The 144,179-nt window shown below is 44.1% G+C and overlaps 22 non-coding genes across 22 annotated transcripts; all 22 read left to right on the top strand.

The window, feature by feature from the left end:
- Nucleotides 1-40,657: 40,657 nt before the first annotated feature.
- On the top strand, nt 40,658-40,744 carry TRNASTOP-UCA (transfer RNA opal suppressor (anticodon UCA)). Its single transcript has one exon. It is a non-coding gene; the product is annotated as a tRNA-Sec (tRNA).
- Nucleotides 40,745-49,470: 8,726 nt separating this feature from the next.
- On the top strand, nt 49,471-49,557 carry TRNASTOP-UCA (transfer RNA opal suppressor (anticodon UCA)). The gene has a single exon. It is a non-coding gene; the product is annotated as a tRNA-Sec (tRNA).
- Nucleotides 49,558-53,698: 4,141 nt separating this feature from the next.
- Nucleotides 53,699-53,785, top strand: TRNASTOP-UCA (transfer RNA opal suppressor (anticodon UCA)). Its single transcript has one exon. It is a non-coding gene; the product is annotated as a tRNA-Sec (tRNA).
- Nucleotides 53,786-57,929: 4,144 nt separating this feature from the next.
- Nucleotides 57,930-58,016, top strand: TRNASTOP-UCA (transfer RNA opal suppressor (anticodon UCA)). Its single transcript has one exon. It is a non-coding gene; the product is annotated as a tRNA-Sec (tRNA).
- A 4,134-nt stretch (nt 58,017-62,150) lies between these two features.
- TRNASTOP-UCA (transfer RNA opal suppressor (anticodon UCA)) lies at nt 62,151-62,237 on the top strand. Its single transcript has one exon. It is a non-coding gene; the product is annotated as a tRNA-Sec (tRNA).
- Nucleotides 62,238-66,371: 4,134 nt separating this feature from the next.
- TRNASTOP-UCA (transfer RNA opal suppressor (anticodon UCA)) lies at nt 66,372-66,458 on the top strand. The gene has a single exon. It is a non-coding gene; the product is annotated as a tRNA-Sec (tRNA).
- Nucleotides 66,459-70,741: 4,283 nt separating this feature from the next.
- TRNASTOP-UCA (transfer RNA opal suppressor (anticodon UCA)) lies at nt 70,742-70,828 on the top strand. Its single transcript has one exon. It is a non-coding gene; the product is annotated as a tRNA-Sec (tRNA).
- Nucleotides 70,829-75,110: 4,282 nt separating this feature from the next.
- Nucleotides 75,111-75,197, top strand: TRNASTOP-UCA (transfer RNA opal suppressor (anticodon UCA)). The gene has a single exon. It is a non-coding gene; the product is annotated as a tRNA-Sec (tRNA).
- A 4,134-nt stretch (nt 75,198-79,331) lies between these two features.
- On the top strand, nt 79,332-79,418 carry TRNASTOP-UCA (transfer RNA opal suppressor (anticodon UCA)). The gene has a single exon. It is a non-coding gene; the product is annotated as a tRNA-Sec (tRNA).
- A 4,141-nt stretch (nt 79,419-83,559) lies between these two features.
- On the top strand, nt 83,560-83,646 carry TRNASTOP-UCA (transfer RNA opal suppressor (anticodon UCA)). The gene has a single exon. It is a non-coding gene; the product is annotated as a tRNA-Sec (tRNA).
- A 4,144-nt stretch (nt 83,647-87,790) lies between these two features.
- Nucleotides 87,791-87,877, top strand: TRNASTOP-UCA (transfer RNA opal suppressor (anticodon UCA)). Its single transcript has one exon. It is a non-coding gene; the product is annotated as a tRNA-Sec (tRNA).
- Nucleotides 87,878-92,018: 4,141 nt separating this feature from the next.
- TRNASTOP-UCA (transfer RNA opal suppressor (anticodon UCA)) lies at nt 92,019-92,105 on the top strand. Its single transcript has one exon. It is a non-coding gene; the product is annotated as a tRNA-Sec (tRNA).
- A 4,144-nt stretch (nt 92,106-96,249) lies between these two features.
- On the top strand, nt 96,250-96,336 carry TRNASTOP-UCA (transfer RNA opal suppressor (anticodon UCA)). Its single transcript has one exon. It is a non-coding gene; the product is annotated as a tRNA-Sec (tRNA).
- Nucleotides 96,337-100,480: 4,144 nt separating this feature from the next.
- On the top strand, nt 100,481-100,567 carry TRNASTOP-UCA (transfer RNA opal suppressor (anticodon UCA)). Its single transcript has one exon. It is a non-coding gene; the product is annotated as a tRNA-Sec (tRNA).
- A 4,144-nt stretch (nt 100,568-104,711) lies between these two features.
- Nucleotides 104,712-104,798, top strand: TRNASTOP-UCA (transfer RNA opal suppressor (anticodon UCA)). Its single transcript has one exon. It is a non-coding gene; the product is annotated as a tRNA-Sec (tRNA).
- Nucleotides 104,799-108,942: 4,144 nt separating this feature from the next.
- TRNASTOP-UCA (transfer RNA opal suppressor (anticodon UCA)) lies at nt 108,943-109,029 on the top strand. The gene has a single exon. It is a non-coding gene; the product is annotated as a tRNA-Sec (tRNA).
- Nucleotides 109,030-113,173: 4,144 nt separating this feature from the next.
- Nucleotides 113,174-113,260, top strand: TRNASTOP-UCA (transfer RNA opal suppressor (anticodon UCA)). Its single transcript has one exon. It is a non-coding gene; the product is annotated as a tRNA-Sec (tRNA).
- Nucleotides 113,261-117,404: 4,144 nt separating this feature from the next.
- TRNASTOP-UCA (transfer RNA opal suppressor (anticodon UCA)) lies at nt 117,405-117,491 on the top strand. Its single transcript has one exon. It is a non-coding gene; the product is annotated as a tRNA-Sec (tRNA).
- Nucleotides 117,492-130,047: 12,556 nt separating this feature from the next.
- Nucleotides 130,048-130,128, top strand: TRNASTOP-UCA (transfer RNA opal suppressor (anticodon UCA)). The gene has a single exon. It is a non-coding gene; the product is annotated as a tRNA-Sec (tRNA).
- A 4,145-nt stretch (nt 130,129-134,273) lies between these two features.
- On the top strand, nt 134,274-134,360 carry TRNASTOP-UCA (transfer RNA opal suppressor (anticodon UCA)). Its single transcript has one exon. It is a non-coding gene; the product is annotated as a tRNA-Sec (tRNA).
- A 4,143-nt stretch (nt 134,361-138,503) lies between these two features.
- TRNASTOP-UCA (transfer RNA opal suppressor (anticodon UCA)) lies at nt 138,504-138,590 on the top strand. The gene has a single exon. It is a non-coding gene; the product is annotated as a tRNA-Sec (tRNA).
- A 4,144-nt stretch (nt 138,591-142,734) lies between these two features.
- Nucleotides 142,735-142,821, top strand: TRNASTOP-UCA (transfer RNA opal suppressor (anticodon UCA)). The gene has a single exon. It is a non-coding gene; the product is annotated as a tRNA-Sec (tRNA).
- Nucleotides 142,822-144,179: the final 1,358 nt, after the last annotated feature.

Genomic DNA, 144,179 nt, shown 5'->3' with positions numbered 1-144,179 from the left:
AACTGGAGACGAGATTATGGGCTTACAGAGTCATTAACATACAAAACCCTTCTGGCCAGTTATAAACGGGCCATCTTGGCTAGGAAATCCGCCTTCTATGAGGGTCGGATCAGGGAGGCAACGAATAAACAAAGGGAAACCTTTCTTATTCTAAGGGAACTCACGCAGCTGAATGATAAAAGCAGCGTCCTGGCCCAGCCCTACTGTGACACCTTTCAAGGATTTTTCCTCCAGAAGGTGCAGGATATCCTGATGGATATCTCTACGCTCTCTGATAGCTTACCAACACAACTCGGTATAGACAGCTTGCCGTCTGCGGGGGTTCTGCTTAATTTCCCTGCCATCGATGGAGAGCATTTGACAGAACTGGTCAGCCATATTAAATCAGGTTCCTCCAGTGATCCCTGCCCTCCGAAAATTTTCAAACTCGCTTTGCCAGGCATTCAACCCCAGCTGCTGCATTTATTAAATACCTCATTGGAAGCGGGCTACCTCCCAGCCTCTCTGAAGGAAGCCAGAGTCTCCCCACTTCTGAAGAAAGCGGGTACCGACCCTAAAGCACTAAAAAACTACAGGCCTATTTCTCAACTGCCTTTCCTAAGTAAGATCCTGGAAAAACATGTCCTGAGCGCAGTAGCCAACTATCTTGAGGAACACCATCTCCTGCATGCCAGGCAGGCAGGTTTCCGACCACAACACAGCACGGAACTGGTTATGGCCACGGTCACCGACGAGTTAAGAATAAGAGCAGACAATAAACAACCCTGCGCTCTGATTCTGCTAGATCTATCGGCAGCTTTCGATACGGTCAGCCATTCCATCTTGCTGAGCCGTATCGCGAAGCTGGGGATTGCCGGCCAGGCATACAAGTGGTTGGAGTCCTTCCTGTCGGGTCGCACTCAAAGGGTTCAAATGGGGGACCAGTTATCTGGGATTAGGAATGTGACCTGGGGGGTGCCTCTAGGGTCCGCACTCTCCCCCCTATTGTTTAATATCTATCTGCAACCCCTGATGGATGAACTCACGCGCAGGAACTGTGAGGTCTTCAACTACGCAGACGACACGCAGTTACTGGTTCAGCTGGGAGATACACCAGAGGCCCATGAATCAGTTAGAGATCTTCTGAGATTCACGGTTAACTGGATGACTAACAACTTCCTCAAAGTTAATGCAGAGAAAACGGAGGTGCTGGTGGTGACCAACAAAGCCAACCCCTGGGATGATCTGTACTGGCCCCCGGAACTCGGTAAAACCCCTATCCCCGGGACGGTAGTGAAGAGTCTCAGCCTAAAGATCGATGCGGACCTCACTATGGCCCCTCAAGTGTCGGCTGTGGTGGGTTCGTGCACCGCCGTGATGCGGCAGTTACGTAAGCTTACTGCCATTCTCTCGGCCTCCACGCTGCAAACCATCATCTCAGCGACTGTCATCTCGAGGCTAGATTATGGTAATGCTTTGTATCTGGGCCTATCACAGAAGCTGATGAGGAAACTGCAGGTTGTGCAAAACAACGCGGCCAGACTGGTTTTCTCTCTTCCCAGACGTTCGCATGCATCTACTCTTCTTCACAAACTGCACTGGCTTCCCGTGAAGCTTAGGGTCCAATTCAAAGGCCTCTGCATGGCCCACAAAGCACTCTTTGGTAATGCCCCGGAATATGTCAAACAGCGCCTGAGGAAGTATGTTCCCGGTAGGCACTTACGCTCGGGGTCTGTTCCAAATCTGGCTCAACCCAGATTCAATTTAAAAACTAAAGGAGGTTGTGCTCTCTCGGTACTCATTCCTCAACTTTGGAATGATCTTCCACCCAGCCTGAAGGAAGACTTTCACCTTCTCTCCTTCAGGAAAAAATTGAAGACATTTCTGTTTGGACAGCTAACATCTTCGATCTAATTGGAGTTGGTAGATGACTGTGGAGGCGAAGATTATGTTGTTGGTCGTCTGTCTAGCGCTTAGAGACCAGGGGTGATAGGCGCTCTATAAAAACCATATAACATAACAGTGCCACGGGATTCAAGCTATCCTGGCTGAAGAGGGATGACACCCTGAAACTGGTCCCAAGATGCTTGTTTCCAGTCCAGGGAGGACCTGGCTTGGCAGTTTGGTCTGGACTGTTCCCATGAGGCACAGGGTCAAGACAGATTTGCATATGGCTGGGTCTAAACTGGGGTGGCGTGGTGGGTGAAAGAATGATTGATTTAACCCAGATCTCTTGACTGGGGGTGAATGTATGCTTTATTCAGCATTCTGTCCATCATTTGTTTGCGTAGCATTTGTAAATTATGTATGTAGCTGCTTTTGGAGATGGTGCAGGCCGTCAAGGGGAGGCAGTGGGGTTCCATCAGCATGGGAATGATGTGAATATATATCTTCAAGCCCTGAATGCGAAGAGCAGTACCCTGAAGGGAGAAGGGAGAAGAAAGTCCATGGACAGGACGTTTCTGCTCTTCAGCTGCAGGAATGGGAGGGGCAGTTTCATTTTCTTCTCTAGAGAGTGCTTGAGACAGGCGGCCTTAGTTTTCCTGGCAACCCGCACCTTGAGGGCAAGGCTGGTGCCAGGGTGAGTCCAAGTGAATTTGCCTTGTTGAAATTTGGGGTTCAAGGTTCAGGTCATTGAGGCAGGATAAGCACTCGGAAGCCCCCTCACCACACAGGCATTACCACCTTCACCCCAAACACAGCACTGAATTCAAAGAACTGATTACCAAATGCATAACGGAATCCTGCACGCCAGGAATATTTTAATTGACTATTTCAATCAGGATTGGCAACTTCAATTGTAGATAAATAAAAGCTTTTGATTTCGTTGCAAACTATTCTAGCTTAACACAGTGCAACTTCCTTCCTACTCAGGCAGAAAGCAAATTACTGCACATGTTTTTTGACGACTCTTGACTGCACAAGCTGCCTGCTGCCCATCCAGATGAACTGGCCAGACCACTTCTTGATTTCTACTTTGATTCACGCTCGGTCTGTCCCTTCACCACAAAGAATTGACACTGAAAAGACTTGCTTGAAACTGGAAAAAGATCCCTCCTGTGACATTCAATGTAATCATTTCTCCTATTCAAGCGAGGTACAGATACGGACAACGGCGGACACAATGACCGCACTACCCTGCTATGTTCCCTTTATGTGAAGATTTTCAACAGTAATTCAGGTTGGGTGTGCATGAGCTACTCCAGAACCTGCCATTGTTTGGTGCTAACTGCAAAGCAGAGAATTGCTGAACCCAGAAAATGGAGTGATGCACCACCGGTTTGTGTAGGAAGAGTTTTGTTTAATGAGTCTTATAGTCTGTTAAGTTGTCTTAAACAGTCTTTTATTGCAAATACATCCAAATAAAGGAAATTGTCAGCCAATGCGTTTCGTTCATAACAATGAACTTCTTCAGGGCATAGAGTAAGGTTGCATCAAAATATCAGTAAACTTGTACAGTGCAGCTGCGTGAGCCTCCGTGATAAGGGCTAGCAAGCGGTAGATCTGTTGGATGAATAACTGCAGCCATCTGCTCCATCCGGTGGTATGGGACCGGACGGTGCAGTTTAAGATGACTAAGACTTATTGAACAAAACTCTTCCTACACAAACTGGTGGTGCATCACTCCATTTTCTGGGTTCAATCATTACTCCTATACTTGAGCAAATAGGGCCCTCAAAACTTATTAAAACTGTGACATGGGAAATTCTCTCAAAAGTCCAGCATGCCCTGCATTCCAGTAACGAACATTAGATTCAACCAGCCTGGTTTCTCTTTACAGTAACCTACTAAGACGAGCATTGGCAAAGCCAGTAGGTCCAGCCTGTAAAAGAGCTATAATCTTTGCCAGTGTGTTGTAGGCATGTTATACACCAGCGTGACTGCTGTTCAGCATGCCTCTAAGTTAGCAGCGTAAAGGGCAGTGGGGTGTCATGGAGCACTCTGGAGTTGAGTGGTGTAGTGTGGAGCGGAGTGATGTAAAGTGGAATGATAGAGTGGAAATGTGGATTTGTTGAGCTATTAAAATATTTGCTTCCACCGGACTTCAGAAGTACCAAAAACTATGCTTCATTTGTGCTTCCTAATTCTGGTATATTCTCAATTATCTACACAGTTCATTTACAGACATTTTAATTTGTGTGGCAGGAAAGAAAATCGTACAGCCTTCCTCCAGCCCCTCCGCCCCGTAGCAGGATGATTGTCACTTAAATCACGCACTTTGAGGTCCGAGAAAGAAAAGTAAACACCTAGCTCCCTGGAAGAAAGCGCCTGGCAATTGACCTCTGCCTTTGAAACTGGTTCTCTTCTACTCACGTTTGTTATGCATTCAGGCATGTTGCCAGAAAGGGAGCAAGGGTGGAAGGATACAGTCAACGGGGTATGCTCTTCAGGAGGGACAAACTCCAGCTGGACAGCCTGAAGCAAAGCAAGCCAACAATGAGAAAGCAAGGAAATGTGAGTTACAAACCACATTGTAAGTCATAGATGGAATGCGTTCCCCGGGAAGCTTTCCGAATGTCCCCAAGATGTCTGTCTGGTAGGCTTCGACCTAAAAAAAACTGAAGGCAAATGTGGAAAACAAATTCTTCACTAAACAAAGGTGCAAATTCCTCATTAAAAATTGAAAATCCCTATACTTCCAAAAGAAACCTGTTCCTCTAAGAAACAGTTGCTATTCATACAAATGAACAGTTATGAACCCCCGGAACGGAACACTCTCCTCTAAAGACGTTTGTAACAGTTTTCTAATCCACTTCAAAGGCAAAATAAGCAAAGTAGGAAACGACTTCCATCCGAGCCTAAAATCCTTCCTCGGAAATTCTCTAACACCTGACAGACATCACTATTCTCTATACTGAAGATTGGACAATATCTATAATAACTTCAGGCCCACACATCTGTTTGGGACTCCATTCCAGCAAAGATGACCAAAGAGCTCTCCTTCCTGTCCCAGTACTCCCGGTGCATGACAATCAAGGCACCACCAAGTCGAGGAATATTTACATCATCTTAAAAATAAAAAAAAATAAAAAAAAATTGTCATATCTAATCTGAATTTCTCCAGCCCAGCCTCCTATCTCTGTTTTAAATATCCCTTAGTTTGAAAAAGCTTTTAAAGCAACTGTAGTCGATGAGCTGAACTTATTATTCAAAGAGAAAAGCTACTCACCAACCATCAATAAGGATTCAGGACAGGCTACAGCATAGAATCTGCTACCTCAAAAGTACTGGATGATGTATGTCACATTCGTAATAAGGGTGACTCTTGCCTTATTCTCTTTGTTGATGTATCTGCTCAATTTTAACATGAGTGGCAATAGCAGATCTTAGTACATCAAGTGGGTCTCGAAGGATCAGTTCAAACTGGTTTATTTCCCTCCTGGCTGACGGACATTTCCTAGCATAGGAATAAATCTACACCAGTATGCAGACGATACGCAACTGTTTCCACAAATGTCTACTATGAGACCCCGATCTCTTTACAATCCTCAAAAATGGATAAAACACAATCTTATTCTTTTGAACCCGAAAAAACCATGGGGCAGATTTACAAGGCCCTTTCGTCATTTTTGGGCCGCTGTTGCGTCACTTTTCGTGATGCAGCGTAAAAATGCGGCCCATTTACAACGTGACGCATCTAGGGAGATGCGTCACGTTGTAAAGCCCTGCGTCGCATTATACCTGCGTCGGGTATAATGTATGCAGGGTGGGCGTTCCAATGCAAAAAAGCCTCGTAGAAGTGACGCAATGAAATCTACAAGATTTCACTGCGCCACTTCTAGGACGCCACTGCGCCAAATTCTTTTCGCCTGCTTGAAGCAGGCGTAACGAGTGATGCAGCACAATGATGATAGGCCTCCCCTTGGATTGCTGGAGCTGCGCCGTGCTTGCGACACCACTCCAATGCGTGACTTTTGCGCCAACAGATGTATCAGAAATTCTGGCGCAAGGTTTCTAATGGTGGCGCAGGGAAAGTGACGCATCTTTATAGATGCGTCACTTTTTTGTAAATATGCCCCCAAGTTTCTTCTGGCATCAATATTTGCAAAAACAGTTGATCCCTCGCTCTTCATACTCCTGCATGTAGAAGATCCTCCCCCCCCCCCCCATCTGCACCATTGGCAACACATTTGGACTACATGATCGACTCAACCTTACTTTCATCCCTCACATCAATAACATTGCCAAAGCAGCAATTTACCACAAACATCTCATCAAAAAATATCTGGTTTCCTCTTCCTAAAACAGTGGTGTTTGCGCCTATAGTTTCACAACTGGACTATGGAAATAGGTTTGGTGGGGGGAGGGGGAGGGTTCCTATCAGCCATCTAGCTCCTCTTAAAAGTCACTCTTCATTCTGATGCTATGCTAGTCCAAAAAGCACAAATGGCCACATCACAGGTCTTCTTAAAAACTTACATTGGCTACCTATTCATGCTAAGATTATTTACAACCCCCCTATCTACATCCAGAACTCTATACATGATAAAATCTGATCCTAGCTAGCTGAACTCCTCACCGTTTCAAGAGCTTCCTTCCAGAGGTCTTAGGAGCAGGCATTCATTACTTCTTAAAGCCCCTAACTTCAAATGCTCCGCAGCCATCAAGCAGTCCTTCTCAGATGCTGCTGTTTCAATCTAGAAGGGGAAACACTTGGAACAACGCTGGCAGAGCCACACGTGTTCCAACTTCTCAAGGGCTACCATGCTTGCCTTTACCATGCATATGTGTGGTTATGGCAGTGTGCGGTCTAGTTGCTGGCTGGCAGAAGCAGGAAGGATTGGGAGAGGACGCGACTCTGTGAGGTAAGTGGGATTGGGGCCGGGTTGGGTCGGGGTAGTTTTCAGGGCTGAGGGGATTCGGGGTAGTTTTCATTTAATTTTCAGGTGGGGGGTCAGGGTAGTTTTATTAGCTCTCAGGCCTAGGGTGAGGGAGTCGTGGTAGTTTTCAGGGCAAGAGGATGGGGGTTGTTTTAGATGTCAGGCCAGCGGCTGGGGGGGGGGGGCTTAGAGCTCAGGACGGGGGCCAGAGATCGTAATAATTTTTAGGGCTTGGGGGGCAGGGTAGTTTTTAGGGCCTGGGGGTCGGGTAGTTTTTAGGGATTAGGGGAGGGTGGGGTAGTTTTTAGGGCTCGGGAGGGGTGTCGGGGTAAGTTGTAGGGGTTGGGGAGGGGTAGTTTTTAGGACTGGGACAGGGACATTTTTAGTACTGGGGAGGGAGGGGGTAGTCCAGGCAGGGGCAGGTTTGGGGAGGGGTAGTTTTTAGGACTGGGACAGGGACGTTTTTAGTACTGGGGAGGGAGGGGGTAGTCCAGGCAGGGGCAGGTTTCGGGAAGGTAAAACTTACCTGCCCAGTCTTAACCACGAATATGTCTTTACCACACATGCCTTAACAACGCATAATTTGTTGTAAAGGTATGTGTGGTTAAGACTTGCGTTGTTGAGACTGTGGAACCGGCATGCGTGCTGTTAGACCTGGCACCTTGGCGTGAGTCTCCCTTCCACTTTTTGTCACTGTGCTTCATGTGTTTTGCTGGTGTTAGCTGCTCAGAGCACTGTTCCACTGCCAACCAGTGCCACAGTGCAAGTGCTCCCTATTTAAAATGTATATGTTGGTTGGATTCCATGATTGGCTTATTTGGTTTACTGTCAGACCCCAGTAAAGTGCACCAGGAGTGCCAGGGCTTGTAAATACAAATGCTGCTGGTGGGCTTGCAGCACTGGTTGTGCCACCCACAGAAGTGGCCTGGTAAAATGTATCTAAGGTCTGCCATTGCAGAGCCTGCGTGCAGTCTGGTACTGTCATGCTGACTGGGTAAGTGCACACACTTACCAGTCCCTAAACCTTCCCTTAACTTCATATCAGTCACCCCTTTGGTAGGCCCAAGGGCAGGGTACATTGTAAGCATAAGGTAGGACAAGCCCGGATGTGTGTGGCATGTCCTAATAGTGAATTACAGCCATTTTCGTTTTTTCACTATTGTAAGGCTACCTGTTCTCCATAGGCCAGAATGGGCTGTTAGAATTGTTACATTCTATGATCCTAACAGACCCAGGGAACATGGTAGAAATTCGAGTTTAGTATGCCTGAACTCAGAATAATAAAATACATCTTTTAGTAAAGTTTATTTTAATATTCTGTTTGCAAATACCACTTTGAGAAAGTTGGTATTTGCTTGCTTGACCATTTCAGCCCGCCTCTGCTATGATGTGTATTTGCCTGTCTGGTTGTGTGAGTGACAGGGCTGGGGAAACCCAGAGGGGCAGGGCTAGGTAGCCTGGTGGTGAATAGGAAGATTGGCAGTCAGATGGGTGGGAGGAGTACACCTGGGCTCTGAATAGGGTTGTGCTCTGCTACCACAATGCTGGCTCCACCACCTGCGGAGCGGCTGATGTCTCTGCCCTGCACCCTGAATAGAAAGGCAGAGTCATGTCAACAGAGTGCTCAAGAACTGGTTTGGACTGGGCAAAGGCCCCTCAACCCCAGAGGAACAAAGGAATTAGGGGTATAAGTATTGGGACCCTGCTCCCAAGAAATTAGATCCTGCTGAAACAAGAAGAACCTCTGCCAGAAGAGAAGCAACTGGGAAAGCTGTTGGAGGAGTAACTGTCCCTGACCTGGGGGATTGGCCTGCATTGGTTACCTTGCTGCTGAAGGAGAGGAGAAAGACTACTGAAGACTTTGCTTCAACTTGTGCTTTGAAAAGATCTCCAAGGGCTTGAACTGAGCTTGCCCCCTGAACGAAGTCCCAGGACCAGTGGACTTCACCCCCAGCTCCCCAGAGTGTTTTTTGAAAGTGCCTGCTGCTGTTGTTGGGCCTTCTGAGGGACTGCGTGTCGCAAGGAGCTGGAAGCGCGACACAAGGAAGAGAAGCATGCCGCCGTCGGAGCCGCTGTCGTCGCATCTCGCAGAGAGTGTCGCCGCTGCAGCATCGAGCGGAAGCGTCTCGCATCATTCCGGAAGTGTTTCGCAACGCCGAAGAAGCGTGTCGCCATCGCAGCCATCGTAGCTGTCGCATTGCACCGCATCGAGAGAAGAGTCTCGCATCCATGGAGAAGCGTGCCGCCGTCGGAGCCGCTGTCGTCGCATCTCGCAGAAGGGGTGTCGCCGCTGCAGCATCGCATCGAGCGGAAGCGTCTCGCAACGTCGGAGAAGAGTGCCGCTGCCAAGGCCGCTGTCGTCGCATCTCGTCAAGGGTGACGCCGCTGTAGCTGACGCGTCGAGCCTTCTCGCAACATCGGTGAAGCGTAACGCATCTGGAAGATCCCGTCTTTATTTCTTTTGCACCAAGAACTTCAAAGCATCTGCATCGCTGCAACACTTTCGTTGCCCTGCGTGTCGCATCTAAGGTACATTGACTTAAAGTGTCGCATTTAAGAACTTAAGAGAAACTAAGCAATCTTCTACCAACTAAAGCAACCGTATTGTGTATTTTCAATAGTTTAATGGTCTTGTGATAATTCTATATAAATAATCCTTAATTTTAATATAAATACCTGTGTGGTGTCCATTTGTAGTGTTGTCACTTGGTTACTGTATGTGTTCACAAATGCTTAAACTATAACGCTCTGAGATAGGCCTTGTCTGCTCGCGCCAAGCTACCTAGAGGGTGAGCAGGGGTTATTTTAGGAGTGTAACCCTTACCCTGACTAGAGGAAAGGTTTCCTGCTTGTCACAAGTACCTACCTGTGCCAACCAGAGAACCCGGATTCTAACATTGGTGGTCAGCGGTGAGGATTCTGGACTTGCATTTGTGACTCATGTACAGTGATTGGTGAACACTACTTGGAGAGTGCAGACCTTAAACGCAACCAATAGTTGTTGGTAGATTTCTTTTGGGACTTTCTATTTTTGAGTACTGCCAAACTTAACCATGGTGGAGAAAGCAGCATCCATAGTCTCTGTGAATACTGAGTTGGAATGGGAAGAAGAGAAACTGGACAGCTACCCGTTGAAACAGCTAAAGTTCTTCTGCAGGAAATTTAAAGTTTCTACAACTGGATGTAAAAGCAAGGCAGAGTTCTACAAGGCGCTGAGGGCCTGGGTAGAAGCAAGGAATGCCATTGATGATGAGAATGCAGAGCTGGATGGGCCAGTGGGCTCAAGAAGAAGGAGAACCCCTTCCCCTCCTGGTAGCAGTGCTTCTAACCACAGTCTATCTCCAGAGGAGCTGGCAGATAGAAAAGAGTGTAGGATGCATGAATTGGAACTGGCCAAGCTCAAGTTAACTGGGCAGTTAGAATTGGAAATGCAGAGTAGAAAGTTAGCCCTGGAAGAAAAGAAGCTACAATATGAGCATGAAAAGGTTTTGAGGGAGATGGAGCTGAAAGCCCAGAGTCTAGAAAAGGCTCCCTCTGGTGGCAGCACACCGTCAGTGCAGACAGTCAAGGGTGTACATACCCAAGGATGTGGTTAAGGAATTCTTCAAGAATGATGACATAGGGCAGTGGTTTAAGGCCTATGAGGTAGCCATGTCTTCCCTCCGGGTCCCTGAGAAAGATTGGGGAGTGGGGTTGTGGGGACGGTTCCTTAGTGAGGGGCGGGATACACTGCTGGATTTGCCTTCAGATGATTATAATTCCTATCCCCACATGAAGGCTGCTTTGATGTCTAGGTATGGGTTGACCCCTGAGTTGTATAGGCAAAGGTTCAGGGGTTGCACCAAGATTCCAAACAGTACGTATGTGATTTTTTTTTTTTGCAGAGCACTGGATATTTGGGTGAAGGGTAGCAAAGTTAATGATTTTCAAGGGCTTCTTGATTTAATGGCATGGGAGCACTTGTCTACTAATTGTTTTCCTGAGCTACGCCAGCACCTGATTGATAGTAGACTGACTAACCCTAAGAAGCTTGCTGAGGAGGAGGACCGCTTGGTCAGTACCAGGGTCCATAAGGGTCAAGTGGGAGATTCCGCCAAAGGTGGGCAGGGTCCCCAGCATAAGAGTGGGGGGGACAAGGGTAAACAGAGGGAGTTCCAGAAGAGGCCCCAAAGTAATCCCCAAGGGAAAGGTTCTCAGCCTCCCCCCACCCCAGAAACCGACCGTGGCCCCGACAGGTACACCTGTTCAGAAGGGGCCCATCAGATGTTTCAAGTACAACATGGGGCATTTTGCCTCTGATGTGAAGTGTCCATTATTTGGTAAACCAGCACCCACTGGTGCTCCATCCCGGCAGGTGACTAGTGTAGCCCTGGGAGAGGAGATGGGTGTCCAAGGTGGGTGGGGTCCCACAGAGATGTCCCTGGTCTCATTAGGAGACCGTGAAGTGGTCCCCCAAACCCAGCTGCCTGAGAACACTAAAAAATACAGGCATTGGGTGACCATAAATGGCCATAGGGTTGAAGCTCTCCGAGACACAGGAGCCAGTGTGACGGCTGTCAAGCGCCACCTGGTGTCTCAGGAGCAGGTTGTCCCAGGTGCATTCTATCCGGTTGTTGCCACCGACAACACCGAGAGTCACTGCCCAGTGGCTCAGGTTCCCTTCCAGTGGGGGGGGGGGAGTGGAGTCTCTGGTACTCTTCAGGTAGCTGTGAGGCCCGCCATGCCTGTAGACTGTCTGTTAAGGAACGACTTGGAGAGCTCACCTTGGGCTAAGGTGGAGCAGAGTGCTCACCTGGAGATGTTGGGTATGCCGGATTGGGCGTGTGTCACCACACAGTCCATGGCAGCCAGTAAAGGTACTCAAGAGGTCCTGGAGCCTGAGAGGGAGGCCCAGGGACCGGCCTTAAAGAGAAGGAGCAGAGGGCGCGGGAAGCCGGCCCCTGAAGTTCCCACGGTCCAGGAGGGAGCAGACCTTGAGGGGGATGCGCTGGAACCTACAGGGGAACAGATAGCTGAACTGGGGGACCTGCCTGAACTGACCCATTGGCAGCAAGAAGGAGGACCCTCCAGGGAAGAGTTCTGCAGGGAGCAGAAAGAATGCCCTTCTCTTGTGGGTAAGCGGCAGCAGGTTGCAGACCAGGCCAACGGTGTTCAGTCCGGAACACATTTCATGTACTGGGTGAACGACCTCATGTATTCTGAGCCTAAGGTTGCGGAGCCTGGGTCAGCCCGTGTGCTGGTGGTACCCCAGCGCTTCAGAGCCTTCCTACTGGGGCTGGCTCACGATGTACCCTTAGCAGGACATTTGGGGCAGGACAAGACCTTTGAAAGGCTTGTCACCCACTTCTTTTGGCCCCAAATGCACAGTAGTTCAGATACTCACTGCAGAACATGCCAAACTTGCCAGGCAAGTGGGAAGAGTGGAAGGAAGCAGAAGGCTCCACTCCAACCATTCCCTGTGGTCGGTACCCCATTCCAGCGAGTGGGGATTGACATTGTAGGGCCACTGGACCCCAGGACAGCGATGGGCAATAGGTTCATCCTGGTCCTGGTGGACCATGCCACCCGGTACCCGGAAGCCATCCCTCTGAGGACAGTGACGGCCCCCGTGGTGGGACGTGCGCTGATGGGAATTTTCTCCAGAGTGGGATTCCCTCTAGAGGTGGTGTCTGACCAAGGTACCAATTTCATATCTAAATATATGAAATCCCTTTGGCAAGAGTGTGGTGTAACCTACAAGTTCACCACACCTTACCACCCCCAAGGAAACTGGTTGGTTGAGAGATTCAACCGAACCCTCAAAGGCATGATAATGGGCCTGGAAGGACCTATGAGGCATAAGTGGGACGTCCTCATACCATGCCTCCTCTTTGCTTACAGAGAGGTGCCACAGAAGTCTCTAGGTTTCAGCCCCTTTGAGCTTCTGTACGGACACCCAGTGAGAGGACCTCTAAGTCTGGTCAAGGAAGGCTGGGAGCAATCTCCCAGGATACCTCCCCAGAATGTATATAGTTACATGCTGGCCTTCAGAAACTAGACTAGGCGTTTCAGGGAACTTGCTGAGGCAAACCTGGAAGCCAGCCCGGAGGAGATGAAGCGGTGGTACGACCAGAATGCCACTCTGGTAGAGCTTCAGCCTGGACAGAAGGTATGGGTCTTGGCCCCAGTGGAGCCCTGTGCGCTTCAGGATAAGTGGACCGGTCCCTTTGAGGTGGTGGAGCGCAAGAGTCCGGTTACCTACTTGGTGGACCTGAAGTCTCCTAGGAACCCCTTAAGGGTCCTGCATGTCAACCGCCTCAAGCCCCCCTTGGAGAGGTCCCAAGTGGGCATGCTCTTAGCGACGGATGCTGGGATGGAGGAGGAGACCGAGCCTCTTCCTGACCTCCTGTCAGCCAAGGAGCAAGATGGGTCAGTGGATGGTGTCATCCTCTCTTCCGCCCTGACCCCTGAGCAACAGAATGATTGTCGCCAGCTGCTGGGACAATTTTCTGACCTGTTTTCCCTGGTTCCCGGTGTCACTGATTGGTGCGTCCATGATGTGGACACTGGGGATAGTACACCTGTGAGGCACAAGGCCTACAGGGTGACTGACAGGGTAAGGGCCTGCATCAAGGAGGATGTCTCCAAGATGTTTGCCCTTGGGGTAATTGAGTCCTCAAGCAGTCCTTGGGCCAGCCCAGTGGTCTTGGTCCCAAAGGCTGCAGCGCCGGGAGCCACACCCGAACTCCGGTTCTGTGTGGACTACAGAGGACTCAATTCGGTCACCAGGACTGACGCACACCCCATCCCCAGAGCTGATGAGCTCATAATTGGGCTAGGGGCTGCCCACTACCTCAGCACGTTTGATCTAACGTCTGGGTATTGGCAGATCGCCTTGACCGATGGGGCCAAAGAGAGGTCAGCATTTTCCACCCCTGATGGGCACTACCAGTTCCGGGTTATGCCCTTTGGGATGAAAAATGCCCCTGCCACCTTCCAGAGGTTGGTCAACCAGGTGTTGGTTGGGCTGGATTCGTTCAGTGTCGCCTACCTGGATGACATCGCGGTGTTCAGCTCCACGTGGGAGGAACACCTGCGCCACCTCTGGGAAGTGTTGATGGCACTGCGGAGGGCAGGCCTCACGATCAAGGCGAGTAAGTGCCAGATCGGGCAGGGTTCAGTGGTGTACTTGGGGAACCAAGTTGGGAGTGGCCAGGTGGCATCCCTTCAACCCAAAATAGAAACCATCCTGAATTGGGAGTCGCCCAAAACCCAGACGGAGGTGAGAGCCTTCCTAGGTCTCACCGGGTACTACTGGAGGTTTGTCAAGGGGTATGGCAACATTGTTGCCCCCTTGACAGCGCTGACTTCAAGGAAGCAGCCCAGGAAGGTGATCTGGACTGACACCTGTCAGAAATCTTTTAAGGCCCTGAAAACTGCTATGTGCACGGCGCCCGTGCTTTTGGCTCTCAACTTCTCCAAAGAGTTTATCGTTCAGACAGACGCTTCAGAGCATGGTGTGGGGGCTGTTCTTTCACAGATTAATGAGGAGGGCCTAGATCAACCTGTAGCCTTTATTAGCAGGAGGTTACTACCACGGGAACAGAGATGGAGTGCTATTGAGCGTGAGGCATTTGCTGTGGTCTGGGCGCAGAAGAAGCTAAGACCATACCTGTTTGGGTCTCACTTCCGGGTTCAGACAGACCACAGGCCCCTCAGATGGTTGATGCATATGAGGGGTGAAAATCCAAAGCTGTTAAGCTGGTCCATTTCCCTACAAGGTATGGATTTCACGGTGGAACATCGCCCTGGTACAGATCACGCCAATGCTGACGGTCTGTCCAGATTTTTCCACCTTAGTGATGAGGAACTCCCTGGGGTAGGGTAGTTCTCCCCTCTTTTCAGCTGGAGGAGACATGTGCTAGACCTGGCACCTTGGTGTGAGTCTCCCTTCCACTTTTTTGTCGCTGTGCCTCATGTGTTTTGCTGGTGTTAGCTGCTCAGAGCACTGTGCCACTGCCAACCAGTGCCACAGTGCAAGTGCTCCCTATTTAAAATGTATATGTTGGTTGGATTCCATGATTGGCTTATTTGGTTTACTGTCAGACCCCAGTAAAGTGCACCAGGAGTGCCAGGGCTTGTAAATACAAATGCTGCTGGTGGGCGTGCAGCACTGGTTGTGCCACCCACAGAAGCGGCCTGGTAAAATGTATCTAAGGTCTGCCATTGCAGAGCCTGCGTGCAGTCTGGTACTGTCATGCTGACTGGGTAAGTGCACACACTTACCAGTCCCTAAACCTTCCCTTAACTTCATATCAGTCACCCCTATGTTAGGCCCAAGGGCAGGGTGCATTGTAAGCATAAGGTAGGACAAGCCCTGATGTGTGTGGCATGTCCTAATAGTGAATTACAGCCATTTTCGTTTTTCACTATTGTAAGGCTACCTGTTCTCCATAGGCCAGAATGGGCTGTTAGAATTGTTACATTCTATGATCCTAACAGACCCAGGGAACATGGTAGAAATTCGAGTTTAGTATGCCTGAACTCAGAATAATAAAATACATCTTTTAGTAAAGTTTATTTTAATATTCTGTGTTTGCAAATACCACTTTTAGAAAGTTGATATTTGCTTGCTTGACCATTTCAGCCCGCCTCTGCTATGATGTGTATCTGCCTGTCTGGTTGTGTGAGTGACAGGGCTGGGGAAACCCAGAGGGGCAGGGCTAGGTAGCCTGGTGGTGAATAGGAAGATTGGCAGTCAGATGGGTGGGAGGAGTACACCTGGGGTCTGAATAGGGTTGTGCTCTTCTACCACAATGCTGGCTCCACCTCCTGCAGAGCGTCTGATGTCTCTGCCCTGCACCTTGAATAGAAAGGCAGAGTCATGTCAACAGAGTGCTCAAGAACTGGTTTGGACTGGGCGAAGGCCCCACAACCCCAGAGGAACAAAGGAATTAGGGGTGTAAGTATTGGGACCCTGCTCCCAAGAAATTAGATCCTGCTGAAACAAGAAGAACCTCTGCCAGAAGAGAAGGAACTGGAAAAGCGGTAGGAGGAGTAAATGTTCCTGACCTGGGGGATTGGCCTGCAGTGGTTGCCTTGCTGCTGAAGGAGAGGAGAAAGACTATAAAGACTTTGCTTCAACTTGTGCTTTGAAAAGATCTCCAAGGGCTTGAACAGAGCTTGCCCCCTGAACGAAGTCCCAGGACCAGTGGACTTCATCCCCAGCGTCTTTTGGAAGTGCCTGCTGCTGTTGTTGAGCCTTCTGAGGAACTGCATGTCACAAGGAGCTGGAAGCGCGACACAAGGAAGAGAAGCGTACCGCCATCTGAGCCGCTGTCGTCGCATCTCGCAGAGAGTATCGCCGCTGCAGTATCGCATTCGAGCGGAAGTGTCTCGCATCATTACGGAAGTGTCTCGCAACGCCGAAGAAGCGTGTCGCCATTGTAATTGTCGCATTGCACCGCAACCAGAAAAGCGCCTCGCATCCACGGAGAAGCGTGCCGCCATCGGAGCCGCTGTTGTCGCATCTCGCAGAAGGGGTGTTGCCGCTGCAGCATCGCATCGAGCGGAAGCGTCTCGCAACGTCGGAGAAGAGTGCCGCTGCCAAGGCCGCTGTCGTCACATCTCGTCAAGGGTGAGGCCGCTGTAGCCGACGCATCGAGTCGAGCCTTCTCGCAACATCGGAGAAGCGTAACGCATCTGGAAGATCCCATCTTTATTTCTTTTGCACCAAGAACTTCAACGCATCTGCATCGCTGCAACACTTTTGTTTCCCTGCGTGTCGCATCTAAGGTACATTGACTTAATGTGTCGCACTTAAGAACTTAAGAGAAACTAAGCAATCTTCTACCAACTAAAGCAACCGTATTGTGTATTTTTAATCGTTTAATGGTCTTGTGATAATCCTATATAAAGAATCCTTATTTTTAATATAAATACCTGTGTGGTGTCCATTTGTAGTGTTGCCACTTGGTTACTGTATGTGTGATAGGCCTTGTCTGCTCGCGCTAAGCTACCTAGAGGGTGAGCAGGGGTTATTTTAGGAGTGTAACCCCTTACCCTGACTAGAGGAAAGGTTCCCTGCTTGTCACAAGTACCTACCTGTGCCAACCAGAGAACCCGGATTCTAACACGTGGTAAATGCATACATGGTTCCATCACACAACCATCTAGAACTACCCGCTACCACCCAGCCTCAGAACCTTAACTCCTATTTTGGACTTCAGAAAACAAAGAAAAACTCCACAATTCTGTCTCATTTACTTAATCTCCGTCTTGGCATTTATTGATAATAGATTACCGTTTACTGACTGAAGAAACCTCTTGTTAATTGTTTTCTGCACACTTATTCATACCGTATTGCTCTTTCCCATCTATCCTATTTGAGAATCCTGCAACATTGCCATTCCTTTTTATCTGATATAACCCACTAAAGCTTCTATTTTCATGTAAAGCGCTTGTACACTACTATTGCGCCAATGGCACTATCTAAGTGTGTACATGAATACATAGCCACTCGGGTGCAACACTAGCACCCTTCAAAGGGAGGCATCCTGCTTGCTCTGGCATGCATCATTAAGGATTGAGGAAACTGCGCTCATTACCCCTAAATTCCGAATTTACATTGGCTTTTCCTTTGGGACCCTCGACCTTTAGAAATATCACCTCAACTTGCTTGGCCAGGAAACTATCCACCGTTGATAAATAGATATTCTCCACCTATAACCGTGTAATCTAGAACCACATTCCCGTTGATAGCAATACTTCAACTCTCCCCCAATTCAGGAAACAAATATAAATGCATGTCTCTCCAATGAGCATTACCGGCCCTGTCACACACACACACACTAGTTCTCACCTTTTCATATCCTCACTGAAAACTATCTAAACTATTTCTGGTTGTCGCATGTCTGTAAAGAGCTATGTTGCCTCCTAGGTTCCCACTATTTAAGCACTGTTAAATACATACTGCTAGAAATGGCACTTTCAGCAGGGTCACCCCCAAAATGTTTGCCTTCTCACTCCCTTTTTTTTTTTTGCTGAATTCGTTTTTATTGGCTTTGCGACTCTGGGCACTTTACCACTGCTAACCAGTGCTAAAGTGCGTGTGCTTGGGGCTTAAAACATGGTAACTTTGGCTTATCCACAATTGGCATACTTAATTAACTTATACGTCCCTAGTAAAGTGCAATACATGTGCCGAGGGCCTGTAAATTAAATGCTGCTAGTGGGCCTGCAGCACTGATTGTGCCACCCACGTGGGTAGCTCTTTAAGTCTCAGACCCTTCTATGGTGGGAGACTTGTTTATAGGAGTGACATTGATGCCCTTTGAGGATTTTCACTTGGAATATGATCTACCGCAGACTCAGTTTCTGCTACATGGAGCGATCATGACCACATGTGGGAAACATTGGTCCATGGGCATTGTGGAACTCCCTACATATCACTGTTGTCATTATATGATCATTTCCTCAGGCTCTTTTAAGTCTTTCTCTTGCCTCTATAGAGCTATTAAAGAAGACACTATAGGTCCACTGGAAAAACTAAAATCTGTTTGGGAGGAAGATTTGGCATCCCCCTGCCGCTTTGGATAAAGATACTTGACGGAATGCCCACATCTTCTGTAATGCTCCATTTAAATTAATCAACTTCCTCCATACGGCATTTCTTATACCTGAGCGTACTGAATTGTACTTCCATGTAGAGGGTGCCACCTGTCCTTGGTGCAGTGCCCCGGCAGACAATCTGATGCATATATGCTTTGGCCTACCCTTTGATTGTTGAGTTCTGGGAGGAGATCACTGTTAGAGTTACTACGCATAGATAGAGAGGTCCCTTGTACCCTGTGTCACTGCCTACTGGGGTGGTCCCCCCATATGTCTAAATATAAAGTGACTAGTAAGTTCCAGGATCTGGCCTTCATGCTGGCCAATTGTGAAATCTTCTCAAACAAAGTCACTAGGGGGTCCTAGATTTTCCTCCTGGTATAAGGAAATGGAAAAATGGGCCGGTTGTGAAGGACTCATCCAGTTGAGGGAGGCCAGTAGGGGCATAGGCACGATGGAGGCATCCTGGGCGTGAGAGGCGTTGGTAGAAAGCCTCCGGACCCCGAGGGAAAATTCCCCAGTGGCTTCCCCACTACTATCACAAGGACACGAAGGACAATGCAACACATGATCACTGTTGGGTAGCCACAATCTCATATGCACCACCTAGTAACATGTACCGCACTTGAGAACACCTCTCCTTACATACACTTTATTGAAGATGGTGAGGTGCAACAGTAGGCGTATTGATTTACTGTGATTTATAGTCAACGTTTGGGAGGGGAGCGATATTTAACTTGGGGGGGCGTTTTAAGTGTTTTGGGTATTATTCATGTTTGTTTCTTATTTAACAAAATTCTACAAAGACTTTTATATTCTATGCCAATAATTTGGAGCAATGGTAACAGTGTTATCTGTGGCATATAAATCAATAAAATGTATTAAAAAAAAAAAAGTCTCAGACCTGTCCCTGCAGAGACTGTGTGTCTGCCATGTCGACTTGCTAAGTTAACCCTCTTGCCAGGCCCAAACTTTACTTTTTTCTGCATACAAGTCACCCTTAATATAGGCCAGTGACAGCCCAAAGGCAGGGTGCAGTGTATTTAAAAAGTAGGACAAGTACATTTAAGTTTAACATGTCTTGGTGGTGAAAAACTCTTGCATTCATTTTTCACTACTGCGAGGCCTATTTCTCCTGTGGGATAACATTGGAATTACATTATTACATTTTATAAGGGTCATTTCCAAATAATTTTGGTATATCTGGAGCCACAATTTAAAATCACAACTTCTGGTGAAGTTGGATTTCGAATTGTAATTTTGAAAATGTTCCTTTTAGAAACCAGGGCAACCCTACTCACAAGGAACTAGGGCAATTATCATGTATTAAAAAGACAGTGGTTCATGTGGACAAATACATAATTTTGCACAAACATTATTTGGTCTGTGTATTGCAGTCTGTGTGATTGGTCTTCTTTTTCAGCATCCCTATACCAATGCTAACTGCCACTACGCACTGAAAATATTAATTATCCTGTACATTGTCGACATGAACCACTGTATTTTTAATATACTTTTAGAAAGCTGGCATTTTCCTACTTTTGTTTGTAATCCTGAAGCACACCTTTCCTTTGTATACAGTCCTTATTCGTCCAAATTTAACAGTTTTAGCGTGCATACACTCTGAATGCGCTCCGTCCCGTGTGCGCATTGGAAAAGTTAACATGAAATGGTGACAGGCGTTTCTGCGAGTCAAAGAGTTGCACAGCTGCATTCACATTTGTGTTTTTAAATAATCCACGTATTCAGCTAGTAAATCAATATTCATCCATTTTATTTCAAAAGTAGTCCAATCCTTATTCGCCACGTCAAAGGTACATAGTTACATCGCTTTTTGCGTTTTAACTGCTCCAGAATTGCCCATCCAGGCCTATTCATAGACATATGCTGTAACTGAGTTCCTCGATCACATAAAATCCACCCAATGCATTTCGGTCCGCCTGGACCTTCGTCAGGGGTATCTATGATGTTTAAAAAATACGCGTCAATTACATACTCTGAGAATGTGTGGTTAATACATAAACAATAAAGAAGTGGCATGTCTTATCGATTACAACTAAACATACCCATTAATTCAGTGCCTTTATATCTACCTTCTGAGCCCAACAGTCCTAACTCCCACCAATAACGTGCCTTCTGATTTAAGCAAATCCCTGCCCTCATTAAATATGCCGGAGTCTTCCAACCTTCTCTGACAAAAACTTATAACAACCTTTGTTTAAAGTTCACATGAATGTTAATATTCTAACCCCTCTTTACTGTCCTATTTTCCGATGGCGAAACCGCTCTCTTCATCATACCTGTGTATGTAAAAACAAGTCTTTAGCAGAAAAACACCTCACTCCTCCTTCGGGGCCAGCTTCCTTTGCGTCTTTCCGCGCTGCAACTTTAAACTGCGTATCTAATTACCCACCTGTGAAACTTGTATAACACGTGACTTTATCCCGCCCTACTAGCAACCTTTGTCCCTCCCTAACCCCACCCTTAACCCGTGTAAAACCAACGTAACACCAAACAATCAACTTTAAACAAAAATCTCAAATGAATGATCAAAATGTAAAATAAAATAAATTTCCACAGAGTCTTCAAGCACGTAATTAATCCATATTTAAATCGTGATGATTTTGGAAACTTTGACGTGGCATCTTCGCTTAAATGTTCATGATTTCCTTATCTCAACAGGGTGCTTAAACAGGGTTGGAACGGCAGTGAAAATATACAATGTTTGTAATCCTGAAGCCATTTGGTGCCTGCAGCCTGTCTCTGAATACACATCTGGGGTGGGTGACCGCTGGGCTTGGTGCATTCCCTCTAGAAAACCACACAAAAAGGGAGCTTAGGTGTGACTTAATGGGCCATCCACATCCTGATGGGCCATCCTTGGTAGGATGGGAGGGAGGAGCTGGACACAGTCTCACACCTACACCTGAATAGGCTGTGTGCTGTACCCACACGGCGGGCTGCATATCCCCCTGTAGTGAGTCTGGAGCCAGTGCAGGAAAGGCAGAGACTCTGTGCACAATAAAGGCATTTCTTTGAAGGGTTCCCCCACTTCAAATGCCCAACTGGGTATAAGGACTGGACCGCCTACTCCACCACATCAGTACACTTCTGGACCTGTGAAGATTCTGCCAGAAAGGACTGCCATGCTGCTGCTTTGCTGGACTCCTGCCTTACTGTGCTGCCCTCTGTGCCTGGGTGAAAAGTTCTGGACCTGCATCACTTAAACTCAGAGTGACTCTGAGGGCTTGCTGGCTTGCCTCCTGTTCTGTAGTCTTACAGGTATCAAAGACTTCCATCTACCTGGCTACAGTAGCTGGACTCTGCCATCTGTGAGTCTGCCCTGCTAAATGGTGCCTATCCAGTCCTGGACCTTTGGAATGGATTATAGTGCTGCTCCATCAGAATCCAAGCATCCCCATCGATGCAGCAGCTCGGAACTGGCGAATCTCTGCAACTGCAAATGCATTGCCTCCATTGTGAAGATTGACTCCCACGCATAACGGACTGCGCAGCACATCAACCCCAATTTCGATGCTTCTTCGCTGTTGTGTGGCTCAGAACAGATGCATTGCCTTCCTATGTGGATCAGCAACGATGTATCGTTTTATCTACACTTCGCATCCCTTCTCTGATGACGATGCATCGCTTCATCTGCACCCCACATCTTGCTGTTAATGACACAATTAAGGTACTTTTGTAGAGGACCAAGACTGGTCCTTGTATCTGACCTATGCTTCATCGTGTTCAGCCTGAACATTTGGATTTGACCTGCCTTAGCATGACCAGATAGCCGCGGTTGGCGCTTTATAACTTCATAACTCTGGTAGTACTTATTGGATTTATGTCATTTTTGGTCTTGTTTTGTTCACTAAATTATGAGTATAATATCTTTTTGTGTGGTGTTTCCACAGTTTTACTGTTTGATGTGTTGCAAAAATACTTTATACATTGCCTTTAATGTTAAACCTTATTGCTCTGTGCCAAGCTACCAGGGGGTGAGCACAAGTTAATTTAGGGTATGTTTGTGACTTACTAGGATTATGGTTCCTGCTTGGACAGGGTACATTCCTCTGCCAACCAGAAACCCAATTTCTAACCCCTAAATACATCTAGTTTAGGTTCTTCTTTCTGATCAGGAACAACCAATTGGTAAATATCTATTGGATCCTTATATATCATGTTTTTTTGTTCAATCATAGTTTGTAGGCTTTGGATTTTAGATTTGCCAGTTTAGTGGCTGAAAACACTGAAGGGTCGATGTATAAAATATTCAGCCATAGAGCAAGTTTCTTCTTCATTCCAGAGATGACCGGTGTCGCAACTAAAGTGGTTCTATGAAGTTAGTGCTCTAATTAATACTTCTTAGAATTGGCTATGGGTCTGCCATTTACTCAAATTTGGATGGCCTTCTTGATCATCTCTGTTCCCTTCCTCTTAATTTAATTTATTTCCTCCCTATTCTTGTGTTTGTCCTGCCCCTGAAGCATTTAGGTTTCACTCTCACTTTGGATTGGTTTAGTTTATCCTTCCACACTTAGCACCAGAGACCTACTTTTGCTTCTATTTTTTTTTATTGACCTGTCTAGTCCCTTTGTGTTTCTGTCTTTGTTTCTTCAGTGTTTGGGATTATTCCCTCACTCCTCTGCTTTCCCTTTCTTATACTTTTATTCTCAAGCCTACACCCTCCTAGCATTCTTGCATCAATTCTCCTCTACCCTATGTCCCTTTAACCTCTATCCTCTGGCCCAACTCCTTTGCCTCTGTATTACTCCACCTAAAACTAAGCACTGCTGAAGCTTGGTGATTGCCTAGCCCCCTCCCCGGCTTTCCTCCTGCCGCTCTCCATTGCCTTTGCTAAGTGAGCTAGCCTCAGCAAAGCCAATGGCAGCAGCCTGCCATCTTGGAATGTTATTTTTCTTACTTCCAAGATGGGCATTGTGTTGTGTGTCGATGTAACATGGTGGCCACCTTGGAAGTATAAAACAATTATGGTCAGCTATCTTGGAAAGTTAGTTTAATACTTTCAAGATGGGGTCCACTTTTCATGTAGCCTCAATGTGCGGAACGTGTTTCAGCTATATTTTCTGTGCGTCTAAGGTGGCAGCCATGTTGTATGTACGTGCAATGTGATAGTCATCTTGGAAGTAAAGAAATTAATGTTGCAAGATAGCAGTGTTATTTTCTATACTATCAAGTTGCATCTACTTACAATTTGGTAGCATTTTGAAGCTATAGAAAATATCCCTGCAAGATGCTTGGTTACTGCTATTGACTTACCACTTCTGCCGCACAGGCAGTGGCGAAGCAAAACCAACTGCCTTCAACACTTTTTCGACAGAAAGGTTGTAAAAAGAGCCGCTTTGTTACTGCATAGATTTTTCTACAACACTATCATGTAGCAACACTACATCTACCTCAGCCTGGATGACCAGAGTTTAGAGCTAATTAAATTGCAAAGACATTGTATCCAAGATAAACACATTTAACGCCACAGTGTGGTGAGTTCCAACAATAAATCTACGATTATTCCCTTTTGATCACATCTTCGAAAAAAACATTAAAATGCAGCAGAATTGGTATGTGGTGTCAGTGAGAGTTCCCAGTCGTATACGAAGCTCTGGTTCATTAAACTTGAAATAGGGGAACGAAGCTCACCTAAAGCTGAAGGCCATGCTGAGAAGGCCACAGGATCCTTTCTGTTGTCGATTACCTTCACCTCGGTGGAGTTCACAGAAGCTCCTGGTCATTCACTCGTTGATACCCAGCGGACGACATCTGGTCTGAGACGTCTGCGTGGTCTGAGCCTGGAATTGTCGTGCTACGCAAGTCCTGGAGATCGAATGAGTGGAAGAGCCGAGCCAAGGGTTCACACAGACCTTTCACAGGTTCCCTAACCACACCAAACCCAGAGGACCCTTGCAGTAACTGGGCAGGTTTCTGAAAGGTGTATTGGGAAGTGTACAAGCAAGGCTAATCAATCAATCAATTGTAATATTTGTGTGGTGGGAATATTTTGACATGTCTTAATAGTGGTGGTATTACCACAAGTGCTGACAGATAAAGGTTATGTTTCATCTCCAGCTCAGACTCTGAAGTATGCACGCAATGACCTGTAAAAAAAATACGTAAAAAATACATATCATCTGAATTTCTGGGTGATTCCAGGTTCAATGAATGTTCTAACTTTTTTTATTATTCGAGTGTGCTCATTGCTGCCTGGGATGCGCCTTTCTGTGACTGCCTGCTTCCTGTCTTAATCCGGTGTGGTCCAGTTGGAGCGTAGGTGAAGATAGCCTCCTGGAATGGCTGGTTCTGGGATGTGGACTGCAAGTCATTGTTGAGTTTGAGGAACCAGTTTTGATGGCAGGGAGTTGAGAATGTGTGTGGAATGTGACTGGGCACCACAGCACATATATTGGCTGTCTTGGAAGGGCACATCAACCCCAACAACCAGAGTTCGACTCGCCTAGACTGTATGTGTTCAGCTGTCAGAGAGGAGGGCTATCTCTCAGGTTACATAAGTCTAAAGGTGTGTGTGTGTGTTAGACATTATAGGTATCCCTCAGGAGACATTATATCCCTGGCATTCCTGTTAGCCAACAGGTTGCACAGTTTTTATACTTCTTAGCATTAGAAAGCAGGGTTATGTCCTACATGAAACTGATCTTACAGATGCTTGCTTTTAGATAGAAGAGCTGCAGCTCTGCTTTTTAGGAACTTCCTAAATTCAGTAGAGAATAGTCTTTGACTTTAGCCGACAGAGCTATCTGTCAGTCTGCACAGATCCTATGTGTTCAATTCTAACTCCACAGAGAGGATGCATCTTCCAGCCTCAGCTGACCTAGAACTCATGTACCACATGTAATATATATTTCAGGTTACACAGATTCGATAATGTGAGGCCTGTCCAGCAAGCTATCAATCGTGTTAAACTGTATCCGTTTCATGACCGATTATACACAACGTAAATCATCTAAGGGAATTCCACAGTGTTGGAAATAAGCATCGTTTGCATGATGTGCCCCCCCCCCCCCCCGAGTTCTGTCCTAGCTGTTTTGTTAGCTTTAGTACTCTGTTTTATTTACCATTGCCAACCAGTAGAAAAGTATCTGTAAATATGGTTGGATTTACATTCTATAATTTGGAATATTTAACTTGCCTCTCAGTCCCTAGTATATGGTGGAAATTTAGCCCAGGCCCTGGAAGTTAAATGCCACTAGTCGACTGCAGCACCTATTGTCCCGTCCCCTTGAGTGGCAGCACATGCACTGCTTCATGCCTACCACAGTAGCATGACTGAATCATTGCAAGACCTGCACTGCAGCCTGTCAAAATACACCCTTTTGATAGGTATAAACCTTTCTTTTAAATGTAAGTCATCCATATGTAGGCCTTGTAGTCCACAAAGCAGGATGCATGGTATTTAAAAGTAGGACACAGGCATTTAAAGTTAACATGTCCTTACAGTGACCAGCACCCACAAGCTATTTTCACTATAGGAAGGCTGGCTAAGACCTACAGAAATACTGAAAGGCCATATTAAATATTTATTCTGCTTTCTAAGGCTAAGGACCAGCTTGAGAAAGACCTTCTGGAGAAATGACTAAACTACTATTCTTATATTTATTAAAAGCCCAACTTAGTGGTGAAGTTTGGCTTTTAATAAATATTAAGGAAAAATAACTTTTAGAAAGTTACCTTTACCCTTCCTGAAACTCCTGAAGGCTAATCAACATGAGCCTTGTAAGTGTCATGCAGTCAGTGAGTGACCTTGAACGCGGTCTGAAAACTGTTCCCAGAGTAGAAACAAAGCCCTGGGTGTATGGAGATGGTTGTGTTAATCTGGCAGGAACACCAGGAACTTCATTTACTTCAAAGGGGTCTCCCCTGTCAAAAGCAGACGCCAGATCATACCTGAACAGGTCCCTCCTTTGTCTGGCAGGCACCACACCCTGTGGTGAAGGGGGCTGGGGTGCTGAGAGCTACCCTTAGAACCTGTTTGGATTAACCACACAGGAGGGGCTGCTCGCTACCCTGGCCACAATTCTGGATTGGCACACAGGCTCTGTACAAGGGTGGGGGGCAAGGTACTTCATTTTGGATTTTAGGCATGAGCGACACTGTGTTATTGCATCCAGTAGGGTAGACACAAACTGCTGCATAATTGGGTAGAGTTAGCACTTAAAACCTTTACCCCTTTGGTTATGGAGGGGCCAAGAGTCGCCCTCACCCACAGGCTAGTGCCAGGCATAAATATTGCATCCCCAAGCACTCTCCCCAGAACATTGCTAGGCCTGAGGAAGAACAGAAGAGGATGGGGCCTACTGTCTGTAACCTAAAAGGAGCCCTGAAGGACTGGACCTGCTCCCTCTTGTACCCAGAACAGAGAAATGGACTCCCAACATTAGTTGGCTGACCGCCTTTTTAGCTACAGAGCTAGAAAAAAACTACAAGAGGCCTTTTCCTGCAACTCCCAGCTGACCAGTACCAACTGCATCTGCCCTAGACCTTGCTGGTGTTCTCTGCTAAAGTTAGTCATGACCCCTAAGTGCTGTTCTTGAGAATCCTGCAACCCTTTGTTGTGTCTGGCTGGACTTCTACCACCCTTTAAAACCTGTGACTTAGAAACTTTATGAAATATGTAGTACTTTTGGAAAGTCACACACAAGAGTTGCTTGAAGTTGGGGTTTATTTAGCGGCAAAACCCAGTGACACCTAAGGCCTGGCCCACTCCCAACTGCTGGTAGAACATTCCAAATCACAACAAGAAAGAACCCCCATGATGGCATTCTTATACATGTCTTACATTCCATAGAACCCAACATCACCATCTCTAAGAATGCAACAGATTACAAGACCTCACAAGGACCAGGATCAACCTGCCAAGCTGATCGAGTCAACCACTTTGCCAAAGAAAGCCTTTATCGTGCTCAGAACTTCTCCACAGCCGTAAGTCTAATTCAGCAGGATGAGACGGCATCCAGTGTAGTGGGAACCTTGTCAAATATAGCCCACCGCCTTGCCCTACTGGAGAAGTCCAAGCTCTGAAAAAGAGACTCAGGGACAGATTTATTAGTTTCTCACAGAGCGCAGTGCAACAGTTGTAAATGCTGTGCTGCGTGAGAAGGAGAGAGCAGGAGAGCAACATATTTACAGAAATATAGCACTCTCCTCATCTCTCCCTAGAGCGGTGCAGAAATATGCTGCTGTGTGCTTCGGACACACATTTGCACCATAGTACAAGGGTGTCTCTGTGAGTCTTGCATAGGTTTTGTACTGGAAGGGAGTCCTTACAGAACAAAATACCATGCTGAGTCTAACTTGCAACCTTTTCCCACTTTGTATGTGTGCTGTACAGTCTAGCATACATGCAAAGTTGGAAAAGAAAGGAGAAATGAAAGCATTTCTCCTTCATAGCGCCTTTTCGAAATGGACGCTATTTTCTCATGCTAAACCCTGTCTACTTTTTTTTAAGTAAATGGAGTCTAGCATCAGAAACCATGGGTGGCTGCATGGGCATGCCCATGCACCACCATGGTATGTCCCCATGGCGCTGAGTGATGCAAAGCAGTACTATGCGCTGCTTTGCGCTACTTTCGAGGGTTTTCGAGCGCTTAACAAGTTTAGCGCTCGAAAGTAAATTAGTAAAAAAAAGATTTTGTTTCATTTTGCGTCACTTTTGTGACGCACACACTGCAATAAATCTTAGTAAATAGACCCCTCAATCCAAACTTAGAAGTCTTGACCGACGAAGATGCCAAAAGTATCTGACCTCTGGGTGCAAAATTCGAGCATTTTGTATGAGTTACATTAAAGAGTGTGAGCACCATATCAAGTTCTTAAACAACAAAAAGGTGTGTTAGACTGTGAAATATATATATATATATATATATATATATATATATATATATATATATATATATATATATATATATTTCCTTCAGTTCGGAAAAACAAAAAAGCTGGATGACCTGCACAGGCAACTAGTGAACTGGCTGAAACTTGCAGACCATAGATGCAGGAGAAACTAATTTACTCCGGTAGTGGCTAACCAGTTGTTTTTATCCTTGCCAGAAGAGCTGGGAATAACAGCTATTCAATATATGGGGGATCCCTTTGGGCCATTTTATTCAAACTCTCCTCTTATGAATGTCATCAAAAGAGCTTCCTCTATTTCAGAGATTGAGACTAACCAGATGAGTATTTGATGATGAAGCATGCTGCTAAATATTAGTGAGTAAGGGTCCTTTTAAAAGGTCTAGGTGGCAGATGTATCAAAGGGTTTACCCATTCTGTGTCTATGGAAAAATGTGTTCTTACGTATTTCCCTAAATATCCTTTCTGAAGCGGTACAGAGATTGGAGTAAAAACAAGAGTGGGTTTTCTCTCAGTTCTTGTTGCTTATTTACTTGTAGGAATTGGAACCAAATACTGATAAATCACTACTTCTCCCTCCCCACTTGTTAAGAGGCATGCACCATATAACCTTACCATATTTTGCCTCCCACATATTATTGAATACAGAAAATATTTACCTGGCGTCCTCCCATGCAGCCCATATCCTACTACACAGAACGTGGCTGGCATCCTGCTACCCACCCCACTACCCTAGTTGAGGCTCTCCCCTCTCTCAAATTAGTATTAACAAAATGTACCTGCCATCCTGATACACTGCCACAAAAGACCTGAAAACATCCTTGCCAACCAATCACAATATTGCAAAAAATAAAATATATACCTGCCACCGTCTTCCAAAACCCTCCACATCTTATATCTCACTATTACTAATATTCAGGAGAGACTGGTGTTGTGAAAGAGTGGCTGGGTGCGATGGGGGGAGGGGGAGGGGGGAAGGAGGGGGAGAGGTCGCAGAACAACAAAATATAAACATTTATTGGGGGGAAAAAACAAACCTCAGCTGTTCTCTGCACAGACTCCCAGACTCCACTGCGGCCAATCCTGATGCTGCTCTCATGTTATCAGAACTGCATGGAGGGGTAGGGGGGATAGCCGACGCCCCTCCATAGCCATAACAGAGAATATTTAAAAAACACTTTAGTGTCCTGCCATACTCCTGCAGCTGCACCTTTTCTCATCCAGCCCCTTCTCTCCTGGTGCTCTATGCTTTCATTCAGAGGTGGGAGCTGGCACCGTTCTGACAGCAGTCCTGTGACAGCTGCTCATCAGCGCCTCCTGCAATCTTCTTGCCTCACAGGTCTTCGTAGACTTGTGCTGTGGGGAGGCAGCAGTTACCTCACTCCAGTCTCTCTCGGGCCAGTGGAGACTCGAGAGAGGCATTTTAAACAGCAAACCCTGAACCCCCATTCTCAGGTCTTTCTCGGTTCTCTGGGGACCCGAGGGAGTCCGTCTCAGGTCTTTCTCGGTTCTCTGGGGACCCGAGGGAGTCGGTCTCAGGTCTTTCTCGGTTCTCTGGGGACCCGAGGGAGTCGGTCTCAGGTCTTTCTCGGTTCTCTGGTGACCCGAGGGAGTCGGTCTCAGGTCTTTCTCGGTTCTCTGGGGACCCGAGGGAGTCGGTCTCAGGTCTTTCTCGGTTCTCTGGGGACCCGAGGGAGTCGGTGGCCCAGCATCCGCCTGAACAACTGTTTCAAAGCCCGATTTTTTTAGTGCTCTGACTTTAGAGCAGTGAAAAAACATAAAACGTGTTTTTCACGCTCTGACACCACAGCTATAGTTTAAATTGAATCATTAAAACAATGGTTCAAATCTGCGTGAATCAGCTAATCCCGATTCCCTGGATGATTTACAGCAAAAGACAAACAATTGATGCTCTCCATGCCACTGGATTCAAGATATCCTGGCTGATGAGGGGTGATGTCCCGAAACTGGTTCTAGGATGCTTGTTTCCAGTCCAGGGAGAACCTGGCCTGGCAGTTCGGGCTGGAGCTTTCCCATTGGACGCAGGGTCAAGAATGATGTGCGTATGGCTGGGTTCAAACTGTAAAGGCACGGTGAGCAAAAAAATGATGAATTTAGGCCCAGATCTCTGTACTGGGGTGAATATATGACATTGTTCTGCATTCTGTCCATCAATTGTTCTTTTTGCTGGATGATTTACAGGGCATGCCTATTAACTTCACAAAGAAAGTATCTTTTTATATCCAACAGACACATTTTACTCATTTCAAATAAGATATACTCTACATCTACCAGTGTTTTTGCTAATGACGTGCGGCAGGTGCATCCGCAGGCTTCAGTTTAAACCTACATTTTTTAGGGTTATGTCTCAAAAATGGTCATAGCCAGATACTTCTGGTGATCTTCTCTTTGCCTTATTTTCATGGTATATCTAGGTAGAAAACTCCCTTGTCTGACAGTTATTCACTTTGTAAATGTAATATAGGCTAATCCTCTGCACAAATAATTTACAAACTAAATAAGGCACACAGGAAAAAATCAGATGTCTCTACTTGCAACTTTTGTGAGTCCAGACTGCGACAATGTAATGTAAAGCTGGAGATTGGAGAGTGTAGATGTAGTTGTTGGGTGCATAATTTGGTAATCTGTTTTTCACCTGCAAGCTCTAATCTAGGACTGTCCAATCAATGACTGGTAAATCAGAAGTTTTTTTTTTTTTACGAGACTATCTAATTTGACCCACGACACTGCCTCCACCCCATGGGTGCTGGAAGTAGGGGCTCTGGGGCTGCTGCATCAAGCCCAGAAATAAACATGTGGAGTGCAGAAGATGAATGAGCAAAAAGATGCTTTCAATAGTGGCCCATATATATACATTTTTAAGGCAGTGCAACGCAGCAAGCCTCCATGCTGCTCTGCGTGAAAGGCAAAGTGCAAGAATGCGCCATATTTAACATTATATTTTACTTATTTATAGAGTTTTATATATTGCGGACTTAACCCAGAGGTATTAGAGCACTTTACATAGATTTCAAGATAACAGTTACACAAGGTACATGCGGGTAAATACAATTACATGGAGTAAGAATACAAATCTGACTGCAGTATACCAGCAGGTCCATGATAAGCAGTTGCATAAATTACATGTGGGGAAGATACCATTACATGGGATAATGCACGGGTGCCTGCGCTCTAGGCAGGATTGTTTTCGTGCAGACACCTTCCTGCACAAAAACAATCCTCGGAGGCATTTTCCTTTTTCTGTGTGGGCTGCAGAATGCATAACACAGAAAAAAAGATAAGGGGAAATAAAGTTATTTTTCCTTGGTATGCCTTACCTGGAGAGCCCTAACATTTTGAGCATTCTCAGGTATACCACTAATGGTAAATCTGGGAATGGGCCAAAATCCATGGGTGGATGCATGGGTTGAACCACACTCCACCTGTGGAATGACTTCCTGGGTCCGAGTAACGCAAGGCAATGATTTGCCCTGCCTTACCCTCCTTCAGATTTATCAAGCCATGCAGGACCACGCAAGCTGATCTTGTGTGGCTTGATAAATCTCTCTTAGGTTTTGCGTTGTCCTTGCGCCCCCTTGTGCGGTGCGAGGACGATGCAAAACCTTGATAAATCTGGCTCCCAGTTACATTTGCTGCACTTCAAAGACAGAGGTCAAAAAGCAGTCTATGTCTTCTGACGAACTAGTAAAACTGTATCTATATGAATATTTAGTGGTCATTTCAATGGAAAATGTGCAGTCTGTAAATGACAGTGCGCTACTACACTAGTGCTCCAAAATGCACCACCAGCTACATACCACCCCTTTACCACTCTCGTGCTGAATGTGCATGGCACAGTTGCTACCCTGTATTTTTTTTTGTATGACGCTTGGATTATACAAAATCCCTATGACCTCACTGATATAGCATTAAAGACAGCCTCCCATCTCTTATAATTGTTCCAGCACCACTGCTCCACCTAGATCTGTACTCTGCCCTTGTCATGCCAGTTTCCCTCCACAGATGCTAGAAGCTCGGCAGCAGCCGGGTAATGGTGGGAGAATTACAGGGTGTGGTAGATATCAGTATGGTGGTGCTTGTACTACCATGAATAAAGTTGTTTATAGAGCAGCTGGTTACTTTAGCCGAAGTGTCCCCGCACTAAAACCTCATACTCTGGCAATACCCATGAGGCAAGCTTGAAAATAGCAATAAACCAGTCCAAATAACCAGATTTTAAGTCTCCTTCGAAAGAGCAATTCCAACCTTTCTTGACTGAGTACCAGGGGCAAGGCATTCCACTGTTTGGAAACCAGTCAGCTAAAGGAGAAGCCTCTCATACAAGCTATTTTCACAATGAGGATAATGGCTAGAAAGCCTCCTACCAGGTAGGGTTTAACAAGATGCAGATACCGACGTTACCATGGTAACATGTACATGTAGATATAAAGTGTGCGTTCAGCCCTTAGGGCATCTTAGCGCTGAATGACCGATGTTTATTTTTACCTAACTCAGGAGTATATTTACTAAGATTTTGTGCCACGTTTGCATCACAAAAGTGACGCACAGCAGTGCTAAATCTTTTTTAACTAATTTACTTTCCAGTTCAAAACTTGTTTTCTGCTGGAAATTCACTTGCAAGTAACACAAAGCTGCCATAGCGATGCTTTGTATTACTTAGCACCAAGGTGCGTTCCATGGATAGTGCATGGGAATTCCCATGCAACCACCCAAGATTTTTTATGCAAAACCATATTTACTTAAAAATAGTTGACAAGATTTTACTGCAAAAAATAGCATCCATTTCAAATAGGTGATACCATGGAGAAATGCTTTTATTTCTCCTTTCTTTTCTGATTTTGCATGCATGCAACACTGTACAGAACACCACTAAAGTGGGAAAAGTTTTAAAGTAAGTCTAAGCAAAGTATTTTGTACTGAAAGGGTATCCTTCCAGTACAAAACCTATGCTAGACTCATGCAAAGACCCATGCACAGGTATGTGCGTGGCCCACTGCAGCAAATTTCAGCACCGGTGCGAGGGAATGCCATATTTCTGTAAATGTGATGCTCTCTTGCTCTCTCCTTCTCATGCAATGCAGCGCAGCATTTTTGGCTGTTGGGAGATTTTAGTAACTCTGGGCCTCAATGTTGTTCGTTTTTATCAACTTCGTAAAAATAAAAGGCTGAGTGGGTCCACAGGGTTTGGAACCTGTTGCAGTTAGGTCAAACCCAGTGGATTCATTAGTCCACTGTGCCACCAGACCTGATGATGTTGTTTTCTGTGGGCTTCCTGGCAGAACGCAAGTCTGGTAAATACTATCTGGTGCCGTCTGCAACCTCCCCACGGAATCCTCTCCAACATTGTCATTTATGTAAACCAGCGCAAACGGAATCCTGCAGGGTCCCCTGGTGGGAGACCTGCATCATCTTCAGATTTGCCTTCACAGGGATGTTCAACCACTGCCCCAGCAAAGAGAGAACTCCTGGGATTCCAGCCTCGGTGCGGTGCATGCTTATGAGACTCTGGTCTGGGATTCCATTTTTGCCATAGGAGTTTACACAATGAAGGGGTGGTAATTCAAGGCATTCCTAATCCCATTACCTCTCTCCTCAGTCACTGTCTCCACCCCCATGTGCAGTTCCGGCACTCCAGAGAGGAAACCCTGGGCACTCCTTGAGCCTTGTGGGTAGGTAGGCAGGAAATGGGGCCTACCGCCACCTCAGAGTGGGAGGGTGGGTTGGGAACAGCGCCACCTTGCTTTTATAATGTTCACTGCTTGCTCATGTTTTATTCTGGTAACAAGTACTGCTAATCCTTAGGCCTTCACACACAGATGCAGATACCCTGCAGAATAGATTGACAGAGTCCTTGAGCCTGGGCGAGACCTCGGCTGTAGAGGGGGGATCCCGCGTCTTACATCTTGGCACAGGAAGATCCGTATTACTTAAAATCGGTGGTACAGGGGATCTTTGCTGCCAGGGTACTGGAACAGTACACCGCGTCGAAAGGTGGACACATTGGTAATATCCACTGTGAGAAGTTGGCCTGGTATATGCTGTCCACTAGTTATAGTGGGCACCTTGTGCCAGTCCAAACAACCCTTATTGATGATTAGGTTTTAGACAACCTTTATTGAAAGCAATCCTAGTGGTTGCTATGGAGAGCAGCCTTCGGCTAAGTCTCGAAGGATTGTAAAGCAGCTTGGTTTACCAGATTATAACCTCCTGAATGACCAAATGAGAGGAGAACCACACAAGGTATATATAAAATATATGTATTTATTTCTATACACTCTCTACTGACCTCTTTATGAGATTAGAGAGCAAGTTACACAATATCACAGTACTAGAACGACAGTAAATAGCACAATACACAGTGTGCCCCAGGGGGAGACCAAACCATATATTAAGAAAGTGGTATAACAACCATGACTTGACTAGACACAGTGCCTAGAGCACGTAGAATCGCTGTAACCTCAAGGAACCACCCAAGGTAGTGACACAGGGGACCCACGGGGGACGTGTGCAATGTGTGAACACAGCCGCGAGCTCCGTACAATTCTATGGGGAAAGTCACGGTTGGAATTTTAAAAGATTAAGAACACTTAGGAGAGGACTTTGAGCAAACCCTTTTAGACTTAGAGGGTGCTAGGGCCAGCACCCATGGGAGCACCGGAGTACTTGTGTTACCTCACCCAGGAGAGCCGGGTGCATAGGTGTCAAATGATGTCAGGAATAGTCGTCGTTTTCAATTGTGATGTGCTTCAAAGTGCTGCTGCCGGGAAGAGGAAAAGTTTCCGGTGTGATCCAACCCTGGATCGGAGCTGTGAAGAACCTGAAAGCAGAGGGCACAGAGTCTGGGTCACTTGCCAGTGACCAGGGGCATGATAGACGAATGCCCACCGATGTCGGGTGCTTCAGAAGTGAAGAGGTGAAGCTTGACTCTGCAGCCACGGGGACCAGGAGATGTCGAGGACAACCAAAGTCCATAGGTGAGCTGTCCCACGAAGTACGTCGAGTGCTGGGGGGGTCAGTGTCCAGATCGAACACCAACAAACCTTGGCAACTGCAACCCATGGGGTTAGAGAAAGATGCTTTGGTGCAGACCAGCGAGGTCCAGGAGACTCTACAAGCAATGGAGAGTCAGGGCACGTCTGGAGCAACTTGGTAAGTCCAATTAAACTTAGAGTTGCCTTCTCAGGGACCCACCAGTCGACAGACCAGGAATCGCGAAGGGACCTCGAGAGGAATCACACAATACCAGCCCATGGGACACTCCGTGAGTGTAGGCCAGTAATCTTCGGTGGAAAAACTGCTTAGGACAAAGCACAGCCTCAGGGATTGCCAAAAAGCATATGCTGATGCAAATGTGCACGGTGTCCAAGGGTTTTGGTTCAAAGGTCCCCACGATGGCTACGTGTTTCGGGTTTGCTGAGAGCACGGTCGGCCTCTGGGAAGCTTGGGAACCCACCTCCTGTGTTGCACAATCTTCGGAGTCCTTCAGGAGCTGTATCGATGCAAACCAGACAGATGCGTATTTGGTGCCTGCCTCGCAGGGGAGTAACTACTTTACTCCAAGGGAGATTATTCGGTCATCCAATGTAGTGTAGATAGTTGAAGTTCTGGGATTATGTAGCAGAGTTTCATCCAGGTAAATCTAAAGTCCTGTAGTCAGGGGTTCCTACTTTATACCCAAGGAAGTGGTGGGACAAACTCTGGGGACCCACCTATGGGAGGGTCAGGACAGAGGGGTGGCTACACCCATATCCTTTGTCCAGTTTCACACCAGAGCAGGGGCTGGTAGCCCCTGTAACTGGTTTGAGCTGGACTATGCACTGGGACACCAAATGTGCCCCCAGTGCAGACTTCAAAGCACTCTTGGAGTGCACCCACCCAGCCCCAATACACTAAAGCCTGTCTGGGAGGTGGTCACACCTCCCTGTGACAGGAAACCTATTGTCCAGTCTCCCCTGCGGGAGTTTCGTCCAGCAGCAGGAGGGCAGACTTGTGTCTGTGGCTGGCAGTATCCATATTGTGATGTCAGGGTTCTGTAAAGCTGGTACCGAGTATACCGGTGGTGCCATGTTTCTCCCTCTAGTAGGGTGGAATCATACCTCCCACACCAGTTACTGGTGTGGAGGTATGATTCCAAGGTGTTTGACACTAAATACGACATGTTTCCATGCAGCCGCTTTAAAGTTAGCATTTACTGCGAGGTTATAATCCACTTAAGAGTATATGGTTGGCTGCTTCACAAACAACCCCGGAATAAAGGTTCCGAAGGCTGCAGAGGGTCTCTGCTCATGCAGTTGCACCGTCTCACATAAAACCCAGCACCCTGCCTTCAGGATTGTTAAGGCCTGCCATGGGGTGACTGATAGGTTTATATGTGCAGTGATATGGAGAGACATAGGGAACCTATATCTCAGTAAGGGGTGCATTCACTACCTTACACAGGCTGCTGTAGCAGACCTGTTGTGTCATTTTAAATGGCTGCACAATACATGCTGCAGCCCCTGGTAGGCCTCTGGGGTACCTATGCTCTGGGTACATAGTATACCATATACTAGGGAATCCAATCTGGAGTGTACCTAAAGTACATGGAATCAATTTAAAGGGCAAAGCAGATAGACTGGGGTCCTGAATAGCAGGATCCCAGTCACACTAAGTCAAAAACCAGCAAAACACCAGGACAAAAGTGGGGGCACCCATGCAGTCAGTCAGATTCCACCTTCCTACATCCACAGTACAAGTGTACTGGACATGTGGGGGTTTTGTTTTCTATATCAAATTGCCTGTTACAACTGTAATAGGTTCTTTACAACACTGATATGGTTTCTATTGTGGTCTTTCGGGAAGTAGGTGTCACTGATGAAGATGGTACTCTTGGTGCAGTTCGGGTTCCTCAATTCCCCTCTATTTCCACGGACAGAATGATTTCTCAGTCACACGCACGCATCATACGCTGGTGGGGCCCATAACACCAACATTCATTCTATCAAACTATCCGCACCTACAAAGGGACATTGGTTCCGAACCAAACTGCTTTCTTGATGGAAGTATCACTTTCCCTGAATCACCCTAGCGTCTCTTCCATCAAAAGGTAGATAAATCATTTAGTTGGATTTAGTTTAATGACACCTTAACACTCTAAACGTATTCAATAATAATACATTTCAATGAAATAATCACCCAACACATTAATTCAAATAATGATTTTTTATCTAATTCAACGGTTGAAGATCCGTCATCTCCAGAACGGCCTTCGCTATTCCGATCAGATTCCTCTTTCAGAGGAGGCGAAGTGCGAGATGCAGTGGTGGTTGGACCACATGGAGGCCTGGAATGGGCGAGCCCTGTTCGGTTCTTCCCCGGAGATGGTGATAGAGTCCGATGCCAGCCTGTGGGGCTGGGAGCCCGGTGCTGTCCAATATCAATGGGGGGTCGGTGGTCTCCTCACGAGTTGTCTCTCCACATCAATTGTCTGGAACTTCTGGCGGGGTGCTTTGCGATCCGTTGCTTCACTCCCCTTCGGTCCAACTGTTGCATTCTTCTCCGCATGGACAATGTGTCCGCGGTTCGTTATGTCAACAAGTTGGGCGGCACGAGATCCAAGCTATTAGCGGAGATCGCCAAAGATTTTTGGCACTTTTGTCTGCAGAAGAAGATCACTGTTATTGCCGAGTATCTTCCCGGTCGCAACAATCAGATTGCGGACTGGCATTCGCGTCACCTTCGGGATTACAGCGATTGGAGGCTTCATCCTCGAATTTTCCGCTCTCTCTGTCGGGTTTGGGGCCAGTGTCACATCGACCTGTTTGCCTCTCGCCTCAACACTCAGCTTCCTCGGTTCTTCAGCTGGAGGTCGGATCCGGAAGCCCTGGCCACGGACGCATTTCTCCAAACCTGGCCTCCCCTTCTGTGCTATGCCTTTCCCCCGTTCATGATGATTCCGAGAGTCCTGGCTTGCACAAAGCGTTATCAGTCGGAGCTGATTCTGATTGCTCCTCTGTGGAGGGCTCAAGCTTGGTTCCCAGTTCTCCTGGAAATGTGTTGTGCAGTGCCGATCCTTCTTCCCCAGAGGTGGAATCTCTTGCTGGACCCTCTCGGCAATCAGCATCCCCTGATCCAGTCAGGCTCTCTCCGTCTTCTAGCATGGCGACTTTCGGGGACCGTTGGACGGTCCCAGGCCTTTCACAAGATGCTTGCAGGTTTATCAGTGGATCTTGGGCACCCAACACTCACAAACGCTACTCAGGCTCTTGGAAACGTTGGTGTGTTCAACGGGAAGCTGATCCCGCTGCAGCGGATGTCTCTTTAATTATTAACTTTTTAGCGTCTCTTGCTTCCTCCGGTTTGGCTTATCGGACGGTTAATAATTTCCGTTCTGCCATTTCGGCAGGCCATGTTCCTATTGATGGTAAACCCGCTGGTGAGCACCCTTTGATTACTAAATTGCTAAAGGGTATACGTCTGGCGACTCCTCCATGTCCTAAATACGCGTCTTTATGGCATGTATCCGTCGTCTTGAAGTTTTTGGAAGCCTGGCCTTCCAATTCTTTGCTCTCCCGCAAACAATTGTCAGCCAAACTGACCATGTTGTTATGCCTAGTTTCTTGCAGGCGGTGTCTGATGTTCGTGCATTGGACTTGGCAGGTCGCAGTTTTACCCCTGAAGGTGTCACTTTTCGTCTTTCCCGACGTACCGAAACAAATACTTCCTCGATTACCTATCCTTCTTTTCCTGACCATCCCAACCTTTGTGTGGTCCAATGCGTCAAGGATTATGAGGTATGTACTGCTCCTTTAAGTTCAGATATGCAGGGTCAACTGTTGATTGCTTTGCAGAAGCCTTTTCGCCCTGTTACCCCAGCTACTTTAGCTCGTTGGGTTCGATGGCTAATGTCTGAGGCCGGCATTGATGTTTCCATTTTTGGTGCTCATTCGGCACGTGGGGCTATGGCTTCTAAAGCATTCTCGATGGGTGTTACTTTGTTTGACATTATGAAGGCCGCAGATTGGTCTTCTGATTCTATGTTTAAAACCTTCTAATACAAGCCAATTGATCATATTGCTTCAGTGGTGGTGGATAAGCTTTGAACAAGCATAATCGGAGCCTCCTGTCCCGACATAGAATTCAAAATTTGCGAACATACGTGACAAGAATTTTCAATTCTATTAAGGACAAGGAGGCGAGGATTATCCCACCCATTGGTATTGTTCTGTACACATTTTGCATTTATACTGTTGCTTTTGAATATGCATTATATTTCGTATAATTCATTGTTTTTCTAATCCCCCCCTATTGTGTTTATACTATATATAATTGGATGTGTATTACGGCAGTCTGTCTCTTTTCAGGTTCTGACCCGAAGTGACGGTGTTACTGTTCCATCTGGTTTCTCCTGCATCCGATGTTCTTCTGTTTCCACGGTCCTGCGGCCTTCTAGTGCTGCGTTCTTCAATATGGACTTCTGCCGTTGCTGATGGTCTTTTCTCCCTGATGGTCATCGTTGTTCTTCAACTTATTATTTGTTTGAACTGTTCTTCTCACCAAAGTAAGAGGATGTTGTACTTTCTACATGACCTTTTATACTTTGGTCTCTATGGTTGTTCACGTGATACCCTTGTGTTTATGGGTATTGTAGTTTTTCTCTTCATCTACTGTGTTTTTATTGGATGCTGAGCATTTCTAGTAAAGAAATGAGAAAGCATAATCCTCGCCTCCTTGTCCTTAAAAGAATTGAAAATTCTTGTCACGCATGTTCGCAAATTTTGAATCCCTGAGTTGCTCTGCCCTGCATCCGATTTCCCAGTTCGGTTCCACCTGACACTTAGCAAGTAACAAATTATGAGAAAAGTAATATTCTGTAAAAATAAAATACGGAAAAACAAACTGAGCTGCCAAATTAAGATGCTCGTAATACAACGTGGCTCTTTCAAATTACACACGGCCGCTTCCAAAACGTAGACCTAGAAAGGACTGTGCATGTTGTGAGGGAGAAAACGCGAGCAGCGTTTTCACTGTTTCATTTCTACTTCCTTTGCCTGAGCTTGATTAACTCATGATGTGCTTATTCAAGTGTTGCATCGGCTGCTCGTTTCTATTGCAAGTTGTCTTCCTCGTGGCTTTGGTTTGATCACGTTAGAAAAGCAGGAAGCAGACGGGTCTCATTTACCCAGAAACCCTTGTTTTAATTTGCATAAATTGATGATTATCTCCTGAAAGTCTGGCTTCAAGCAGTAAAGATATTCAAACAAATTGACGTGCTATCTCAGAGATAGGGGTGAAGAAAATGGATTACAAATCATCATATATCTTACCCTATTAATAAAGTGTTCTGAATTTTTGTGTTATATATAAGTCTCTACCTAACATCTATATCTTCCTGGATGAACCTCAGTGGTCTGGGGTGCAGGCTTCAAACCTGTAGCTGTTTAGTGACAGAGTGGCTCAATTCCACCTTCTGGGCGGATTAATTAAATAGATCAGCTGTGTGTTTTGCTACAATAATCATAATTATAGCGTTATTTCTGACGACAGTTCCATGTGATTTATAGACAGACAAACGGAATCTCACCGTTCGAATGGCAGGAGGACATAAATAGGTTGGGCTTCGCATATGACGCTGCCTCTGATTTTCGTGTGTACATGGTGCTCTCATACTGATCTGCGCAATCACCCTGTGGCACACAAAGTGTGTGTGTATTTGTGTGATTCACTGCCTTTAAGGAGACAGCAATCAATGACTAAGTACCAAGCATTCCTGCCAATATTTGGAAGCAGGAGGAGGGAGATTTAGTAAAAACAAATTTGGGGATTTTATTTTTCACATTGAAGTCTGAAGAGGTCGCAGTTTTAGGCAGCATAATGCTAAAATAAAGCAATTTTTTGCTTTAAAAAATCGGTGCTTTTTGCTACCAGAACCTATTGTGCATGCATAAATGAGAAAATTGCCACTGACCTTTTTCTTCAATCTAAAATAAAGGCGTTAATACTGTACCTCGAGGTATTCCTCTGTGCACTATTCACAAAATAGCAAATTATAAATTAAAAACAGAGTCCTCTACAACATTGCTCTCTCTGCCGCCACTAAACTCTACACAACTCTACTCTTCACCTCTGCACTCCACTCTGCACCACTCTACTCTATGCTGCTCTTCTGTACTCTACCCCAATGCATGTACGCCAATACACTCTATATCTCTCCACTCTACACCAATACACTTTAAACCACTCTAATCTACCGTGCACTACTGCCCTCTACAACACTGAACTCTGCGACGCTCTACTCTATGACACTGCACTCTACACCACTCTATTCTACTCTGCTCTATTCCACTCAATGCCACTCCACTCTACGCTACGACAATCGACCCTGTGCCACTCCACTCAATGCCACTCTATTCTACGCCTCTGCACTCTACATCACTGCACTCTACACCACTGCACTCTATGCCACTGCATTCAAAACCAATGCACTCTACTCCAATCGACTCTGCACGGCTGCACTGTACGCCACCATATTCTACTTTGCAACACTGTGCCGTTGCTCGCCTTCTTCCATTTTGACTTATTGGACCAACCAGCACACACCTGCGCATCCCAGAAACATGCCAAAACTAATCGACAGAAGAGAAGAGATGGCACAGGACCTCTTTGGCAAAGGGTTCAGTGCGGCAGCTGCCGCACCACCGAATGCATAACGTAACACTGGACTACGATCATGCTTTATCAAATTGGAAAGGGTCAAGAAACAGGAACTGGCCTGCTGGTGGGACGGCATAATCCTCCAGCAATATATGGACAACAAAAAAATTCCGGACAACAAAAAAATCCCTCGAGACCTCAGAATCCTTATTTTTCCCACATTTGGGGATCTAAGCGGGGACTTCATGGGGGGAATGGGAACACAATCTAGAACACGGGTACTCATAGTACGGCCCGCGGGCCGCCAGCGACCCGGCAAGCCTTCCTTGGCGGCCCGCGGACCTTGCAGACATCCTACCTGTGTATTATAAAAAAAAATTAAATAGTGTTAGCAAACACTGTCGGTTGCAGCAGCCGGGACTCTGAGACTCTGCTCTGTGCGGGCCGGGGGATTCCAGTGATTGTCAAAGTGGAGATGCAGGGGCGCTAAGAGGTGAAATACTGCAAAGCTTTATTAACATGTAAGTGGTCTTTTAAAGACCTGTGGAGTACTCGGGTGCGGCTGTGTGTGTGCGCTGGGAAGCTATCTCAGCCGGGCTGAGGGCTGACACACACACGGGGTGAGATGACAGAGGGAGGGAGACAGAGGGAAAGGGAGGGAGACAGAGATTGACAGAGGGTGACGAGAGAGGGAGACAGAGAGAGGCAGTCTGGGGGAGACAGAGGGAGAGGGAGAGAGACAGAGGGTGACAGAGGGAGGGAGGGAGACAGAGGGAGGGAGTGGAAGGGAGACAGAGAGAGACAGAGAGAGGGAGGCAGAGAGGGAGGGAGACAGAGGGAGGGAGGGAGAGGGAGACAGGGAGGGAGACAGGGAGGGAGACAGAGGAAGGGAGACAGAGGGTGACAGAGGGAGGGAGGGAGACAGAGGGTCACAGAGGGAGGGAGAGGAATGGAGACAGAAAGAGACAGAGAGAGGGAGGCAGAGAGGGGGCAGAGAGGGAGGGAGACAGAGGGAGGGAGAGGGAGACTGGGAGGGAGAGGGAGACTGGGAGGGAGACAGAGAGAGGCAGAGAGGGAAGCAGAGAGGGAGGGAGACAGAGCGAGGGAGAGGGGAGGGAGACAGAGGGAGGGAGACAGAGGGAGACAGAGGGAGGGAGAGGGAGACAGGGAGGAAGACAGGGAAGGAGACAGAGGGAGAGAGACAGAGGGAGAGGGAGGGACACAGAGGGAGGGAGAGAGACAGGGAGGGAAATAGAGGGAGGGAGATAGAGGGAGGGAGACAGAGAGAGAGAAAGAGGGAGGGAGACAGAGGGAGACAGAGGGAGGGAGACAGAGGGAGGGAGACGGAGGGAGGGAGACAGAGGGAGACAGAGGGAGGGAGAGGGAGACAGGGAGAGGGAGACAGGGAGGGAGACAGAGGGAGGAGACAGAGGGAGGGAGACGGAGGGAGACAGAGGGAGAGGGAGGGAGACAGAGGGAGGGAGAGGGAGGGAGATAGAGGGTGACAGAGGGAGGGAGACAGAGGGAGGGAGGGAGAGGAAGGGAGACAGAGAGAGGGAGGCAGAGTGGGAGGCAGAGAGGGAGGGAGAGGGAGGGAGAGGGAGACAGGGAGGGAGGCAGAGGGAGGGAGATGGAGGGAGACAGAGGGTGACAGCGGGAGGGAGGGAGACAGAGAGAGACAGAGAGAAGGAGGCAGAGAGGGAGGCAGAGAGGGAGGGAGACAAAGGGCGGGAGAGGGAGGTAGAGGGAGACTAGGAGGGAGACAGAGGGAGGGAGATGAAGGGAGACAGAGGGAGGGGGAGGGAGACAGGGAGGGAGACAGAGGGAGAGAGACAGAGGGAGAGGGAGGAAGACAGAGGGGGACAGAGGGAGGGAGAGAGACAAAGAGAGAGACACGGAGGGAGACAGTGAGGGAGACAGAGGGAGGGAGACAGAGACAGAGGGAGGGGGACGGAGGGAGATGGAGACAGGGAGGGAAACAGAGGGAGAGAGACAGAGGGAGAGGGAGGGAGACAGAGGGAGACAGAGGGAGGGAGAGAGACGGAGGGAGATAGAGGGAGGGAGGCAGAGAGAGGCAGAGGGAGGGAGACAGAGGGAGGGAGACAGAGGGAGGGGGATAGAGGGGGAGACAGAGGTAGGGAGACAGAGGGAGGGAGACAGAGGGGGACGGAGACAGAGGGAGACAGAGAGAGGGAGACAGAGAGGGAGACAGAGGGAGGAGGGCAACAGAGGGAGACAGACAGAGGGAGGAGGGCGACAGAGGGAGACAGACAGAGGGAGGAAGGCGACAGAGGGAGTAGGGCGAAAGAGGGAGGAGGGCGACAGAGGAGAGAGGGAGACAGAGGGAGAGAGACAGAGAGACGGAGAGAGAGGGACGGAGAGAGAGAGAGATAGGGAGACAGAGGGAGGAGGGCAACAGGGAGGGCGACAGAGGGAGGGCGACGGAGGGAGGGCGACGGAGGGAGACAGACGGAGGGAGATAGATGGAGGGAGACTGACAGAGGGAGACAGATAGAGGGACACAGACAGAGGGAGACAGATGGAGGGAGGGAGGGAGGGAGAGAGAGGGAGACAGAGAGGGAGAGAGGGAGGGAGAGAGAGAGAGAGAGAGAGAGAGAGAGAGAGAGAGAGAGAGAGAGAGAGAGAGAAGGAGAGATGTGTGTTTGCCGGGTCTGGTGGCTCAGTGGACGCAGGCATCTGCTGCAGGGACCTGTGTTCAACCTCATGGTCACAATTTTTTTTGCTTTAGCCCCGCCCCTTCCCCTCTGACCCCGTCCCCACAGGTGCGGCCCTCGGCCACAAACCACACTGTAAATTTGGCCCCCGAGAGAAAGTTTCTGTGTACCCATGATCTAGAAGGAGCATCATTCACAATGATGAAAATCTTTGTTAAATATGCTAGTGAGAAGGGCCAAAAATTACAGGCTGAAATAGATGACACAGTGTAAGAAAGTGGGTTTCTGTTGCAGTAAACCCCCCCCCCCTTTTTTGCCTAATAGCTGATGCACTTTCCTTGTTGTGCACTGGGCTCCTAACAATCAGGTGCCCAGGGCCTGTGTTCCTCCCCTAAAAACTGCCTAACAGCCAAAACCCAAATTGGCAAACCCTGGCCACATGTCAGCCCCTGGTAAATGGTACCCGAGGTACCCAGGGCCTTGTGACCAGGGAAGGCCTCTAAGGACTGCAGCACTCATTGTGCCACCCTTAGAGGCCCTGTACCCTGACACACACACACACACTGCCTTTGCAGGCTGAGTGTCTGGGTGCAGAACAAAACAAAGAGTCGACATGGCGCACATCCCTGTGTGCCATGCCCACATCCTACACTGCCCTGGCATACATCAGCCACCCCTCTAGCTGGGTGCCCTATGCCAGTGGTGTGGGCACCGAGGCAGTGTGCAGTGCTGCCATTTAAGAGTACATGGTGCTGGGAGCTTGTCAAACACAAACTCCACAGCACCATAAGGACAGCACTGAAGCCTGAGAAGTTTGGTATCAAACTGCTCAGCACATTAAAACCACACTGATGCCAGTGGGGGATCTAATGTACCAAGCACCACAGAGGGCATCTTAGAGAGGCCCCCTGAAACCTAACCTACAATCCACGTCTGCTCTGAGGCTGCCTAGGCTGCCACAAAGCAGACATGTTGCTGGACCCCTGGGTGGGAGAGCCCCGGCTCTCCCGGGCCTGCAACAATGCACATCCTGGGCAAGGTGATAAATCTCCTCACCCATGATGAGCAGGGGGAAGCTTCAAAGGCATGCTGCCTCTGTGAGCTTCCCCAGGCCACTGCAACCCCCCACTCTGGCGGGAAGCTTGGCCGGAAACCCCAAATAAGGACAGGGGATGTGCCAGCCTGCCCACCCCACCACTCAGGCGGGGGAGGCGAGGTGAAGCACATCTCCGGGCTTTCGCCATCGTGAAGATGGGAAGCCCTACCCTATCAGGACTAGGCTACTGCCCCCCTCCCACAGGAGAGGGGCAGGATAGGGGGTGTACCCACCCCAGGACAGGGACCCATTGGTCCCTGGCCTTCACCTACCTGTAACGCCCCTAAATCTAATATTTAGGGGCACCCTGAACCTTCCTTCCCCAGATTCCAGATTCGAAACTACAAAGAGCAAGAGGAAAGAAGATCTGCCCTGCAGCTGCTGAAAAGAGGAAGACACCAACTGCTTTGGCCCCAGCCCTACCGGCCTGTCGACCCTCGAACCTGCTCCTGCTCCAACCCGGCACCTCTTGTGGCCAGCAACCTCACCAACCCCGGAGGACCTGGCTACCCTTTGGCTCTAAGCCCCTGGGACTCCCATGAGTAGAGGCTCTACTCAGAAACCTATCTCTAATCCCTGGCAGCAGCCCGGAACCGCGAACCCAGCACACTCTGCACCAGCCAAGCCTGGCCAGTGCCGGAGTGAACCAAGACCCTGAGGATGACCCCACGGCGACTGTGACCCCGAGTCCGGCACCCAAGGACCTCCCTCGACACTCCCGAAGAAGCCTGCAGCCTCAGATCAAGGTGCCCCCCCAACCGCAATCAACAGAGGGTAAGATTTCCAGACGCCAAAAGGCACCCCTGCACGCGGCGCCCCACGTCCCCCTGTGCCCAATCCCGGGGTACCTGCCTATCCTCCAACTACCCAACTTACCTCTCGAAGTGGTGGTGGCACCTGAAGAGTCCTCGTCCCCGAGCTTGCAGTCTTTTTCTAAACCGGAGATTTCCCTTTGAAATCAATTGAGCGCCCGAAGGCTCAAAAGCCCTCTGCACCCAGCCGCCCGAGTGGCCCTGGCAGTGAAAACTCTACACCTACCCACTTCCCCACTTGCCCTAAGTAAGTGACCAGGAGCTCAGCTCCCACAGCCGCGTGGCTTGCCAGTCAGCAGCCACCAACCAAGGCCCCCCTATCCCTCATAGGATAACATTGGGCCTAACTCAATCTGCACCCGCCCGCCCTAGAGCCGCTAAGGGTGAACCAACTTTACCTACCTTACCCTGGGGGACCACTGAGTCTATGCCCAGAACCTCAACTCTGCCAGTCGAGTACTTACCCTTAAACCGCAAACTCTATTTTCCTCATAGGGTAACTTTGACTGGCTTTTTCCTGAAAGTTCTTCTAAGTTTGGACTTTTCAAATCTTAAAATATTCACCAAAAATCAGCCGAGTAACGAAAACGAAATTACTCACGTGCTCTTAGGTGAGCTCCCTGTGCTGGATCTTGGTGCCCAGCACTGACTCTGAAAAATACTTACAACTGTACTTACCCTTAACTCAATTTTCTCCCATAGGAAACAATTGACTGTTTTTCTGTGAAATTTCTTCTGTCGATTTCTTCAATCTTTAAGTATTCTTCAAAAATCGTATAATATCTGCAAACGTAATTACTTACCGGTTTTGGATAAAGATCCCAGTACTGAGTCCAGGCACCCAGTACTGGATTACAAAAGTAACTAGAAAGTACTGTACCTGCAATTTGAATTTCTTGCCATAGAGAATCATTGAATGTTTTCTAGGAAATATTTTCGAAGTGTCAACTTTTGAAATAGCTAAATATTACTTAAAAATCATCACTGCAATTAATTCGACTTGTATCACTTGATTCAAAATACTGACCCAGGACTGAATCTGGGATCCAGTCCTGGAATTCCAAAAGTAATCCGAAAAGTAATCTGTGACAAATAACATGAAAATTCCCTTGAACTCAATGCACTGTTGTGTTTGAAATAGTGTTGTCTATTGCAACCACTTGTAACTGTTTACAAAAATCAATTGCTCATTGCAAAAGTATTTATATTCAACATCTCATTCTGAGAAAGTATATTTTAATTCCAATTGTTGGTTCTAAACTAAAACAAGCATATATGTTTTATATAAACTATTGGCCTAGAGTTCAGTTATTGAGTGTGTGAGACCATTTGCTGACTGAGTGTGTACAACAAATGCTTTACACTGTCCTCTGGTACTGCCTTACTGCTCGACCAAGCTACCACTTTAGAGAGTAAGGTTATACCTAACTTTAACCTCTGTCAGCCCCTGGGGGACTTTGTACTCTGTACACCCTGTACCTATTAAGGAACAGTATATACAGAGCCACTTTCTCACATACAGAGAAACAGATAGAATCAATGGATTGTCAGGATTTAGTGGAAAAAAATTATGCCATCATTGATAAGGTCATAGAGGAGCACTAACAATACCTCAGAGACAAAAAATGAGAAAGAGCAAGAGGGATGACCGTGATTAGCAGGATGGCGGGATTTACACGTTTGCTAAAAAGTATGATAATCCCATCAGCAACAAGGATAGAAAAAGGTGCAGGGAAGAAAGTCTAGAAACCAAATCAGCCAGTAGTATCTCTCTGGCATCAAGCGAAAGTTCCACCTCCAGCACAGCACAATCAGAAATCCCTTTAGGCGAAGGTACCACCAATTTCCAAAGGGAACTGGAGAGACAACGCATAGGCGACAGGCAGACAATTATAACTTTTCAACATAATGCACGGCAGCCACAATGCTCTACAACATAGTCAAAAGCTCTGGCTAAACACATAAGGTCCAAAAGGCGAGACCTATTGGCTATGCCAATGCTTGCGTATGATTGTCTTTTAAATGCTGGAAGTTGATGACAGCCGCGTGACCGGTAACATAGAGGAAGGACTAGCAAAGTCTAATTTTTTTGGTACTTTAAATTTACAGTGGCTGATTCAGCCTAAACATGGTTGTATTGTTTCCATCACTTGCCTTTTCAGCTTTATATATTCCAATAAAAGATACAAAATGTCGAAAAGTACACACCGTGATATCTTTCATAGAATGCAATTTGTTTAAAACGGAAATGGCCCGTGTATTGTCATTCAACTGTCTGACAGTTAGTACCCCCCACGTCAAACGTCATTCTCTCGGCGTCCCGCCCACCGTTTCATGGGCTCACTGGCATATTAACAAATCCCCGAGTTGCTCTGCCCTGCATCCGATTTCCCAGTTCGGTTCCACCTGACGCGTAGCAAGTAACAAATTATGAGAAAAGCAATATTGTGTAAAAATAAAATACAGAAAAATAAACTGAGCTGCCAAATTAAGATGCTCGTAATACAACGTGGCTCTTTCAAATTACACACGGCCGCTTCCAAAACGTAGACCTAGAATGGACTGTGCATGTTGTGAGGGAGAGAACGCGAGCAGCGTTTTCACTGTTTCATTTCTACTTCCTTTGCCTGAGCTTGATTAACTCATGATGTGCTTATTCAAGTGTTGCATCGGCTGCTCGTTTCTATTGCAAGTTGTCTTCCTCGTGGCTTTGCTTTGATCACGTTAGAAAAGCAGGAAGCAGACGGGTCTCATTTACCCAGAAACCCTTGTTTTAATTTGCATAAATTGAAGATTATCTCCTGAAAGTCTGGCTTCAAGCAGTAAAGATATTCAAACAAATTGACGTGCTATCTCAGAGATAGGGGTGAAGAAAATGGATTGCAAATCATCATATACCTTACCCTATTAATAAAGTGTTCTGTATTTTTGGGTTATATATAAGTCTCTACCTAACATCTGTATCCGCCCGGATGAACCTCAGTGGTCTGGGGTGCAGGCTTCAAACCTGTAGCTGTTTAGCGACAGAGTGGCTCAATTCCACCTTCTGGGCGGACTAATTAAATAGATCAGCTGTGTGTTTTGCTACAATAATCATAATTATAGCGTTATTTCTGATGACAGTTCCATGTGATTTATAGACAGACAAACGGAATCTCACCGTTCGAATGGCAGGAGGACATAAATAGGTTGGGCTTCGCATATGACGCTGCCTCTGATTTTCGTGTGTACATGGTGCTCTCATACTGATCTGCGCAATCACCCTGTGGCACACAAAGTGTGTGTGTATTTGTGTGATTCACTGCCTTTAAGGAGACAGCAATCATTGACTAAGTACCAAGCATTCCTGCCAATATTTGGAAGCAGGAGGAGGGAGATTTAGTAAAAACAAATTTGGGGATTTTATTTTTCACATTGAAGTCTGAAGAGGTCGCAGTTTTAGGCAGCATAATGCTAAAATAAAGCAATTTTTTGCTTTAAAAAATCGGTGCTTTTTGCTACCAGAACCTATTGTGTTGGCATGCATAAATGAGAAAATTGCCACTGAACTTTTTCTTCAATCTAAAAACAAGGCGTTAATACTGTACCTCGAGGTATTCCTCTGTGCACTATTCACAAAATAGCAAATTATAAATTAAAAGCAGAGTCCTCTACAACATTGCACTCTCTGCCGCCACTAAACTCTACACAACTCTACTCTTCACCACTGCACTCTACTCTGCACCACTCTACTCTATGCTGCTCTTCTGTACTCTACTCCAATGCATGTACGCCAATACACTCTATATCTCTCCACTCTACACCAATACACTTTAAACCACTCTAATCTACCGTGCACTACTGCACTCTACAACACTGAACTCTTCGACGCTCTACTCTATGACACTGCACTCTACACCACTCTATTCTACTCTGCTCTATTCCACTCAACGCCACTCCACTCTACGCCACTACAATCTACCCTGTGCCACTCCACTCAATGCCACTCTATTCTACGCCTCTGCACTCTACATCACTGCACTCTACGCCACTGCACTCTATGCCACTGCATTCAAAATCAATCCACTCTACTCCATTGCACTCTACACCAATCCACTCTGCACATCTGCACTGTACGCCACTATATTCTACTTTGCAACACTCTGCCGTTGCTCGCCTTCTTCCATTTTGACTTATTGGACCAACCAGCACACACCTGCGCATCCCAGAAACATGCCAAAACTAATCGCCAGAAGAGAAGAGATGGCACAGGACCTCTTTGGCAAAGGGTTCAGTGCGGCAGCTGCCGCACCACCGAATGCACAACGTAACACTGGACTATGATCATGCTTTATCAAATTGGAAAGGGTCAAACTGGAGATTTCCCATTGAAATCAAATGAGCGCCCGAAGGCTCAAAACCCCTCTACACCCTGCCGCCCGAGTGGCCCTGGCAGTGAAAACTCTACACCTACCCACTTCCCCACTTGCCCTGAGTAAGTGACCAGGAGCTCAGCTCCCACAGCCGCGTGGCTTGCCAGTCAGCAGCCACCAACCAAGGCCCCCCTATCCCTCATAGAATACCATTGGGCCTAACTCTCTCTGCACCCGGCCGCCCTAGAGCCGCTGAGGGTGAACCAACTTTACCTACCTTACCCTGGGGGACCCCTGAGTCTATGCCCAGAACCTCAACTCTGCCAGTCGAGTACTTACCCTTAAACCGCAAACTCTATTTTCCTCATAGGGTAACATTGACTGGCTTTTTCCTGAAATTTCTTCCAAGTGTGGACTTTTCAAATCTTAAAATATTGACCAAAAATCAGCCGAGTAACGAAAAAATTACTCACCTGCTCTTAGGTGAGCTCCCTGTGCTGGATCTTGGTGCCCAGCACTGACTCTGAAAAATACTTACAACTGTACTTACCCTTAACTCAATTTTCTTCCATAGGAAACCATTGACTGTTTTTCTGTGAAATTTCTTCTAAGTGTCGATGTCTACAATCTTTAAATATTCTTCAAAAATCGTATAATATCTGCAAACGTAATTACTTACCTGTTTTGGATAAAGATCCCAGTACTGAGTCCAGGCACCCAGTACTGGATTACAAAAGTAACTAGAAAGTACTGTACCTGCAATTTGAATTTCTTGCCATAGAGAATCATTGAATGTTTTCTAGGAAATATTTTCGAAGTGTCAACTTTTGAAATAGCTAAATATTACTTAAAAATCATCACTGCAATTAATTCGACTTGTATCACTTGATTCAAAGTACTGACCCAGGACTGAATCTGGGATCCAGTCCTGGAATTCCAAAAGTAATCCAAAAAGTAATCTGTGACAAATAACATGAAAATTCCATTGAACTCAATGCACTGTTGTGTTTGAAATAGTGTTGCCCATTGCAACCACTTGTAACTGTTTACAAAAATCAATTGCTCATTGCAAAAGTATTTATATTCAACATCTCATTCTGAGAAAGTATATTTTAATTCCAATTGTTGGTTCTAAAATAAAACAAGCATATATTTTTTATATAAACTATTGGCCTAGAGTTCAGTTATTGAGTGTGTGAGACCATTTGCTGACTGAGTGTGTACAACAAATGCTTTACACTGTCCTCTGGTACTGCCTTACTGCTCGACCAAGCTACCACTTTAGAGAGTACGGGCATACCAAACTTTAACCTCTGTCAGCCCCTGGGGGACTGTGGACTCTGTACACCCTGTACCTATTAAGGAACAGTATATACAGAGCCACTTTCTCACACACAGATAAACAGATAGAATCAATGGATTGTCAGGATTTAGTGGAAAAAAATTATGCCATCATTGATAAGGTCATAGAGGAGCACTAACAATACCTCAGAGACAAAAAATGAGAAAGAGCAAGAGGGATGACCGTGATTAGCAGGATGGCGGGATTTACACTTTTGCTAAAAAGTATGATAATCCCATCAGCAACAAGGATAGCAAAAGGTGCAGGGAAGAAAGTCTAGAAACCAAATCAGCCAGTAGTATTTCTCTGGCATCAAGCGAAAGTACCACCTCCAGCACAGCACAATCAGAAATCCCTTTAGGCGAAGGTACCACCAATTTCCAAAGGGAACTGGAGAGACTACGCATAGGCGACAGGCAGACAATTATAACTTTTCAACATAATGCACAGCAGCCACAATGCTCTACAATATAGTCAAAAGCTCTGGCTAAACACATAAGGTCCAAAAGGCGAGACCTATTGGCTATGCCAATGCTTGCCTATGATTGTCTTTTAAATGCTGGAAGTTGATGACAGCCGCATGACCGGTAACATAGAGGAAGGACTAGCAAAGTCTAATTTTTTTGGTACTTTAAATTTACAGTGGCTGATTCAGCCTAAACATGGTTGTATTGTTTCCATCACTTGCCTTTTCAGCTTTATATATTCCAATAAAAGATACAAAATGTCGAAAAGTAGACACCGTGAAATCTTTCATAGAATGCAATTTGTTTAAAACGGAAATGGCCCGTGTATTGTCATCCAACTGTCTGACAGTTAGTACCCCCCACGTCAAACGTCATTCTCTCGGCGTCCCGCCCACCGTTTCATGGGCTCACTGGCATATTAACAAATCCCCGAGTTGCTCTGCCCTGCATCCGATTTCGCAGTTCGGTTCCACCTGACGCTTAGCAAGTAACAAATTATGAGAAAAGCAATATTGTGTAAAAATAAAATACGGAAAAATAAACTGAGCTGCCAAATTAAGATGCTCGTAATACAACGTGGCTCTTTCAAATTACACACGGCCGCTTCCAAAACGTAGACCTAGAATGGACTGTGCATGTTGTGAGGGAGAGAACGCGAGCAGCGTTTTCACTGTTTCATTTCTACTTCCTTTGCCTGAGCTTGATTAACTCATGATGTGCTTATTCAAGTGTTGCATCGGCTGCTCGTTTCTATTGCAAGTTGTCTTCCTCGTGGCTTTGCTTTGATCACGTTAGAAAAGCAGGAAGCAGACGGGTCTCATTTACCCAGAAACCCTTGTTTTAATTTGCATAAATTGAAGATTATCTCCTGAAAGTCTGGCTTCAAGCAGTAAAGATATTCAAACAAATTGACGTGCTATCTCAGAGATAGGGGTGAAGAAAATGGATTGCAAATCATCATATACCTTACCCTATTAATAAAGTGTTCTGTATTTTTGTGTTATATATAAGTCTCTACCTAACATCTGTATCCGCCCGGATGAAGCTCAGTTGTCTGGGGTGCAGGCTTCAAACCTGTAGCTGTTTAGCGACAGAGTGGTTCAATTCCACCTTCTGGGCGGACTAATTAAATAGATCAGCTGTGTGTTTTGCTACAATAATCATAATTATAGCGTTATTTCTGATGACAGTTCCATGTGATTTATAGACAGACAAACGGAATCTCACCGTTCGAATGGCAGGAGGACATAAATAGGTTGGGCTTCGCATATGACGCTGCCTCTGGTTTTCGTGTGTACATGGTGCTCTCATACTGATCTGCGCAATCACCCTGTGGCACACAAAGTGTGTGTGTATTTGTGTGATTCACTGCCTTTAAGGAGACAGCAATCATTGACTAAGTACCAAGCATTCCTGCAAATATTTGGAAGCAGAAGGAGGGAGATTTAGTAAAAACAAATTTGGGGATTTTATTTTTCACATTGAAGTCTGAAGAGGTCGCAGTTTTAGGCAGCATAATGCTAAAATAAAGCAATTTTTTGCTTTAAAAAATCGGTGCTTTTTGCTACCAGAACCTATTGTGTTGGCATGCATAAATGAGAAAATTGCCACTGAACTTTTTCTTCAATCTAAAAACAAGGCGTTAATACTGTACCTCGAGGTATTCCTCTGTGCACTATTCACAAAATAGCAAATTATAAATGAAAAGCAGAGTCCTCTACAACATAGCACTCTCTGCCGCCACTAAACTCTACACAACTCTACTCTTCACCACTGCACTCTACTCTGCACCACTCTACTCTATGCTGCTCTTCTGTACTCTACTCCAATGCATGTACGCCAATACACTCTATATCTCTCCACTCTACACCAATACACTTTACACCACTCTAATCTACCATGCACTACTGCACTCTACAACACTGAACTCTGCGACGCTCTACTCTATGACACTGCACTCTACACCACTCTATTCTACTCTGCTCTATTCCACTCAACGCCACTCCACTCTACGCCACTACAATCTACCCTGTGCCACTCCACTCAATGCCACTCTATTCTACGCCTCTGCACTCTACATCACTGCACTCTACGCCACTGCACTCTATGCCACTGCATTCAAAACTAATGTACTCTATACTCCATTGCACTCTACACCAATCCACCCTGCACATCTGCTCTGTACGCCACCATATTCTACTTTGCAACACTCTGCCGTTGCTTGCCTTCTTCCATTTTGACTTATTGGACCAACCAGCACACACCTGCGCATCCCAGAAACATGCCAAAAGTAATGGACAGAAGAGAAGAGATGGCACAGGACCTCTTTGGCAAAGGGTTCAGTGCAGCAGCTGCCGCACCACCGAATGCACAACGTAACACTGGACTATGATCATGCTTTATCAAATTGGAAAGGGTCAAACCGGAGATTTCCCATTGAAATCAATTGAGCGCCCGAAGGCTCAAAAGCCCTCTGCACCCAGCCGCCCGAGTGGCCCTGGCAGTGAAAACTCTACACCTACCCACTTCCCCACTTGCCCTGAGTAAGTGACCAGGAGCTCAGCTCCCACAGCCGCGTGGCTTGCCAGTCAGCAGCCACCAACCAAGGCCCCCCTATCCCTCATAGGATAACATTGGGCCTAACTCTCTCTGCACCCGGCCGCCCTAGAGCCGCTGAGGGTGAACCAACTTTACCTACCTTACCCTGGGGGACCCCTGAGTCTATGCCCAGAACCTCAACTCTGCCAGTCGAGTACTTACCCTTAAACCGCAAACTCTATTTTCCTCATAGAGTAACATTGACTGGCTTTTTCCTGAAATTTCTTCAAAGTCTGGACTTTTCAAATCTTAAAATATTCACCAAAAATCAGCTGAGTAACAAAAACGAAATTACTCACCTGCTCTTAGGTGAGCTCCCTGTGCTGGATCTTGGTGCCCAGCACTGACTCTGAAAAATACTTACAACTGTACTTACCCTTAACTCAATTTTCTTCCATAGGAAACCATTGACTGTTTTTCTGTGAAATTTCTTCTGTGTCGATTTCTACAATCTTTAAATATTCTTCAAAAATCGTATAATATCTGCAAACGTAATTACTTACCTGTTTTGGATAAAGATCCCAGTACTGAGTCCAGGCACCCAGTACTGGATTACAAAAGTAACTAGAAAGTACTGTACCTGCAATTTGAATTTCTTGCCATAGAGAATCATTGAATGTTTTCTAGGAAATATTTTCGAAGTGTCAACTTTTGAAATAGCTAAATATTACTTAAAAATCATCACTGCAATTAATTCGACTTGTATCACTTGATTCAAAGTACTGACCCAGGACTGAATCTGGGATCCAGTCCTGGAATTCCAAAAGTAATCCAAAAAGTAATCTGTGACAAATAACATGAAAATTCCATTGAACTCAATGCACTGTTGTGTTTGAAATAGTGTTGCCTATTGCAACCACTTGTAACTGTTTACAAAAATCAATTGCTCATTGCAAAAGTATTTATATTCAACATCTCATTCTGAGAAAGAGTTTTTTAATTCCAATTGTTGGTTCTAAAATAAAACAAGCATATATTTTTTATATAAACTATTGGCCTAGAGTTCAGTTATTGAGTGTGTGAGACCATTTGCTGACTGAGTGTGTACAACAAATGCTTTACACTGTCCTCTGGTACTGCCTTACTGCTCGACCAAGCTACCACTTTAGAGAGTAAGGGCATACCTAACTTTAACCTCAGTCAGCCCCTGGGGGACTGTGGACTCTGTACACTCTGTACCTATTAAGGAACAGTATATACAGAGCCACTTTCTCACACACAGAGAAACAGATAGAATCAATGGATTGTCAGGATTTAGTGGAAACAAATTATGCCATCATTGATAAGGTCATAGAGGAGCACTAACAATACCTCAGAGACAAAAAAATGAGAAAGAGCAAGAGGGATGACCGTGATTAGCAGGATGGCGGGATTTACACGTTAGCTAAAAAGTATGATAATCCCATCAGCAACAAGGATAGAAAAAGGTGCAGGGAAGAAAGTCTAGAAACCAAATCAGCCAGTAGTATCTCTCTGGCATCAAGCGAAAGTACCACCTCCAGCACAGCACAATCAGAAATCCCTTTAGGCGAAGGTACCACCAATTTCCAAAGGGAACTGGAGAGACTACGCATAGGCGACAGGCAGACAATTATAACTTTTCAACATAATGCACAGCAGCCACAATGCTCTACAACATAGTCAAAAGCTCTGGCTAAACACATAAGGTCCAAAAGGCGAGACCTATTGGCTATGCCAATGCTTGCCTATGATTGTCTTTTAAATGCTGGAAGTTGATGAGAGCCGCGTGACCGGTAACATAGAGGAAGGACTAGCAAAGTCTAATTTTTTTGGTACTTTAAATTTACAGTGGCTGATTCAGCCTAAACATGGTTGTATTGTTTCCATCACTTGCCTTTTCAGCTTTATATATTCCAATAAAAGATACAAAATGTCGAAAAGTAGACACCGTGAAATCTTTCATAGAATGCAATTTGTTTAAAACGGAAATGGCCCGTGTATTGTCATTCAACTGTCTGACAGTTAGTACCCCCCACGTCAAACGTCATTCTCTCGGCGTCCCGCCCACCGTTTCATGGGCTCACTGGCATATTAACAAATCCCCGAGTTGCTCTGCCCTGCATCCGATTTCCCAGTTCGGTTCCACCTGACGCTTAGCAAGTAACAAATTATGAGAAAGCAATATTGTGTAAAAATAAAATACGGAAAAATAAACTGAGCTGCCAAATTAAGATGCTCGTAATACAACGTGGCTCTTTCAAATTACACACGGCCGCTTCCGAAACGTAGACCTAGAATGGACTGTGCATGTTGTGAGGGAGAGAACGCGAGCAGCGTTTTCACTGTTTCATTTCTACTTCCTTTGCCTGAGCTTGATTAACTCATGATGTGCTTATTCAAGTGTTGCATCGGCTGCTCGTTTCTATTGCAAGTTGTCTTCCTCGTGGCTTTGCTTTGATCACGTTAGAAAAGCAGGAAGCAGACGGGTCTCATTTACCCAGAAACCCTTGTTTTAATTTGCATAAATTGAAGATTATCTCCTGAAAGTCTGGCTTCAAGCAGTAAAGATATTCAAACAAATTGACGTGCTATCTCAGAGATAGGGGTGAAGAAAATGGATTGCAAATCATCATATACCTTACCCTATTAATAAAGTGTTCTGTATTTTTGTGTTATATATAAGTCTCTACCTAACATCTGTATCCGCCCGGATGAACCTCAGTGGTCTGGGGTGCAGGCTTCAAACCTGTAGCTGTTTAGCGACAGAGTGGTTCAAATCCACCTTCTGGGCGGACTAATTAAATAGATCAGCTGTGTGTTTTGCTACAATAATCATAACTATAGCGTTATTTCTGATGACAGTTCCATGTGATTTATAGACAGACAAACGGAATCTCACCGTTCGAATGGCAGGAGGACATAAATAGGTTGGGCTTCGCATATGACGCTGCCTCTGATTTTCGTGTGTACATGGTGCTCTCATACTGATCTGCGCAATCACCCTGTGGCACACAAAGTGTGTGTGTATTTGTGTGATCTACTGCCTTTAAGGAGACAGCAATCATTGACTAAGTACCAAGCATTCCTGCCAATATTTGGAAGCAGGAGGAGGGAGATTTAGTAAAAACAAATTTGGGGATTTTATTTTTCACATTGAAGTCTGAAGAGGTCGCAGTTTTAGGCAGCATAATGCTAAAATAAAGCAATTTTTTGCTTTAGAAAATCGGTGCTTTTTGCTACCAGAACCTATTGTGTTGGCATGCATAAATGAGAAAATTGCCACTGAACTTTTTCTTCAATCTAAAAACAAGGCGTTAATACTGTACCTCGAGGTATTCCTCTGTGCACTATTCACAAAATAGCAAATTATAAATTAAAAGCAGAGTCCTCTACAACATAGCACTCTCTGCCGCCACTAAACTCTACACAACTCTACTCTTCACCACTGCACTCTACTCTGCACCACTCTACTCTATGCTGCTCTTCTGTACTCTACCCCAATGCATGTAGCCAATACACTCTATATCTCTCCACTCTACACCAATACACTTTAAACCACTCTAATCTACCATGCACTACTGCACTCTACAACACTGAACTCTGCGACGCTCTACTCTATGACACTGCACTCTACACCACTCTATTCTACTCTGCTCTATTCCACTCAACGCCACTCCACTCTACGCCACTACAATCTACCCTGTGCCACTCCACTCAATGCCACTCTATTCTACGCCTCTGCACTCTACATCACTGCACTCTACGCCACTGCACTCTATGCCACTGCATTCAAAACCAATGCACTCTACTCCATTGCACTCTACACCAATCCACTCTGCACATCTGCACTGTACGCCACCATATTCTACTTTGCAACACTCTGCCGTTGCTCGCCTTCTTCCATTTTGACTTATTGGACCAACCAGCACACACCTGCGCATCCCAGAAACATGCCAAAAGTAATGGACAGAAGAGAAGAGATGGCACAGGACCTCTTTGGCAAAGGGTTCAGTGCAGCAGCTGCCGCACCACCGAATGCACAACGTAACACTGGACTATGATCATGCTTTATCAAATTGGAAAGGGTCAAACTGGAGATTTCCCATTGAAATCAATTGAGCGCCCGAAGGCTCAAAAGCCCTCTACACCCTGCCGCCCGAGAGGCCCTGGCAGTGAAAACTCTACACCTACCCACTTCCCCACTTGCCCTGAGTAAGTGACCAGGAGCTCAGCTTCACAGCCGCGTGGCTTGCCAGTCAGCAGCCACCAACCAAGGCCCCCCTATCCCTCATAGAATACCATTGGGCCTAACTCTCTCTGCACCCGGCCGCCCTAGAGCCGCTGAGGGTGAACCAACTTTACCTACCTTACCCTGGGGGACCCCTGAGTCTATGCCCAGAACCTCAACTCTGCCAGTCGAGTACTTACCCTTAAACCGCAAACTCTATTTTCCTCATAGGGTAACATTGACTGGCTTTTTCCTGAAATTTCTTCCAAGTGTGGACTTTTCAAATCTTAAAATATTCACCAAAAATCAGCCGAGTAACGAAAAAATTACTCACCTGCTCTTAGGTGAGCTCCCTGTGCTGGATCTTGGTGCCCAGCACTGACTCTGAAAAATACTTACAACTGTACTTACCCTTAACTCAATTTTCTTCCATAGGAAACCACTGACTGTTTTTCTGTGAAATTTCTTCTAAGTGTCGATGTCTACAATCTTTAAATATTCTTCAAAAATCGTATATGCAAACGTAATTACTTACCTGTTTTGGATAAAGATCCCAGTACTGAGTCCAGGCACCCAGTACTGGATTACAAAAGTAACTAGAAAGTACTGTACCTGCAATTTGAATTTCTTGCCATAGAGAATCATTGAATGTTTTCTAGGAAATATTTTCGAAGTGTCAACTTTTGAAATTTCTAAATATTACTTAAAAATCATCACTGCAATTAATTCGACTTGTATCACTTGATTCAAAGTACTGACCCAGGACTGAATCTGGGATCCAGTCCTGGAATTCCAAAAGTAATCCAAAAAGTAATCTGTGACAAATAACATGAAAATTCCATTGAACTCAATGCACGGTTGTGTTTGAAATAGTGTTGCCTATTGCAACCACTTGTAACTGTTTACAAAAATCAATTGCTCATTGCAAAAGTATTTATATTCAACATCTCATTCTGAGAAAGAGTTTTTTAATTCCAATTGCTGGTTCTAAAATAAAACAAGAATATATTTTTTATATAAACTATTGGCCTAGAGTTCAGTTATTGAGTGTGTGAGACCATTTGCTAACTGAGTGTGTACAACAAATGCTTTACACTGTCCTCTGGTACTGCCTTACTGCTCGACCAAGCTACCACTTTAGAGAGTACGGGCATACCAAACTTTAACCTCTGTCAGCCCCTGGGGGACTGTGGACTCTGTGCACCCTGTACCTATTAAGGAACAGTATATACAGAGCCACTTTCTCACACACAGATAAACAGATAGAATCAATGGATTGTCAGGATTTAGTGGAAAAAAATTATGCCATCATTGATAAGGTCATAGAGGAGCACTAACAATACCTCAGAGACAAAAAATGAGAAAGAGCAAGAGGGATGACCGTGATTAGCAGGATGGCGGGATTTACACTTTTGCTAAAAAGTATGATAATCCCATCAGCAACAAGGATAGAAAAAGGTGCAGGGAAGAAAGTCTAGAAACCAAATCAGCCAGTAGTATTTCTCTGGCATCAAGCGAAAGTACCACCTCCAGCACAGCACAATCAGAAATCCCTTTAGGCGAAGGTACCACCAATTTCCAAAGGGAACTGGAGAGACTACGCATAGGCGACAGGCAGACAATTATAACTTTTCAACATAATGCACAGCAGCCACAATGCTCTACAATATAGTCAAAAGCTCTGGCTAAACACATAAGGTCCAAAAGGCGAGACCTATTGGCTATGCCAATGCTTGCCTATGATTGTCTTTTAAATGCTGGAAGTTGATGACAGCCGCATGACCGGTAACATAGAGGAAGGACTAGCAAAGTCTAATTTTTTTGGTACTTTAAATTTACAGTGGCTGATTCAGCCTAAACATGGTTGTATTGTTTCCATCACTTGCCTTTTCAGCTTTATATATTCCAATAAAAGATACAAAATGTCGAAAAGTAGACACCGTGAAATCTTTCATAGAATGCAATTTGTTTAAAACGGAAATGGCCCGTGTATTGTCATCCAACTGTCTGACAGTTAGTACCCCCCACGTCAAACGTCATTCTCTCGGCGTCCCGCCCACCGTTTCATGGGCTCACTGGCATATTAACAAATCCCCGAGTTGCTCTGCCCTGCATCCGATTTCGCAGTTCGGTTCCACCTGACGCTTAGCAAGTAACAAATTATGAGAAAAGCAATATTGTGTAAAAATAAAATACGGAAAAATAAACTGAGCTGCCAAATTAAGATGCTCGTAATACAACGTGGCTCTTTCAAATTACACACGGCCGCTTCCAAAACGTAGACCTAGAATGGACTGTGCATGTTGTGAGGGAGAGAACGCGAGCAGCGTTTTCACTGTTTCATTTCTACTTCCTTTGCCTGAGCTTGATTAACTCATGATGTGCTTATTCAAGTGTTGCATCGGCTGCTCGTTTCTATTGCAAGTTGTCTTCCTCGTGGCTTTGCTTTGATCACGTTAGAAAAGCAGGAAGCAGACGGGTCTCATTTACCCAGAAACCCTTGTTTTAATTTGCATAAATTGAAGATTATCTCCTGAAAGTCTGGCTTCAAGCAGTAAAGATATTCAAACAAATTGACGTGCTATCTCAGAGATAGGGGTGAAGAAAATGGATTGCAAATCATCATATACCTTACCCTATTAATAAAGTGTTCTGTATTTTTGTGTTATATATAAGTCTCTACCTAACATCTGTATCCGCCCGGATGAACCTCAGTGGTCTGGGGTGCAGGCTTCAAACCTGTAGCTGTTTAGCGACAGAGTGGTTCAAATCCACCTTCTGGGCGGACTAATTAAATAGATCAGCTGTGTGTTTTGCTACAATAATCATAACTATAGCGTTATTTCTGATGACAGTTCCATGTGATTTATAGACAGACAAACGGAATCTCACCGTTCGAATGGCAGGAGGACATAAATAGGTTGGGCTTCGCATATGACGCTGCCTCTGATTTTCGTGTGTACATGGTGCTCTCATACTGATCTGCGCAATCACCCTGTGGCACACAAAGTGTGTGTGTATTTGTGTGATCTACTGCCTTTAAGGAGACAGCAATCATTGACTAAGTACCAAGCATTCCTGCCAATATTTGGAAGCAGGAGGAGGGAGATTTAGTAAAAACAAATTTGGGGATTTTATTTTTCACATTGAAGTCTGAAGAGGTCGCAGTTTTAGGCAGCATAATGCTAAAATAAAGCAATTTTTTGCTTTAGAAAATCGGTGCTTTTTGCTACCAGAACCTATTGTGTTGGCATGCATAAATGAGAAAATTGCCACTGAACTTTTTCTTCAATCTAAAAACAAGGCGTTAATACTGTACCTCGAGGTATTCCTCTGTGCACTATTCACAAAATAGCAAATTATAAATTAAAAGCAGAGTCCTCTACAACATAGCACTCTCTGCCGCCACTAAACTCTACACAACTCTACTCTTCACCACTGCACTCTACTCTGCACCACTCTACTCTATGCTGCTCTTCTGTACTCTACCCCAATGCATGTAGCCAATACACTCTATATCTCTCCACTCTACACCAATACACTTTAAACCACTCTAATCTACCATGCACTACTGCACTCTACAACACTGAACTCTGCGACGCTCTACTCTATGACACTGCACTCTACACCACTCTATTCTACTCTGCTCTATTCCACTCAACGCCACTCCACTCTACGCCACTACAATCTACCCTGTGCCACTCCACTCAATGCCACTCTATTCTACGCCTCTGCACTCTACATCACTGCACTCTACGCCACTGCACTCTATGCCACTGCATTCAAAACCAATGCACTCTACTCCATTGCACTCTACACCAATCCACTCTGCACATCTGCACTGTACGCCACCATATTCTACTTTGCAACACTCTGCCGTTGCTCGCCTTCTTCCATTTTGACTTATTGGACCAACCAGCACACACCTGCGCATCCCAGAAACATGCCAAAAGTAATGGACAGAAGAGAAGAGATGGCACAGGACCTCTTTGGCAAAGGGTTCAGTGCAGCAGCTGCCGCACCACCGAATGCACAACGTAACACTGGACTATGATCATGCTTTATCAAATTGGAAAGGGTCAAACTGGAGATTTCCCATTGAAATCAATTGAGCGCCCGAAGGCTCAAAAGCCCTCTACACCCTGCCGCCCGAGAGGCCCTGGCAGTGAAAACTCTACACCTACCCACTTCCCCACTTGCCCTGAGTAAGTGACCAGGAGCTCAGCTTCACAGCCGCGTGGCTTGCCAGTCAGCAGCCACCAACCAAGGCCCCCCTATCCCTCATAGAATACCATTGGGCCTAACTCTCTCTGCACCCGGCCGCCCTAGAGCCGCTGAGGGTGAACCAACTTTACCTACCTTACCCTGGGGGACCCCTGAGTCTATGCCCAGAACCTCAACTCTGCCAGTCGAGTACTTACCCTTAAACCGCAAACTCTATTTTCCTCATAGGGTAACATTGACTGGCTTTTTCCTGAAATTTCTTCCAAGTGTGGACTTTTCAAATCTTAAAATATTCACCAAAAATCAGCCGAGTAACGAAAAAATTACTCACCTGCTCTTAGGTGAGCTCCCTGTGCTGGATCTTGGTGCCCAGCACTGACTCTGAAAAATACTTACAACTGTACTTACCCTTAACTCAATTTTCTTCCATAGGAAACCACTGACTGTTTTTCTGTGAAATTTCTTCTAAGTGTCGATGTCTACAATCTTTAAATATTCTTCAAAAATCGTATATGCAAACGTAATTACTTACCTGTTTTGGATAAAGATCCCAGTACTGAGTCCAGGCACCCAGTACTGGATTACAAAAGTAACTAGAAAGTACTGTACCTGCAATTTGAATTTCTTGCCATAGAGAATCATTGAATGTTTTCTAGGAAATATTTTCGAAGTGTCAACTTTTGAAATTTCTAAATATTACTTAAAAATCATCACTGCAATTAATTCGACTTGTATCACTTGATTCAAAGTACTGACCCAGGACTGAATCTGGGATCCAGTCCTGGAATTCCAAAAGTAATCCAAAAAGTAATCTGTGACAAATAACATGAAAATTCCATTGAACTCAATGCACGGTTGTGTTTGAAATAGTGTTGCCTATTGCAACCACTTGTAACTGTTTACAAAAATCAATTGCTCATTGCAAAAGTATTTATATTCAACATCTCATTCTGAGAAAGAGTTTTTTAATTCCAATTGCTGGTTCTAAAATAAAACAAGAATATATTTTTTATATAAACTATTGGCCTAGAGTTCAGTTATTGAGTGTGTGAGACCATTTGCTAACTGAGTGTGTACAACAAATGCTTTACACTGTCCTCTGGTACTGCCTTACTGCTCGACCAAGCTACCACTTTAGAGAGTACGGGCATACCAAACTTTAACCTCTGTCAGCCCCTGGGGGACTGTGGACTCTGTGCACCCTGTACCTATTAAGGAACAGTATATACAGAGCCACTTTCTCACACACAGATAAACAGATAGAATCAATGGATTGTCAGGATTTAGTGGAAAAAAATTATGCCATCATTGATAAGGTCATAGAGGAGCACTAACAATACCTCAGAGACAAAAAATGAGAAAGAGCAAGAGGGATGACCGTGATTAGCAGGATGGCGGGATTTACACTTTTGCTAAAAAGTATGATAATCCCATCAGCAACAAGGATAGAAAAAGGTGCAGGGAAGAAAGTCTAGAAACCAAATCAGCCAGTAGTATTTCTCTGGCATCAAGCGAAAGTACCACCTCCAGCACAGCACAATCAGAAATCCCTTTAGGCGAAGGTACCACCAATTTCCAAAGGGAACTGGAGAGACTACGCATAGGCGACAGGCAGACAATTATAACTTTTCAACATAATGCACAGCAGCCACAATGCTCTACAATATAGTCAAAAGCTCTGGCTAAACACATAAGGTCCAAAAGGCGAGACCTATTGGCTATGCCAATGCTTGCCTATGATTGTCTTTTAAATGCTGGAAGTTGATGACAGCCGCGTGACCGGTAACATAGAGGAAGGACTAGCAAAGTCTAATTTTTTTGGTACTTTAAATTTACAGTGGCTGATTCAGCCTAAACATGGTTGTAGTGTTTCCATCACTTGCCTTTTCAGCTTTATATATTCCAATAAAAGATACAAAATGTCGAAATGTAGACACCGTGAAATCTTTCATAGAATGCAATTTGTTTAAAACGGAAATGGCCCGTGTATTGTCATTCAACTGTCTGACAGTTAGTACCCCCCACGTCAAACGTCATTCTCTCGGCGTCCCGCCCACCTTTTCATGGGCTCACTGGCATATTAACAAATCCCCGAGTTGCTCTGCCCTGCATCTGATTTCCCAGTTCGGTTCCACCTGACGCTTAGCAAGTAACAAATTATGAGAAAAGCAATATTGTGTAAAAATAAAATACGGAAAAATAAACTGAGCTGCCAAATTAAGATGCTCGTAATACAACGTGGCTCTTTCAAATTACACACGGCCGCTTCCAAAACGCAGACCTAGAATGGACTGTGCATGTTGTGAGGGAGAGAACGCGAGCAGCGTTTTCACTGTTTCATTTCTACTTCCTTTGCCTGAGCTTGAATAACTCATGATGTGCTTATTCAAGTGTTGCATCGGCTGTTCGTTTCTATTGCAAGTTGTCTTCCTCGTGGCTTTGCTTTGATCACGTTAGAAAAGCAGGAAGCAGACGGGTCTCATTTACCCAGAAACCCTTGTTTTAATTTGCATAAATTGAAGATTATCTCCTGAAAGTCTGGCTTCAAGCAGTAAAGATATTCAAACAAATTGACGTGCTATCTCAGAGATAGGGGTGAAGAAAATGGATTGCAAATCATCATATACCTTACCCTATTAATAAAGTGTTCTGTATTTTTGTGTTATATATAAGTCTCTACCTAACATCTCTATCCGCCCGGATGAACCTCAGTGGTCTGGGGTGCAGGCTTCAAACCTGTAGCTGTTTAGCGACAGAGTGGTTCAATTCCACCTTCTGGGCGGACTATTTAATAGATCAGCTGTGTGTTTTGCTACAATAATCATAATTATAGCGTTATTTCTGATGACAGTTCCATGTGATTTATAGACAGACAAACGGAATCTCACCGTTCGAATGGCAGGAGGACATAAATAGGTTGGGCTTCGCATATGACGCTGCCTCTGGTTTTCGTGTGTACATGGTGCTCTCATACTGATCTGCGCAATCACCCTGTGGCACACAAAGTGTGTGTGTATTTGTGTGATTCACTGCCTTTAAGGAGACAGCAATCATTGACTAAGTACCAAGCATTCCTGCCAATATTTGGAAGCAGGAGGAGGGAGATTTAGTAAAAACAAATTTGGGGATTTTATTTTTCACATTGAAGTCTGAAGAGGTCGCAGTTTTAGGCAGCATAATGCTAAAATAAAGCAATTTTTTGCTTTAAAAAATCGGTGCTTTTTGCTACCAGAACCTATTGTGTTGGCATGCATAAATGAGAAAATTGCCACTGAACTTTTTCTTCAATCTAAAAACAAGGCGTTAATACTGTACCTCGAGGTATTCCTCTGTGAACTATTCACAAAATAGCAAATTATAAATTAAAAGCAGAGTCCTCTACAACATTGCACTCTCTGCCGCCACTAAACTCTACACAACTCTACTCTTCACCACTGCACTCTACTCTGCACCACTCTACTCTATGCTGCTCTTCTGTACTCTACCCCAATGCATGTATGCCAATACACTCTATATCTCTCCACTCTACACCAATACACTTTAAACCACTCTAATCTACCGTGCACTACTGCACTCTACAACACTGAACTCTGCGACGCTCTACTCTATGACACTGCACTCTATACCACTCTATTCTACTCTGCTCTATTCCACTCAACGCCACTCCACTCTACGCCACTACAATCTACCCTGTGCCACTCCACTCAATGCCACTCTATTCTACGCCTCTGCACTCTACATCACTGCACTCTATGCCACTGCACTCTATGCCACTGCATTCAAAACCAATGCACACTACTCCATTGCACTCTACACCAATCCACTCTGCACATCTGCACTGTACGCCACCATATTCTACTTTGCAACACTCTGCCGTTGCTCGCCTTCTTCCATTTTGACTTATTGGACCAACCAGCACACACCTGCGCATCCCAGAAACATGCCAAAACTAATCGACAGAAGAGAAGAGATGGCACAGGACCTCTTTGGCAAAGGGTTCAGTGCGGCAGCTGCCGCACCACCGAATGCACAATGTAACACTGGACTATGATCATGCTTTATCAAATTGGAAAGGGTCAAACCGGAGATTTCCCATTGAAATCAATTGAGCGCCCGAAGGCTCAAAAGCCCTCTGCACCCAGCCGCCCGAGTGGCCCTGGCAGTGAAAACTCTACACCTACCCACTTCCCCACTTGCCCTGAGTAAGTGACCAGGAGCTCAGCTCCCACAGCCGCGTGGCTTGCCAGTCAGCAGCCACCAACCAAGGCCCCCCTATCCCTCATAGGATAACATTGGGCCTAACTCTCTCTGCACCCGGCCGCCCTAGAGCCGCTGAGGGTGAACCAACTTTACCTACCTTACCCTGGGGGACCCCTGAGTCTATGCCCAGAACCTCAACTCTGCCAGTCGAGTACTTACCCTTAAACCGCAAACTCTATTTTCCTCATCGGGTAACATTGACTGGCTTTTTCCTGAAATTTCTTCGAAGTGTGGACTTTTCAAATCTTAAAATATTCACCAAAAATCAGCCGAGTAACGAAAACGAAATTACTCACCTGCTCTTAGGTGAGCTCCCTGTGCTGGATCTTGGAGCCCAGCACTGACTCTGAAAAATACTTACAACTGTACTTACCCTTAACTCAATTTTCTTCCGTAGGAAACCATTGACTGTTTTTCTGTGAAATTTCTTCTGTGTCGATTTCTACAATCTTTAAATATTCTTCAAAAATCGTATAATATCTGCAAACGTAATTACTTACCTGTTTTGGATAAAGATCCCAGTACTGAGTCCAGGCACCCAGTACTGGATTACAAAAGTAACTAGAAAGTACTGTACCTGCAATTTGAATTTCTTGCCATAGAGAATCCTTGAATGTTTTCTAGGAAATATTTTCGAAGTGTCAACTTTTGAAATAGCTAAATATTACTTAAAAATCATCACTGCAATTAATTCGACTTGTATCACTTGATTCAAAGTACTGACCCAGGACTGAATCTGGGATCCAGTCCTGGAATTCTAAAAGTAATCCGAAAAGTAATCTGTGACAAATAACATGAAAATTCCATTGAACTCAATGCACTGTTGTGTTTGAAATAGTGTTGCCTATTGCAACCACTTGTAACTGTTTACAAAAATCAATTGCTCATTGCAAAAGTATTTATATTCGACATCTCATTCTGAGAAAGTATATTTTAATTCCAATTGTTGGTTCTAAAATAAAACAAGCATATATTTTTTATATAAACTATTGGCCTAGAGTTCAGTTATTGAGTGTGTGAGACCATTTGCTGACTGAGTGTGTACAACAAATGCTTTACACTGTCCTCTGGTACTGCCATACTGCTCGACCAAGCTACCACTTTAGAGAGTAAGGGCATACCTAACTTTAACCTCTGTCAGCCCCTGGGGGACTGTGGACTCTGTACACTCTGTACCTATTAAGGAACAGTATATACAGAGCCACTTTCTCACACACAGAGAAACAGATAGAATCAATGGATTGTCAGGATTTAGTGGAAAAAAATTATGCCATCATTGATAAGGTCATAGAGGAGCACTAACAATACCTCAGAGACAAAAAATGAGAAAGAGCAAGAGGGATGACCGTGATTAGCAGGATGGCGGGATTTACACGTTAGCTAAAAAGTATGATAATCCCATCAGCAACAAGGATAGAAAAAGGTGCAGGGAAGAAAGTCTAGAAACCAAATCAGCCAGTAGTATCTCTCTGGCATCAAGCGAAAGTACCACCTCCAGCACAGCACAATCAGAAATCCCTTTAGGCGAAGGTACCACCAATTTCCAAAGGGAACTGGAGAGACTACGCATAGGCGACAGGCAGACAATTATAACTTTTCAACATAATGCACAGCAGCCACAATGCTCTACAACATAGTCAAAAGCTCTGGCTAAACACATAAGGTCCAAAAGGCGAGACCTATTGGCCATGCCAATGCTTGCCTATGATTGTCTTTTAAATGCTGGAAGTTGATGACAGCCGCGTGACCGGTAACATAGAGGAAGGACTAGCAAAGTCTAATTTTTTTGGTACTTTAAATTTACAGTGGCTGATTCAGCCTAAACATGGTTGTATTGTTTCCATCACTTGCCTTTTCAGCTTTATATATTCCAATAAAAGATACAAAATGTCAAAAAGTAGACACCGTGAAATCTTTCATAGAATGCAATTTGTTTAACCCCTTCGATGCTCATGACGGAACGGTTCCGTCATGAGCATCGGTTGAGCTGTGCTCATGACGGAACCGTTCCGTCATGACCACGCCCGCGCTAGAACCCTTCAGCACCGCGGGGGAATCCGCGCAGCGCTGAAGGGGTTAAAACGGAAATGGCCCGTGTATTGTCATTCAACTGTCTGACAGTTAGTACCCCCCACGTCAAACGTCATTCTCTCGGCTTCCCGCCCACCGTTTCATGGGCTCACTGGCATATTAACAAATCCCCGAGTTGCTCTGCCCTGCATCCGATTTCCCAGTTCGGTTCCACCTGACGCTTAGCAAGTAACAAATTATGAGAAAAGCAATATTGTGTAAAAATAAAATACGGAAAAATAAACTAAGCTGCCAAATTAAGATGCTCGTAATACAACGTGGCTCTTTCAAATTACACACGGCCGCTTCCAAAACGTAGACCTAGAATGGACTGTGCATGTTGTGAGGGAGAGAACGCGAGCAGCGTTTTCACTGTTTCATTTCTACTTCCTTTGCCTGAGCTTGATTAACTCATGATGTGCTTATTCAAGTGTTGCATCGGCTGCTCGTTTCTATTGCAAGTTGTCTTCCTCGTGGCTTTGCTTTGATCACGTTAGAAAAGCAGGAAGCAGACGGGTCTCATTTACCCAGAAACCCTTGTTTTAATTTGCATAAATTGAAGATTATCTCCTGAAAGTCTGGCTTCAAGCAGTAAAGATATTCAAACAAATTGACGTGCTATCTCAGAGATAGGGGTGAAGAAAATGGATTGCAAATCATCATATACCTTACCCTATTAATAAAGTGTTCTGTATTTTTGTGTTATATATAAGTCTCTACCTAACATCTCTATCCGCCCGGATGAACCTCAGTGGTCTGGGGTGCAGGCTTCAAACCTGTAGCTGTTTAGCGACAGAGTGGTTCAATTCCACCTTCTGGGCGGACTATTTAATAGATCAGCTGTGTGTTTTGCTACAATAATCATAATTATAGCGTTATTTCTGATGACAGTTCCATGTGATTTATAGACAGACAAACGGAATCTCACCGTTCGAATGGCAGGAGGACATAAATAGGTTGGGCTTCGCATATGACGCTGCCTCTGGTTTTCGTGTGTACATGGTGCTCTCATACTGATCTGCGCAATCACCCTGTGGCACACAAAGTGTGTGTGTATTTGTGTGATTCACTGCCTTTAAGGAGAACGCAGTCATTGACTAAGTACCAAGCATTCCTGCCAATATTTGGAAGCAGGAGGAGGGAGATTTAGTAAAAAGAATTTGGGGATTTTATTTTTCACATTGAAGTCTGAAGAGGTCGCAGTTTTAGGCAGCATAATGCTAAAATAAAGCAATTTTTTGCTTTAAAAAATCGGTGTTTTTTGCTACCAGAACCTATTGTGTTGGCATGCATAAATGAGAAAATTGCCACTGAACTTTTTCTTCAATCTAAAAACAAGGCGTTAATACTGTACCTCGAGGTATTCCTCTGTGAACTATTCACAAAATAGCAAATTATAAATTAAAAGCAGAGTCCTCTACAACATTGCACTCTCTGCCGCCACTAAACTCTACACAACTCTACTCTTCACCACTGCACTCTACTCTGCACCACTCTACTCTATGCTGCTCTTCTGTACTCTACCCCAATGCATGTACGCCAATACACTCTATATCTCTCCACTCTAAACCAATACACTTTAAACCACTCTAATCTACCGTGCACTACTGCACTCTACAACACTGAACTCTGCAACGCTCTACTCTATGACACTGCACTCTATACCACTCTATTCTACTCTGCTCTATTCCACTCAACGCCACTCCACTCTACGCCACTACAATCTACCCTGTGCCACTCCACTCAATGCCACTCTATTCTACGCCTCTGCACTCTACATCACTGCACTCTATGCCACTGCACTCTATGCCACTGCATTCAAAACCAATGCACACTACTCCATTGCACTCTACACCAATCCACTCTGCACATCTGCACTGTACGCCACCATATTCTACTTTGCAACACTCTGCCGTTGCTCGCCTTCTTCCATTTTGACTTATTGGACCAACCAGCACACACCTGCGCATCCCAGAAACATGCCAAAACTAATCGACAGAAGAGAAGAGATGGCACAGGACCTCTTTGGCAAAGGGTTCAGTGCGGCAGCTGCCGCACCACCGAATGCACAATGTAACACTGGACTATGATCATGCTTTATCAAATTGGAAAGGGTCAAACCGGAGATTTCCCATTGAAATCAATTGAGCGCCCGAAGGCTCAAAAGCCCTCTGCACCCAGCCGCCCGAGTGGCCCTGGCAGTGAAAACTCTACACCTACCCACTTCCCCACTTGCCCTGAGTAAGTGACCAGGAGCTCAGCTCCCACAGCCGCGTGGCTTGCCAGTCAGCAGCCACCAACCAAGGCCCCCCTATCCCTCATAGGATAACATTGGGCCTAACTCTCTCTGCACCCGGCCGCCCTAGAGCCGCTGAGGGTGAACCAACTTTACCTACCTTACCCTGGGGGACCCCTGAGTCTATGCCCAGAACCTCAACTCTGCCAGTCGAGTACTTACCCTTAAACCGCAAACTCTATTTTCCTCATAGGGTAACATTGACTGGCTTTTTCCTGAAATTTCTTCCAAGTGTGGACTTTTCAAATCTTAAAATATTCACCAAAAATCAGCCGAGTAACGAAAACGAAATTACTCACCTGCTCTTAGGTGAGCTCCCTGTGCTGGATCTTGGAGCACAGCACTGACTCTGAAAAATACTTACAACTGTACTTACCCTTAACTCAATTTTCTTCCATAGGAAACCATTGACTGTTTTTCTGTGAAATTTCTTCTGTGTCGATTTCTACAATCTTTAAATATTCTTCAAAAATCGTATAATATCTGCAAACGTAATTACTTACCTGTTTTGGATAAAGATCCCAGTACTGAGTCCAGGCACCCAGTACTGGATTACAAAAGTAACTAGAAAGTACTGTACCTGCAATTTGAATTTCTTGCCATAGAGAATCCTTGAATGTTTTCTAGGAAATATTTTCGAAGTGTCAACTTTTGAAATAGCTAAATATTACTTAAAAATCATCACTGCAATTAATTCGACTTGTATCACTTGATTCAAAGTACTGACCCAGGACTGAATCTGGGATCCAGTCCTGGAATTCCAAAAGTAATCCGAAAAGTAATCTGTGACAAATAACATGAAAATTCCATTGAACTCAATGCACTGTTGTGTTTGAAATAGTGTTGCCTATTGCAACCACTTGTAACTGTTTACAAAAATCAATTGCTCATTGCAAAAGTATTTATATTTGACATCTCATTCTGAGAAAGTATATTTTAATTCCAATTGTTGGTTCTAAAATAAAACAAGCATATATTTTTTATATAAACTATTGGCCTAGAGTTCAGTTATTGAGTGTGTGAGACCATTTGCTGACTGAGTGTGTACAACAAATGCTTTACACTGTCCTCTGGTACTGCCGTACTGCTCGACCAAGCTACCACTTTAGAGAGTAAGGGCATACCTAACTTTAACCTCTGTCAGGCCCTGGGGGACTGTGGACTCTGTACACTCTGTACCTATTAAGGAACAGTATATACAGAGCCACTTTCTCACACACAGAGAAACAGATAGAATCAATGGATTGTCAGGATTTAGTGGAAAAAAATTATGCCATCATTGATAAGGTCATAGAGGAGCACTAACAATACCTCAGAGACAAAAAATGAGAAAGAGCAAGAGGGATGACCGTGATTAGCAGGATGGCGGGATTTACACGTTAGCTAAAAAGTATGATAATCCCATCAGCAACAAGGATAGAAAAAGGTGCAGGGAAGAAAGTCTAGAAACCAAATCAGCCAGTAGTATCTCTCTGGCATCAAGCGAAAGTACCACCTCCAGCACAGCACAATCAGAAATCCCTTTAGGTGAAGGTACCACCAATTTCCAAAGGGAATTGGAGAGACTACGCATAGGCGACAGGCAGACAATTATAACTTTTCAACATAATGCACAGCAGCCACAATGCTCTACAACATAGTCAAAAGCTCTGGCTAAACACATAAGGTCCAAAAGGCGAGACCTATTGGCTATGCCAATGCTTGCCTATGATTGTCTTTTAAATGCTGGAAGTTGATGACAGCCGCGTGACCGGTAACATAGAGGAAGGACTAGCAAAGTCTAATTTTTTTGGTACTTTAAATTTACAGTGGCTGATTCAGCCTAAAGATGGTTGTATTGTTTCCATCACTTGCCTTTTCAGCTTTATATATTCCAATAAAAGATACAAAATGTCGAAAAGTAGACACCGTGAAATCTTTCATAGAATGCAATTTGTTTAACCCCTTCGATGCTCATGACGGAACGGTTCCGTCATGAGCATCGGTTGAGCTGTGCTCATGACGGAACCGTTCCGTCATGACCACGCCCGCGCTAGAACCCTTCAGCACCGCGGGGGAATCCGCGCAGCGCTGAAGGGGTTAAAACGGAAATGGCCCGTGTATTGTCATTCAACTGTCTGACAGTTAGTACCCCCCACGTCAAACGTCATTCTCTCGGTGTCCCGCCCACCGTTTCATGGGCTCACTGGCATATTAACAAATCCCCGAGTTGCTCTGCCCTACATCCGATTTCCCAGTTCGGTTCCACCTGACGCTTAGCAAGTAACAAATTATGAGAAAAGCAATATTGTGTAAAAATAAAATACGGAAAAATAAACTGAGCTGCCAAATTAAGATGCTCGTAATACAACGTGGCTCTTTCAAATTACACACGGCCGCTTCCAAAACATAGACCTAGAATGGACTGTGCATGTTGTGAGGGAGAGAACGCGAGCAGCGTTTTCACTGTTTCATTTCTACTTCCTTTGCCTGAGCTTGATTAACTCATGATGTGCTTATTCAAGTGTTGCATTGGCTGCTCGTTTCTATTGCAAGTTGTCTTCCTCGTGGCTTTGCTTTGATCACGTTAGAAAAGCAGGAAGCAGACGGGTCTCATTTACCCAGAAACCCTTGTTTTAATTTGCATAAATTGAAGATTATCTCCTGAAAGTCTGGCTTCAAGCAGTAAAGATATTCAAACAAATTGACGTGCTATCTCAGAGATAGGGGTGAAGAAAATGGATTGCAAATCATCATATACCTTACCCTATTAATAAAGTGTTCTGTATTTTTGTGTTATATATAAGTCTCTACCTAACATCTGTATCTGTCCGGATGAACCTCAGTGGTCTGGGGTGCAGGCTTCAAACCTGTAGCTGTTTAGCGACAGAGTGGTTCAATTCCACCTTCTGGGCGGACTAATTAAATAGATCAGCTGTGTGTTTTGCTACAATATTCATAACTATAGCGTTATTTCTGATGACAGTTCCATGTGATTTATAGACAGACAAACGGAATCTCACCGTTCGAATGGCAGGAGGACATAAATAGGTTGGGCTTCGCATATGACGCTGCCTCTGATTTTCGTGTGTACATGGTGCTCTCATACTGATCTGCGCAATCACCCTGTGGCACACAAAGTGTGTGTGTATTTGTGTGATTCACTGCCTTTAAGGAGACAGCAATCATTGACTAAGTACCAAGCATTCCTGCCAATATTTGGAAGCAGGAGGAGGGAGATTTAGTAAAAACAAATTTGGGGATTTTATTTTTCACATAGAAGTCTGAAGAGGTCGCAGTTTTAGGCAGCATAATGCTAAAATAAAGCAATTTTTTGCTTTAAAAAATCGGTGCTTTTTGCTACGAGAACCTATTGTGTTGGCATGCATAAATAAGAAAATTGCCACTGAACTTTTTCTTCAATCTAAAAACAAGGCGTTAATACTGTACCTCCAGGTATTCCTCTGTGCACTATTCACAAAATAGCAAATTATAAATTAAAAGCAGAGTCCTCTACAACATAGCACTCTCTGCCGCCACTAAACTCTACACAACTCTACTCTTCACCACTGCACTCTACTCTGCACCACTCTACTCTGTGCTGCTCTTCTGTACTCTACCCCAATGCATGTACGCCAATACACTCTATATCTCTCCACTCTACCCCAATACACTTTAAACCACTCTAATCTACCGTGCACTACTGCACTCTACAACACTGAACTCTGCGACGCTCTACTCTATGACACTGCACTCTACACCACTCTATTCTACTCTGCTCTATTCCACTCAACGCCACTCCACTCTACGCCACTACAATCTACCCTGTGCCACTCCACTCAATGCCACTCTATTCTACGCCTCTGCACTCTACATCACTGCACTCTACGCCACTGCACTCTATGCCACTGCATTCAAAACCAATGCACTCTACTCCATTGCACTCTACACCAATCCACATCTGCACTGTACGCCACTATGTTCTACTTTGCAACACTCTGCCGTTGCTCGCCTTCTTCCATTTTGACTTATTGGAGCAACCAGCACACACCTGCGCATCCCAGAAACATGCCAAAACTAATCGCCAGAAGAGAAGAGATGGCACAGGACCTCTTTGGCAAAGGGTTCAGTGCGGCAGCTGCCGCACCACCGAATGCACAACGTAACACTGGACTATGATCATGCTTTATCAAATTGGAAAGGGTCAAACCGGAGATTTCCCATTGAAATCAATTGAGCGCCCGAAGGCTCAAAAGCCCTCTACACCCAGCCGCCCGAGTGGCCCTGGCAGTGAAAACTCTACACCTACCCACTTCCCCACTTGCCCTGAGTAAGTGACCAGGAGCTCAGCTCCCACAGCCGCGTGGCATGCCAGTCAGCAGCCACCAACCAAGGCCCCCCTATCCCTCATAGAATACCATTGGGCCTAACTCTCTCTGCACCCGGCTGCCCTAGAGCCGCTGAGGGTGAACCAACTTTACCTACCTTACCCTGGGGGACCCCTGAGTCTATGCCCAGAACCTCAACTCTGCCAGTCGAGTACTTACCCTTAAACCGCAAACTCTATTTTCCTCATAGGGTAACATTGACTGGCTTTTTCCTGAAATTTCTTCCAAGTGTGGACTTTTCAAATCTTAAAATATTCACCAAAAATCAGCCGAGTAACGAAAAAATTACTCACCTGCTCTTAGGTGAGCTCCCTGTGCTGGATCTTGGTGCCCAGCACTGACTCTGAAAAATACTTACAACTGTACTTACCCTTAACTCAATTTTCTTCCATAGGAAACCATTGACTGTTTTTCTGTGAATTTTCTTCAAAGTGTCGATGTCTACAATCTTTAAATATTCTTCAAAAATCGTATAATATCTGCAAATGTAATTACTTACCTGTTTTGGATAAAGATCCCAGTACTGAGTCCAGGCACCCAGTACTGGATTACAAAAGTAACTAGAAAGTACTATACCTGCAATTTGAATTTCTTGCCATAGAGAATCATTGAATGTTTTCTAGGAAATATTTTCGAAGTGTCAACTTTTGAAATAGCTAAATATTACTTAAAAATCATCACTGCAATTAATTCGACTTGTATCACTTGATTCAAAGTACTGACCCAGGACTGAATCTGGGATCCAGTCCTGGAGTTCCAAAAGTAATCCGAAAAGTAATCTGTGACATATAACATGAAAATTCCATTGAACTCAATGCACTGTTGTGTTTGAAATAGTGTTGCCCATTGCAACCACTTGTAACTGTTTACAAAAATCAATTGCTCATTGCAAAAGTATTTATATTCAACATCTCATTCTGAGAAAGCATATTTTAATTCCAATTGTTGGTTCTAAAATAAAACAAGCATATATTTTTTATATAAACTATTGGCCTAGAGTTCAGTTATTGAGTGTGTGAGACCATTTGCTGACTGAGTGTGTACAACAAATGCTTTACACTGTCCTCTGGTACTGCCTTACTGCTCGACCAAGCTACCACTTTAGAGAGTACGGGCATACCTAACTTTAACCTCTGTCAGCCCCTGGGGGACTGTGGACTCTGTACACCCTGTACCTATTAAGGAACAGTATATACAGAGCCACTTTCTCACACACAGATAAACAGATAGAATCAATGGATTGTCAGGATTTAGTGGAAAAAAATTATGCCATCATTGATAAGGTCATAGAGGAGCACTAACAATACCTCAGAGACAAAAAATGAGAAAGAGCAAGAGGGATGACCGTGATTAGCAGGATGGCGGGATTTACACTTTTGCTAAAAAGTATGATAATCCCATCAGCAACAAGGATAGAAAAAGGTGCAGGGAAGAAAGTCTAGAAACCAAATCAGCCAGTAGTATTTCTCTGGCATCAAGCGAAAGTACCACCTCCAGCACAGCACAATCAGAAATCCCTTTAGGCGAAGGTACCACCAATTTCCAAAGGGAACTGGAGAGACTACGCATAGGCGACAGGCAGACAATTATAACTTTTCAACATAATGCACAGCAGCCACAATGCTCTACAAGATAGTCAAAACCTCTGGCTAAACACATAAGGTCCAAAAGGCGAGACCTATTGGCTATGCCAATGCTTGCCTATGATTGTCTTTTAAATGCTGGAAGTTGATGACAGCTGCGTGACCGGTAACATAGAGGAAGGACTAGCAAAGTCTAATTTTTTGGGTACTTTAAATTTACAGTGGCTGATTCAGCCTAAACATGGTTGTATTGTTTCCATCACTTGCCTATTCAGCTTTATATATTCCAATAAAAGATACAAAATGTCGAAAAGTAGACACCGTGAAATCTTTCATAGAATGCAATTTGTTTAAAACGGAAATGGCCCGTGTATTGTCATTCAACTGTCTGACAGTTAGTACCCCCCACAACAAACGTCATTCTCTCGGCGTCCCGCCCACCGTTTCATGGGCTCACTGGCATATTAACAAATCCCCGAGTTGCTCTGCCCTGCATCCGATTTCCCAGTTCGGTTCCACCTGACGCTTAGCAAGTAACAAATTATGAGAAAAGCAATATTGTGTAAAAATAAAATACGGAAAAATAAACTGAGCTGCCAAATTAAGATGCTTGTAATACAACGTGGCTCTTTCAAATTACACACGGCCGCTTCCAAAACGTAGACCTAGAATGGACTGTGCATGTTCTGAGGGAGAGAACGCGAGCAGCGTTTTCACTGTTTCATTTGTACTTCCTTTGCCTGAGCTTGATTAACTCATGATGTGCTTATTCAAGTGTTGCATCGGCTGCTCGTTTCTATTGCAAGTTGTCTTCCTCGTGGCTTTGCTTTGATCACATTAGAAAAGCAGGAAGCAGACGGGTCTCATTTACCCAGAAACCCTTGTTTTAATTTGCATAAATTGAAGATTATCTCCTGAAAGTCTGGTTTCAAGCAGTAAAGATATTCAAACAAATTGACGTGCTATCTCAGAGATAGGGGTGAAGAAAATGGATTGCAAATCATCATATACCTTACCCTATTAATAAAGTGTTCTGTATTTTTGTGTTATATATAAGTCTCTACCTAACATCTGTATCCGCCCGGATGAACCTCAGTGGTCTGGGGTGCAGGCTTCAAACCTGTAGCTGTTTAGCGGCAGAGTGGTTCAATTCCACCTTCTGGGCGGACTAATTAAATAGATCAGCTGTGTGTTTTGCTACAATAATCATAATTATAGCGTTATTTCTGATGACAGTTCCATGTGATTTATAGACAGACAAACGAAATCATACCGTTCGAATGGCAGGAGGACATAAATAGGTTGGGCTTCGCATATGACGCTGCCTCTGGCTTTTCGTGTGTACATGGTGCTCTCATACTGATCTGCGCAATCACCCTGTGGCACACAAAGTGTGTGTGTATTTGTGTGATTCACTGCCTTTAAGGAGACAGCAATCATTGACTAAGTACCAAGCATTCCTGCCAATATTTGGAAGCAGGAGGAGGGAGATTTAGTAAAAACAAATTTGGGGATTTTATTTTTCACATTGAAGTCTGAAGAGGTCGCAGTTTTAGGCAGCATAATGCTAAAATAAAGCAATTTTTTGCTTTAAAAAATCGGTGCTTTTTGCTACCAGAACCTATTGTGTTGGCATGCATAAATGAGAAAATCGCCACTGAACTTTTTCTTCAATCTAAAAACAAGGCGTTAATACTGTACCTCGAGGTATTCCTCTGTGCACTATTCACAAAATAGCAAATTATAAATTAAAAGCAGAGTCCTCTACAACATTGCACTCTCTGCCGCCACTAAACTCTACACAACTCTACTCTTCACCACTGCACTCTACTCTGCACCACTCTACTCTATGCTGCTCTTCTGTACTCTACCCCAATGCATGTAGCCAATACACTCTATATCTCTCCACTCTACACCAATACACTTTAAACCACTCTAATCTACCGTGCACTACTGCACTCTACAACACTGAACTCTGCTACACTCTACTCTATGACACTGCACTCTACACCACTCTATTCTACTCTGCTCTATTCCACTCAACGCCACTCCACTCTACGCCACTACAATCTACCCTGTGCCACTCCACTCAATGCCACTCTATTCTACGCCTCTGCACTCTACATCACTGCACTCTACGCCACTGCTCTCTATGCCACTGCATTCAAAACCAATGCACTCTACTCCATTGCACTCTACACCAATCCACTCTGCACATCTGCACTGTACGCCACCATATTCTACTTTGCAACACTCTGCCGTTGCTCGCCTTCTTCCATTTTGACTTATTGGACCAACCAGCACACACCTGCGCATCCCAGAAACATGCCAAAACTAATCGACAGAAGAGAAGAGATGGCACAGGACCTCTTTGGCAAAGGGTTCAGTGCGGCAGTTGCCGCACCACCGAATGCACAACGTAACACTGGACTATGATCATGCTTTATCAAATTGGAAAGGGTCAAACCGGAGATTTCCCATTGAAATCAATTGAGCGCCCCAAGGCTCAAAAGCCCTCTGCATCCAGCCGCCCGGGTGGCCCTGGCAGTGAACACTCTACACCAACCCCCTTCCCCACTTGCCCTGAGTAAGTGACCAGGAGCTCAGCTCCCACAGCCGCGTGGCTTGCCAGTCAGCAGCCACCAACCAAGGCCCCCCTATCCCTCGTAGGATAACATTGGGCCTAACTCTCTCTGCACCCGGCCGCCCTAGAGCCGCTGAGGGTGAACCAACTTTACCTACCTTACCCTGGGGGACCCCTGAGTCTATGCCCAGAACCTCAACTCTGCCAGTCGAGTACTTACCCTTAAACCGCAAACTCTATTTTCCTCATAGGGTAACATTGACTGGCTTTTTCCTGAAATTTCTTCCAAGTGTGGACTTTTCAAATCTTAAAATATTCACCAAAAATCAGCCGAGTAACGAAAAAATTACTCACCTGCTCTTAGGTGAGCTCCCTGTGCTGGATCCTGGTGCCCAGCACTGACTCTGAAAAATACTTACAACTGTACTTACCCTTAACTCAATTTTCTTCCATAGGAAACCATTGACTGTTTTTCTGTGAAATTTCTTCAAAGTGTCGATTTCTTCAATCTTTAAATATTCTTCAAAAATCGTATAATATCTTCAAACGTAATTACTTACCTGTTTTGGATAAAGATCCCAGTACTGAGTCCAGGCACCCAGTACTGGATTACAAAAGTAACTAGAAAGTACTATACCTGCAATTTGAATTTCTTGCCATAGAGAATCATTGAATGTTTTCTAGGAAATGTTTTCGAAGTGTCAACTTTTGAAATAGCTACGTATTACTTAAAAATCATCACTGCAATTAATTCGACTTGTATCACTTGATTCAAAATACTGACCCAGGACTGAATCTGGGATCCAGTCCTGGAATTCCAAAAGTAATCCGAAAAGTAATCTGTGACAAATAACATGAAAATTCCATTGAACTCAATGCACTGTTGTGTTTGAAATAGTGTTGCCTATTGCAACCACTTGTAACTATTTACAAAAATCAATTGCTCATTGCAAAAGTATTTATATTCAACATCTCATTCTGAGAAAGTATATTTTAATTCCAATTGTTGGTTCTAAAATAAAACAAGCATATATGTTTTATATAAACTATTGGCCTAGAGTTCAGTTATTGAGTGTGTGAGACCATTTGCTGACTGAGTGTGTACAACAAATGCTTTACACTGTCCTCTGGTACTGCCTTACTGCTCGACCAAGCTACCACTTTAGAGAGTAAGGTTATACCTAACTTTAACCTCTCTCAGCCCCTGGGGGACTGTGGACTCTGTACACCCTGTACCTATTAAGGAACAGTATATACAGAGCCACTTTCTCACACACAGAGAAACAGAAAGAATCAATGGATTGTCAGGATTTAGTGGAAAAAAATTATGCCATCATTGATAAGGTCATAGAGGAGCACTAACAATACCTCAGAGACAAAAAATGAGAAAGAGCAAGAGGGATGACCGTGATTAGCAGGATGGCGGGATTTACACGTTTGCTAAAAAGTATGATAATCCCATCAGCAACAAGGATATAAAAAGGTGCAGGGAAGAAAGTCTAGAAACCAAATCAGCCAGTAGTATCTCTCTGGCATCAAGCGAAAGTACCACCTCCAGCACATCACAATCAGAAATCCCTTTAGGCGAAGGTACCACCAATTTCCGAAGGGAACTGGAGAGACTACGCATAGGCGACAGGCAGACAATTATAACTTTTCAACATAATGCACAGCAGCCACAATGCTCTACAACATAGTCAAAAGCTCTGGCTAAACACATAAGGTCCAAAAGGCGAGACCTATTGGCTATGCCAATGCTTGCCTATGATTGTCTTTTAAATGCTGGAAGTTGATGACAGCCGCGTGACCGGTAACATAGAGGAAGGACTAACAAAGTCTAATTTTTTTGGTACTTTAAATTTACAGTGGCTGATTCAGCCTAAACATGGTTGTATTGTTTCCATCACTTGCCTTTTCAGCTTTATATATTCCAATAAAAGATACAAAATGGCGAAAAGTAGACACCGTGAAATCTTTCATAGAATGCAATTTGTTTAAAACGGAAATGGCCCGTGTATTGTCATTCAACTGTCTGACAGTTAGTACCCCCCACGTCAAACGTCATTCTCTCGGCGTCCCGCCCACCGTTTCATGGGCTCACTGGCATATTAACAAATCCCCGAGTTGCTCTGCCCTGCATCCGATTTCCCAGTTCGGTTCCACCTGACGCTTAGCAAGTAACAAATTATGAGAAAAGCAATATTGTGTAAAAATAAAATACGGAAAAATAAACTGAGCTGCCAAATTAAGATGCTCGTAATACAACGTGGCTCTTTCAAATTACACACGGCCGCTTCCAAAACGTAGACCTAGAATGGACTGTGCATATTGTGAGGGAGAGAACGCGAGCAGCGTTTTCACTGTTTCATTTCTACTTACTTTGCCTGAGCTTGATTAACTCATGATGTGCTTATTCAAGTGTTGCATCGGCTGCTCGTTTCTATTGCAAGTTGTCTTCCTCGTGGCTTAGCTTTGATCACGTTAGAAAAGCAGGAAGCAGACGGGTCTCATTTACCCAGAAACCCTTGTTTTAATTTGCATAAATTGAAGATTATCTCCTGAAAGTCTGGCTTCAAGCAGTAAAGATATTCAAACAAATTGACGTGCTATCTCAGAGATAGGGGTGAAGAAAATGGATTGCAAATCATCATATACCTTACCCTATTAATAAAGTGTTCTGTATTTTTGTGTTATATATAAGTCTCTACCTAACATCTGTATCCGCCCGGATGAACCTCAGTGGTCTGGGGTGCAGGCTTCAAACCTGTAGCTGTTTAGCGACAGAGTGGTTCAATTCCACCTTCTGGGTGGACTAATTAAATAGATCAGCTGTGTGTTTTGCTACAATAATCATAATTATAGCGTTATTTCTGATGACAGTTCCATGTGATTTATAGACAGACAAACGGAATCTCACCGTTCGAATGGCAGGAGGACATAAATAGGTTGGGCTTCGCATATGACGCTGCCTCTGGTTTTCGTGTGTACATGGTGCTCTCATACAGATCTACGCAATCACCCTGTGGCACACAAAGTGTGTGTGTATTTGTGTGATTCACTGCCTTTAAGGAGACAGCAATCATTGACTAAGTACCAAGCATTCCTGCCAATATTTGGAAGCAGGAGGAGGGAGATTTAGTAAAAACAAATTTGGGGATTTTATTTTTCACATTGAAGTCTGAAGAGGTCACAGTTTTAGGCAGCATAATGCTAAAATAAAGCAACTTTTTGCTTTAAAAAATCGGTGCTTTTTGCTACCAGAACCTATTGTGTTGGCATGCATAAATGAGAAAATTGCCACTGAACTTTTTCTTCAATCTAAAAACAAGGCATTAATACTGTACCTCGAGGTATTCCTCTGTGCACTATTCACAAAATAGCAAATTATAAATTAAAAGCAGAGTCCTCTACAACATAGCACTCTCTGCCGCCACTAAACTCTACACAACTCTACTCTTCACCACTGCACTCTACTCTGCACCACTCTACTCTATGCTGCTCTTCTGTACTCTACCCCAATGCATGTACGCCAATACACTCTATATCTCTCCACTCTACACCAATACACTTTAAACCACTCTAATCTACCGTGCACTACTGCACTCTACAACACTGAACTCTGCGACGCTCTACTCTATGACACTGCACTCTACACCACTCTATTCTACTCTGCTCTATTCCACTCAACGCCACTCCACTCTACGCCACTACAATCTACCCTGTGCCACTCCACTCAATGCCACTCTATTCTACGCCTCTGCACTCTACATCACTGCACTCTACACCACTGCACTCTATGCCACTGCATTCAAAACCAATGCACTCTACTCCATTGCACTCTACACCAATCCACTCTGCACATCTGCACTGTACGCCACTATATTCTACTTTGCAACACTATGCCGTTGCTCGCCTTCTTCCATTTTGACTTATTGGACCAACCAGCACACACCTGCGCATCCCAGAAACATGCCAAAACTAATCGACAGAAGAGAAGAGATGGCACAGGACCTCTTTGGCAAAGGGTTCAGTGCGGCAGCTGCCGCACCACCGAATGCACAACGTAACACTGGACTATGATCATGCTTTATCAAATTGGAAAGGGTCAAACCGGAGATTTCCCATTGAAATCAATTGAGCGCCCGAAGGCTCAAAAGCCCTCTGCATCCAGCCGCCTGGGTGGCCCTGGCAGTGAAAACTCTACACCTACCCACTTCTCCACTTGCCCTGAGTAAGTGACCAGGAGCTCAGCTCCCACAGCCGCGTGGCTTGCCAGTCAGCAGCCACCAACCAAGGCCCCCCTATCCGTCGTAGGATAACATTGGGCCTAACTCTCTCTGCACCCGGCCGCCCTAGAGCCGCTGAGGGTGAACCAACTTTACCTACCTTACCCTGGGGGACCCCTGAGTCTATGTCCAGAACCTCAACTCTGCCAGTCGAGTACTTACCCTTAAACCGCAAACTCTATTTTCCTCATAGGGTAACATTGACTGGCTTTTTCCTGAAATTTCTTCCAAGTGTGGACTTTTCAAATCTTGAAATATTCACCAAAAATCAGCCGAGTGACAAAAACGAAATTACTCACCTGCTCTTAGGTGAGCTCCCTGTGCTGGATCTTGGTGCCCAGCACTGACTCTGAAAAATACTTACAACTGTACTTACCCTTAACTCAATTTTCTTCCATAGGAAACCATTGACTGTTTTTCTGTGAAATTTCTTCAAAGTGTCGATTTCTTCAATCTTTAAATATTCTTCAAAAATCGTATAATATCTTCAAACGTAATTACTTACCTGTTTTGGATAAAGATCCCAGTACTGAGTCCAGGCACCCAGTACTGGATTACAAAAGTAACTAGAAAGTACTATACCTGCAATTTGAATTTCTTGCCATAGAGAATCATTGAATGTTTTCTAGGAAATGTTTTCGAAGTGTCAACTTTTGAAATAGCTACGTATTACTTAAAAATCATCACTGCAATTAATTCGACTTGTATCACTTGATTCAAAATACTGACCCAGGACTGAATCTGGGATCCAGTCCTGGAATTCCAAAAGTAATCCGAAAAGTAATCTGTGACAAATAACATGAAAATTCCATTGAACTCAATGCACTGTTGTGTTTGAAATAGTGTTGCCTATTGCAACCACTTGTAACTATTTACAAAAATCAATTGCTCATTGCAAAAGTATTTATATTCAACATCTCATTCTGAGAAAGTATATTTTAATTCCAATTGTTGGTTCTAAAATAAAACAAGCATATATGTTTTATATAAACTATTGGCCTAGAGTTCAGTTATTGAGTGTGTGAGACCATTTGCTGACTGAGTGTGTACAACAAATGCTTTACACTGTCCTCTGGTACTGCCTTACTGCTCGACCAAGCTACCACTTTAGAGAGTAAGGTTATACCTAACTTTAACCTCTCTCAGCCCCTGGGGGACTGTGGACTCTGTACACCCTGTACCTATTAAGGAACAGTATATACAGAGCCACTTTCTCACACACAGAGAAACAGAAAGAATCAATGGATTGTCAGGATTTAGTGGAAAAAAATTATGCCATCATTGATAAGGTCATAGAGGAGCACTAACAATACCTCAGAGACAAAAAATGAGAAAGAGCAAGAGGGATGACCGTGATTAGCAGGATGGCGGGATTTACACGTTTGCTAAAAAGTATGATAATCCCATCAGCAACAAGGATATAAAAAGGTGCAGGGAAGAAAGTCTAGAAACCAAATCAGCCAGTAGTATCTCTCTGGCATCAAGCGAAAGTACCACCTCCAGCACATCACAATCAGAAATCCCTTTAGGCGAAGGTACCACCAATTTCCGAAGGGAACTGGAGAGACTACGCATAGGCGACAGGCAGACAATTATAACTTTTCAACATAATGCACAGCAGCCACAATGCTCTACAACATAGTCAAAAGCTCTGGCTAAACACATAAGGTCCAAAAGGCGAGACCTATTGGCTATGCCAATGCTTGCCTATGATTGTCTTTTAAATGCTGGAAGTTGATGACAGCCGCGTGACCGGTAACATAGAGGAAGGACTAGCAAAGTCTAATTTTTTTGGTACTTTAAATTTACAGTGGCTGATTCAGCCTAAACATGGTTGTATTGTTTCCATCACTTGCCTTTTCAGCTTTATATATTCCAATAAAAGATACAAAATGGCGAAAAGTAGACACCGTGAAATCTTTGATAGAATGCAATTTGTTTAAAACGGAAATGGCCCGTGTATTGTCATTCAACTGTCTGACAGTTAGTACCCCCCACGTCAAACGTCATTCTCTCGGCGTCCCGCCCACCGTTTCATGGGCTCACTGGCATATTAACAAATCCCCGAGTTGCTCTGCCCTGCATCCGATTTCCCAGTTCGGTTCCACCTGACGCTTAGCAAGTAACAAATTATGAGAAAAGCAATATTGTGTAACAATAAAATACGGAAAAATAAACTGAGCTGCCAAATTAAGATGCTCGTAATACAACGTGGCTCTTTCAAATTACACACGGCCGCTTCCAAAACGTAGACCTAGAATGGACTGTGCATGTTGTGAGGGAGAGAAGGCGAGCAGCGTTTTCACTGTTTCATTTCTACTTCCTTTGCCTGAGCTTGATTAACTCATGATGTGCTTATTCAAGTGTTGCATCGGCTGCTCGTTTCTATTGCAAGTTGTCTTCCTCGTGGCTTTGCTTTGATCACGTTAGAAAAGCAGGAAGCAGACGGGTCTCATTTACCCAGAGACCCTTGTTTTAATTTGCATAAATTGAAGATTATCTCCTGAAAGTCTGGCTTCAAGCAGTAAAGATATTCAAACAAATTGACGTGCTATCTCAGAGATAGGGGTGAAGAAAATGGATTACAAATCATCATATACCTTACCCTATTAATAATGTGTTCTGTATTTTTGGGTTATATATAAGTCTCTACCTAACATCTGTATCCGCCCGGATGAACCTCAGTGGTCTGGGGTGCAGGCTTCAAACCTGTAGCTGTTTAGCGACAGAGTGGTTCAATTCCACCTTCTGGGTGGACTAATTAAATAGATCAGCTGTGTGTTTTGCTACAATAATCATAATTATAGCGTTATTTCTGATGACAGTTCCATGTGATTTATAGACAGACAAACGGAATCTCACCGTTCGAATGGCAGGAGGACATAAATAGGTTGGGCTTCGCATATGACGCTGCCTCTGGTTTTCGTGTGTACATGGTGCTCTCATACTGATCTACGCAATCACCCTGTGGCACACAAAGTGTGTGTGTATTTGTGTGATTCACTGCCTTTAAGGAGACAGCAATCATTGACTAAGTACCAAGCATTCCTGCCAATATTTGGAAGCAGGAGGAGGGAGATTTAGTAAAAACAAATTTGGGGATTTTATTTTTCACATTGAAGTCTGAAGAGGTCACAGTTTTAGGCAGCATAATGCTAAAATAAAGCAACTTTTTGCTTTAAAAAATCGGTGCTTTTTGCTACCAGAACCTATTGTGTTGGCATGCATAAATGAGAAAATTGCCACTGAACTTTTTCTTCAATCTAAAAACAAGGCGTTAATACTGTACCTCGAGGTATTCCTCTGTGCACTATTCACAAAATAGCAAATTATAAATTAAAAGCAGAGTCCTCTACAACATAGCACTCTCTGCCGCCACTAAACTCTACACAACTCTACTCTTCACCACTGCACTCTACTCTGCACCACTCTACTCTATGCTGCTCTTCTGTACTCTACCCCAATGCATGTAGCCAATACACTCTATATCTCTCCACTCTACACCAATACACTTTAAACCACTCTAATCTACCGTGCACTACTGCACTCTACAATACTGAACTCTGCGACGCTCTACTCTATGACACTGCACTCTACACCACTCTATTCTACTCTGCTCTATTCCACTCAACGCCACTCCACTCTACGCCACTACAATCTACCCTGTGCCACTCCACTCAATGCCACTCTATTCTACGCCTCTGCACTCTACATCACTGCACTCTACACCACTGCACTCTATGCCACTGCATTCAAAACCAATGCACTCTACTCCATTGCACTCTACACCAATCCACTCTGCACATCTGCACTGTACGCCACTATATTCTACTTTGCAACACTATGCCGTTGCTCGCCTTCTTCCATTTTGACTTATTGGACCAACCAGCACACACCTGCGCATCCCAGAAACATGCCAAAACTAATCGACAGAAGAGAAGAGATGGCACAGGACCTCTTTGGCAAAGGGTTCAGTGCGGCAGCTGCCGCACCACCGAATGCACAACGTAACACTGGACTATGATCATGCTTTATCAAATTGGAAAGGGTCAAACCGGAGATTTCCCATTGAAATCAATTGAGCGCCCGAAGGCTCAAAAGCCCTCTGCATCCAGCCGCCTGGGTGGCCCTGGCAGTGAAAACTCTACACCTACCCACTTCTCCACTTGCCCTGAGTAAGTGACCAGGAGCTCAGCTCCCACAGCCGCGTGGCTTGCCAGTCAGCAGCCACCAACCAAGGCCCCCCTATCCCTCGTAGGATAACATTGGGCCTAACTCTCTCTGCACCCGGCCGCCCTAGAGCCGCTGAGGGTGAACCAGCTTTACCTACCTTACCCTGGGGGACCCCTGAGTCTATGCCCAGAACCTCAACTCTGCCAGTCGAGTACTTACCCTTAAACCGCAAACTCTATTTTCCTCATAGGGTAACATTGACTGGCTTTTTCCTGAAATTTCTTCTAAGTGTGGACTTTTCAAATCTTAAAATATTCACCAAAAATCAGCCGAGTGACAAAAACGAAATTACTCACCTGCTCTTAGGTGAGCTCCCTGTGCTGGATCCTGGTGCCCAGCACTGACTCTGAAAAATACTTACAACTGTACTTACCCTTAACTCAATTTTCTTCCATAGGAAACCATTGACTGTTTTTCTGTGAAATTTCTTCAGTGTCGATTTCTTCAATCTTTAAATATTCTTCAAAAATCGTATAATATCTTCAAACGTAATTACTTACCTGTTTTGGATAAAGATCCCAGTACTGAGTCCAGGCACCCAGTACTGGATTACAAAAGTAACTAGAAAGTACTATACCTGCAATTTGAATTTCTTGCCATAGAGAATCATTGAATGTTTTCTAGGAAATGTTTTCGAAGTGTCAACTTTTGAAATAGCTACGTATTACTTAAAAATCATCACTGCAATTAATTCGACTTGTATCACTTGATTCAAAATACTGACCCAGGACTGAATCTGGGATCCAGTCCTGGAATTCCAAAAGTAATCCGAAAAGTAATCTGTGACAAATAACATGAAAATTCCATTGAACTCAATGCACTGTTGTGTTTGAAATAGTGTTGCCTATTGCAACCACTTGTAACTATTTACAAAAATCAATTGCTCATTGCAAAAGTATTTATATTCAACATCTCATTCTGAGAAAGTATATTTTAATTCCAATTGTTGGTTCTAAAATAAAACAAGCATATATGTTTTATATAAACTATTGGCCTAGAGTTCAGTTATTGAGTGTGTGAGACCATTTGCTGACTGAGTGTGTACAACAAATGCTTTACACTGTCCTCTGGTACTGCCTTACTGCTCGACCAAGCTACCACTTTAGAGAGTAAGGTTATACCTAACTTTAACCTCTCTCAGCCCCTGGGGGACTGTGGACTCTGTACACCCTGTACCTATTAAGGAACAGTATATACAGAGCCACTTTCTCACACACAGAGAAACAGAAAGAATCAATGGATTGTCAGGATTTAGTGGAAAAAAATTATGCCATCATTGATAAGGTCATAGAGGAGCACTAACAATACCTCAGAGACAAAAAATGAGAAAGAGCAAGAGGAATGACCGTGATTAGCAGGATGGCGGGATTTACACGTTTGCTAAAAAGTATGATAATCCCATCAGCAACAAGGATATAAAAAGGTGCAGGGAAGAAAGTCTAGAAACCAAATCAGCCAGTAGTATCTCTCTGGCATCAAGCGAAAGTACCACCTCCAGCACATCACAATCAGAAATCCCTTTAGGCGAAGGTACCACCAATTTCCGAAGGGAACTGGAGAGACTACGCATAGGCGACAGGCAGACAATTATAACTTTTCAACATAATGCACAGCAGCCACAATGCTCTACAACATAGTCAAAAGCTCTGGCTAAACACATAAGGTCCAAAAGGCGAGACCTATTGGCTATGCCAATGCTTGCCTATGATTGTCTTTTAAATGCTGGAAGTTGATGACAGCCGCGTGACCGGTAACATAGAGGAAGGACTAGCAAAGTCTAATTTTTTTGGTACTTTAAATTTACAGTGGCTGATTCAGCCTAAACATGGTTGTATTGTTTCCATCACTTGCCTTTTCAGCTTTATATATTCCAATAAAAGATACAAAATGGCGAAAAGTAGACACCGTGAAATCTTTCATAGAATGCAATTTGTTTAAAACGGAAATGGCCCGTGTATTGTCATTCAACTGTCTGACAGTTAGTACCCCCCACGTCAAACGTCATTCTCTCGGCGTCCCGCCCACCGTTTCATGGGCTCACTGGCATATTAACAAATCCCCGAGTTGCTCTGCCCTGCATCCGATTTCCCAGTTCGGTTCCACCTGACGCTTAGCAAGTAACAAATTATGAGAAAAGCAATATTGTGTAAAAATAAAATACGGAAAAATAAACTGAGCTGCCAAATTAAGATGCTCGTAATACAACGTGGCTCTTTCAAATTACACACGGCCGCTTCCAAAACGTAGACCTAGAATGGACTGTGCATATTGTGAGGGAGAGAACGCGAGCAGCGTTTTCACTGTTTCATTTCTACTTACTTTGCCTGAGCTTGATTAACTCATGATGTGCTTATTCAAGTGTTGCATCGGCTGCTCGTTTCTATTGCAAGTTGTCTTCCTCGTGGCTTAGCTTTGATCACGTTAGAAAAGCAGGAAGCAGACGGGTCTCATTTACCCAGAAACCCTTGTTTTAATTTGCATAAATTGAAGATTATCTCCTGAAAGTCTGGCTTCAAGCAGTAAAGATATTCAAACAAATTGACGTGCTATCTCAGAGATAGGGGTGAAGAAAATGGATTGCAAATCATCATATACCTTACCCTATTAATAAAGTGTTCTGTATTTTTGTGTTATATATAAGTCTCTACCTAACATCTGTATCCGCCCGGATGAACCTCAGTGGTCTGGGGTGCAGGCTTCAAACCTGTAGCTGTTTAGCGACAGAGTGGTTCAATTCCACCTTCTGGGTGGACTAATTAAATAGATCAGCTGTGTGTTTTGCTACAATAATCATAATTATAGCGTTATTTCTGATGACAGTTCCATGTGATTTATAGACAGACAAACGGAATCTCACCGTTCGAATGGCAGGAGGACATAAATAGGTTGGGCTTCGCATATGACGCTGCCTCTGGTTTTCGTGTGTACATGGTGCTCTCATACTGATCTACGCAATCACCCTGTGGCACACAAAGTGTGTGTGTATTTGTGTGATTCACTGCCTTTAAGGAGACAGCAATCATTGACTAAGTACCAAGCATTCCTGCCAATATTTGGAAGCAGGAGGAGGGAGATTTAGTAAAAACAAATTTGGGGATTTTATTTTTCACATTGAAGTCTGAAGAGGTCACAGTTTTAGGCAGCATAATGCTAAAATAAAGCAACTTTTTGCTTTAAAAAATCGGTGCTTTTTGCTACCAGAACCTATTGTGTTGGCATGCATAAATGAGAAAATTGCCACTGAACTTTTTCTTCAATCTAAAAACAAGGCGTTAATACTGTACCTCGAGGTATTCCTCTGTGCACTATTCACAAAAGAGCAAATTATAAATTAAAAGCAGAGTCCTCTACAACATAGCACTCTCTGCCGCCACTAAACTCTACACAACTCTACTCTTCACCACTGCACTCTACTCTGCACCACTCTACTCTATGCTGCTCTTCTGTACTCTACCCCAATGCATGTACGCCAATACACTCTATATCTCTCCACTCTACACCAATACACTTTAAACCACTCTAATCTACCGTGCACTACTGCACTCTACAACACTGAACTCTGCGACGCTCTACTCTATGACACTGCACTCTACACCACTCTATTCTACTCTGCTCTATTCCACTCAACGCCACTCCACTCTACGCCACTACAATCTACCCTGTGCCACTCCACTCAATGCCACTCTATTCTACGCCTCTGCACTCTACATCACTGCACTCTACACCACTGCACTCTATGCCACTGCATTCAAAACCAATGCACTCTACTCCATTGCACTCTACACCAATCCACTCTGCACATCTGCACTGTACGCCACTATATTCTACTTTGCAACACTATGCCGTTGCTCGCCTTCTTCCATTTTGACTTATTGGACCAACCAGCACACACCTGCGCATCCCAGAAACATGCCAAAACTAATCGACAGAAGAGAAGAGATGGCACAGGACCTCTTTGGCAAAGGGTTCAGTGCGGCAGCTGCCGCACCACCGAATGCACAACGTAACACTGGACTATGATCATGCTTTATCAAATTGGAAAGGGTCAAACCGGAGATTTCCCATTGAAATCAATTGAGCGCCCGAAGGCTCAAAAGCCCTCTGCATCCAGCCGCCTGGGTGGCCCTGGCAGTGAAAACTCTACACCTACCCACTTCTCCACTTGCCCTGAGTAAGTGACCAGGAGCTCAGCTCCCACAGCCGCGTGGCTTGCCAGTCAGCAGCCACCAACCAAGGCCCCCCTATCCCTCGTAGGATAACATTGGGCCTAACTCTCTCTGCACCCGGCCGCCCTAGAGCCGCTGAGGGTGAACCAACTTTACCTACCTTACCCTGGGGGACCCCTGAGTCTATGCCCAGAACCTCAACTCTGCCAGTCGAGTACTTACCCTTAAACCGCAAACTCTATTTTCCTCATAGGGTAACATTGACTGGCTTTTTCCTGAAATTTCTTCCAAGTGTGGACTTTTCAAATCTTAAAATATTCACCAAAAATCAGCCGAGTGACAAAAACGAAATTACTCACCTGCTCTTAGGTGAGCTCCCTGTGCTGGATCTTGGTGCCCAGCACTGACTCTGAAAAATACTTACAACTGTACTTACCCTTAACTCAATTTTCTTCCATAGGAAACCATTGACTGTTTTTCTGTGAAATTTCTTCAAAGTGTCGATTTCTTCAATCTTTAAATATTCTTCAAAAATCGTATAATATCTTCAAACGTAATTACTTACCTGTTTTGGATAAAGATCCCAGTACTGAGTCCAGGCACCCAGTACTGGATTACAAAAGTAACTAGAAAGTACTATACCTGCAATTTGAATTTCTTGCCATAGAGAATCATTGAATGTTTTCTAGGAAATGTTTTCGAAGTGTCAACTTTTGAAATAGCTACGTATTACTTAAAAATCATCACTGCAATTAATTCGACTTGTATCACTTGATTCAAAATACTGACCCAGGACTGAATCTGGGATCCAGTCCTGGAATTCCAAAAGTAATCCGAAAAGTAATCTGTGACAAATAACATGAAAATTCCATTGAACTCAATGCACTGTTGTGTTTGAAATAGTGTTGCCTATTGCAACCACTTGTAACTATTTACAAAAATCAATTGCTCATTGCAAAAGTATTTATATTCAACATCTCATTCTGAGAAAGTATATTTTAATTCCAATTGTTGGTTCTAAAATAAAACAAGCATATATGTTTTATATAAACTATTGGCCTAGAGTTCAGTTATTGAGTGTGTGAGACCATTTGCTGACTGAGTGTGTACAACAAATGCTTTACACTGTCCTCTGGTACTGCCTTACTGCTCGACCAAGCTACCACTTTAGAGAGTAAGGTTATACCTAACTTTAACCTCTCTCAGCCCCTGGGGGACTGTGGACTCTGTACACCCTGTACCTATTAAGGAACAGTATATACAGAGCCACTTTCTCACACACAGAGAAACAGATAGAATCAATGGATTGTCAGGATTTAGTGGAAAAAAATTATGCCATCATTGATAAGGTCATAGAGGAGCACTAACAATACCTCAGAGACAAAAAATGAGAAAGAGCAAGAGGGATGACCGTGATTAGCAGGATGGCGGGATTTACACGTTTGCTAAAAAGTATGATAATCCCATCAGCAACAAGGATATAAAAAGGTGCAGGGAAGAAAGTCTAGAAACCAAATCAGCCAGTAGAATCTCTCTGGCATCAAGCGAAAGTACCACCTCCAGCACATCACAATCAGAAATCCCTTTAGGCGAAGGTACCACCAATTTCCGAAGGGAACTGGAGAGACAACGCATAGGCGACAGGCAGACAATTATAACTTTTCAACATAATGCACAGCAGCCACAATGCTCTACAACATAGTCAAAAGCTCTGGCTAAACACATAAGGTCCAAAAGGCGAGACCTATTGGCTATGCCAATGCTTGCCTATGATTGTCTTTTAAATGCTGGAAGTTGATGACAGCCGCGTGACCGGTAACATAGAGGAAGGACTAGCAAAGTCTAATTTTTTTGGTACTTTAAATTTACAGTGGCTGATTCAGCCTAAACATGGTTGTATTGTTTCCATCACTTGCCTTTTCAGCTTTATATATTCCAATAAAAGATACAAAATGGCGAAAAGTAGACCCCGTGAAATCTTTCATAGAATGCAATTTGTTTAAAACGGAAATGGCCCGTGTATTGTCATTCAACTGTCTGACAGTTAGTACCCCCCACGTCAAACGTCATTCTCTCGGCGTCCCGCCCACCGTTTCATGGGCTCACTGGCATATTAACAAATCCCCGAGTTGCTCTGCCCTGCATCCGATTTCCCAGTTCGGTTCCACCTGACGCTTAGCAAGTAACAAATTATGAGAAAAGCAATATTGTGTAACAATAAAATACGGAAAAATAAACTGAGCTGCCAAATTAAGATGCTCGTAATACAACGTGGCTTTTTAAAATTACACACGGCCGCTTCCAAAACGTAGACCTAGAATGGACTGTGCATGTTGAGAGGGAGAGAACGCGAGCAGCGTTTTCAGTGTTTCATTTCTACTTACTTTGCCTGAGCTTGATTAACTCATGATGTGCTTATTCAAGTGTTGCATCGGCTGCTCGTTTCTATTGCAAGTTGTCTTCCTCGTGGCTTTGCTTTGATCATGTTAGAAAAGCAGGAAGCAGACGGGTCCCATTTACCCAGAAACCCTTGTTTTAATTTGCATAAATTGAAGATTATCTCCTGAAAGTCTGGCTTCAAGCAGTAAAGATATTCAAACAAATTGACGTGCTATCTCAGAGATAGGGGTGAAGAAAATGGATTACAAATCATCATATACCTTACCCTATTAATAATGTGTTCTGTATTTTTGGGTTATATATAAGTCTCTACCTAACATCTGTATCCGCCCGGATGAACCTCAGTGGTCTGGGGTGCAGGCTTCAAACCTGTAGCTGTTTAGCGACAGAGTGGTTCAATTCCACCTTCTGGGCGGACTAATTAAATAGATCAGCTGTGTGTTTTGCTACAATAATCATAATTATAGCGTTATTTCTGATGACAGTTCCATGTGATTTATAGACAGACAAACGGAATATCACTGTTCGAATGGCAGGAGGACATAAATAGGTTGGGCTTCGCATATGACGCTGCCTCTGATTTTCGTGTGTACATGATGCTCTCATACTGATCTGCACAATCACCCTGTGGCACACAAAGTGTGTGTGTATTTGTGTGATTCACTGCCTTTAAGGAGACAGCAATCATTGACTAAGTACCAAGCATTCCTGCCAATATTTGGAAGCAGGAGGAGGGAGATTTAGTAAAAACAAATTTGGGGATTTTATTTTTCACATTGAAGTCTGAAGAGGTCGCAGTTTTAGGCAGCATAATGCTAAAATAAAGCAACTTTTTGCTTTAAAAAATCGGTGCTTTTTGCTACCAGAACCTATTGTGTTGGCATGCATAAATGAGAAAATTGCCACTGAACTTTTTCTTCAATCTAAAAACAAGGCGTTAATACTGTACCTCGAGGTATTCCTCTGTGCACTATTCACAAAAGAGCAAATTATAAATTAAAAGCAGAGTCCTCTACAACATAGCACTCTCTGCCGCCACTAAACTCTACACAACTCTACTCTTCACCACTGCACTCTACTCTGCACCACTCTACTCTATGCTGCTCTTCTGTACTCTACCCCAATGCATGTACGCCAATACACTCTATATCTCTCCACTCTACACCAATACACTTTAAACCACTCTAATCTACCGTGCACTACTGCACTCTACAACACTGAACTCTGCGACGCTCTACTCTATGACACTGCACTCTACACCACTCTATTCTACTCTGCTCTATTCCACTCAACGCCACTCCACTCTACGCCACTACAATCTACCCTGTGCCACTCCACTCAATGCCACTCTATTCTACGCCTCTGCACTCTACATCACTGCACTCTACGCCACTGCACTCTATGCCACTGCATTCAAAACCAATGCACTCTACTCCATTGCACTCTACACCAATCCACTCTGCACATCTGCACTGTACGCCACTATATTCTACTTTGCAACACTCTGCCGTTGCTCGCCTTCTTCCATTTTGACTTATTGGACCAACCAGCACACACCTGCGCATCTCAGAAACCTGCCAAAACTAATCGACAGAAGAGAAGAGATGGCACAGGACCTCTTTGGCAAAGGGTTCAGTGCGGCAGCTGCAGCACCACCGAATGCACAATGTAACACTGGACTATGATCATGCTTTATCAAATTGGAAAGGGTCAAACCGGAGATTTCCCATTGAAATCAATTGAGCGCCCGAAGGCTCAAAAGCCCTCTGTATCCAGCCGCCCAGGTGGCCCTGGCAGTGAAAACTCTACACCTACCCACTTCCCCACTTGCCCTGAGTAAGTGACCAGGAGCTCAGCTCCCACAGCCGCGTGGCTTGCCAGTCAGCAGCCACCAACCAAGGCCCCCCTATCCCTCATAGGATAACATTGGGCCTAACTCTCTCTGCACCCGGCCGCCCTAGAGCCGCTGAGGGTGAACCAACTTCACCTACCTTACCCTGGTGGACCCCTGAGTCTATGCCCAGAACCTCAACTCTGCCAGTCGAGTACTTACCCTTAAACCACAAACTCTATTTTCCTCATAGGGTAACATTGACTGGCTTTTTCCTGAAATTTCTTGTAAGTGTGGACTTTTCAAATCTTAAAATATTCACCAAAAATCAGCCGAGTAACAAATACAAAATTACTCACCTTCTCTTAGGTGAGCTCCCTGTGCTGGATCTTGGTACCCAGCACTGACTCTGAAAAATACTTACAACTGTACTTACCCTTAACTCAATTTTCTTCCATAGGAAACCATTGACTGTTTTTCTGTGAAATTTCTTCAAAGTGTCGATTTCTTCAATCTTTAAATATTCTTCAAAAATCGTATAATATCTTCAAACGTAATTACTTACCTGTTTTGGATAAAGATCCCAGTACTGAGTCCAGGCACCCAGTACTGGATTACAAAAGTAACTAGAAAGTACTATACCTGCAATTTGAATTTCTTGCCATAGAGAATCATTGAATGTTTTCTAGGAAATATTTTCGAAGTGTCAACTTTTGAAATAGCTACATATTACTTAAAAATCATCACTGCAATTAATTCGACTTGTATCACTTGATTCAAAGTACTGACCCAGGACTGAATCTGGGATCCAGTCCTGGAATTCCAAAAGTAATTCGAAAAGTAATCAGTGACAAAAAACATGAAAATTCCATTGAACTCAATGCACTGTTGTGTTTGAAATAGTGTTGCCTATTGCAACCACTTGTAACTGTTTACAAAAATCAATTGCTCATTGCAAAAGTATTTATATTCAACATCTCATTCTGAGAAAGTATATTTTAATTCCAATTGTTGGTTCTAAAATAAAACAAGCATATATGTTTTATATAAACTATTGGCCTAGAGTTCAGTTATTGAGTGTGTGAGACCATTTGCTGACTGAGTGTGTACAACAAATGCTTTACAATGTCCTCTGGTACTGCCTTACTGCTCGACCAAGCTACCACTTTAGAGAGTAAGGTTATACCTAACTTTAACCTCTCTCAGCCCCTGGGGGACTGTGGACTCTGTACACCCTGTACCTATTAAGGAACAGTATATACAGAGCCACTTTCTCACACACAGAGAAACAGATAGAATCAATGGATTGTCAGGATTTAGTGGAAAAAAATTATGCCATCATTGATAAGGTCATAGAGGAGCACTAACAATACCTCAGAGACAAAAAATGAGAAAGAGCAAGAGGGATGACCGTGATTAGCAGGATGGCGGGATTTACACGTTTGCTAAAAAGCATGATAATCCCATCAGCAACAAGGATATAAAAAGGTGCAGGGAAGAAAGTCTAGAAACCAAATCAGCCAGTAGTATCTCTCTGGCATCAAGCGAAAGTACCACCTCCAGCACAGCACAATCAGAAATCCCTTTAGGCGAAGGTACCACCAATTTCCACAGGGAACTGGAGAGACTACGCATAGGCGACAGGCAGACAATTATAACTTTTCAACATAATGCACAGCAGCCACAATGCTGTACAACATAGTCAAAAGCTCTGGCTAAACACATAAGGTCCAAAAGGCGAGACCTATTGGCTATGCCAATGCTTGCCTATGATTGTCTTTTAAATGCTGGAAGTTGATGACAGCCGCGTGACCGGTAACATAGAGGAAGGACTAGCAAAGTCTAATTTTTTTGGTACTTTAAATTTACAGTGGCGGATTCAGCCTAAACATGGTTGTATTGTTTCCATCACTTGCCTTTTCAGCTTTATATATTCCAATAAAAGATACAAAATGTCGAAAAGTAGACACCGTGAAATCTTTCACAGAATGCAATTTGTTTAAAACGGAAATGGCCCGTGTATTGTCATTCAACTGTCTGACAGTTAGTACCCCCCACGTCAAACGTCATTCTCTCGGCGTCCCGCCCACCGTTTCATGGGCTCACTGGCATATTAGCAAATCCCCGAGTTGCTCTGCCCTGCTTCCGATTTCCCAGTTCGGTTCCACCTGACGCTTAGCAAGTAACAAATTATGAGAAAAGCAATATTGTGTAAAAATAAAATACGGAAAAATAAACTGAGCTGCCCAATTAAGATGCTCGTAATAAAACGTGGCTCTGTAAAATTACACACGGCCGCTTCCAAAACGTAGACCTAGAATGGACTGTGCATGTTGTGAGGGAGAGAACGCGAGCAGCGTTTTCACTGTTTCATTTCTACTTCCTTTGCCTGAGCTTGATTAACTCATGATGTGCTTATTCAAGTGTTGCATCGGCTGCTCGTTTCTATTGCAAGTTGTCTTCCTCGTGGCTTTGCTTTGATCACGTTAGAAAAGCAGGAAACAGACGGGTCTCATTTACCCAGAAACCCTTGTTTTAATTTGCATAAATTGAAGATTATCTCCTGAAAGTCTGGCTTCAAGCAGTAAAGATATTCAAACAAATTGACGTGCTATCTCAGAGATAGGGGTGAAGACAATGGATTACAAATCATCATATACCTTACCCTATTAATAAAGTGTTCTCTATTTTTGGGTTATATATAAGTCTCTACCTAACATCTGTATCTGCCTGGATGAACCTCAGTGGTCTGGGGTGCAGGCTTCAAACCTGTAGCTGTTTAGAGACAGAGTGGTTCAATTCCACCTTCTGGGCGGACTAATTAAATAGCTCAGCTGTGTGTTTTGCTACAATACTCATAATTATAGCGTTATTTCTGATGACAGTTCCATGTGATTTATAGACAGACAAACGGAATATCACCATTGGAATGGCAGGAGGACATAAATAGGTTGGGCTTCGCATATGACGCTGCCTCTGATTTTCGTGTGTACATGATGCTCTCATACTGATCTGCGCAATCACCCTGTGGCACACAAAGTGTGTGTGTATTTGTGTGATTCACTGCCTTTAAGGAGACAGCAATCAATGACTAAGTACCAAGCATTCCTGCCAATATTTGGAAGCAGGAGGAGGGAGATTTAGTAAAAACAAATTTGGGGATTTTATTTTTCACATTGAAGTCTGAAGAGGTCACAGTTTTAGGCAGCATAATGCTAAAATAAAGCAACTTTTTGCTTTAAAAAATCGGTGCTTTTTGCTACCAGAACCTATTGTGTTGGCATGCATAAATGAGAAAATTGCCCCTGAACTTTTTCTTCAATCTAAAAACAAGGCGTTAATACTGTACCTCGAGGTATTCCTCTGTGCACTATTCACAAAAGAGCAAATTATAAATTAAAAGCAGAGTCCTCTACAACATAGCACTCTCTGCCGCCACTAAACTCTACACAACTCTACTCTTCACCACTGCACTCTACTCTGCACCACTCTACTCTATGCTGCTCTTCTGTACTCTACCCCAATGCATGTATGCCAATACACTCTATATCTCTCCACTCTACACCAATACACTTTAAACCACTCTAATCTACCGTGCACTACTGCACTCTACAACACTGAACTCTGCGACGCTCTACTCTATGACACTGCACTCTACACCACTCTATTCTACTCTGCTCTATTCCACTCAACGCCACTCCACTCTACGCCACTACAATCTACCCTGTGCCACTCCACTCAATGCCACTCTATTCTACGCCTCTGCACTCTACATCACTGCACTCTACGCCACTGCACTCTATGCCACTGCATTCAAAACCAATGCACTCTACTCCATTGCACTCTACACCAATCCACTCTGCACATCTGCACTGTACGCCACTATATTCTACTTTGCAACACTCTGCCGTTGCTCGCCTTCTTCCATTTTGACTTATTGGACCAACCAGCACACACCTGCGCATCTCAGAAACCTGCCAAAACTAATCGACAGAAGAGAAGAGATGGCACAGGACCTCTTTGGCAAAGGGTTCAGTGCGGCAGCTGCAGCACCACCGAATGCACAATGTAACACTGGACTATGATCATGCTTTATCAAATTGGAAAGGGTCAAACCGGAGATTTCCCATTGAAATCAATTGAGCGCCCGAAGGCTCAAAAGCCCTCTGTATCCAGCCGCCCAGGTGGCCCTGGCAGTGAAAACTCTACACCTACCCACTTCCCCACTTGCCCTGAGTAAGTGACCAGGAGCTCAGCTCCCACAGCCGCGTGGCTTGCCAGTCAGCAGCCACCAACCAAGGCCCCCCTATCCCTCATAGGATAACATTGGGCCTAACTCTCTCTGCACCCGGCCGCCCTAGAGCCGCTGAGGGTGAACCAACTTTACCTACCTTACCCTGGTGGATCCCTGAGTCTATGCCCAGAACCTCAACTCTGCCAGTCGAGTACTTACCCTTAAACCACAAACTCTATTTTCCTCATAGGGTAACATTGACTGGCTTTTTCCTGAAATTTCTTGTAAGTGTGGACTTTTCAAATCTTAAAATATTCACCAAAAATCAGCCGAGTAACAAATACAAAATTACTCACCTTCTCTTAGGTGAGCTCCCTGTGCTGGATCTTGGTACCCAGCACTGACTCTGAAAAATACTTACAACTGTACTTACCCTTAACTCAATTTTCTTCCATAGGAAACCATTGACTGTTTTTCTGTGAAATTTCTTCAAAGTGTCGATTTCTTCAATCTTTAAATATTCTTCAAAACTCGTATAATATCTTCAAACGTAATTACTTACCTGTTTTGGATAAAGATCCCAGTACTGAGTCCAGGCACCCAGTACTGGATTACAAAAGTAACTAGAAAGTACTGTACCTGCAATTTGAATTTCTTGCCATAGAGAATCATTGAATGTTTTCTAGGAAATATTTTCGAAGTGTCAACTTTTGAAATAGCTACATATTACTTAAAAATCATCACTGCAATTAATTCGACTTGTATCACTTGATTCAAAGTACTGACCCAGGACTGAATCTGGGATCCAGTCCTGGAATTCCAAAAGTAATTCGAAAAGTAATCTGTGACAAATAACATGAAAATTCCATTGAACTCAATGCACTGTTGTGTTTGAAATAGTGTTGCCTATTGCAACCACTTGTAACTGTTTACAAAAATCAATTGCTCATTGCAAAAGTATTTATATTCAACATCTCATTCTGAGAAAGTATATTTTAATTCCAATTGTTGGTTCTAAAATAAAACAAGCATATATGTTTTATATAAACTATTGGCCTAGAGTTCAGTTATTGAGTGTGTGAGACCATTTGCTGACTGAGTGTGTACAACAAATGCTTTACACTGTCCTCTGGTACTGCCTTACTGCTCGACCAAGCTACCACTTTAGAGAGTAAGGTTATACCTAACTTTAACCTCTCTCAGCCCCTGGGGGACTGTGGACTCTGTACACCCTGTACCTATTAAGGAACAGTATATACAGAGCCACTTTCTCACACACAGAGAAACAGATAGAATCAATGGATTGTCAGGATTTAGTGGAAAAAAATTATGCCATCATTGATAAGGTCATAGAGGAGCACTAACAATACCTCAGAGACAAAAAATGAGAAAGAGCAAGAGGGATGACCGTGATTAGCAGGATGGCGGGATTTACACGTTTGCTAAAAAGTATGATAATCCCATCAGCAACAAGGATATAAAAAGGTGCAGGGAAGAAAGTCTAGAAACCAAATCAGCCAGTAGAATCTCTCTGGCATCAAGCGAAAGTACCACCTCCAGCACATCACAATCAGAAATCCCTTTAGGCGAAGGTACCACCAATTTCCGAAGGGAACTGGAGAGACAACGCATAGGCGACAGGCAGACAATTATAACTTTTCAACATAATGCACAGCAGCCACAATGCTCTACAACATAGTCAAAAGCTCTGGCTAAACACATAAGGTCCAAAAGGCGAGACCTATTGGCTATGCCAATGCTTGCCTATGATTGTCTTTTAAATGCTGGAAGTTGATGACAGCCGCGTGACCGGTAACATAGAGGAAGGACTAGCAAAGTCTAATTTTTTTGGTACTTTAAATTTACAGTGGCTGATTCAGCCTAAACATGGTTGTATTGTTTCCATCACTTGCCTTTTCAGCTTTATATATTCCAATAAAAGATACAAAATGGCGAAAAGTAGACCCCGTGAAATCTTTCATAGAATGCAATTTGTTTAAAACGGAAATGGCCCGTGTATTGTCATTCAACTGTCTGACAGTTAGTACCCCCCACGTCAAACGTCATTCTCTCGGCGTCCCGCCCACCGTTTCATGGGCTCACTGGCATATTAACAAATCCCCGAGTTGCTCTGCCCTGCATCCGATTTCCCAGTTCGGTTCCACCTGACGCTTAGCAAGTAACAAATTATGAGAAAAGCAATATTGTGTAACAATAAAATACGGAAAAATAAACTGAGCTGCCAAATTAAGATGCTCGTAATACAACGTGGCTTTTTAAAATTACACACGGCCGCTTCCAAAACGTAGACCTAGAATGGACTGTGCATGTTGAGAGGGAGAGAACGCGAGCAGCGTTTTCAGTGTTTCATTTCTACTTACTTTGCCTGAGCTTGATTAACTCATGATGTGCTTATTCAAGTGTTGCATCGGCTGCTCGTTTCTATTGCAAGTTGTCTTCCTCGTGGCTTTGCTTTGATCATGTTAGAAAAGCAGGAAGCAGACGGGTCTCATTTACCCAGAAACCCTTGTTTTAATTTGCATAAATTGAAGATTATCTCCTGAAAGTCTGGCTTCAAGCAGTAAAGATATTCAAACAAATTGACGTGCTATCTCAGAGATAGGGGTGAAGAAAATGGATTACAAATCATCATATACCTTACCCTATTAATAATGTGTTCTGTATTTTTGGGTTATATATAAGTCTCTACCTAACATCTGTATCCGCCCGGATGAACCTCAGTGGTCTGGGGTGCAGGCTTCAAACCTGTAGCTGTTTAGCGACAGAGTGGTTCAATTCCACCTTCTGGGCGGACTAATTAAATAGATCAGCTGTGTGTTTTGCTACAATAATCATAATTATAGCGTTATTTCTGATGACAGTTCCATGTGATTTATAGACAGACAAACGGAATATCACTGTTCGAATGGCAGGAGGACATAAATAGGTTGGGCTTCGCATATGACGCTGCCTCTGATTTTCGTGTGTACATGATGCTCTCATACTGATCTGCACAATCACCCTGTGGCACACAAAGTGTGTGTGTATTTGTGTGATTCACTGCCTTTAAGGAGACAGCAATCATTGACTAAGTACCAAGCATTCCTGCCAATATTTGGAAGCAGGAGGAGGGAGATTTAGTAAAAACAAATTTGGGGATTTTATTTTTCACATTGAAGTCTGAAGAGGTCGCAGTTTTAGGCAGCATAATGCTAAAATAAAGCAACTTTTTGCTTTAAAAAATCGGTGCTTTTTGCTACCAGAACCTATTGTGTTGGCATGCATAAATGAGAAAATTGCCACTGAACTTTTTCTTCAATCTAAAAACAAGGCGTTAATACTGTACCTCGAGGTATTCCTCTGTGCACTATTCACAAAAGAGCAAATTATAAATTAAAAGCAGAGTCCTCTACAACATAGCACTCTCTGCCGCCACTAAACTCTACACAACTCTACTCTTCACCACTGCACTCTACTCTGCACCACTCTACTCTATGCTGCTCTTCTGTACTCTACCCCAATGCATGTACGCCAATACACTCTATATCTCTCCACTCTACACCAATACACTTTAAACCACTCTAATCTACCGTGCACTACTGCACTCTACAACACTGAACTCTGCGACGCTCTACTCTATGACACTGCACTCTACACCACTCTATTCTACTCTGCTCTATTCCACTCAACGCCACTCCACTCTACGCCACTACAATCTACCCTGTGCCACTCCACTCAATGCCACTCTATTCTACGCCTCTGCACTCTACATCACTGCACTCTACGCCACTGCACTCTATGCCACTGCATTCAAAACCAATGCACTCTACTCCATTGCACTCTACACCAATCCACTCTGCACATCTGCACTGTACGCCACTATATTCTACTTTGCAACACTCTGCCGTTGCTCGCCTTCTTCCATTTTGACTTATTGGACCAACCAGCACACACCTGCGCATCTCAGAAACCTGCCAAAACTAATCGACAGAAGAGAAGAGATGGCACAGGACCTCTTTGGCAAAGGGTTCAGTGCGGCAGCTGCAGCACCACCGAATGCACAATGTAACACTGGACTATGATCATGCTTTATCAAATTGGAAAGGGTCAAACCGGAGATTTCCCATTGAAATCAATTGAGCGCCCGAAGGCTCAAAAGCCCTCTGTATCCAGCCGCCCAGGTGGCCCTGGCAGTGAAAACTCTACACCTACCCACTTCCCCACTTGCCCTGAGTAAGTGACCAGGAGCTCAGCTCCCACAGCCGCGTGGCTTGCCAGTCAGCAGCCACCAACCAAGGCCCCCCTATCCCTCATAGGATAACATTGGGCCTAACTCTCTCTGCACCCGGCCGCCCTAGAGCCGCTGAGGGTGAACCAACTTCACCTACCTTACCCTGGTGGACCCCTGAGTCTATGCCCAGAACCTCAACTCTGCCAGTCGAGTACTTACCCTTAAACCACAAACTCTATTTTCCTCATAGGGTAACATTGACTGGCTTTTTCCTGAAATTTCTTGTAAGTGTGGACTTTTCAAATCTTAAAATATTCACCAAAAATCAGCCGAGTAACAAATACAAAATTACTCACCTTCTCTTAGGTGAGCTCCCTGTGCTGGATCTTGGTACCCAGCACTGACTCTGAAAAATACTTACAACTGTACTTACCCTTAACTCAATTTTCTTCCATAGGAAACCATTGACTGTTTTTCTGTGAAATTTCTTCAAAGTGTCGATTTCTTCAATCTTTAAATATTCTTCAAAAATCGTATAATATCTTCAAACGTAATTACTTACCTGTTTTGGATAAAGATCCCAGTACTGAGTCCAGGCACCCAGTACTGGATTACAAAAGTAACTAGAAAGTACTATACCTGCAATTTGAATTTCTTGCCATAGAGAATCATTGAATGTTTTCTAGGAAATATTTTCGAAGTGTCAACTTTTGAAATAGCTACATATTACTTAAAAATCATCACTGCAATTAATTCGACTTGTATCACTTGATTCAAAGTACTGACCCAGGACTGAATCTGGGATCCAGTCCTGGAATTCCAAAAGTAATTCGAAAAGTAATCAGTGACAAAAAACATGAAAATTCCATTGAACTCAATGCACTGTTGTGTTTGAAATAGTGTTGCCTATTGCAACCACTTGTAACTGTTTACAAAAATCAATTGCTCATTGCAAAAGTATTTATATTCAACATCTCATTCTGAGAAAGTATATTTTAATTCCAATTGTTGGTTCTAAAATAAAACAAGCATATATGTTTTATATAAACTATTGGCCTAGAGTTCAGTTATTGAGTGTGTGAGACCATTTGCTGACTGAGTGTGTACAACAAATGCTTTACAATGTCCTCTGGTACTGCCTTACTGCTCGACCAAGCTACCACTTTAGAGAGTAAGGTTATACCTAACTTTAACCTCTCTCAGCCCCTGGGGGACTGTGGACTCTGTACACCCTGTACCTATTAAGGAACAGTATATACAGAGCCACTTTCTCACACACAGAGAAACAGATAGAATCAATGGATTGTCAGGATTTAGTGGAAAAAAATTATGCCATCATTGATAAGGTCATAGAGGAGCACTAACAATACCTCAGAGACAAAAAATGAGAAAGAGCAAGAGGGATGACCGTGATTAGCAGGATGGCGGGATTTGCACGTTTGCTAAAAAGCATGATAATCCCATCAGCAACAAGGATATAAAAAGGTGCAGGGAAGAAAGTCTAGAAACCAAATCAGCCAGTAGTATCTCTCTGGCATCAAGCGAAAGTACCACCTCCAGCACAGCACAATCAGAAATCCCTTTAGGCGAAGGTACCACCAATTTCCACAGGGAACTGGAGAGACTACGCATAGGCGACAGGCAGACAATTATAACTTTTCAACATAATGCACAGCAGCCACAATGCTGTACAACATAGTCAAAAGCTCTGGCTAAACACATAAGGTCCAAAAGGCGAGACCTATTGGCTATGCCAATGCTTGCCTATGATTGTCTTTTAAATGCTGGAAGTTGATGACAGCCGCGTGACCGGTAACATAGAGGAAGGACTAGCAAAGTCTAATTTTTTTGGTACTTTAAATTTACAGTGGCGGATTCAGCCTAAACATGGTTGTATTGTTTCCATCACTTGCCTTTTCAGCTTTATATATTCCAATAAAAGATACAAAATGTCGAAAAGTAGACACCGTGAAATCTTTCACAGAATGCAATTTGTTTAAAACGGAAATGGCCCGTGTATTGTCATTCAACTGTCTGACAGTTAGTACCCCCCACGTCAAACGTCATTCTCTCGGCGTCCCGCCCACCGTTTCATGGGCTCACTGGCATATTAACAAATCCCCGAGTTGCTCTGCCCTGCATCCGATTTCCCAGTTCGGTTCCACCTGACGCTTAGCAAGTAACAAATTATGAGAAAAGCAATATTGTGTAAAAATAAAATACGGAAAAATAAACTGAGCTGCCCAATTAAGATGCTCGTAATAAAACGTGGCTCTGTAAAATTACACACGGCCGCTTCCAAAACGTAGACCTAGAATGGACTGTGCATGTTGTGAGGGAGAGAACGCGAGCAGCGTTTTCACTGTTTCATTTCTACTTCCTTTGCCTGAGCTTGATAAACTCATGATGTGCTTATTCAAGTGTTGCATCGGCTGCTCGTTTCTATTGCAAGTTGTCTTCCTCGTGGCTTTGCTTTGATCACGTTAGAAAAGCAGGAAACAGACGGGTCTCATTTACCCAGAAACCCTTGTTTTAATTTGCATAAATTGAAGATTATCTCCTGAAAGTCTGGCTTCAAGCAGTAAAGATATTCAAACAAATTGACGTGCTATCTCAGAGATAGGGGTGAAGACAATGGATTACAAATCATCATATACCTTACCCTATTAATAAAGTGTTCTCTATTTTTGGGTTATATATAAGTCTCTACCTAACATCTGTATCTGCCTGGATGAACCTCAGTGGTCTGGGGTGCAGGCTTCAAACCTGTAGCTGTTTAGAGACAGAGTGGTTCAATTCCACCTTCTGGGCGGACTAATTAAATAGCTCAGCTGTGTGTTTTGCTACAATACTCATAATTATAGCGTTATTTCTGATGACAGTTCCATGTGATTTATAGACAGACAAACGGAATATCACCATTGGAATGGCAGGAGGACATAAATAGGTTGGGCTTCGCATATGACGCTGCCTCTGATTTTCGTGTGTACATGATGCTCTCATACTGATCTGCGCAATCACCCTGTGGCACACAAAGTGTGTGTGTATTTGTGTGATTCACTGCCTTTAAGGAGACAGCAATCAATGACTAAGTACCAAGCATTCCTGCCAATATTTGGAAGCAGGAGGAGGGAGATTTAGTAAAAACAAATTTGGGGATTTTATTTTTCACATTGAAGTCTGAAGAGGTCACAGTTTTAGGCAGCATAATGCTAAAATAAAGCAACTTTTTGCTTTAAAAAATCGGTGCTTTTTGCTACCAGAACCTATTGTGTTGGCATGCATAAATGAGAAAATTGCCCCTGAACTTTTTCTTCAATCTAAAAACAAGGCGTTAATACTGTACCTCGAGGTATTCCTCTGTGCACTATTCACAAAAGAGCAAATTATAAATTAAAAGCAGAGTCCTCTACAACATAGCACTCTCTGCCGCCACTAAACTCTACACAACTCTACTCTTCACCACTGCACTCTACTCTGCACCACTCTACTCTATGCTGCTCTTCTGTACTCTACCCCAATGCATGTATGCCAATACACTCTATATCTCTCCACTCTACATCAATACACTTTAAACCACTCTAATCTACCGTGCACTACTGCACTCTACAACACTGAACTCTGCGACGCTCTACTCTATGACACTGCACTCTACACCACTCTATTCTACTCTGCTCTATTCCACTCAACGCCACTCCACTCTACGCCACTACAATCTACCCTGTGCCACTCCACTCAATGCCACTCTATTCTACGCCTCTGCACTCTACATCACTGCACTCTACGCCACTGCACTCTATGCCACTGCATTCAAAACCAATGCACTCTACTCCATTGCACTCTACACCAATCCACTCTGCACATCTGCACTGTACGCCACTATATTCTACTTTGCAACACTCTGCCGTTGCTCGCCTTCTTCCATTTTGACTTATTGGACCAACCAGCACACACCTGCGCATCTCAGAAACCTGCCAAAACTAATCGACAGAAGAGAAGAGATGGCACAGGACCTCTTTGGCAAAGGGTTCAGTGCGGCAGCTGCAGCACCACCGAATGCACAATGTAACACTGGACTATGATCATGCTTTATCAAATTGGAAAGGGTCAAACCGGAGATTTCCCATTGAAATCAATTGAGCGCCCGAAGGCTCAAAAGCCCTCTGTATCCAGCCGCCCAGGTGGCCCTGGCAGTGAAAACTCTACACCTACCCACTTCCCCACTTGCCCTGAGTAAGTGACCAGGAGCTCAGCTCCCACAGCCGCGTGGCTTGCCAGTCAGCAGCCACCAACCAAGGCCCCCCTATCCCTCATAGGATAACATTGGGCCTAACTCTCTCTGCACCCGGCCGCCCTAGAGCCGCTGAGGGTGAACCAACTTTACCTACCTTACCCTGGTGGATCCCTGAGTCTATGCCCAGAACCTCAACTCTGCCAGTCGAGTACTTACCCTTAAACCACAAACTCTATTTTCCTCATAGGGTAACATTGACTGGCTTTTTCCTGAAATTTCTTGTAAGTGTGGACTTTTCAAATCTTAAAATATTCACCAAAAATCAGCCGAGTAACAAATACAAAATTACTCACCTTCTCTTAGGTGAGCTCCCTGTGCTGGATCTTGGTACCCAGCACTGACTCTGAAAAATACTTACAACTGTACTTACCCTTAACTCAATTTTCTTCCATAGGAAACCATTGACTGTTTTTCTGTGAAATTTCTTCAAAGTGTCGATTTCTTCAATCTTTAAATATTCTTCAAAACTCGTATAATATCTTCAAACGTAATTACTTACCTGTTTTGGATAAAGATCCCAGTACTGAGTCCAGGCACCCAGTACTGGATTACAAAAGTAACTAGAAAGTACTGTACCTGCAATTTGAATTTCTTGCCATAGAGAATCATTGAATGTTTTCTAGGAAATATTTTCGAAGTGTCAACTTTTGAAATAGCTACATATTACTTAAAAATCATCACTGCAATTAATTCGACTTGTATCACTTGATTCAAAGTACTGACCCAGGACTGAATCTGGGATCCAGTCCTGGAATTCCAAAAGTAATTCGAAAAGTAATCTGTGACAAATAACATGAAAATTCCATTGAACTCAATGCACTGTTGTGTTTGAAATAGTGTTGCCTATTGCAACCACTTGTAACTGTTTACAAAAATCAATTGCTCATTGCAAAAGTATTTATATTCAACATCTCATTCTGAGAAAGTATATTTTAATTCCAATTGTTGGTTCTAAAATAAAACAAGCATATATGTTTTATATAAACTATTGGCCTAGAGTTCAGTTATTGAGTGTGTGAGACCATTTGCTGACTGAGTGTGTACAACAAATGCTTTACACTGTCCTCTGGTACTGCCTTACTGCTCGACCAAGCTACCACTTTAGAGAGTAAGGTTATACCTAACTTTAACCTCTCTCAGCCCCTGGGGGACTGTGGACTCTGTACACCCTGTACCTATTAAGGAACAGTATATACAGAGCCACTTTCTCACACACAGAGAAACAGATAGAATCAATGGATTGTCAGGATTTAGTGGAAAAAAATTATGCCATCATTGATAAGGTCATAGAGGAGCACTAACAATACCTCAGAGACAAAAAATGAGAAAGAGCAAGAGGGATGACCGTGATTAGCAGGATGGCGGGATTTACACGTTTGCTAAAAAGCATGATAATCCCATCAGCAACAAGGATATAAAAAGGTGCAGGGAAGAAAGTCTAGAAACCAAATCAGCCAGTAGTATCTCTCTGGCATCAAGCGAAAGTACCACCTCCAGCACAGCACAATCAGAAATCCCTTTAGGCGAAGGTACCACCAATTTCCACAGGGAACTGGAGAGACTACGCATAGGCGACAGGCAGACAATTATAACTTTTCAACATAATGCACAGCAGCCACAATGCTGTACAACATAGTCAAAAGCTCTGGCTAAACACATAAGGTCCAAAAGGCGAGACCTATTGGCTATGCCAATGCTTGCCTATGATTGTCTTTTAAATGCTGGAAGTTGATGACAGCCGCGTGACCGGTAACATAGAGGAAGGACTAGCAAAGTCTAATTTTTTTGGTACTTTAAATTTACAGTGGCGGATTAGGCCTAAACATGGTTGTATTGTTTCCATCACTTGCCTTTTCAGCTTTATATATTCCAATAAAAGATACAAAATGTCGAAAAGTAGACACCGTGAAATCTTTCACAGAATGCAATTTGTTTAAAACGGAAATGGCCCGTGTATTGTCATTCAACTGTCTGACAGTTAGTACCCCCCACGTCAAACGTCATTCTCTCGGCGTCCCGCCCACCGTTTCATGGGCTCACTGGCATATTAACAAATCCCCGAGTTGCTCTGCCCTGCATCCGATTTCCCAGTTCGGTTCCACCTGACGCTTAGCAAGTAACAAATTATGAGAAAAGCAATATTGTGTAAAAATAAAATACGGAAAAATAAACTGAGCTGCCCAATTAAGATGCTCGTAATAAAACGTGGCTCTGTAAAATTACACACGGCCGCTTCCAAAACGTAGACCTAGAATGGACTGTGCATGTTGTGAGGGAGAGAACGCGAGCAGCGTTTTCACTGTTTCATTTCTACTTCCTTTGCCTGAGCTTGATAAACTCATGATGTGCTTATTCAAGTGTTGCATCGGCTGCTCGTTTCTATTGCAAGTTGTCTTCCTCGTGGCTTTGCTTTGATCACGTTAGAAAAGCAGGAAACAGACGGGTCTCATTTACCCAGAAACCCTTGTTTTAATTTGCATAAATTGAAGATTATCTCCTGAAAGTCTGGCTTCAAGCAGTAAAGATATTCAAACAAATTGACGTGCTATCTCAGAGATAGGGGTGAAGACAATGGATTACAAATCATCATATACCTTACCCTATTAATAAAGTGTTCTCTATTTTTGGGTTATATATAAGTCTCTACCTAACATCTGTATCTGCCTGGATGAACCTCAGTGGTCTGGGGTGCAGGCTTCAAACCTGTAGCTGTTTAGAGACAGAGTGGTTCAATTCCACCTTCTGGGCGGACTAATTAAATAGCTCAGCTGTGTGTTTTGCTACAATACTCATAATTATAGCGTTATTTCTGATGACAGTTCCATGTGATTTATAGACAGACAAACGGAATATCACCATTGGAATGGCAGGAGGACATAAATAGGTTGGGCTTCGCATATGACGCTGCCTCTGATTTTCGTGTGTACATGATGCTCTCATACTGATCTGCGCAATCACCCTGTGGCACACAAAGTGTGTGTGTATTTGTGTGATTCACTGCCTTTAAGGAGACAGCAATCAATGACTAAGTACCAAGCATTCCTGCCAATATTTGGAAGCAGGAGGAGGGAGATTTAGTAAAAACAAATTTGGGGATTTTATTTTTCACATTGAAGTCTGAAGAGGTCACAGTTTTAGGCAGCATAATGCTAAAATAAAGCAACTTTTTGCTTTAAAAAATCGGTGCTTTTTGCTACCAGAACCTATTGTGTTGGCATGCATAAATGAGAAAATTGCCCCTGAACTTTTTCTTCAATCTAAAAACAAGGCGTTAATACTGTACCTCGAGGTATTCCTCTGTGCACTATTCACAAAAGAGCAAATTATAAATTAAAAGCAGAGTCCTCTACAACATAGCACTCTCTGCCGCCACTAAACTCTACACAACTCTACTCTTCACCACTGCACTCTACTCTGCACCACTCTACTCTATGCTGCTCTTCTGTACTCTACCCCAATGCATGTATGCCAATACACTCTATATCTCTCCACTCTACATCAATACACTTTAAACCACTCTAATCTACCGTGCACTACTGCACTCTACAACACTGAACTCTGCGACGCTCTACTCTATGACACTGCACTCTACACCACTCTATTCTACTCTGCTCTATTCCACTCAACGCCACTCCACTCTACGCCACTACAATCTACCCTGTGCCACTCCACTCAATGCCACTCTATTCTACGCCTCTGCACTCTACATCACTGCACTCTACGCCACTGCACTCTATGCCACTGCATTCAAAACCAATGCACTCTACTCCATTGCACTCTACACCAATCCACTCTGCACATCTGCACTGTACGCCACTATATTCTACTTTGCAACACTCTGCCGTTGCTCGCCTTCTTCCATTTTGACTTATTGGACCAACCAGCACACACCTGCGCATCTCAGAAACCTGCCAAAACTAATCGACAGAAGAGAAGAGATGGCACAGGACCTCTTTGGCAAAGGGTTCAGTGCGGCAGCTGCAGCACCACCGAATGCACAATGTAACACTGGACTATGATCATGCTTTATCAAATTGGAAAGGGTCAAACCGGAGATTTCCCATTGAAATCAATTGAGCGCCCGAAGGCTCAAAAACCCTCTGTATCCAGCCGCCCAGGTGGCCCTGGCAGTGAAAACTCTACACCTACCCACTTCCCCACTTGCCCTGAGTAAGTGACCAGGAGCTCAGCTCCCACAGCCGCGTGGCTTGCCAGTCAGCAGCCACCAACCAAGGCCCCCCTATCCCTCATAGGATAACATTGGGCCTAACTCTCTCTGCACCCGGCCGCCCTAGAGCCGCTGAGGGTGAACCAACTTTACCTACCTTACCCTGGTGGATCCCTGAGTCTATGCCCAGAACCTCAACTCTGCCAGTCGAGTACTTACCCTTAAACCACAAACTCTATTTTCCTCATAGGGTAACATTGACTGGCTTTTTCCTGAAATTTCTTGTAAGTGTGGACTTTTCAAATCTTAAAATATTCACCAAAAATCAGCCGAGTAACAAATACAAAATTACTCACCTTCTCTTAGGTGAGCTCCCTGTGCTGGATCTTGGTACCCAGCACTGACTCTGAAAAATACTTACAACTGTACTTACCCTTAACTCAATTTTCTTCCATAGGAAACCATTGACTGTTTTTCTGTGAAATTTCTTCAAAGTGTCGATTTCTTCAATCTTTAAATATTCTTCAAAACTCGTATAATATCTTCAAACGTAATTACTTACCTGTTTTGGATAAAGATCCCAGTACTGAGTCCAGGCACCCAGTACTGGATTACAAAAGTAACTAGAAAGTACTGTACCTGCAATTTGAATTTCTTGCCATAGAGAATCATTGAATGTTTTCTAGGAAATATTTTCGAAGTGTCAACTTTTGAAATAGCTACATATTACTTAAAAATCATCACTGCAATTAATTCGACTTGTATCACTTGATTCAAAGTACTGACCCAGGACTGAATCTGGGATCCAGTCCTGGAATTCCAAAAGTAATTCGAAAAGTAATCTGTGACAAATAACATGAAAATTCCATTGAACTCAATGCACTGTTGTGTTTGAAATAGTGTTGCCTATTGCAACCACTTGTAACTGTTTACAAAAATCAATTGCTCATTGCAAAAGTATTTATATTCAACATCTCATTCTGAGAAAGTATATTTTAATTCCAATTGTTGGTTCTAAAATAAAACAAGCATATATGTTTTATATAAACTATTGGCCTAGAGTTCAGTTATTGAGTGTGTGAGACCATTTGCTGACTGAGTGTGTACAACAAATGCTTTACACTGTCCTCTGGTACTGCCTTACTGCTCGACCAAGCTACCACTTTAGAGAGTAAGGTTATAGCTAACTTTAACCTCTCTCAGCCCCTGGGGGACTGTGGACTCTGTACACCCTGTACCTATTAAGGAACAGTATATACAGAGCCACTTTCTCACACACAGAGAAACAGATAGAATCAATGGATTGTCAGGATTTAGTGGAAAAAAATTATGCCATCATTGATAAGGTCATAGAGGAGCACTAACAATACCTCAGAGACAAAAAATGAGAAAGAGCAAGAGGGATGACCGTGATTAGCAGGATGGCGGGATTTACACGTTTGCTAAAAAGCATGATAATCCCATCAGCAACAAGGATATAAAAAGGTGCAGGGAAGAAAGTCTAGAAACCAAATCAGCCAGTAGTATCTCTCTGGCATCAAGCGAAAGTACCACCTCCAGCACAGCACAATCAGAAATCCCTTTAGGCGAAGGTACCACCAATTTCCACAGGGAACTGGAGAGACTACGCATAGGCGACAGGCAGACAATTATAACTTTTCAACATAATGCACAGCAGCCACAATGCTCTACAACATAGTCAAAAGCTCTGGCTAAACACATAAGGTCCAAAAGGCGAGACCTATTGGCTATGCCAATGCTTGCCTATGATTGTCTTTTAAATGCTGGAAGTTGATGACAGCCGCGTGACCGGTAACATAGAGGAAGGACTAGCAAAGTCTAATTTTTTTGGTACTTTAAATTTACAGTGGCGGATTAGGCCTAAACATGGTTGTATTGTTTCTATCACTTGCCTTTTCAGCTTTATATATTCCAATAAAAGATACAAAATGTCGAAAAGTAGACACCGTGAAATCTTTCACAGAATGCAATTTGTTTAAAACGGAAATGGCCCGTGTATTGTCATTCAACTGTCTGACAGTTAGTACCCCCCACGTCAAACGTCATTCTCTCGGCGTCCCGCCCACCGTTTCATGGGCTCACTGGCATATTAACAAATCCCCGAGTTGCTCTGCCCTGCATCCGATTTCCCAGTTCGGTTCCACCTGACGCTTAGCAAGTAACAAATTATGAGAAAAGCAATATTGTGTAAAAAAAAAATACGGAAAAATAAACTGAGCTGCCAAATTAAGATGCTCGTAATACAACGTGGCTCTGTAAAATTACACACGGCCGCTTCCAAAACGTAGACCTAGAATGGACTGTGCATGTTGTGAGGGAGAGAACGCGAGCAGCGTTTTCACTGTTTCATTTCTACTTCCTTTGCCTGAGCTTGATTAACTCATGATGTGCTTATTCAAGTGTTGCATCGGCTGCTCGTTTCTATTGCAAGTTGTCTTCCTCGTGGCTTTGCTTTGATCACGTTAGAAAAGCAGGAAACAGACGGGTCTCATTTACCCAGAAACCCTTGTTTTAATTTGCATAAATTGAAGATTATCTCCTGAAAGTCTGGCTTCAAGCAGTAAAGATATTCAAACAAATTGACGTGCTATCTCAGAGATAGGGGTGCAGACAATGGATTACACATCATCATATACCTTACCCTATTAATAAAGTGTTCTCTATTTTTGGGTTATATATAAGTCTCTACCTAACATCTGTATCTGCCTGGATGAACCTCAGTGGTCTGGGGTGCAGGCTTCAAACCTGTAGCTGTTTAGCGACAGAGTGGTTCAATTCCACCTTCTGGGCGGACTAATTAAATAGATCAGCTGTGTGTTTTGCTACAATACTCATAATTATAGCGTTATTTCTGATGACAGTTCCATGTGATTTATAGACAGACAAACGGAATATCACCATTGGAATGGCAGGAGGACATAAATAGGTTGGGCTTCGCATATGACGCTGCCTCTGATTTTCGTGTGTACATGATGCTCTCATACTGATCTGCGCAATCACCCTGTGGCACACAAAGTGTGTGTGTATTTGTGTGATTCACTGCCTTTAAGGAGACAGCAATCAATGACTAAGTACCAAGCATTCCTGCCAATATTTGGAAGCAGGAGGAGGGAGATTTAGTAAAAACAAATTTGGGGATTTTATTTTTCACATTGAAGTCTGAAGAGGTCGCAGTTTTAGGCAGCATAATGCTAAAATAAAGCAACTTTTTGCTTTAAAAAATCGGTGCTTTTTGCTACCAGAACCTATTGTGTTGGCATGCATAAATGAGAAAATTGCCACTGAACTTTTTCTTCAATCTAAAAACAAGGCGTTAATACTGTACCTCGAGGTTTTCCTCTGTGCACTATCAGTGGCGTAACGAAACTTGAGGGGGCCCCCCTGCAAAGTACATGGAGGGGGCCCCCCATTCTCCTCCCCAGTCAAGAGCCCTCAGGCCATACTGCAGGGGCTCACCCCAGCCATAAAAAAAGGATTCTGGTTCCTCTATTGGTCACATCCGCCCTCTCATCGAGCGATTTACATACATCAGTAAATGCTGCTGCGCCCTCCAGCAAAGTTACATAACACTGCCTCCAGCCGGCCCACCAAACACATCCTCCAACTTGTTGACCCACCTTCAAGTGAAGACCGCTCAGTTAACCACCTCCAAACGCAGGTCACTTCCGTCGTGCCTGCTACTAACGCATCCATTACACTCTACCTTCACCCCTATGAAACCCGCAATTATGCTTTTCTGTCTGCCTTTAAAACCACCCCTCGGATGTCACTGCAAACCTGTGACCGCCGCCTACTGCTCCCCTGTCCATCACCCACAGAAAGACTGATGACCGGTCACCATCTAACCACTGCCTACCAGTAAAGACAGAGCCTTTCAGCTGCTGGCCTCCCCAATGCCACTATGGAAGTTTTAAAAATGTTGAACAATCTCTGCAACTGACCACCTCAAAACATTTCTTCCTGCTAGCCTATACGGCATCACAGCCGTTCCTGCTACTTTTCATCCTCTGCATGATGCACACAATAATATCAAATGTACAAAGTGTCCGATTTTTGTTTCCTCACGCCAACATTAATTTACACTATGTACCCCACTAAACCATACCTGCTGTCAAAGGCAAACCAGATCCCATATGTAGCACCAGTCAACAAGTACCCAAAGGACAAACACCAGAGAGAATGAGCGATTCATGAATTAAACCTACAATGACAACGTAGCATTTCCCCACCAACTGTCAGCCCAGCGAAGTCTGCAACCGCACAGTAGCCATCAATACCAGCAACGTCTAAAGCGCATTTCCACTTCCTTTCTTTGGCAGCTCCTGCGTCATATACGTATGCCTTCTGGGCGCCATCTACCACAGACCACAGCATTCTTTGTCTCCCTAAGACTAACCGAATGCTGTCGGTGAACGCTTCTCTTCCCCCTTCCTTACTAATAACTAATAGAGGATAACGAAAAAAATATATAGTATTTTCTTATGCAAATAGCGTATCAAGCACTTGCTGCCCGCAGTCCTCGCCAGATCCACACAAATCAATATTCTGCTATCGCACCATCCTGTCACCCCTATTATTATCTGAAGATATTTTTTTATCCCTTCCTTGAACTGGGAAAAACAATACTTTGCACAAAAACAAGTCCCTTTAAAACCTTTGCTACTTACAGACTCGCAAAGCACTTCCTTGTTTTACTAACTGTTGTAAAGCAAACGGATAACTCATTCTAGGATTGGGATTGTTGTTTAGAGGTGTGGAAGTTAGTACTGAGACATAGGATGATTTTTTGCATACACTCGTTCTTCCCTGCATGCGCACACAAAGCAACATTACAATTTAGCTAAACAAATTGTTCAGAAATGTACCGCAAGGTAAAGAAACAGCCCAAATTAGTTTTTACAAAGAAAAATAGACAATCGTCAACTTTATACCCCATAAAAGCCTTAGCGTGCACAGCTTGCTCAAATCCACGCTACCTAATTCTACCAAACTCAGCACATTTGAACATCTCATAATTCCATGCCACACAATTTAACTATAAATAATTTAACCCTACATTCTATACCACATAATTACAATCCTAAAAATGAAAAAACATATATTTCTACTTCACTCCATACCACATAAGTCCACATCACATAATAACATTCCACACAACTTAATAGCACTCCAAACCACAAAATTACACTCCACACAACACAATTTAAGTATACATAATTCCACTTCAACCTATATAATTATACGTCACACAACATATTTACACTCAACTTTAAAACACAGAATTACCCTCCACAAAATACAACTCTGCAACATGCTACATAATTCCACTCCGCACAATTATACACCACACCATGCCACATAATTCCACACATCTCACAATTCCACAATTCATCCCCACACAATTCACCACACATAATTACTCCACATAATACCACTCAGCACCACATAATTACCCTCCACATAATTATGCTCTCATCCATATTGCATAAATACACTCCACATAAATCTAGTCTATGCCACGTAGCAACATTCCACATACCCTCGTTCTTTCCTGCATACGCACAAAAAGAAACATTACAATTTAGCTTAACAAATTGTTCAGAAATGTACCGGAAGGTAAAGAAACAGCCCAAATTATTTTTACAAAGAAAAATAGACAATCGTCAACTTTATACCCCATGACATAAAAGCCTTAGCGTGCACAGCTTGCTCAAATCCACGCTACCTAATTCTACCAAACTCAGCACATTTGAACCTCTCATAATTCCATGCCACACTATTCAACTATAAATAATTTAACCCTACATTCCATACCACATAATTACAATCCTAAATATGAAAAAACATATATTTCTACTTCACTCCATACCTCATAATTCCACATCACATAATAACATTCCACACAACTTAATAGCACTCCAAACCACATAATTACACTCCACACTACACAATTCAAGTACACATAATTCCACTTCAACCTATATAATTATACGTCACACAACATATTTACACGCAACTCCAAAACACAGAATTACCCTCCACAAAATACAACTCTGCAAAATGCTACATAATTCCACTCCGCACAATTATACACCACACCATGCCACATAATTCCACACATCACAATTCCACAATTCATCCCCACACAATTCATCACACATAATTACTCCACATAATACCACTCAGCACCACATAATTAACCTTCACATAATTATGGTCTCATCCATATTGCATAAATACACTCCACATAAATCCAGTCTGTCACGTAGCAACATTCCACATAACTACACTTCACACCATGCCTCATAATACCACTCAACATAATTTTCACCCAGCAGCGAACACTTCCACGTCACACATTTCAACTCTACACATTTCCATTCCACACCACATAATTCAACAACAAACTACATAATTCAAACCAACAACAGAATTACATAACACACCACATACATCCAATCTACACCACAAAATTCCACATCATGCTATAATATTTAACAGCACACCACATAAGTAAACTCCACTACATACCACTCCACAACGCAAAATACCATTCCAGATAATCTCACTCCAAGACACACAATCCCACTCCATGACACACAATCCCACTCCACATAATTCCAGTACACTCAATACAACACAATTACTATACACATAATTACATTATTTCGCTACACAGATCCAATCCACACAACACAATTCCACAACTAACAATTCCAATCCAAACCACATATGTCCACTTGACACCACACACATTCACTCCACTCCAAGCAGAAAACACATAGGTAAAATACACTGTCCTTTACAATGTCAATAGCTCTAACTCTCACAAATGCGAGACCAATTGCATTGCAAATGCTTGTTTACCTTCCAATGCGACCGAGCAGATCCTGTTCATTTTTTTATTTTTATTTATTTTATGGAGTTTTATATAGCTCGAACTTGACCCGTATCGGGTATCATAGCGCTTTACATGAGCACCAGTTGCGTTACATGAGGACACATTCATATTTGTTAGGCACAGGGAGATTAAGAGATTTGCCCAGAATCACAGGATGTTCAGCGTCATTGCTGAGACTTGAACCCAGTTCCCCAGATTCGAGGTCGACCGCCCTAGCCGTTAGGCCAACTCCTCTCCCAAGTATGAGTAAGAATAGGCATTCGAAGGGCTAAGCAGAAGAGCTGAAGTATGTAGATGTAAAAGTAGCGGAAGGTAGGTTCAAGTAGGAGTATGCAGGAGTAAGAGTGCAAGTAGGAGTAGGTAGGACTAAGTTAATGGTAATAAGGGCATTGGCAAATACTGTAGCAAAAGTAAGAATAGCAGTTAGAAGACGTAATAGGAGTAAGAGGAGAAATGAGTTGAGTAAGAGCAGGAGGAAATAGGCGTAATAAATTGTAAGTGGAAGCAAGAGTATGTTGGAATAATAAAACGTAAGAGTGGGAACAAATATGAGGTGTAAGAGAAAGGTAAAATTAAGAGGTTACGTAGCACAGTAAGAGGAAGTATGCAACATATGAGTAGAAACAAAAATAAGCAGTAGGCATAAGTAGGAAAAGTTAGTAAATTAAGTGCAAGATTAATGAAAGTAAGATTGAAAGAGACCAAGATGAGAAAAGAAAGACGAAGACAGCAAATCCTTCCATATTCTTCTACGACTCCAGTACTAACAAAGCGTGACATGCTTTTCAATTTATGCACACATCAGATGAAGAGCAAGGACCTTCCATTAAGCGCTATTGTAACACGCTTCAGTTGGTAACTTGCGTGCAGCTGAAATAGGTACAATTTTTGTGTTTTATAGCGCTCACAAACAGCATAAGCGTGTTTCTTGGCACTATTTCAACAAAAGTTAACACTATGCCACTGGCAGAGGTGCAATTTGTTTTATTAATGGGTTGCACACAGACCGGTCTCTGTGACGTGCTGTTCGACGAAAAAGTGCAAGAAAAGACTTCTTAATACCACGTGAGCAGCACTTCAGAACTGTTTGGATGAAGCTTAGCCGATGCCCGGGAGCCGAATAGTGATTTTTGTGTGTCTCTGGCGCCCAGTAGCAGTGTGTTTACCCCGAGGGCCACATTTGGCATGTTCTGATTTGAACTCACCATTATAGAGAGAATGTAATACTAGGTCATTTATTGTCACATGGAACAAGTGTAGTCAATCCCGGCCCCCTTTCTCTGTAGTCCCCGGCACCTGTTTAGAGGTGGACAGGAAGGAGCCCTCTCTCCTTCCAGCACAGCAAGCAATACCACAGAACAGCACCAAGACCAACACAAACGGCTCCCGGTAGCTCAGCTCATGTGCCCCGGTAGATGTGAGGCTGTGAGCTGATGAGTAAGAGGTTTAGGAGCAGGGTGAGGAGCTGGCAGCCTACACCAGGGTGGAGCAACAGCACCGAGGCGTCTACAGCAACAGGGGACGGGTCTCCTCAGCTACGAAGTGTGAGGCCAGCACGTGGGAGCCATGCAGCGGCAGCCAATGCTTGTGAAGCAAGTAATCAAGCATTGGCAAAGGTAAAATAAAACCAAGCTAGTGCCAACTAACACGAAGGGTGGGACGGGGAATGGTAAAATTGGGGGCAGGAGGCAGGCCCGGCTCCAGGAATTTTTATTTGGGTGGGCCAAGGGTACATTCGGGTGGGCCACTGCTGGCCCGATTTATCGCTTATATATCTAGCCAGGCCTGCTTCTGGGCCCTCCTTTATCTCTCCTTACTCTTACAAGGCACAGTAAAACGCACTCTTTTCAAAGTCTCTTTCTAAATGTTATCACTCTAAAAAAGTGTTTTTCTTCCATGTAATGTCCCTTTGATGGGAAGAGGAAGTTTCTAAGGTGGGAGTATCTAGCAAGTGACACTACCCGGGCTTCCTCTGTGCGAGCCTTCAGGGAGAAACCCTCTTCATTACTAACTCCACCTGACCTCTGACTCTGCAGCGCACTCTCTTACAGGCTTGATTATCCACTTTTCTACCACCCTTCTCCATCACACCTTATCTCACACCTGACCTTGGGCCCTAGCCCCATATCAGCAACCATTCAGTTCCACTTTCACTATTCTCCGTAAAAAACAATAGTAAAATCACCTTCAAACTTGAAACATTGAATATAGCAGTAAAAATAATTAGCATGCATGATAAGGTATGCTCCACAGTTGTCCTAATCACCTGACTGTTAATTAAATAAATGAAAACAGAAAGGCCATGACAGGGCCGGCTTTATTGCTGGTGCAAACGTCTTTTTGACCTCGTTTTTGACCTCTTTCTCTGTAGATAGCTTAACTACCACCCTCCAACAGTACCCTTCATCTCGCCATAGCCACTCCCCCTCATGGCCTCCACCTCAGACTCCCTAACTACCACCCTCCACCAATGTCCCCCATCTTTCTGTAGCTCCCCCACACCCCATGACCTCCTCCTCAGATTCCCTCACTGCCACCCTCCACCAGCGCCCCTCATAGCTTCGTATTTCCCCCCACCCCATGACCTCCTCCTCAGATTCCCTGCCACCCTCCACCAGTGCCCCTCATCTCTCTGTAGTTCCCCCCCCCATGACCCCCTCATCAGATTCCTTCACTGCCACCCTCCACTAGTGCCCCTCATCTCTCTATAGTTCCCCCACCCCATGACCTCCTCCTCAGATTCCCTCACTGCTCCCTCAACCAGCGCAGCACCCCTCATCTCTCCGTAGATCCCCCCACCCGTGACCTCCTCTTTGGATTCCCTCACTGCCACCCCCCACTAGTGCCCCTCAGGTCTCTGTAGTTCCCCCACCTCATGACCTCCTCCTCCGCTTCCCTCACTGCCAACCTCCACTAGTGCCCCTCATTTCTACATAGCCCCCCACCCCATGACCTCCTCCTCAGATTCCCTCACTGCTCCCTCCACCAGCGCCCCTCATCTCTCTGTAGTTCCCCCCCACCCCATGACCTCCTCCTCAGATTTCTTCACTGCCGCCCTCCACCAGTACCCCTCATCTCTCTGTAGTTCCCCTCCACCCTGTAACCTCCTCCTCGGATTCCCTCACTGCCACCCTCCACTAGTGCCCCTCATCTCTCTGCTGTTCCCCCCACCCCGTGACCACCTCCTCTGACTCCCTCACTGCCACCCTCCACCAGTGCTCCTCATCTCACTGTAGCTCCCCACCCCATTACCTCTTCCTCGTTTTCCCTCACTGCCACCCTCCACTAGTGCCCCTCATCTCTCTGCTGTTCCCCCCACCCCGTGACCACCTCCTCTGACTCCCTCACTGCCACCCTCCACCAGTGCTCCTCATCTCACTGTAGCTCCCCACCCCATTACCTCTTCCTCGTTTTCCCTCACTGCCACCCTCCACTAGTGCCCCTCATCTTTCCGCAGCTCCACCCCCACTCCAGGACCTCCTCCTCGGCTTCCCTCACTGCCACTCTCCACTAGTGCCCCTCATCTCTCTGTAGTTCCCCCCACCCCGTGACCTCCTCCTCTGACTCCCTCACTGCCACCCTCCACCAGCGCCCCTCATCTCTCCGTAGCCCCTCATATCCATTCCATTTGTTGTACAGCGCTACTCATATGAGTGTAGGGTGTCACAGTACTTTACATAACAGCACGCATTATACAGAGACAATAAATCAGTCTATGGGGAATGTCACATAAGCCCATGAGGATTACAAGTGTAGAAATCACGTCATCCATACTGGTGGGCAATATATTTTACGAGGGTTTGGACTGGAGAAGCACAAACTCAGGATTTAAAGAGTACTCCAGTGGTTGGAGGTTGGCTTTACTGATAAAAATGTAATAACTTCCCAAACAAACTCTTTTTGGCAACATTAGAATAATGAAGGAATGGAGAAGTTCTAACTATATCACAATACAAAAAAGCGAAGTTTGTATGCAGCTCTTTAAAGACAGTTCATAGGTCACTGTCCTATGTTAGGATAGTAACTTCTGAACTGCAAGTAACACAAGGATATCTGTGACAGAGGTAGTAACCCACTGAGCTATTCCCATAAAATTCAGTTTATCAGCACTTAAAAACGACCAACAGACAAATGGTTACTCTGCAGCAGGATCGTAAATCACCAGTTATCTGCACAGTTTTTATTGTAGTTGTACATCGGTGGCAGATTCACTGGGAGGGCCATGGCTCATGTTTGGGTGGGCCAGGCTCATGTTTGGGTGGGCCTGGCCCACCCGGCCCACCCCACCCTCTAGAACCGGGCCTGGCAGGAGGTAACATATCCTGCACTTGTTAGTGTTGTGAGACAAAGAAAAGGGTCAGCGACAGGAGGATATTTACAGCTGGGACTAATTAAAGTCCCAGATAACCTATCTGTAGAAATGTAAATGCTGCATTTTAAAACATATCAGGCATTTGTTATCAACCCACAACATAGCATGTTTTTGAAGGAGCACACAATTAAAACTTCACAATTAAAACTGCTAGACTTACCGACAACGCTGCAGAATGTGATCTGTCCTGCTCTTTACAAGTCTAACCTCTCTCCCCGAAAGCCCCGGTGTTTCTGAAGAGTGCGGGGCCCCATCCTTTTTCCGGCTGGGCTCTGACTGAAGAGAAACAATGTAACTTGTTACTTTGTTTCTCTTCAGTCCTGCCCTGGGTCAGCGAGGAGCTCAGAGCAGGCTGCAGACTGCACCTGCTTTTTAGAGCAAGCCTTTTCACTCACAGAGCTGAGGGGGCCCCCTTCACCTACCGAAGACTGGGGGCCCCCCCGCACCGCGGGGGCTGCGGGGGCGTTTGTTACGCCCCTGTGCACTATTCACAAAATAGCAAATTATAAATTAAAAGCAGAGTCCTCTACAACATAGCACTCTCTGCCGCCACTAAACTCTACACAACTCTACTCTTCACCACTGCACTCTACTCTGCACCACTCTACTCTATGCTGCTCTTCTGTACTCTACCCCAATGCATGTACGCCAATACACTCTATATCTCTCCACTCTACACCAATACACTTTAAACCACTCTAATCTACCGTGCACTACTGCACTCTACAACACTGAACTCTGCGACGCTCTACTCTATGACACTGCACTCTACACCACTCTATTCTACTCTGCTCTATTCCACTCAACGCCACTCCACTCTACGCCACTACAATCTAACCTGTGCCACTCCACTCAATGCCACTCTATTCTACGCCTCTCCACTCTACATCACTGCACTCTACGCCACTGCACTCTATTCCACTGCATTCAAAACCAATGCACTCTACTCCATTGCACTCTACACCAATCCACTCTGCACATCTGCACTGTACGCCACCATATTCTACTTTGCAACACTCTGCCGTTGCTCGCCTTCTTCCATTTTGACTTATTGGACCAACCAGCACACACCTGCGCATCCCAGAAACATGCCAAAACTAATCGACAGAAGAGAAGAGATGGCACAGGACCTCTTTGGCAAAGGGTTCAGTGCGGCAGCTGCCGCACCACCGAATGCACAACGTAACACTGGACTATGATCATGCTTTATCAAATTGGAAAGGGTCAAACCGGAGATTTCCCATTGAAATCAATTGAGCGCCCGAAGGCTCAAAAGCCCTCTGCATCCGGCCGCCTGGGTGGCCCTGGCAGTGAAAACTCTACACCTACCCACTTCCCCACTTGCCCTGAGTAAGTGACCAGGAGCTCAGCTCCCACAGCCGCGTGGCTTGCCAGTCAGCAGCCACCAACCAAGGCCCCCCCATCCCTCATAGGATAACATTGGGCCTAACTCTCTCTGCACCCGGCCGCCCTAGAGCCGCTGAGGGTGAACCAACTTTACCTACCTTACCTTGGGGGACCCCTGAGTCTATGCCCAGAACCTCAACTCTGCCAGTCGAGTACTTACCCTTAAACCGCAAACTCTATTTTCCTCGTAGGGTAACATTGACTGGCTTTTTCCTGAAATTTCTTCTAAGTGTGGACTTTTCAAATCTTAAAATATTCACCAAAAATCAGAAGAAGTAACAAATACAAAATTACTCACCTTCTCTTAGGTGAGCTCCCTGTGCTGGATCTTGGTACCCAGCACTGACTCTGAAAAATACTTACAACTGTACTTACCCTTAACTCAATTTTCTTCCATAGGAAACCATTGACTGTTTTTCTGTGAAATTTCTTCAAAGTGTCGATTTCTTCAATCTTTAAATATTCTTCAAAAATTGTATAATATCTTCAAACGTAATTACTTACCTGTTTTGGATAAAGATCCCAGTACTGAGTCCAGGCACCCAGTACTGGATTACAAAAGTAACTAGAAAGTACTATACCTGCAATTTGAATTTCTTGCCATAGAGAATCATTGAATGTTTTCTAGGAAATATTTTCGAAGTGTCAACTTTTGAAATAGCTACATATTACTTAAAAATCATCACTGCAATTAATTCGACTTGTATCACTTGATTCAAAGTACTGACCCAGGACTGAATCTGGGATCCAGTCCTGGAATTCCAAAAGTAATCCGAAAAGTAATCTGTGACAAATAACATGAAAATTCCATTGAACTCAATGCACTGTTGTGTTTGAAATAGTGTTGCCTATTGCAACCACTTGTAACTGTTTACAAAAATCAATTGCTCATTGCAAAAGTATTTATATTCAACATCTCATTCTGAGAAAGTATATTTTAATTCCAATTGTTGGTTCTAAAATAAAACAAGCATATATGTGTTATATAAACTATTGGCCTAGAGTTCAGTTATTGAGTGTGTGAGACCATTTGCTGACTGAGTGTGTACAACAAATGCTTTACACTGTCCTCTGGTACTGCCTTACTGCTCGACCAAGCTACCACTTTAGAGAGTAAGGTTATACCTAACTTTAACCTCTCTCAGCCCCTGGGGGACTGTGGACTCTGTACACCCTGTACCTATTAAGGAACAGTATATACAGAGCCACTGTCTCACACACAGAGAAACAGATAGAATCAATGGATTGTCAGGATTTAGTGGAAAAAAATTATGCCATCATTGATAAGGTCATAAAGGAGCACTAACAATACCTCAGAGACAAAAAATGAGAAAGAGCAAGAGGGATGACCGTGATTAGCAGGATGGCGGGATTTACACGTTTGCTAAAAAGTATGATAATCCCATCAGCAACAAGGATAGAAAAAGGTGCAGGGAAGAAAGTCTAGAAACCAAATCAGCCAGTAGTATCTCTCCTGCATCAAGCGAAAGTACCACCTCCAGCACAGCACAATCAGAAATCCCTTTAGGCGAAGGTACCACCAATTTCCAAAGGGAACTGGAGAGACTACGCATAGGCGACAGGCAGACAATTATAACTTTTCAACATAATGCACAGCAGCCACAATGCTCTACAACATAGTCAAAAGCTCTGGCTAAACACATAAGGTCCAAAAGGCGAGACCTATTGGCTATGCCAATGCTTGCCTATGATTGTCTTTTAAATGCTGGAAGTTGATGACAGCCGCGTGACCGGTAACATAGAGGAAGGACTAGCAAAGTCAAATTTTTTTGGTACTTTAAATTTACAGTGGCGGATTCAGCCTAAACATGGTTGTATTGTTTCCATCACTTGCCTTTTCAGCTTTATATATTCCAATAAAAGATACAAAATGTCGAAAAGTAGACACCGTGAAATCTTTCATAGAATGCAATTTGTTTAAAACGGAAATGGCCCGTGTATTGTCATTCAACTGTCTGACAGTTAGTACCCCCCACGTCAAACGTCATTCTCTCGGCGTCCCGCCCACCGTTTCACGGGCTCACTGGCATATTACCAAATCCCCGAGTTGCTCTGCCCTGCATCCGATTTCCCAGTTCGGTTCCACCTGACGCTTAGCAAGTAACAAATTATGAGAAAAGCAATATTGTGTAAAAATAAAATACGGAAAAATAAACTGAGCTGCCAAATTAAGATGCTCGTAATACAACGTGGCTCTTTCAAATTACACACGGCCGCTTCCAAAACGTAGACCTAGAATGGACTGTGCATGTTGTGAGGGAGAGAACGCGAGCAGCGTTTTCACTGTTTCATTTCTACTTCCTTTGCCTGAGCTTGATTAACTCATGATGTGCTTATTCAAGTGTTGCATCGGCTGCTCGTTTCTATTGCAAGTTGTCTTCCTCGTGGCTTTGCTTTGATCACGTTAGAAAAGCAGGAAGCAGACGGGTCTCATTTACCCAGAAACCCTTGTTTTAATTTGCATAAATTGAAGCTTATCTCCTGAAAGTCTGGCTTCAAGCAGTAAAGATATTCAAACAAATTGACGTGCTATCTCAGAGATAGGGGTGAAGAAAATGGATTACAAATCATCATATACCTTACCCTATTAATAAAGTGTTCTGTATTTTTGGGTTATATATAAGTCTCTACCTAACATCTGTATCTGCCCGGATGAACCTCAGTGGTCTGGGGTGCAGGCTTCAAACCTGTAGCTGTTTAGCGACAGAGTGGTTCACCTTCTGGGCGGGCTAATTAAATAGATCAGCTGTGTGTTTTGCTACAATAATCATAATTATAGCGTTATTTCTGATGACAGTTCCATGTGCTTTATAGACAGACAAACGGAATCTCACCGTTCGAATGGCAGGAGGACATAAATAGGTTGGTCTTCGCATATGACGCTGCCTCTGATTTTCGTGTGTACATGATGCACTCATACTGATCTGCGCAATCACCCTGTGGCACACAAAGTGTGTGTGTATTTGTGTGATTCACTGCCTTTAAGGAGACAGCAATCATTGACTAAGTACCAAGCATTCCTGCCAATATTTGGAAGCAGGAGGAGGGAGATTTAGTAAAAACAAATTTGGGGATTTTATTTTTCACATTGAAGTCTGAAGAGGTCGCAGTTTTAGGCAGCATAATGCTAAAATAAAGCAACTTTTTGCTTTAAAAAACTCGGTGCTTTTTGCTACCAGAACCTATTGGGTTGGAATGCATAAATGAGAAAATTGCCACTGAAATTTATTTTCAATCTAAAAACAAGGCGTTAATACTGTACCTCGAGGTATTCCTCTGTGCACTATTCACAAAATAGCAAATTATAAATTAAAAGCAGAGTCCTCTACAACATAGCACTCTCTGCCGCCACTAAACTCTACACAACTCTACTCTTCACCACTGCACTCTACTCTGCACCACTCTACTCTATGCTGCTCTTGTGTACTCTACCCCCATGCATGTACGCCAATACACTCTATATCTCTCCACTCTACACCAATACACTTTAAACCACTCTAATCTACCGTGCACTACTGCACTCTACAACACTGAACTCTGCGACGCTCTACTCTATGACACTGCACTCTACACCACTCTATTCTACTCTGCTCTATTCCACTCAACGCCACTCCACTCTACGCCACTACAATCTACCCTGTGCCACTCCACTCAATGCCACTCTATTCTACGCCTCTGCACTCTACATCACTGCACTCTACGCCACTGCACTCTATGCCACTGCATTCAAAACCAATGCACTCTACTCCATTGCACTCTACACCAATCCACTCTGCACATCTGCACTGTACGCCACCATATTCTACTTTGCAACACTCTGCCGTTGCTCGCCTTCTTCCATTTTGACTTATTGGACCAACCAGCACACACCTGCGCATCCCAGAAACATGCCAAAACTAATCGACAGAAGAGAAGAGATGGCACAGGACCTCTTTGGCAAAGGGTTCAGTGCGGCAGCTGCCTCACCACCGAATGCACAACGTAACACTGGACTATGATCATGCTTTATCAAATTGGAAAGGGTCAAACCGGAGATTTCCCATTGAAATCAATTGAGCGTCCGAAGGCTCAAAAGCCCTCTGCATCCAGCCGCCCGGGTGGCCCTGGCAGTGAAAACTCTACACCTACCCACTTCCCCACTTGCCCTGAGTAAGTGACCAGGAGCTCAGCTCCCACAGCCGCATGGCTTGCCAGTCAGCAGCCACCAACCAAGGCCCCCCTATCCCTCATAGGATAACATTGGGCCTAACTCTCTCTGCACCCGGCCGCCCTAGAGCCGCTGAGGGTGAACCAACTTTACCTACCTTACCCTGAGGGACCCCTGAGTCTATGCCCAGAACCTCAACTCTGCCAGTCGAGTACTTACCCTTAAACCGCAAACTCTATTTTCCTCATAGGGTAACATTGACTGGCTTTTTCCTGAAATTTCTTCTAAGTGTGGATTTTTCAAATCTTAAAATATTCACTAAAAATCAGCCGAGTAACGAAAACGAAATTACTCACCTTCTCTTAGGTGAGCTCCCTGTGCTGGATCTTGGTACCCAGCACTGACTCTGAAAAATACTTACAACTGCACTTACCCTTAACTCAATTTTCTTCCGTAGGAAACCATTGACTGTTTTTCTGTGAAATTTCTTCAAAGTGTCGATTTCTTCAATCTTTAAATATTCTTCAAAAATCGTATAATATCTTCAAACGTAATTACTTACCTGTTTTGGATAAAGATCCCAGTACTGAGTCCAGGCACCCAGTACTGGATTACAAAAGTAACTAGAAAGTACTATACCTGCAATTTGAATTTCTTGCCATAGAGAATCATTGAATGTTTTCAAGGAAATATTTTCGAAGTGTCAACTTTTGAAATAGCTACATATTACTTAAAAATCATCACTGCAATTAATTCGACTTGTATCACTTGATTCAAAGTACTGACCCAGGATTGAATCTGGGATCCAGTCCTGGAATTCCAAAAGTAATCCGAAAAGTAATCTGTGACAAATAACATGAAAATTCCATTGAACTCAATGCACTGTTGTGTTTGAAATAGTGTTGCCTATTGCAACCACTTGTAACTGTTTACAAAAATCAATTGCTCATTGCAAAAGTATTTATATTCAACATCTCATTCTGAGAAAGTATATTTTAATTCCAATTGTTGGTTCGAAAATAAAACAAGCAGATATGTTTTATATAAACTATTGGCCTAGAGTTCAGTTATTGAGTGTGTGAGACCATTTGCTGACTGAGTGTGTACAACAAATGCTTTACACTGTCCTCTGGTACTGCCTTACTGCTCGACCAAGCTACCACTTTAGAGAGTAAGGTTATACCTAACTTTAACCTCTCTCAGCCCCTGGGGGACTGTGGACTCTGTACACCCTGTACCTATTAAGGAACAGTATATACAGAGCCACTTTCTCACACACAGAGAAACAGATAGAATCAATGGATTGTCAGGATTTAGCGGAAAAAAATTATGCCATCATTGATAAGGTCATAGAGGAGCACTAACAATACCTCAGAGACAAAAAATGAGAAAGAGCAAGAGGGATGACCGTGATTAGCAGGATGGCGGGATTTACACGTTTGCTAAAAAGTATGATAAGCCCATCAGCAACAAGGATAGAAAAAGGTGCAGGGAAGAAAGTCTAGAAACCAAATCAGCCAGTAGTATCTCTCTGGCATCAAGCGAAAGTACCACCTCCAGCACAGCACAATCAGAAATCCCTTTAGGCGAAGGTACCACCAATTTCCAAAGGGAACTGGAGAGACTACGCATAGGCGACAGGCAGACAATTATAACTTTTCAACATAATGCACAGCAGCCACAATGCTCTACAACATAGTCAAAAGCTCTGGCTAAACACATAAGGTCCAAAAGGCGAGACCTATTGGCTATGCCAATGCTTGCCTATGATTGTCTTTTAAACGCTGGAAGTTGATGACAGCCGCGTGACCGGTAACATAGAGGAAGGACTAGCAAAGTCAAATTTTTTTGGTACTTTAATTTTACAGTGGCGGATTCAGCCTAAACATGGTTGTATTGTTTCCATCACTTGCCTTTTCAGCTTTATATATTCCAATAAAAGATACAAAATGTCGAAAAGTAGACACCGTGAAATCTTTCATAGAATGCAATTTGTTTAAAACGGAAATGGCCCGTGTATTGTCATTCAACTGTCTGACAGTTAGTACCCCCCACGTCAAACGTCATTCTCTCGGCGTCCCGCCCACCGTTTCACAGGCTCACTGGCATATTAACAAATCCCCGAGTTGCTCTGCCCTGCATCCGATTTCCCAGTTCGGTTCCACCTGACGCTTAGCAAGTAACAAATTATGAGAAAAGCAATATTGTGTAAAAATAAAATACGGAAAAATAAACTGAGCTGCCAAATTAAGATGCTCGTAATACAACGTGGCTCTTTCAAATTACACACGGCCGCTTCCAAAACGTAGACCTAGAATGGACTGTGCATGTTGTGAGGGAGAGAACGCGAGCAGCGTTTTCACTGTTTCATTTCTACTTCCTTTGCCTGAGCTTGATTAACTCATGATGTGCTTATTCAAGTGTTGCATCGGCTGCTCGTTTCTGTTGCAAGTTGTCTTCCTCGTGGCTTTGCTTTGATCACGTTAGAAAAGCAGGAAGCAGACGGGTCTCATTTACCCAGAAACCCTTGTTTTAATTTGCATAAATTGAAGATTATCTCCTGAAAGTCTGGCTTCAAGCAGTAAAGATATTCAAACAAATTGACGTGCTATCTCAGAGATAGGGGTGAAGAAAATGGATTACAAATCATCATATACCTTACCCTATTAATAAAGTGTGCTGTATTTTTGGGTTATATATAAGTCTCTACCTAACAACTGTATCTGCCCGGATGAACCCCAGTGGTCTGGGGTGCAGGCTTCAAACCTGTAGCTGTTTAGCGACAGAGTGGTTCAATTCCACCTTCTGGGCGGACTAATTAAATAGATCAGCTGTGTGTTTTGCTACAATAATCATAATTATAGCGTTATTTCTGATGACAGTTCCATGTGATTTATAGACAGACAAACGGAATATCACCGTTGGAATGGCAGGAGGACATAAATAGGTTGGGCTTCGCATATGACGCTGCCTCTGATTTTCGTGTGTACATGATGCTCTCATACTGATCTGCGCAATCACCCTTTGGCACACAAAGTGTGTGTGTATTTGTGTGATTCACTGCCTTTAAGGAGACAGCAATCATTAACTAAGTACCAAGCATTCCTGCCAATATTTGGAAGCAGGAGGAGGGAGATTTAGTAAAAACAAATTTGGGGATTTTATTTTTCACATTGAAGTCTGAAGAGGTCGCAGTTTTAGGCAGCATAATGCTAAAATAAAGCAACTTTTTGCTTTAAAAAATCGGTGCTTTTTGCTACCAGAACCTAGTGTGTTGGAATGCATAAATGAGAAAATTGCCACTGAACTTTTTCTTCAATCTAAAAACAAGGAGTTAATACTGTACCTCGAGGTATTCCTCTGTGCACTATTCACAAAATAGCAAATTATAAATTAAAAGCAGAGTCCTCTACAACATAGCACTCTCTGCCACCACTAAACTCTACACAACTCTACTCTTCACCACTGCACTCTACTCTGCACCACTCTACTCTATGCTGCTCTTCTGTACTCTACCCCGATGCATGTACGCCAATACACTCTATATCTCTCCACTCTACACCAATACACTTTAAACCACTCTAATCTACCGTGCACTACTGCACTCTACAACACTGAACTCTGCGACGCTCTACTCTATGACACTGCACTCTACACCACTCTATTCTACTCTGCTCTATTCCACTCAACGCCACTCCACTCTACGCCACTACAATCTACCCTGTGCCACTCCACTCAATGCCACTCTATTCTACGCCTCTGCACTCTACATCACTGCACTCTACGCCACTGCACTCTATGCCACTGCATTCAAAACCAATGCACTCTACTCCATTGCACTCTACACCAATCCACTCTGCACATCTGCACTGTACGCCACCATATTCTACTTTGCAACACTCGCTGTTGCTCGCCTTCTTCCATTTTGACTTATTGGACCAACCAGCACACACCTGCGCATCCCAGAAACATGCCAAAACTAATCGACAGAAGAGAAGAGATGGCACAGGACCTCTTTGGCAAAGGGTTCAGTGCGGCAGCTGCCGCACCACCAAATGCACAACGTAACACTGGACTATGATCATGCTTTATCAAATTGGAAAGGGTCAAACCGGAGATTTCCCGTCGAAATCAATTGAGCGCCCGAAGGCTCAAAAGCCCTCTGCATCCAGCCGCCCGGGTGGCCCTGGCCGTGAAAACTCTACACCTACCCACTTCCCCACTTGCCCTGAGTAAGTGACCAGGAGCTCAGCTCCCACAGCCGCGTGGCTTGCCAGTCAGCAGCCACCAACCAAGGCCCCCCTATCCCTCATAGGATAACATTGGGCCTAACTCTCTCTGCACCCGGCCGCCCTAGAGCCGCTGAGGGTGAACCAACTTTACCTACCTTACCCTGGGGGACCCCTGAGTCTATGCCCAGAACCTCAACTCTGCCAGTCGAGTACTTACCCTTAAACCGCAAACTCTATTTTCCTCATATGGTAACATTGACTGGCTTTTTCCTGAAATTTCTTCTAAGTGTGGATTTTTCAAATCTTAAAATATTCACTAAAAATCAGCCGAGTAACGAAAACGAAATTACTCACCTTCTCTTAGGTGAGCTCCCTGTGCTGGATCTTGGTACCCAGCACTGACTCTGAAAAATACTTACAACTGCACTTACCCTTAACTCAATTTTCTTCCGTAGGAAACCATTGACTGTTTTTCTGTGAAATTTCTTCAAAGTGTCGATTTCTTCAATCTTTAAATATTCTTCAAAAATCGTATAATATCTTCAAACGTAATTACTTACCTGTTTTGGATAAAGATCCCAGTACTGAGTCCAGGCACCCAGTACTGGATTACAAAAGTAACTAGAAAGTACTATACCTGCAATTTGAATTTCTTGCCATAGAGAATCATTGAATGTTTTCAAGGAAATATTTTCGAAGTGTCAACTTTTGAAATAACTACATATTACTTAAAAATCATCACTGCAATTAATTCGACTTGTATCACTTGATTCAAAGTACTGACCCAGGACTGAATCTGGGATCCAGTCCTGGAATTCCAAAAGTAATCCGAAAAGTAATCTGTGACAAATAACATGAAAATTCCATTGAACTCAATGCACTGTTGTGTTTGAAATAGTGTTGCCTATTGCAACCACTTGTAACTGTTTACAAAAATCAATTGCTCATTGCAAAAGTATTTATATTCAACATCTCATTCTGAGAAAGTATATTTTAATTCCAATTGTTGGTTCGAAAATAAAACAAGCAGATATGTTTTATATAAACTATTGGCCTAGAGTTCAGTTATTGAGTGTGTGAGACCATTTGATGACTGAGTGTGTACAACAAATGCTTTACACTGTCCTCTGGTACTGCCTTACTGCTCGACCAAGCTACCACTTTAGAGAGTAAGGTTATACCTAACTTTAACCTCTCTCAGCCCCTGGGGGACTGTGGACTCTGTACACCCTGTACCTATTAAGGAACAGTATATACAGAGCCACTTTCTCACACACAGAGAAACAGATAGAATCAATGGATTGTCAGGATTTAGTGGAAAAAAATTATGCCATCATTGATAAGGTCATAGAGGAGCACTAACAATACCTCAGAGACAAAAAATGAGAAAGAGCAAGAGGGATGACCGTGATTAGCAGGATGGCGGGATTTACACGTTTGCTAAAAAGTATGATAAGCCCATCAGCAACAAGGATAGAAAAAGGTGCAGGGAAGAAAGTCTAGAAACCAAATCAGCCAGTAGTATCTCTCTGGCATCAAGCGAAAGTACCACCTCCAGCACAGCACAATCAGAAATCCCTTTAGGCGAAGGTACCACCAACTTCCAAAGGGAACTGGAGAGACTACGCATAGGCGACAGGCAGACAATTATAACTTTTCAACATAATGCACAGCAGCCACAATGCTCTACAACATAGTCAAAAGCTCTGGCTAAACACATAAGGTCCAAAAGGCGAGACCTATTGGCTATGCCAATGCTTGCCTATGATTGTCTTTTAAACGCTGGAAGTTGATGACATTCGCGTGACCGGTAACATAGAGGAAGGACTAGCAAAGTCAAATTTTTTTGGTACTTTAATTTTACAGTGGCGGATTCAGCCTAAACATGGTTGTATTGTTTCCATCACTTGCCTTTTCAGCTTTATATATTCCAATAAAAGATACAAAATGTCGAAAAGTAGACACCGTGAAATCTTTCATAGAATGCAATTTGTTTAAAACGGAAATGGCCCGTGTATTGTCATTCAACTGTCTGACAGTTAGTACCCCCCACGTCAAACGTCATTCTCTCGGCGTCCCGCCCACCGTTTCACAGGCTCACTGGCATATTAACAAATCCCCGAGTTGCTCTGCCCTGCATCCGATTTCCCAGTTCGGTTCCACCTGACGCTTAGCAAGTAACAAATTATGAGAAAAGCAATATTGTGTAAAAATAAAATACGGAAAAATAAACTGAGCTGCCAAATTAAGATGCTCGTAATACAACGTGGCTCTTTCAAATTACACACGGCCGCTTCCAAAACGTAGACCTAGAATGGACTGTGCATGTTGTGAGGGAGAGAACGCGAGCAGCGTTTTCACTGTTTCATTTCTACTTCCTTTGCCTGAGCTTGATTAACTCATGATGTGCTTATTCAAGTGTTGCATCGGCTGCTCGTTTCTGTTGCAAGTTGTCTTCCTCGTGGCTTTGCTTTGATCACGTTAGAAAAGCAGGAAGCAGACGGGTCTCATTTACCCAGAAACCCTTGTTTTAATTTGCATAAATTGAAGATTATCTCCTGAAAGTCTGGCTTCAAGCAGTAAAGATATTCAAACAAATTGACGTGCTATCTCAGAGATAGGGGTGAAGAAAATGGATTACAAATCATCATATACCTTACCCTATTAATAAAGTGTGCTGTATTTTTGGGTTATATATAAGTCTCTACCTAACATCTGTATCTGCCCGGATGAACCCCAGTGGTCTGGGGTGCAGGCTTCAAACCTGTAGCTGTTTAGCGACAGAGTGGTTCAATTCCACCTTCTGGGCGGACTAATTAAATAGATCAGCTGTGTGTTTTGCTACAATAATCATAATTATAGCGTTATTTCTGATGACAGTTCCATGTGATTTATAGACAGACAAACGGAATATCACCTTTGGAATGGCAGGAGGACATAAATAGGTTGGGCTTCGCATATGACGCTGCCTCTGATTTTCGTGTGTACATGATGCTCTCATACTGATCTGCGCAATCACCCTGTGGCACACAAAGTGTGTGTGTATTTGTGTGATTCACTGCCTTTAAGGAGACAGCAATCATTAACTAAGTACCAAGCATTCCTGCCAATATTTGGAAGCAGGAGGAGGGAGATTTAGTAAAAACAAATTTGGGGATTTTATTTTTCACATTGAAGTCTGAAGAGGTCGCAGTTTTAGGCAGCATAATGCTAAAATAAAGCAACTTTTTGCTTTAAAAAATCGGTGCTTTTTGCTACCAGAACCTAGTGTGTTGGCATGCATAAATGAGAAAATTGCCACTGAACTTTTTCTTCAATCTAAAAACAAGGAGTTAATACTGTACCTCGAGGTATTCCTCTGTGCACTATTCACAAAATAGAAAATTATAAATTAAAAGCAGAGTCCTCTACAACATAGCACTCTCTGCCACCACTAAACTCTACACAACTCTACTCTTCACCACTGCACTCTACTCTGCACCACTCTACTCTATGCTGCTCTTCTGTACTCTACCCCAATGCATGTACGCCAATACACTCTATATCTCTCCACTCTACACCAATACACTTTAAACCACTCTAATCTACCGTGCACTACTGCACTCTACAACACTGAACTCTGCGACGCTCTACTCTATGACACTGCACTCTACACCACTCTATTCTACTCTGCTCTATTCCACTCAACGCCACTCCACTCTACGCCACTACAATCTACCCTGTGCCACTCCACTCAATGCCACTCTATTCTACGCCTCTGCACTCTACATCACTGCACTCTACGCCACTGCACTCTATGCCACTGCATTCAAAACCAATGCACTCTACTCCATTGCACTCTACACCAATCCACTCTGCACATCTGCACTGTACGCCACCATATTCTACTTTGCAACACTCGCCGTTGCTCGCCTTCTTCCATTTTGACTTATTGGACCAACCAGCACACACCTGCGCATCCCAGAAACATGCCAAAACTAATCGACAGAAGAGAAGAGATGGCACAGGACCTCTTTGGCAAAGGGTTCAGTGCGGCAGCTGCCGCACCACCAAATGCACAACGTAACACTGGACTATGATCATGCTTTATCAAATTGGAAAGGGTCAAACCGGAGATTTCCCGTCGAAATCAATTGAGCGCCCGAAGGCTCAAAAGCCCTCTGCATCCAGCCGCCCGGGTGGCCCTGGCAGTGAAAACTCTACACCTACCCACTTCCCCACTTGCCCTGAGTAAGTGACCAGGAGCTCAGCTCCCACAGCCGCGTGGCTTGCCAGTCAGCAGCCACCAACCAAGGCCCCCCCTATCCCTCATAGGATAACATTGGGCCTAACTCTCTCTGCACCCGGCCGCCCTAGAGCCGCTGAGGGTGAACCAACTTTACCTACCTTACCCTGGGGGACCCCTGAGTCTATGCCCAGAACCTCAACTCTGCCAGTCGAGTACTTACCCTTAAACCGCAAACTCTATTTTCCTCATATGGTAACATTGACTGGCTTTTTCCTGAAATTTCTTCTAAGTGTGGATTTTTCAAATCTTAAAATATTCACTAAAAATCAGCCGAGTAACGAAAACGAAATTACTCACCTTCTCTTAGGTGAGCTCCCTGTGCTGGATCTTGGTACCCAGCACTGACTCTGAAAAATACTTACAACTGCACTTACCCTTAACTCAATTTTCTTCCATAGGAAACCATTGACTGTTTTTCTGTGAAATTTCTTCAAAGTGTCGATTTCTTCAATCTTTAAATATTCTTCAAAAATCGTATAATATCTTCAAACGTAATTACTTACCTGTTTTGGATAAAGATCCCAGTACTGAGTCCAGGCATCCAGTACTGGATTACAAAAGTAACTAGAAAGTACTATACCTGCAATTTGACTTTCTTGCCATAGAGAATCATTGAATGTTTTCAAGGAAATATTTTCGAAGTGTCAACTTTTGAAATAGCTACATATTACTTAAAAATCATCACTGCAATTAATTCGACTTGTATCACTTGATTCAAAGTACTGACCCAGGACTGAATCTGGGATCCAGTCCTGGAATTCCAAAAGTAATCCGAAAAGTAATCTGTGACAAATAACATGAAAATTCCATTGAACTCAATGCACTGTTGTGTTTGAAATAGTGTTGCCTATTGCAACCACTTGTAACTGTTTACAAAAATCAATTGCTCATTGCAAAAGTATTTATATTCAACATCTCATTCTGAGAAAGTATATTTTAATTCCAATTGTTGGTTCTAAAATAAAACAAGCATATATGTTTTATATAAACTATTGGCCTAGAGTTCAGTTATTGAGTGTGTGAGACCATTTGCTGACTGAGTGTGTACAACAAATGCTTTACACTGTCCTCTGGTACTGCCTTACTGCTCGACCAAGCTACCACTTTAGAGAGTAAGGTTATACCTAACTTTAACCTCTCTCAGCCCCTGGGGGACTGTGGACTCTGTACACCCTGTACCTATTAAGGAACAGTATATACAGAGCCACTGTCTCACACACAGAGAAACAGATAGAATCAATGGATTGTCAGGATTTAGTGGAAAAAAATTATGCCATCATTGATAAGGTCATAGAGGAGCACTAACAATACCTCAGAGACAAAAAATGAGAAAGAGCAAGAGGGATGACCGTGATTAGCAGGATGGCGGGATTTACACGTTTGCTAAAAAATATGATAATCCCATCAGCAACAAGGATAGAAAAAGGTGCAGGGAAGAAAGTCTAGAAACCAAATCAGCCAGTAGTATCTCTCTGGCATCAAGCGAAAGTACCACCTCCAGCACAGCACAATCAGAAATCCCTTTAGGCGAAGGTACCACCAATTTCCAAAGGGAACTGGAGAGACTACGCATAGGCGACAGGCAGACAATTATAACTTTTCAACATAATGCACAGCAGCCACAATGCTCTACAACATAGTCAAAAGCTCTGGCTAAACACATAAGGTCCAAAAGGCGAGACCTATTGGCTATGCCAATGCTTGCCTATGATTGTCTTTTAAATGCTGGAAGTTCATGACAGCCGCGTGACCGGTAACATAGAGGAAGGACTAGCAAAGTCAAATTTTTTTGGTACTTTAAATTTACAGTGGCGGATTCAGCCTAAACATGGTTGTATTGTTTCCATCACTTGCCTTTTCAGCTTTATATAATCCAATAAAAGATACAAAATGTCGAAAAGTAGACACCGTGAAATCTTTCATAGAATGCAATTTGTTTAAAACGGAAATGGCCCGTGTATTGTCATTCAACTGTCTGACAGTTAGTACCCCCCACGTCAAACGTCATTCTCTTGGCGTCCCGCCCACCGTTTCACGGGCTCACTGGCATATTAACAAATCCCCGAGTTGCTCTGCCCTGCATCCGATTTCCCAGTTCGGTTCCACCTGACGCTTAGCAAGTAACAAATTATGAGAAAAGCAATATTGTGTAAAAATAAAATACGGAAAAATAAACTGAGCTGCCAAATTAAGATGCTCGTAATACAACGTGGCTCTTTCAAATTACACACGGCCGCTTCCAAAACGTAGACCTAGAATGGACTGTGCATGTTGTGAGGGAGAGAACGCGAGCAGCGTTTTCACTGTTTCATTTCTACTTCCTTTGCCTGAGCTTGATTAACTCATGATGTGCTTATTCAAGTGTTGCATCGGCTGCTCGTTTCTGTTGCAAGTTGTCTTCCTCGTGGCTTTGCTTTGATCACGTTAGAAAAGCAGGAAGCAGACGGGTCTCATTTACCCAGAAACCCTTGTTTTAATTTGCATAAATTGAAGATTATCTCCTGAAAGTCTGGCTTCAAGCAGTAAAGATATTCAAACAAATTGACGTGCTATCTCAGAGATAGGGGTGAAGAAAATGGATTACAAATCATCATATACCTTACCCTATTAATAAAGTGTGCTGTATTTTTGGGTTATATATAAGTCTCTACCTAACATCTGTATCTGCCCGGATGAACCCCAGTGGTTTGGGGTGCAGGCTTCAAACCTGTAGCTGTTTAGCGACAGAGTGGTTCAATTCCACCTTCTGGGCGGACTAATTAAATAGATCAGCTGTGTGTTTTGCTACAATAATCATAATTATAGCGTTATTTCTGATGACAGTTCCATGTGATTTATAGACAGACAAACGGAATATCACCTTTGGAATGGCAGGAGGACATAAATAGGTTGGGCTTCGCATATGACGCTGCCTCTGATTTTCGTGTGTACATGATGCTCTCATACTGATCTGCGCAATCACCCTGTGGCACACAAAGTGTGTGTGTATTTGTGTGATTCACTGCCTTTAAGGAGACAGCAATCATTAACTAAGTACCAAGCATTCCTGCCAATATTTGGAAGCAGGAGGAGGGAGATTTAGTAAAAACAAATTTGGGGATTTTATTTTTCACATTGAAGTCTGAAGAGGTCGCAGTTTTAGGCAGCATAATGCTAAAATAAAGCAACTTTTTGCTTTAAAAAATCGGTGCTTTTTGCTACCAGAACCTAGTGTGTTGGCATGCATAAATGAGAAAATTGCCACTGAACTTTTTCTTCAATCTAAAAACAAGGAGTTAATACTGTACCTCGAGGTATTCCTCTGTGCACTATTCACAAAATAGCAAATTATAAATTAAAAGCAGAGTCCTCTACAACATAGCACTCTCTGCCACCACTAAACTCTACACAACTCTACTCTTCACCACTGCACTCTACTCTGCACCACTCTACTCTATGCTGCTCTTCTGTACTCTACCCCAATGCATGTACGCCAATACACTCTATATCTCTCCACTCTACACCAATACACTTTAAACCACTCTAATCTACCGTGCACTACTGCACTCTACAACACTGAACTCTGCGACGCTCTACTCTATGACACTGCACTCTACACCACTCTATTCTACTCTGCTCTATTCCACTCAACGCCACTCCACTCTACGCCACTACAATCTACCCTGTGCCACTCCACTCAATGCCACTCTATTCTACGCCTCTGCACTCTACATCACTGCACTCTACGCCACTGCACTCTATGCCACTGCATTCAAAACCAATGCACTCTACTCCATTGCACTCTACACCAATCCACTCTGCACATCTGCACTGTACGCCACCATATTCTACTTTGCAACACTCGCCGTTGCTCGCCTTCTTCCATTTTGACTTATTGGACCAACCAGCACACACCTGCGCATCCCAGAAACATGCCAAAACTAATCGACAGAAGAGAAGAGATGGCACAGGACCTCTTTGGCAAAGGGTTCAGTGCCGCAGCTGCCGCACCACCAAATGCACAACGTAACACTGGACTATGATCATGCTTTATCAAATTGGAAAGGGTCAAACCGGAGATTTCCCGTCGAAATCAATTGAGCGCCCGAAGGCTCAAAAGCCCTCTGCATCC

The sequence above is a fragment of the Triturus cristatus genome, chromosome 4_1 (genome assembly GCF_964204655.1).
Source record: "Triturus cristatus chromosome 4_1, aTriCri1.1, whole genome shotgun sequence".
NCBI classification, from domain to species: Eukaryota; Metazoa; Chordata; class Amphibia; order Caudata; family Salamandridae; genus Triturus; species Triturus cristatus.
This window is presented reverse-complemented; position numbering and strand designations above follow the sequence as displayed.